This window comes from Drosophila ananassae (assembly GCF_017639315.1).
Source record: "Drosophila ananassae strain 14024-0371.13 chromosome 4 unlocalized genomic scaffold, ASM1763931v2 tig00000073, whole genome shotgun sequence".
In the NCBI taxonomy this organism is placed as follows: domain Eukaryota; kingdom Metazoa; phylum Arthropoda; class Insecta; order Diptera; family Drosophilidae; genus Drosophila; species Drosophila ananassae.
This window is the reverse complement of record NW_025319042.1, coordinates 711,583-830,805: the sequence shown is the minus strand read 5'-3', so window position 1 is coordinate 830,805 and position 119,223 is coordinate 711,583. Positions and strand designations below refer to the sequence as shown.

General features: G+C 35.6%; 6 protein-coding genes, 2 long non-coding RNA genes, 8 other non-coding genes and 1 pseudogene across 18 annotated transcripts; 8 read left to right on the top strand and 9 right to left on the bottom strand.

Annotated features, from left to right (window-relative positions):
• The first annotated feature begins 3,437 nt into the window (after positions 1–3,437).
• On the top strand, positions 3,438–5,724 carry LOC123257885. The gene is made up of 2 exons (XR_006507936.1): positions 3,438–3,695; positions 3,761–5,724. It is a non-coding gene; the product is annotated as an uncharacterized LOC123257885 (long non-coding RNA).
• Positions 5,725–9,043: 3,319 nt separating this feature from the next.
• Trnan-guu lies at positions 9,044–9,115 on the top strand. Its single transcript has one exon. It is a non-coding gene; the product is annotated as a tRNA-Asn (tRNA).
• An 18,177-nt stretch (positions 9,116–27,292) lies between these two features.
• On the bottom strand, positions 27,293–29,726 carry LOC123257884 (chaperone protein HscA-like). Its single transcript, XM_044717854.1, has one exon. The coding sequence runs from the start codon at positions 29,402–29,404 to the stop codon at positions 27,656–27,658; it is 1,749 nt and encodes a 582-aa protein (XP_044573789.1). The 5' UTR covers positions 29,405–29,726; the 3' UTR covers positions 27,293–27,655.
• A 1,508-nt stretch (positions 29,727–31,234) lies between these two features.
• Positions 31,235–33,212, bottom strand: LOC123257883 (DNA repair protein RadA-like). Of its 3 annotated transcripts, XR_006507935.1 has the most exons (4): positions 32,691–33,208; positions 32,508–32,629; positions 32,379–32,443; positions 32,242–32,316 (listed from the first exon to the last, which is right to left on the bottom strand). XR_006507935.1 is itself a non-coding variant. In XM_044717853.1 (2 exons), the coding sequence occupies exons 1-2, from the start codon at positions 32,725–32,727 to the stop codon at positions 31,719–31,721; spliced, it is 948 nt and encodes a 315-aa protein (XP_044573788.1). In that variant the 5' UTR covers positions 32,728–33,212; the 3' UTR covers positions 31,235–31,718. The 3 variants fall into 3 exon arrangements, 1 of the variants encoding a protein (XP_044573788.1); XR_006507934.1 differs by having other exon boundaries at positions 32,379–32,629; positions 32,691–33,209; XM_044717853.1 differs by having other exon boundaries at positions 31,235–32,629; positions 32,691–33,212.
• Positions 33,213–33,531: 319 nt separating this feature from the next.
• LOC123257882 lies at positions 33,532–43,463 on the top strand. Its single transcript, XR_006507933.1, has 3 exons — positions 33,532–33,679; positions 33,742–33,795; positions 42,930–43,463. It is a non-coding gene; the product is annotated as an uncharacterized LOC123257882 (long non-coding RNA).
• Positions 39,411–39,484, bottom strand: Trnam-cau. The gene has a single exon. It is a non-coding gene; the product is annotated as a tRNA-Met (tRNA).
• On the top strand, positions 40,760–40,832 carry Trnag-gcc. The gene has a single exon. It is a non-coding gene; the product is annotated as a tRNA-Gly (tRNA).
• A 4,021-nt stretch (positions 43,464–47,484) lies between the features above and the next one.
• On the bottom strand, positions 47,485–49,166 carry LOC123257903 (putative ankyrin repeat protein RF_0381; the record flags this gene model as incomplete). The annotated part of the gene is made up of 2 exons (XM_044717869.1): positions 47,485–48,602; positions 48,774–49,166. Coding segments are annotated over 2 exons (948 nt in total), but the record flags the coding sequence as incomplete, so codon positions are not given.
• Positions 49,167–65,164: 15,998 nt separating this feature from the next.
• Trnai-gau lies at positions 65,165–65,238 on the bottom strand. Its single transcript has one exon. It is a non-coding gene; the product is annotated as a tRNA-Ile (tRNA).
• Positions 65,239–70,512: 5,274 nt separating this feature from the next.
• On the top strand, positions 70,513–71,666 carry LOC123257875. Its single transcript, XM_044717847.1, has 2 exons — positions 70,513–71,527; positions 71,588–71,666. Exons 1-2 carry the CDS (start codon positions 70,513–70,515, stop codon positions 71,647–71,649), a joined length of 1,077 nt encoding a protein of 358 aa, XP_044573782.1. The 3' UTR covers positions 71,650–71,666.
• Positions 71,667–73,875: 2,209 nt separating this feature from the next.
• Positions 73,876–73,960, bottom strand: Trnal-cag. Its single transcript has one exon. It is a non-coding gene; the product is annotated as a tRNA-Leu (tRNA).
• A 1,720-nt stretch (positions 73,961–75,680) lies between these two features.
• LOC123257872 lies at positions 75,681–77,351 on the top strand (annotated as a pseudogene).
• Positions 77,352–90,863: 13,512 nt separating this feature from the next.
• On the bottom strand, positions 90,864–90,951 carry Trnas-uga. The gene has a single exon. It is a non-coding gene; the product is annotated as a tRNA-Ser (tRNA).
• Positions 90,952–95,641: 4,690 nt separating this feature from the next.
• LOC123257871 (NADH-quinone oxidoreductase subunit F-like) lies at positions 95,642–97,598 on the bottom strand. The gene has a single exon (XM_044717844.1). It carries the CDS (start codon positions 96,957–96,959, stop codon positions 95,706–95,708), a length of 1,254 nt encoding a protein of 417 aa, XP_044573779.1. The 5' UTR covers positions 96,960–97,598; the 3' UTR covers positions 95,642–95,705.
• Trnak-uuu lies at positions 96,979–97,051 on the bottom strand. Its single transcript has one exon. It is a non-coding gene; the product is annotated as a tRNA-Lys (tRNA).
• On the top strand, positions 97,372–97,444 carry Trnaa-ugc. Its single transcript has one exon. It is a non-coding gene; the product is annotated as a tRNA-Ala (tRNA).
• A 16,917-nt stretch (positions 97,599–114,515) lies between the features above and the next one.
• Positions 114,516–116,422, top strand: LOC123257873 (beta sliding clamp-like). Its single transcript, XM_044717845.1, has 2 exons — positions 114,516–114,600; positions 114,684–116,422. The coding sequence occupies exon 2, from the start codon at positions 115,265–115,267 to the stop codon at positions 116,420–116,422; it is 1,158 nt and encodes a 385-aa protein (XP_044573780.1). The 5' UTR covers positions 114,516–114,600; positions 114,684–115,264.
• The last annotated feature ends 2,801 nt before the right edge of the window (positions 116,423–119,223 follow it).

Sequence of the window (119,223 nt, the reverse complement as noted above, 5' to 3'; positions counted from 1 at the left end):
AAAGGAAAATGTAAACTGCAATGGAAACCTGATTGGGGAATGAGGTGGGCCGCATTTGGAGTAAATTACGAAGCTCACGGAAAAGATTTAACTCCATCTGCTGTGCTTTCAAGTCAAATATGTGAAATACTTGGAGAAAAGCCACCACTTCTGTTTTGCTACGAGCTTTTCCTTGATAAAGAAGGAAAGAAAATATCAAAATCAAAAGGAAATGGCATTTCAATTGAAGAGTGGCTAACTTACGCACCAACAGAGAGCTTAGCATTGTACATTTTTCAGAGTCCTAAAAAAGCTAAACGTTTATATTTTGATGTGATACCAAAATCAACTGATGAATATTTAGAATTTGTAAAGCGTTATCATGAGAACAAAGAAAAGGATATAAATAATCCTGCTTGGCACATTCACCAGGGCAATGTTCCCAGTATAGAAACTTCAGGCATAAATTTCTCACTACTTTTAAACCTAGCAGCAGCTTGTAATGCTGAAAACAAAGAGATCCTATGGGGTTTTATATCCTCTTATGCACCAAACGTTACACCAGAAAATAATAAAATGCTTGATAGACTTTCAGACTTTGCAGTAAAGTATTATCACGATTTTATCAAGCCAACAAAATCATATAAAACTCCAAATGAAAAAGAAAAAGCAGCGTTACTAGATTTGAAGGACACTTTACATTCTCTATCTACAACTGCTACTGCTGAAGAAATTCAATCTCAGGTATTTTCTATTGGAAAAAAATATGATTACACCAACTTACGTGACTGGTTTCAGCTATTATATGAAACGTTACTTGGCCAAAAAACCGGTCCAAGAATGGGATCTTTCATAAAGCTTTACGGAATAGGTAATACGATTTCTCTCATAGAAAGCGCTACTAAATGTATACTTTAGAGTTTACCTCCTTTCATTTGAGCTCTTTAGTTTTAATAAGAATTCCTTGACAAACTCCGCTAGCCCCCTTATCATGAAACTGAAGCTATTGTATTTGCTTTCGCCAATCTGCAGATTAAAAGGTAAGGATTACTTAATGTATCGGCGTCTTATGTTCAATTTTTTGCAGTATATAGATACTGTATGTCTTTACAAAACTTCATCTACATCTAGATTTTTATCTAAATAAGCTGAACGCGCTTATAAAGCGTTACAAGACATCAAAAAATGCCAATACTCGACAGAGATAGTAAAAGACTAGCTAACTCGGGGATTCTTTGTCTTTTTTTCTGCTTAGTAAATTTCTTAAACGTTTGCAGCGTAAGTTAGTTGCAATTAAAAGCAGCTGAATTTCGCTTGTCAAGCGTTTAAAACATAAAAAACGCCAATATTTTAAAGCGGATAATAACCACGGGGCTTCTTTTGCCTTTTTTTTCATTTGGTAAATTTCTTAATGTTTGTGGCTGAACGACAACCGTCATCCCGCTACTTGTTAGCGAGATCTCTTGTTAGCGGCTGAGATACCGCGAATGAATCGCGGTATGACGGTTCGCGGCGGCATGACGATAAGGTTTATACCTTGTCATCCCAGTGCTTGACACTGGGATCCAGCTTTCTTTATAAATTCACCAAAAGTGCTTCATTCTATAACGCAAAACCCATACTCACCAAATCCAATGCATTACTTGCAATTAAGTTTCCTGGATCCCAGTGTCTGGGCACTGGGATGACACCATCATAAAGGAATCAGTGTCAGCTACTTTCATGACACCATTCTTTTTCCTGGATCCAAGTAGTCGAGCTACTTGGATGACAGCTAGCCTGACAACCGTCATCCCGCTACCTGTTAGCGGGATCTATGCTAAGAGATACCGCGAATGAATCGCGGTATGACGGTTTGCAACGGTATGACGGTTCGCGGCGGCATAGTAATTCGTCATCCCGCTGCTTGTTAGCGGGATCTCTTGTTAGCGGCTAAGAGATCCCGCGAATGAATCGCGGTATGACGGTGTAGACGATGGTTAAGTATCCCGCTGCTTGTTAGCGCCGCGGCGGTATGACGGTTCGTGGTGGTATGACGTAGAGTGCTTAGAAGCTGCTATTTTGCTACAAATGGCTGTAATGGCATCATCTATTTTATTGCTATCACAGCCTGTTTGTGCAAGTTCAGCGTTCCCACCACAATTTTTTTCAACTGCTATTGATACTAGTTCTTTTGCACTAATTTTATTAGCTAAGTCTTTACTTACTTTAATAATCAAGACTGTTTTATCTTTTTCTGTTGCCGTGAAAGCTATTATCGTTTTTGGTTTTTGTTGCTGCAAAACAAACTCTCTTATTATATTCGCTGGAATATTGGTAAAAGCATGACTTACAAAATTTATTCCATTTATTTCAGTGCTTTTTATGCTCTCTGCGCTTATAAGTTTTTTATATAAATTTTTTATTTTAGCTTCAGATTCTTTGCGCTCTTGATTTAAAATATTTAATCGGTTTATTATTTCACTCACTGGCGCTTTTACGAATTCTGCAACTTTTTTTAAGTTAATTTCATTATCACGTACATAATTGATTGCTTCTTGACCAGTTAAAGCTTCAATTCTTCTCACTCCAAAAGCAACAGAACTTTCTGTTACTATCTTAAATAAACCGATTTCTCCAGTATGTTCAACGTGTGTGCCACCACACAGTTCCCTTGAATCTCCAATCTTCACTACTCTTACTTGGTTGCCATATTTTTCACCGAATAACGCCATAGCTCCTTCGTCTATTGCCTGATTCATGCTCTGAATTTTTGTAGACGTAGAAAGGTTTTCTCTGATTAGAGAGTTTACCATATCTTCTACTAAGAATAGCTGATCCTGAGTAACTTGAGTGTTATGACTAAAGTCAAATCGTAACTTATCCGGTGCAACTAGGGAACCTTTTTGAGTGACATGATCACCCAAGATTTTTCTCAATACAAAGTGCAAAAGGTGTGTAGCTGAATGATTTCTTCTTAAGGTTTGCCTTCTTTCCTTGTCAATGCTTGCTGCAACTGTGTTACCTTTACAAATTGAACCGAACTTAACTATGCATCTGTGCAAATATAGGTCATTAACCTTATTGGTATTCTCGACTATAATAATACTTCTATCAGATTTGATCAGACTGCCAGTATCTCCCACTTGTCCACCTGACTCGCCATAAAAAGGTGTTTTATCAAGTATAATGGTTATCTTTTCTCCCTCCTTTGCAGAATCAATTACTTCATTTTTAGAGGAAACTATAGCTAGTATTTTCGCATCATTTACTTCATTGAACTCATAACCAACAAATTTTGTTTTGCCAAATTTATCGATCAAATCAAACCATACTTGCTCAACAGATTTTTCACCAGATCCAGCCCATTTAGCACGTGCTCTCTCTTTTTGTTCTCCCATTGCATCATCAAAACCCTTCTGGTCAAAATTTATTTTTTTCTCTTTTAAAATATCAAGTGTAATATCCAAAGGAAATCCGTAGGTGTCATATAGCTTAAACGCTGATTCTCCAGGCAAAGTATCGCCCGATTTTAAATCTGCAGTGAATTTTTCCAATAGACTAATGCCTTTCATCAAAGTGTCTTTAAAGTTTTCTTCCTCTGATTTTAACGTCGTTTCTATTAAGCTTTTAGCTCTGATCAATTCAGGATAAATATCCCCCATATAAGCCGAACTCGTGCTATCTATCAGCACCGGAAAAACGCGATGGAGTAGGGAATCATTATATCCAAGCAGGTGAATATAACGCGCGGCTCTCCTAATTAATCTGCGTAATACGTAATTCCTGCCTTCATTTCCAGGGAGCACCCCCTCTGCGATGAGAAATGCAGCCGCGCGAAGATGATCTGCTATGATCTTATGCGCTATTTTATTTTCCGTTCTTCCACAGTACTCTTGTGATTTACTTATCAGAGCAGAAAATAGATCAATATCATAGTTATCATGGACGTTTTGCATAACAGCCGCTATTCTTTCAAGGCCCATTCCAGTATCGATGCATTTTTTTGGCAATTTGTGTAAATTACCTTCTTCATCTTTGTTAAACTCCATGAATACCAGATTCCAGATTTCAACAATTCTATCGCCCTCTTGTAAATTAGGACTCCCATGGTCATAAAAAATTTCAGAACATGGACCGCACGGACCAGTATTTCCCATACTCCAAAAGTTATCATCCGTTGTAATTCTTATGATTTTATCACTTGAAAAGCCACTTATCTTACGCCAAATCTCGTACGCCTCATCATCAGTATGGTAGACGGTTATGGATAGTCTGTTTTTATCAAGAGATAACTCTTTAGTGATAAATTCCCACGCAAATTCTATCGCAGTTTCCTTAAAGTAATCACCGAAGCTAAAATTTCCGAGCATTTCAAAAAATGTGTGATGCCGAGTTGTATAGCCAACATTTTCAAGATCATTGTGTTTACCGCCTGCTCTTAGGCACTTTTGACTTGAGACAGCACGTTTCATTTCAGTTTTTTGAGCACCAGTAAAAATATTTTTAAACTGCACCATACCAGCATTTGTGAACATGAGCGTTGGGTCATGTTCTGGAATCAAAGGAGAAGAAGAAACCTGCTCGTGGTCATTATTTACAAAAAATTTTATAAATCTTTCTCTGATTTCGTTTAGCTTCATCGTTTTTATTGAGGTTATCTATAAATAATAAGTTGTAATGGAAATAAAATCAATACCACTCTCTAGATCTCAGAACTTCTAGTGACATGCACCTTGTGGTAAGAAAAAATCAATATATTCACGATAAATTTACCTCATATCTGTGTTTTATATGTGGAAATTGGAATGGAAATTTATGTAGGCAAAGAAAAAAGAATAGCAAATGTGGTGACTCAACACTGGAATGACATAAAAGGATCAGACAGAGATTGGCCAGAAAGGCATGAAATAGACACTGCAGAAATAATGGAGTCATGGCAGCATTGTTTTATCATTGAAGTCAAAGATCAAGGTTATATTTGCGAAAATGCAGGAGAAAAGGCCGTTGAATTCTATGGTTTTGAGAAAAAGACGCGCATTGATAATAAGTATGCAATTGATGCACCATTTCTGCGACTATATAAAATAGATGCAGTCATTGATAAACTTGATACTGTAATAGAGAGTAAATGCCCAATCAATGAAGAGGAAGAAAGTGAAAGTGTTAAAATGAGGCAAGTATTGTTGCCACTTGGGAATAAAGAAGGTATAACACACATATTGGGCGTAATTACTTTTAAACTCCTTTAATATACAATTTTAATTTGATTCTTTAATAAAATTATTTATACTAATGCTTAATTACTATTAAAGAACTCAATAGTAGTGCTTGTAAATTTATTTGGAATATGAAGAAAATAAAATTAAAAACCAAATCTTCTGTGAAAAAGCGCTTTCACCTTACAGCTAAGGGTAAAGTTATTTCTACTCAGTCAGGCAAAAGGCATGGCATGGTAAAGAGAAGTAAATCTAATATTCGTAATCAGCGCGGTACAACGATTCTTGGTAAATCTGACTCGCGTATAGTTAAGCTTCATATGCCTTACGGTATTTAACAAAATGGAGGTAAAATAAAATGGCTCGGGTAAAACGTGGAGTCACTACTCACGCTCGCCATAAAAAAATATTGAAACTGGCAAAGGGTTATAGAGGGCGCGCAAAAAGTTGTTATAGAATTGCATTACAAAGAGTTGAAAAAGCACTGCAATATGCTTATAGAGACAGAAGAACCCGTAAACGTGATTTCCGTAGCTTATGGATAATACGTATTAATGCAGCAGCAAGAGAGCATGGGCTTACCTATGGTAGGTTTATGCATGGTCTTACACTTGCCGGCATTGATTTAAATAGAAAAATTCTTGCTGAGATGGCAGTTAATTATAAGGATGATTTTGCCAAATTAGTAGAAACTGTAAGTGGTAAATTAGCGGAGAATTCTTAAAGCAAAAACACCATGAGAATTATTTTCATGGGATCACCAGGATTTGCTGTTAATTCTCTGAGCTTGTTACTGAAATCAAAGAGCGAAGTGGTGGCAGTATACACCAAGGCTCCAAAACCTTCGGGGCGTGGACAGAAGCCAATGAAATCTCCAGTACATGTTATCGCTGAAGAAAGTAACATAGAGGTATGTACTCCTATCTCTCTAAAGTTCTCGGCAGAGCAAGAAAAATTTAGAAATTTCAAGCCAGACGTTGCGGTTGTTGCCGCGTATGGATTGATACTTCCAAGAGAAATTTTGAATATTCCAAAATATGGTTGTATTAATATTCATCCTTCATTACTACCGAGGTGGCGCGGTGCAGCTCCGATACAGCACACAATTTTAGCAGGAGATCAAGAAACCGGGGTTAGCATTATGCAACTGGATGAAGGATTAGATTCTGGCCCTATTTTAAAACAGGAAAAATTTCTTATCGAAAAGAACGATAACTACAAGACATTGCATGATAAATTATCTAAGCTAGGCAGTGATTTACTGCTGAAAGTGCTAAACGAAATTGAAAAACAGCTTCCCTTAAAACAGAACGATAACGATGCATGTTACGCTGACAAAGTGGAAGACTATAAAATTTATGCAAGTGATGCCTGTGAAGTTGCTTATAGAAAGGTTAAAGCGTTTTACCCAAAAGCGTTTATCAAGATAGAGAATAAACGTATCAGGATACTTGATGCTGACTTTGAAGCTCTCGCTTCAGAACAAGGTAAGATTGTTAACGATAATATGCACATAAGTTTAAAAGGTGGCACTTTAATTCCTAAAGTTGTACAAATGGAAGGGAGAAATCCTTGCAGTATTGAAGATTTTATTCGTGGCTTGAAATCAAGCATGGTAAAAAAATTTATAGAATAGGCTGCTTTAAATTAGTGTAGAAATGTAATAGCTAAATTTCCTTTTCTTAGATATAATCTTAAAAAACTTTCCATATAAAAATGAAAATAAAAAGAGCTTTAATATCAGTATACGATAAAACGAATATAATTGATCTTGCATCGTTTTTAACGCAGCAACAAATAGAAATTCTTTCAACGGGAAATACTTATAAAACGCTATCTAGTGCAGGAATAAAAACACAAGAGGTCTCAGATTACACACAATTTCCAGAGATACTTGGTGGTAGAGTAAAAACTTTACACCCTAAAATTCATGGAGGAATACTTTGCAATAGAGAAAAACACAAAACGGAAATACAAAATCTAGGTATTAAGCCAATAGACCTGCTTATAACTAACCTATACCCATTTTGGGAGACAGTAAATAGCGGCTCAAATGAAGAGCAAATTATAGAACAAATTGATATCGGCGGAGTGGCGTTAATTAGAGCTGCAGCAAAAAACTTTCGTTTTACTTCAGTTATTTCTAGCATTCAAGACTACGAAGCACTAAAAGCTGAGATGATAAAAAATAACAATAAAACAACATTGGAATATAGAAAACACTTAGCAACCAAAGCATTTGCTCTCACTGCACACTACGATTCTAATATTCACAGTTGGTTTTTATCCCAGAGTAAAAATAATGAGTTGCCAGAGTTTTTTGCTCTATACGGGCATAAAGTACAAGAACTCAGGTATGGTGAAAATCCCCATCAAAAAGCTGCATTTTATAGTAATCAATTTACCAAATATCCGTTGGAAAAAATACATGGAAAAGAGTTGAGTTATAATAATATAGTAGATATAGAATCCGCACTTAACATAACTTCTGAATTCGAAGAACCTGCAGCAGTGATAATCAAGCATAATAACCCATGTGGCGCTGCTATTGGTAATAATGCTTTGGAGGCATATGAAAAAGCTCTATCGTGCGATGAAGTAAGCAGTTTTGGTGGTATAGTTGCCTTAAACCGGGAAATAGATTTAAAGCTAGCGGAAAAATTAAACGAGATATTTTTAGAAGTTGTGATAGCACCATCAGTAAACAATGAGGCACTAAAAATTTTGCAAAGAAAGAAAAATTTAAGAGTGATTATTCATAAATCTTTTCAACAAAATGTGAAATACCAAACTAAAAATGTTATTGGTGGGTTTTTGGTGCAAGAAAATAATGATCACAAGATAAAAGCAGAACAAGTAACAGAATGCACTACAACAAAAAAAGGAAAGGAAGATCTTATTTTTGCCTGGAAAATATGTAAGCATGTGAAATCCAACGCAATAGTTATAGCAAAAGATGGTTGTGCTATTGGCATCGGCGCAGGGCAAACAAGCAGAATAGATAGTGTGAACATTGCAGTGAAAAAAGCAGGTGAAAAATGTAAAGGTGCAGTGCTTGCTTCAGATGCATTTTTTCCATTCCCAGATAGCATAGTAGAAAGTGCAAAACATGGAATTACAGCTATAATTCAGCCCGGCGGCTCGCTGAAAGATCAAGATGTGATAAAAGCTGCAAATGAAAATAAAATTGCTATGTTTTTCACTGGCGTTCGCAGTTTTTTCCATTAGGCTTTGTGTCTTATCGTCATACTGCCGCGAACCGTCACGGTATCTCTTGGCCGCTAACAAGCAGCGGAATGACGGCTGTCGCTTAGCCATAAACATTAAGAAATTTACCAAACGAAAAAAAAGGCAAAAGAAGCCCCGTGGTTATTATCCGCTTTAAAATATTGGCGTTTTTTATGTTTTAAACGCTTGATAAGCGAGATTCAGCTGCTTTTAATTGCAACTAATCTACGCTGCAAATGTTTAAGAAATTTACTAAGCAGAAAAAAAGACAAAGAATCCCCGAGTTAGCTAGTCTTTTACTATCTCTGTCGAGTATTGGCATTTTTTGATGTCTTGTAACGCTTTATAAGCGCGTTCAGCTTATTTAGATAAAAATCTAGATGTAGATGAAGTTTTGTAAAGACATACAGTATCTATATACTGCAAAAAATTGAACATAAGACGCCGATACATTAAGTAATCCTTACCTTTTAATCTGCAGATTGGCGAAAGCAAATACAATAGCTTCAGTTTCATGATAAGGGCGCTGGCGGAGTTTGTCAAGTAAGTTTTTTCGTTTCTGTGACCAGTTGGACTTAAAGTCTACACAAAAAACGTTTACAACCAACGTTCAACATGGTAAATTAAAAACGGTTTATTCCTCGGTAGCTCAGTGGTAGAGCAGTTGGCTGTTAACCAATTGGTCGCTGGTTCGAATCCGGCCCGGGGAGCTCTTCTCTGTTGAATTTTAGTGTTGATTTTATATGGGCATTAAATCAGTCGTTTTATGTATACTAGATGGTTGGGGAAATGGAGTAGAAAACAGTAAATACAATGCTATTAGCAACGCAAATCCACCCTGTTGGCAATATATTAGCTCTAATTATCCAAAATGCAGTTTATCCGCCTGTGGAACTGATGTGGGGTTACCTGGTGGTCAAATAGGTAACTCAGAAGTTGGCCATATGAATATTGGCAGTGGTAGAGTGGTAATACAAAGCCTTCAGCGCATTAATCAAGAGATTGGAACAATAGAAAACAATGTAAATCTACAAAGTTTTATTAGTAATCTAAAAAGTAAGAACGGAGTATGCCATATAATGGGATTAGTGTCAGATGGCGGTGTTCATTCGCATCAAAAGCATATTTCAACTTTAGCAAATAAAATATCACAGCATGGAATCAAAGTGGTGATACATGCATTTTTAGATGGCAGAGACACATTGCCAAATTCAGGAAAAAAATGCATTCAAGAATTTATAAAGAGTATAAAGGGAAATGACATAAGAATTGCTACTGTTTCTGGGCGTTACTATGCTATGGACCGTGATAACAGGTGGGAGAGAACAATTGAAGCTTATGAGGCTATCGCATTTGCAAAGGCACCTCGTCATGATAATGCAGTATCGTTGATTGATGAAAATTATCAAAATAACATAACTGATGAGTTTATCAGGCCCGCAGTAATAGGTGACTATCAAGGTATAAAACCAGAAGATGGAGTGCTGTTGGCTAACTTTCGTGCTGATCGAATGATACAATTAGCAAGTATTTTGCTTGGCAAAACAGATTACGCTAAGGTAGCAAAATTCTCTTCAATTCTAAGCATGATGAAATATAAAAAAGATCTTCAGATCCCTTATATTTTTCCTCCTACTTCTTTCGCTGATACTCTAGGACAAACAATAGAAGACAATAAATTGCAACAATTACGTATCGCCGAAACCGAGAAATACGCTCATGTGACTTTCTTTTTCAATTGTGGAAAAGAAGAACCTTTCTCTGGTGAAGAAAGAATACTCATTCCCTCACCAAAAGTTCAAACTTACGATTTGCAGCCCGAAATGTCAGCCTTCGAGCTCACAGAAAAGCTTGTAGAAAAAATTCACTCCCAAGAATTCGCACTGATAGTTGTAAATTACGCTAATCCTGATATGGTAGGACATACAGGTAATATAAAAGCAGCCGAGAAAGCTGTGCTAGCTGTAGATGATTGTCTTGCAAAAGTGCTGAGTGCTGTTAAAAAGTCAAGCAACACCGCATTAATTGTTACTGCAGACCATGGTAATGTGGAATGTATGTTCGATGAAGAAAATAATACACCTCATACAGCACACACTCTAAATAAAGTGCCATTTATTGTGTCTTGCGATAATCTAAAACTAAGAGACGGAAGGTTATCTGACATCGCCCCTACTATTTTACAGCTACTTGGAATTAAGAAACCTGATGAAATGACAGGTAGTTCATTGATTTCTTGCATTACCCTCTGTCATTCCAGCTAGGCAGCGTTATGCACCGGAATGACATCAAATAGATGTGTTTTAACTTAATCCAACTTTTAAATTTTTCGCTGTTAGTACTAATGATTCATTAAAGAAGCTGTCAATATCACCAATACTATCTATATTTTTTGTACTGATAGATTGGTCAATTCTTTTGACCAAATTAGATAAAACTTTATTAGGGCCAATTTCAACAAATTTGTTAATGCCACGGCTTGACATATACAAAACCATTTCTCTCCATTTCACTCTGCTTACAACTTGCTTGGCGAGTAAAGTTTTTATAACTTTGGGATCACTCTCCTCTTTAGCTGTAACATTTGTTATCAAAGGAACTATAGGACGGGTTATTTTAATACCCTTCAAAAACTCCAAAACTTTTTCATCAGCAGGTTTCATAAGAGATGAATGAAAAGGCCCACTAACCTGTAATTTAATTAGTTTCCTCACACTCGAGTTTTTGAATAAATCGGGTAACATTTCAAGAGCTTCTCTAGTGCCACTTATAACCACTTGTCCGCCACCGTTATCGTTTGCAATTTCACAAATTCCGTCAATTTGAACTGATTTCAATATATCTTCCACTTCATTTATCTCTGCTCCAAGCAACGCAACCATTCCGCCTTTACATTTCAGTGAAGCTTCATGCATTGCTTCGCTGCGAACTTTCAGCAGCTTGATTGCAGACTCAAGCGTTAACGCTCCTGCAGCACACAGCGCTGTATATTCGCCAACTGAATGCCCACAAACATATTTAACATTGTGATCAGTGAAAAGAGATTTGCCAAACATATGCTCCATAACACGTAGCATTGCAATTGATACTGCCATTATAGCTGGCTGAGCGTTTTCTGTAATGGTTAATTCTTCAATAGGACCGTTGAAGATTAAATGAGACAGCTTTCTACCCAATATGCTATCTACTTCATTAAATACTTGTCTTGCAACGGAAAACTCACTATATAAGCTCCTTCCCATTCCTACAAACTGAGAGCCCTGACCAGGGAAAGCGAAAATCATGATAACTATTATTTATTCCCTATTGAGTATAACATTTTATCTATTTTTTGTCAATATTTTAGAATAATGATTGACTTAGTGAATTAAGTTCACTAGAATATTAACTGACTAAAAGTTTATAAGCAACAATGAATTATCATAAAATTATTATAGTTATGACAGACGGTCAAGAGTTTGAAACTCGTTCCACTTATGGAAAGGAGGGAGATAGGGTAAAACTTGATAGAGATCCTCTTACTCACCCTGCATGGACTGGAAGTTTGACAAGCGGGTTAGCAAGTAAAACTAGCAAATTAGCTAAGTTTAACGATAAATATGGAAGCATTTTCTAATTCTCCTCCTCTTTAAGTTTTAGAGAGTTTACTGAAGCATGCATAAATACAAAAATATAGGCTATGTTGCTTCTCCATCACCAAAATCGCAGGAAGTATCTAAACTATTAAAGAAACTTAATTTTATCAATATAACAGAAGAAAATAAGTCCGAAATTGATCTACTGATAGTTGTTGGCGGTGATGGCTTTATGCTGCGTACCTTGCATAATTACGTTATAGAAAATAAAAACATGCATGTGTATGGGATAAACACTGGCAATGTTGGGTTTTTGATGAATAAATGCTTTAGCTGCAGTGAAGATTTAATTGATCATATAGAGCATGCAACTTCAACTCAGTTAACTTTGCTAAAAATGGAAGCAACAGACACAAGTGGCAAGAGATATCATTACATAGCAGTAAACGAAGTATACGTTTTTAGAAAAGCGAACCAAATAGTAGAGATGAATATTACTATCAACGATAAGCTAAAAGTAGAGAAATTTAGAGGGGACGGAGTAATATTATCTACCCCCACAGGCAGCACTGCATACAACTTCTCTGCCGGTGGCCCAATCTTGCCGCTAAATTCAAATTTACTTGCATTAACCTCTATCAATAGCTATTACCCAAGGCATTGGAATGGAGCGTTAATATCAAACGATACAATCGTACAAATTGACATTAACGACACAAAAAACCGTCCAGCACTTGTAGTATCAGATTACAAAGAATTTCATGATATATCACAGATAAAAATACAAAAAGACCATGAGAACACAATCACTTTGCTTTTTGACAAAGATTACCCTCTGAATGAAAGAATCTTTGATAGACAATTTCTATACTAATAATTATCCGTAAATTGGTATTTACTATATCTTAATAACTATAGCGTAATCAATGCAGCATAGTAATTAATTTTGGAGTGAATATGCCTGGACCAGTAAATGAAGAACAAACAGTAACATTAATTTCTTCCACATCAATAAGTGAAGATGGCGAGATAACACCAGGAATTTTACCAATACCAGCACTTAGGACAAGTACTCCGAAAAAAAATGATGAAAATACAGCTTTAGAAGCTTTGTTAGAGGAAGAATTTAAAGAGAAAAAAAACAGCAATGCTAATTCAAGAGATCCGTTAACTCTTGAGACTCAAGTATCACCTCCTTCCCTAGAAGAAACAAAAGGTGAAGAAACTCATGTTGACGTGCCACAAAATCCCACTCTAAGCAGATCACCTTTTCAAGAGACAGTATTTAGTCCACCTTGGAATAGTGAAATATTAGAAGATTTACAAAGAACTAACAGCTCAAGTATACCTCCAACTGGCTCACTACCATCATACACAAGCGCAGCAGATGGCTCTAAAAAGTCTTTGCTTACAAATAGTAAATTTAACATAAATGACGATGCAATTTTAAAAAATAAAAAAACAAACAGATTCTTGCCAAGAGCAAAGTATGCCATGCAGCAGAAGGGTTTTATAATTTTTGGTGCAAGTGCTATTATACTCAGTATATCTGCAGCTTTATTATATTTACAAGATAAAGCAAAATTTATTGCATTTTTTACAAACAGCCCAAAATATATCACTATACCAGTTATCGCACTTGCTGCATTGCTTGCAATTGGTCCAATATTTTTTGCAACAAGGCAATTTATAGATACTGAAGAACATTCCATTCAAAAAAAAGATGCGGATAAAATTTTAGCTGAGGTGTTGGAGCACCAGCCAAAAGATAAAGCTATAAAATCTGTAAGACTGGAATATAGCAATGGCACTCATTCAAATTTTGTACTTAATGCTTGGGAAGCTAAACAAGGCTTCACTAACATTGACGAAAAAGTAATTACTAGAACTAATAAAATAAAATCAGTAATTAACGACAGACCAATATTTACTGCATTATTTACTGGTGTAGTTGCTGCAAATATAGCGTTTCCTCTAGGGCTACTTGCAACACATGGTGTTAATGGTGTACAAAAATTTTACCAAAACCCTTTGACTAATAACATAGGATTATCATTACTTATAGGTTCTGGTATACTTGCATTACTCATTGTGGGTTTTGGCATACATTATTATAGAAAAACAAATTGCACTAACCTTATATATTCTGAAGAAGAGAATGATCCTAAAGATGTTAATGGGAAATTCATTGAGGAAATAAAACGAGAAAGAACAAATGTTCTTGGGGAAAATCACAGTAAAGACGCTAAACGCAGCAGCTTAACGCTTGAGCAAGTTGTGGTTCAATCTCATAATTGTAAGGATATTGTTTATAGTGTCGGTTAATAAAATGCATGATATAGCTAGTGCAGCCCTACGTCATACCGCTGCAGACCGTCATACCGCGATTCATTCGCGGTATCTCTAGATCCCGCTAACACGTAGCGGGATGACGATTGTCAGGGTAGCACCTCCCTCCCCTGTCATCCAAGTAGCTGACACTGGGATGACAAAAAAAGGAGCACTGGAATGACATCACAGGGGCACTGAAATGACATCCTCCTAGTAGAGATCGCTTTTGTAATTGCAACATTCACGTGTATCCGTTCAGCTAAGCGGTGTAAGAGATGATAGATAAGAGGTTTTGGAAAGGATTGAGACCCCTTTGTTTCCATGTCAAGTATAATGAAATTATCCGTTCAAGGAATGCATTTCCCCGCTTCGATTGGGTAAAATATGAATTTTTGCGATAAACGACATAATGCCGAATTTGCTGTTCAGCATGGTTATTTGTCAGCGGAATATTTTCTGGGTCATCTAAAAATTTCCACATCATTCTTTCAGATTTCAAAATATTCTTTGCAACTCGAGAAGCTCCAATTGCTTCAGGTAAGCGAGATATTTCCTTCAAATAATACCTTGTACGTTTTCGCAATTTTCTTGCACGTCTGGCAAATCTTAAAATGTCTATCTCATTTTTTAGTAAAGCTTTTTTTAGTGCAAATAATTCAGTAGTGACATCTCTTACATAACAGCCAAGAATCTTAACTTCAATGTTCCAGCTATGAGCCAGCCTTTCAAAATCTCTTATTAAATAAGCCCAGCAGATTTGCCTTTTCTTATCATTAAAGTAGTTGTAGGCTGAATATCTATCAGTTACTATCAAACTATTGCGATTGCAAAATGTGCTGTCTTGCAAAACCTTCATTCCTCTTGATTCTGTCAATTTTACAAAACTTGCCGTATTGCTTGCAAACATCCAACACCAGCCAAGTTTTCCTTTGTTATAGTGACTGGTTTCATCGATATGCAAAACCTCACTTCTGCTTATTTCTTGTTCGATTTGCTCATATGTTTTTTCGCATTTTAATGCAACTCTGTGTTCACTATTTGATATGCTGCCAACACTTATGTTCAAATTAAAAATGTCATTTATGATACTAGCCACTTCATGCTTTGAGTTTTTGTAAAATCCGCTGAGTGCTGCAATTATAGACTTAACCCTTGGACCAAATGTATCTGGCGTAACACCTTCTGGTAACTTGCTACTTTTTCTTTTTCTGCATCTCCGACAACGACCATGTTCCAATTACTACATAAGGCCTAATTTCCGGAAGATCAACTTTTTGGTGAACATAAGGTTTTTCGCATATTACAAGCTCTCCTCCGCATTCGCAAATATTAGGCAACTCTATTTTTACTACTTTATCCGCTTCCATTGTAGCATGAAAATTTCCTTTATGCCCAACCTGATCGCCAACATTCCTTTCGCTTTTTGGCTTGTCCTTTTTTGTTTTGTACAATTCTTTAGAGCTCGGTAGAGATGAATTTTTCGAGTTTAAACCAAGCCTTTCCTTTAATTCAGCGTTCTCTATCTTTAAAGCTTTATTTTCTGCTTTTAAGTTTTCTATCTCTGCTTTCAGTTTTTCTATTTTTTGCTGTAAATTTTTGCAAAGTTCTAAAAGGTTTACCACATTACCTCACTTTTGCTCTATGATTATCTTTTTAGATCACTTTGTCTACCTTATTCTACCACTCCGCTGAACGGATACCTTGGGTTAGCTATAGCTAACACCACAATTGTACTAACATTGTGATTTGAGAACAACCTTCACCAGAAAGGGTGTCATTCCAGTGTTAAGCACTGGAATGACGAGAGGTAACGCAAGAAGTTTACTCTTAATAAAAACCTGATGATGAATCATTATTACCAAATTTCGGCCTATTTCTGTTGCTGAAACCAGAACGAGGACGAGGAGGCCTCTTATGGTGACTTCCTCCAGGTTTTCTACTAAATGAATTATTGTAATAATTATCCCTGTCATTTGGACCATCTTTCCTTTCCTCGTTGTAAAGCTCACCTTCAAAAAACTCTCCCGTCTCTTGATCAACCCGACGTCTTGACAACTTTGGACACCCACCTTTTTCGAAGTCAATTACTAGTGCTTTGAAAGTATCATCTTGTTTAAGTACGCTCTCTATAGAATCTATATGTTCATTAGCTACTTCACTTATGTGCATTTTTCCTTTTCTGCCATTAAGAAATTCAAGCTCTACAATAGACTTCTCTATTCTTACAACCTTGACATCAACTATAGAACCTTGTTCTAGTTCTGTTATTGAATCAATCATCATACTCTTTGCAATTTCAGCTTCAGTGCCACTCGTAGCAAAAACAGAAACTTTACCATCATCTCCTATTTCAATTTTTGCATTACTTCTTTCACACACACTGCGTATATTTTTCCCCTTAGAACCTATAGCAGCAGAAATTTTGTCTTTATCTATGTAAAATGATAACATCCTTGGTGCATGGTCTTTGACATCATCACTGTGTTCTGAAATCACTGCATTCATTTTTCTAAAATATGTAATCTTCCAGCTTTTGCCTGTTCTAAAGATTTTTCAACAATTTCAAAGCTTATACCAGAAATTTTCATGTCCATTTGTAGCGCCGTAACCCCTTCACTAGTTCCTGCTACTTTAAAGTCCATATCACCAAGATAATCTTCATCACCAAGTATATCGGAAAGTATTACATACTCGTCTTTATCTTTGATGAGACCCATAGCAATTCCAGCAACAGGGGCCTTTATTGGCACACCCGTATCCATTAAAGCAAGAGAAGTCCCACAAACTGTTGCCATAGAAGAAGAACCATCAGACTCCAAAATTTCGGACACTACTCTTATTGTATAAGGAAATTCAGACTTATCGGGTAAAACAGGATGAATTGCTTTCCAAGCAAGTTTGCCATGACCGATTTCTCTTCTTCCTGGTGCACGCGCAGCAGAAGTTTCTCCAACAGCAAATGAGGGAAAGTTATAATGCAACATGAAATGCTCACGTCTATCCCCTTCAATATCATCCACAATTTGCTCATCTTGAGTGGTGCCAAGAGCAGTAACAACCAGTGCCTGAGTATTGCCTCTTGTAAATAGTGCAGAACCGTGAGTTTTGGACAGAATATCAACTTCAACTTTTATCTGACTTATCTCATCATGCTTACGACCGTCTATCCTTACACTTTTCTTCCTAATTATTTCACGTACTAAAGATCTTTCAAAGTTTTTTACTGCATACGTAATTAACTTTTCGTCTTTTCCAGTTTCTTTAAGAGTATTCAATATATTCTCTCTGATCGCTTCTAGAGCTTGAACTCGCTCTTGTTTTACTGTTTGCGAATATGCTTTTTCAAAATCTTTACCGTATTTTTCGAGCTCTTGTGTTATATCTGATGCATCAATAGGGGCAAAGCTCTCAGGTTTATTGCCAATTGTATCAGCAAACTCTTTTATGAGCTTAATGACAGGCTTAAGGTGTTCATGGCCAAATTTTATTGCATTAAAAACATTTTCTTCAGAGAGCTCTTTCACTTCTGATTCAACCATTAAAATTGAATTTTCATCACCAGACAAAAACAGATCCAAGCTGCTTGCTTTCATCTCTTGAACAGAAGGGTTGAGTATATAGTTATTATTTTCATCACAACCAACCATCACTCCAGCTATAGTAAAGTGAAAGGGAACACCAGAAATTGCAAGAGCTGCAACAGCACCAATCAATGCTGGCACTTCAGGAGGATTGACTGTATCATAAGTTAATAGATTGCACACCACACTAATTTCATCATGAAATCCTTCTGGGAATAGTGGTCTTATACTTCTATCTATTACCCTTGAGATTAAAGTTTCTCTATCAGATGGCTTGCCTTCTCTTTTAAAAAAGCCGCCAGGGATCTTACCCATGGCATAGCTTTTTGCGATAAACTGTACATTTAAAGGAAGAAAATCAACATTTTCTTCCTTCTTTTTACTTACAACAGTTACTAAAACAGAAGTATCACCGTAATTTACAACTACTGAACCATGTGCTTGGCGTGCTATTTTTCCTGTTTCTAAAGATAAGGTACGACCACCCCACTCTATAGATTTTTTTATAATTTTAAACATACTAAATTCCTCGATTATTTTCTAATGCCTAACTTCTCTATTAATTCCTGATAGGCTTCATTACCAAATTTACGCTTTAAATAATTTAAGTGCTTGCGTCTTCTACCTATCAATATAAGTAAACCACGCTTAGAGTGATGGTCATGCTTGTGCACTTTAAAATGCTCAGTTAAGTTACTGATCCTCTCGGTCAAAATTGCACATTGTACAAAAGATGAACCTGTATCATCTTCTTTAATTGCATATATATTTATCAAACTCTTTTTCTTTTCGGATGTTATCGACATCTAAACCTCATTTTAAATATTAAAAACACGAATAGGTTTCACACAACCATAAATAAAACTGCAGATTGCAATAGGTACACTACCCACCACCGTACAACAAATATCATGATTCTTTAAATTACGCAAGTTATTTAATACAACTTCCTGACCTTTTCTGATTTTCCCCGCATCTTCTAGGGAAATTTCAACTTTGAACATCGATTTTAAAGCCGATTCAATGGGGATGACGAAACTTTTTGTATTACTCCCTGTCACTCCATCATCTTCTGTCATCCCACTCCCCTCTGTCATCCAAGTAGCTGACACTGGGATGGCTTTGTTGCATCGCTCTTCGGATAGTAGGTAACGCACAATAAATTTATGAAGCTATCTCAAATTTAGCCATACCAATATCAGTGAACTTATTGAGCAAATAGCATTTAACAAGTAGTTCCTTCTCTCTATTTGTCTCAGATTTATTCCTAAAACTAAACCCGAATGTTTGTTTCAGTCGCGAGAAAAAACTTTCTATATAAGATCTTTTTCCATAACTCATCTCTTTTTTCCACTTCTTTATACCATCTTCATCATATGACTTTATGAGCTTGACTGCAGAATTTCTCTCAGCCATATAGTCTAACTTTGGATGCTCTGCTGCGTTGTTTTTCGGAGGAATTTTCGTTTTTATACCATATTGATTACACAGCTTATAGAGCTTTTCTCTGTCATATGCCCTATCTGCATATAGTACTTTTATGACATACTGAAAATCGACTTCTTTTAGCAAATCACAAGCTCCATAGTGATCAGCCGTTACTGTATTTTACAGCTATGGCTTTTTTGCTGTTTGTATTCAACATTACATGCAATTTTCTTGTCTGTTCATAGCTGCGATACTTTCTATCTTCGCTATTTTCTTTGCTATGACCAGGAGTGTTGTTGTATATACTAATTCCTGTACTGTCTATAGCAATTTCGATATCTTCCATATTATTTTCTGCAATCATTGATCTTAATATTGAGTTTCTTAAACCTTCTTGATGATTGTGAATAGCTGATAACTTGCAAATTTTTCCCAATTTGCTCAAGGTATCCTGCTATAAACCCAACTGTTTGCCTCAGGCCTATTCTAAATAAACAAGTTATTATGTGCACCAAAATTACAACTTTATCGCTATAAATATTGTTGCCACCTGGTATTTTTGGACCATTCTCGTACCACTTTTCTATGGCTTCGTTGATATAATGAAAAATATTTCCTCTTTTTTCTAGAAATTTGTTATATTCGCTATGGTTACTGACCCTCATTTTTTGTGGCATATTTTTCCTTCAACAGTTAAATCGCTATTTATAATGAATTTTGTCAGTAATCACTAATTTTTCTGCTGCTATGCAACAAAGCCCACTGGGATCCAGGAAAGTTTGCTTGTGAGCAAGCAAACTAGTATAGAAAGTGGTTACAACATTTTCGATGAGATTATATGGAAAACTGGATCCCAGTGTCAGCTACTCGGATGACAGGAGAGGGGACTGGGATAGCAAGAGAAGAATTCTGAAACGACAAACCTCAAAAAAAACTTATGTAAAATCTAGCATTAACGAAAATTATACTTTTTTCATGCATGCTATGGTTTTTATAATTAACGGAGAGTGTGATATGGCGTTGAATGATCGATTGAGTAATAAAACAGAACAAGAACTCATAAACGACAATGATTTTATAAATGCTTTAGTAGGAAAGCTTACAGCAGGCCAGGATCCACAAATGTATCCTAAAGGAACATTAGATACTAAATTCAATGATAAAGTTAATGTTACTGGTAGCAATCTTCAGTTGCCTGCTTTCGTAACAGCACTAGCAGCACGGGATGGTGCTAATGGTGTTTATACTAAAGCTGCTGCCGATGCTGCATTAGCTAACAAACTTAATGTTGATGGTACCAACATATCAGACCCTTTTGTAACTGCCCTTACAACAGGTGGTACTAATAACAATAGGGTGTATACTAAAACAGCAGCAAATACTGAATTAGCTACTAAAGCTGAGTTGTTACGTTATGATGACAACGGTAATCAAGTGCCTATAACAAGCATAGCCGATTTAGTACCACGGCTCGCAGCAGGTGCTGGTGATAATGGTGTTTATACTAAAACAGCAGCAGATACTAAATTCGATGGTAAAGTTAATGTTGATGGTTCCAATGCAACTGATCCTGGTGTAACTGCCATGCTAGGCAAACTTATAGATGCAAATAAAGTTCTTAAAGTTGATGGTTCCAATGCAACTGATCCTGGTGTAACTGCTATGCTAGGCAAACTTACTGGAGCTAACATAGTTGCTAAAATCGATGCTTCTAACCTTACAGATGCAGCAAACAAGAAAGCTTTCGCGGAAGCTATACTTCCTGCACAAGACGGCAACAAATCAATTTTAGTAAATAAACTTGGGGAAGCTTTGGATAGGGTTCAAAATAATGCTAACGACAAAGTATATGGTGCTGCTGGTCAGGAAAAAATAGCAAAAGATTTCTTAGCTGATAAATATCCTTTTGCTAAAATCGATGCTTCCAACCTTACAGATGCAGCAAGCAAGAAAGCTTTCGCAGAAGCTATACTTCCTGCACAAGACGGCAACAAATCAATTTTAGTAAATAAACTTGGGGAAGCTTTGGATAGGGTTCAAAATAATGCTAAGAGGTTGTCCGGAAACTAGTAAATTCAAGCATATTCCCTCTTTAACATAACCCTACTCATAGCTAGGTATATGAAATTCTCAGTGGATGTTGTGAGTAAATCATACTCCTTCGATAGCCTTCTATTCCTATTAACCCAAGCAAAAGTCCTTTCTACAACCCATCTTCTTGGCTGTACTTTAAACCCTTGTTCTCTTGTTGGTAGTAGCTCAGGTGGCGTATCTTTGTGCACCCAAAATCTACATGGAGGCCTTTTAACAATTTCAATATCTATGTCATATTCTTCCTTTATGTGATTCTTTAAATTTCTTCCTTGGTATCCCATGTCAGCCCACATTTTTTTAACTTTAGTATATTTTGTTCTCATATTGTTTAATGCTATTTTAATACCATCTCTATCATTTTCGTTAGCAGCGCCTACGTAACAACCTAGTATAAAACCCTGAGTGTCTGTAATTATATGCCTTTTTCTACCCTTTACTTTTTTACTTCCATCATAGCCTTTGATCCCCCCTTTTCTGTAGTCTTTACAGATTGACTATCTACTATACAGGCACTCGGCTGCTCATTCCTTCCTATTTTTCTTCTACTATATTTTGTAATTTCATAATTCATTTTCTCAAAAATTCCCTGCTTCTTCCATTGCCTGAACTGCTCATACACAGTCTTCCATAGCGGAAAATCATTTGGTAAATACCGCCATTGACACCCTGTACGCAATACATAGAAAATTGCTTCTAATATTTCTCTTTTGCTATACTTTGGCGGCCTTCCTCCTTTCTTGTATGATACTCTGAAGTGTTTTTCTATTCTTGCCCATTCCCTTTCGCTTAGATCTGTTGGATACTTTTTTCTCATCTTTACCCCGTACTAAAATTTCAGATATTATAGCCTTTTACTTGTTTCCGGACAACCTCTAACGACAAAGTATATGGTGCTGCTGGTCAGGAAAAAATAGCAAAAGATTTCTTAGCTGATAAATATCCTTTTGTTAAAACTGCAGATCTTGGAACAAAAGTTGCAGAAAAAGCTGTCGTGGATGTTCTAGTTCCTGCTCTTGCAACAGTTGGTACTGATGATACTAAGAAGGTTTATACTAAATCAGTAGCAGATACTGCGTTTGCTAAAATCGATGCTTCCAACCTTACAGAGGCAGCAAACAAAAAAGCTTTCGCGGAAGCTATACTTCCTGCACAAGACGGCGACAAATCAATTCTAGTGGATAAATTGGGGGACGCCATAGCTAGCACAGATAAAGCAGAGTATAATGTTGGAACTGAACAAACAGCAAAACAGTTCTTAAACAGTAGAGGGCTAATTCCATCAGAGGATGCAATATTTAATAGACTCACAAGCGATGACAAATTCAAAACAAGCGTTACAATTGATGTCAATGCTAGTAATAATGGATTTCAAGAAGCTGTAAAGAACGTAATGTCACAACCGAAATTTGACATTCCAGTAGGTGATGATGTTGCACTTGACTGGACTTGGTAATTCAGCGCTAGATCCAAGTAGTCACGCTGCTTGGATGACGTCATACGGTCCTCGGATGACGGAAAAAAGGACTCAGATAACACCCTACAATGTCATTCCAGCGCGTGACGCTGGAATCCAGGTCTTTTTAGCTATCATAGGATGACAGAAGCAGACCCTCCACTTTGTCATTCCAGTACCCTCTTCTTGTCATGAAAGTAGCTGACACTGGTTTCCATCCAAGAGGGTGTCATCCGAGTAGCCCCTTTCTCGTCATGCCGCCGCGAACCGTCATACCGCGATTCATTCGCGGTATCTCTTAACATAGATCCCCTACTATACCTTAACATAGATCCCGCTAACAAGCAGCGGGATGACGAATTACTATGCCGCCGCGAACCGTCATACTGCTGCGGTATCTCAGCCGCTAATAAGTAGCGGGATGACGGTTGTTGTTTAGCTATAAATATTAAGAAATTTACCAAATAAAAAAAAGGCAAAAGAAGCCCCGTGGTTGGCTAATTACTTACATTATACTTTCAAGTATGGCGTTTTTTTTATTCTAAACGTTTAATAACCGCGATTCAGTTGCTTTTAAGCCGCAACTAATCTAAATTATAAACATTAAGAAATTTACTAAACAGAAAAAAAGGCAAAAGAAACCCTAGGGTAGCTAATTATTCACTATCCATTTTTTAAGTTGGCGTTTTTTGATATTTTAAATGCTTTATAAGCGCATTTCAGCTTATATTAGGTAAAAACCTAGAAATTTTATAAAGACATAAGATGCACATAGTGCAAAAAATTAAACATGGGACGCCAGATACGTGAGTTTTTTTGTCATTTAATCTGTACAGAGAAGATAAATAAATAGCTTCAGTTTCATGATAAGGGGACTGGCGAAGCTTGTCAAGGAAGTTTTTATGATTTATCTAACGAACTTTACACTTGCTAAAGTTGTACCATCTTGGTAACTTTAACTGAAAGAAGTTATTTTTTATCCAATATGAAAAAAGCCTTTATATTCACATCCTTAATAGCAATTATATTGATAGTTATTACTTATTTATACAGAAACGACGGAACTAATGACTCACAAGTGGTAAATGTTTATTCATCGCGCAAAGAAGAATTAGTACGTACTTTGTTTGATGAATTCACGAAAAATACAGGTATTAAAGTACGTTACATCATTGATGATTATTCTCAGCTACTTTCACGAATGGAAAACGGTGGTGAAGCTGACTTATTTTTGACTGCTGATGCAATCAACTTAATTCTAGCAAAAAAAAGAGGACTTTTATCTCAAGTAGATTCAGAGGTTTTAAAAAGTGTTATACCTGCAAGATTTAGAGACAGTGAAGATTATTGGTTTGGTCTTACAAAAAGAGCTAGGATATTGGTTTACAATAAAGAGTCAGTAGACCCTAAGGACTTAAGTACTTATGAAGATTTAGCAAATGAAAAATGGAAAGGAAAAATATTAGTGCGTTCTTCTACAAGTCCATATAACAGATCGTTAATTGCTTTTATGATTGCAAATAATGGTTTTGAAAAGACGAAAGAATGGGTAAGCGGAATTGTGAGCAATATGGCAAGAAAACCAAGTGGTGGTGATGCTGATCAAATTTACGCCGTAGCAGCGGGTGAGGGAGATGTTGCAATAGTAAACAGCTACTACTTTGCGAGAATTCTTTTATCAGAAAATAAAAAGAATGTTGCAGACAAGCTAGGGGCTTTTTTTCCTAATCGCAACGATCACGGTGTAATGGTAAACATCAGTGGTGCAGCAGTAACAAAAAACGCAAAAAACAGGGAAAATGCTATAGTCTTATTGGAATTTTTAGTAAGCAAGCAGGCTCAAGAGTTATACGCTAAAAAAAACCAAGAATATCCTATTATTGAAGGCGTTGAAACTTCCGATATACTAAAATCTTGGGGAAATTATTCACAAAGTGATTTGCCTCTAAGTGAACTTGAGAAGCATCTTTTTGAGGCTGTTATGATAGCGGATGAGTGTAAGTGGAAGTAATCCCCAGCGCCACTAAACATTGGGATGAAAGATTTATGCTAATATACCTTACTCTTGACTCGCTGAACTTTTTCTTCCTTCTAACTTAATTTTGACTTTACTATCTTTTTCCGTTCTTTCACCAAAACAATTGCTGCACAAGAAGTCTATTGAAAAAAGGTAATAAGAAAGTAGAATAGGTTCAAGTAGTTGAAAAGGAAACTATGAACAAGAGAAGGAATTTGTTAAACATCTCAGACCTTACAGTCGATGATGTAGAAAATATAACTAAGTTGGCCAACCAGTACCTTAAAAAAGAAGTTGCAAATAGTCATATCTTGGAAAATAAGACAGTAATAAATTTATTCTTTGAAGATTCAACGCGTACACTTGCGTCTTTTGAAATAGCAGCAAAAAGCCTTGGAGCAAATGTTGTAACTTTGCCAATAAGATCTTCTTCTATTAACAAGGGAGAAGATCTAAAAGACATGATCAAAACATTAAATGCAATGAATCCTGATTACATAATAATCAGGCATAAAAGTAGTGGTATCATTAATACACTGGCAAAGTATGTTAACTGCTCGCTAATCAATGCAGGCGATGGAAGTAGTGAACATCCAACTCAAGCTCTTGCAGACTATCTTGTAATCAGCAATCACAAAAAGCAAATAAAGGACCTCAAAGTTGTGATATGTGGAGATATTCTGCACAGTAGAGTTGCAAGATCAAATATAAGATTGCTAAAAATGTTTGGAGCAGAGATAAACTTGGTCGCACCACCAACTTTGATTTGTAAGCATTTTCCTGAAGTAGATTCAGTCCATTATTCATTAATTGAAGGTATAAAGGATGCTGACGTAATTATGCTTTTGAGATTGCAGAAAGAGCGCATGAATAATAGTTCTTCAGAGAAAGAATATTTTTATTTGTATGGACTTGATTCACAAAAGCTATCATACGCAAAACCAGATGCGATTGTTATGCACCCAGGGCCAATAAACAGAGGGATTGAGATTAGCAGCGATGTAGCAGATTGTGTTATTTTACAGCAAGTAGAATTTGGATTGGCAATACGTAAGGCAGTGTTGCACTATTATAGGCCTTGCTAATATTAAAAGATGCTACACAACTAATGCAAAAAGGGGGGGCATGAAATGACAAGGCTTGTAAATGGTTTGAGAATGGCCATTAAGATGTTAAGGCCGAGGATATGGTGTGGAAGTTTTTACGAAAGCCTGAAGTCAATCAACAACCTTGCAGAACGGCAAATTAGACGGCTATCGTAAAAACAGCTTTTTCACCTGGTCGGAACATGGAGAAAGATTTGTGGAAAGAATGTTGTCGATATTTTTGACATCACGTCTCAATGGCCAAAATCCCTTCCAAAAGTTACGACTGCTTAGTTCTTTATTCATTCTCACAATCCGTGAACGGTTACAACCTGGATTCCAGTGGGCTTTGTTGCATCGCTAGCTATGATGGATTAAAGATAAAAAAGATAGGGAATATCAGTAGCTTATTATTCTGGTATTTATAACAAGAACGGTCAATGAATACCTAAATTTGAGTAAAAGAAATTTCACTACCATTTACCAATCCGGCTAAAATTCAAGAATTTCAATGCTTTAGCTATTTTCAATAGAATTAAATTTATTAATATAAATAACAAATTACTATTCTTAAATTTGATCAGATTGATTGCAAAAAAACAAGATTTTCAATAGGTTGCTTATAATCCTAACTATAGTTAGCCTTTCATAAGTAGCGATGCAACAAAGCCATTCCAGTGTCAGCTACTTTCATAACACCATATTACCTTAACAAAAGCAAATGTTCGTACAGATGTGCATCAGCTACTTTCATCTGCCACCTGCAAATTGCAATGTTCGTACAGTTATGTGTCACGCTACTTGGATGACACCGTTGAAAGAAATGAACCAAAATCGTTTTGAATAGAGGAATAACATTCACAAATAAAATTTCATATTACCATTTTTTAATTTATGTATTATAATAAGCTTAATTTATAAGAAAAACAAAGTTGGAAGAACTAAGCAAAAACTGGGTGATAAGAACGGGAAGATTTTTATCTTCATTGTTTTTTTTACTGTTGATTGCGCTGTCAATACGTAGTTTTTTATTCGAGCCATTTCATATACCTTCTGGTTCAATGAAAAGCACCCTACTTGAAGGGGATTACATTTTTACTAGTAAATATTCATACGGTTACAGTAAACACTCCTTTCCATTTTCTCCAAACATTTTTAGCGGCAGGATTTTTTATACCCCTCCAAAGCGTGGCGACATAGTAGTTTTCAAACCCACAAGAAATGACAGCATCAGGTTTGTTAAGCGAGTAATAGGAACACCAGGTGACAAAGTGCAAATGATAGAGGGAGAATTATACCTAAATGATCAGAAAGTAAAGCGAAGGCAAATTGAAAGTTTTTTTGATTATGAGTCAAATCGTAACATACCAAGATATATAGAAACGCTTTTAAGTGGCAAGGAACATGAGATTTTGGTAGATGACATTTCTAATAAGCTATCATATAACACTCCGGTTTATTATGTACCTAACGATCAATTTTTCGTTATGGGAGACAATAGAAATAATTCTTTAGATAGTAGGTTTCCTGAAGTTGGTTTTGTACCAATGGAAAATATCATTGGGCGTGTAAGCATAGTTGGTTTATCATTTAAATTAGGAAAGGTCGATTGGTTACCATTTAATTTCAGGTTACATGTTGCTTTGAGATTAAATAGGGTATTGCACAAGGTTGTGTAAGCTTTTTCTACCTATTTGTTAATTCACACAACTCTAAAGAAGAATTTTCTAACTCGGCGATAGTGTTGTTAATTTCATTCAAGTCATTGCCTTGTAAAGCGTTTTTTGCATTTTGTAATAGGTTTTTCAACTTTTGATCAGTGGAAAGGTTATTATTGTTTTCAACCAAGTGTATGAGTTTATTTCCATTAATTTTAGCGCCTGCAAGGGAACGAGCCTTCATATCCTCGTCAAAGCTGTTTATTGACTGGTCAACCATATTTTGAATATCAGCTTCACTCAAGCCAAAACTTGAATTTACTTCAACTGTCTGCTCGATTCTGGTGGTTTTTTCTCTTGCAGTAACAGTCAAGATTCCGTCAACGTTAACTGTGAATTCTATTTCAACTCTTGCAGAACCTGCAGGCAGTGGCGGTATACCTTTTAGTTCAAACTGCGCTAGAGATTTGTTATCCTCTATCATTTCACGTTCTCCCTGACAAACATGAATTTTCATTGCTGTTTGCCCATCAACATAAGTTGTAAACTCTTTTATCTCTGAAACTGGTAGTGGCGTATTTCTTGGTATGATTTTTTCAACTATGTCTCCCATAGTTTCTATGCCAAGTGATAAAGGTAGAACATCCAGGAGAATATTTCTATCTTTTGAGCTCGAAATTAAATCATGAGCCTGCAGAGCTGCCCCAATGGCAACTGCTTTATCCGGATCCACGTCATTTAGTACTTTATTTCCAAAGAGTTTGACTAGTGAATTTTGAACCAATGGTGTTCTAGTTGCACCACCAACTAAAATTACTCCTTTTATATCGTCAATTTTAAGATCTATATCGCTTATAGTACGAGTGACTATATTGATAGTCCTATTAACTAAAGGACTTATTGCCTGCTCGAATTCTTCTCTGGTAATTTCACATTCAAATGGCTTGCCGTTAATGCTGAATTCAAAAATGCCTGAGGTGTTTTTGCTCAGGTATTCTTTTACAATACGTGATTCGATAAGTAAGGAATTTAGTTGCTTAGCCGTCTTTTCTCTATACTTATCAATCACAATTGAACTCAGCAAATGATCAAAATCATCACCGCCGAGTTTGGTGTCACCACCAACCGCAAGAACTTGAAACACTCCTTGATGCAATTTCAATATCGAAATATCAAATGTTCCACCACCAAGGTCATAAACTGCATATATTCCACTGCTATTGTTCTTTTCAATGGAGTAAGAAAGCGCTGCAGCGGTTGGCTCGTTAACGAGGCGAAGAACTTCTATGCCAGCTAATTTTGCCGCATATTTAGTTGCGTTACGTGCTGAATCGTCAAAGTAAGCTGGCACAGTAATCACTGCTTTTTTTACTTCCAGTCCCTTAGACTTTTTTACCCTCTCACATAAAGCTTTTAATATCTCAGCAGAAATCTCAATAGGAGTAAGATACTTTTCCTCTGCGCATTTTATTCTAATAACTTTTTCGCTTTCATGATCTATTTCAAAATTGAGGCCTTCTTTATTTAATTCTTCAACACTTTTACCCATTAAACGCTTTATTGAGTAGATTGCATTTTGACCGACATCGTAGCCAGTTTTCAATGTATTATTTTCATATGAAAGAGCAGAAGGCAGCAGTTCTCTTCCTTGTTCATCTTTAAATATCTCCACGTTACCAGCTTTATTTACCATAGCAATCAAAGAATTGGTAGTACCAAGATCTATACCAAAAACTACTTCACTTGAATTTGGTTCAGAAATTTGAATTGGTTGCATTCTTTTTCACCTCCTCAAATGACTTATATAAATATTTCAATCTTAAGACTTGTGTAGCAGCTCCATCAAAATTCTTTACAGCAAAAGTGTTAATTAGGTTTTTAACGCAATCTTTTATTTTTTCATCAATCATCCTGCTTGCAAATTGTAGATCGTCGCAGTCCAGCAAATACTCTCTTATTTCCATTGATTCACTTAATATTTCAGAATTTAAGTGGTCCTTTTGGCTTTTCACATCAAAAAAATCCAGCAAATGCTCAGCACGTTCTAGTGGTGACTTTAGCACTTGATAAGCTCTGTTAATATTTTCCATGTTTTGGGACTGTCTTTCATTTATATCAGTCCTGCTTAGCTCAATATATTTTTTCTCTAACTCATCAAAACTGATATTGAAAGCTGGTTCAATTTCAAACAATGCAAAATAGTTGCTAGACATGAAAACTCTCTCCACAACCACATTTTCCTTTCTCATTAGGATTTTTGAAAACAAAACCCGATGAAAATTTTTCTTCTACATAATCCATTTCAGAGCCAAGAATAAACATGACGGATTTTGGGTCGATCAACACTTTAACTTTTTGGCCATCACTACAGTTTTCCTCAATTATCGACTCTAAAGGACGAGTATCATATGCATATTCAATATCATATTTTAAACCAGAACATCCTTTTTGCTTAATTAGCACTCTTATTCCTATTGCTTCTTCCGGTTTCTCAAGGTTAGTATGCTTCTTTTGGTCCAATAAATACCTTATCCTTTCTACTGCTTCCGCAGTTATAGTGATAAGTTTTTTATTCTTTTTTACAGTTTCACCTCCGCCTACTTCTTGATATTCACCCATGTTCGTAGCTTCTTAATTCTTTTGTTTACTTTGATAGTCATGAATAGCAGCCTTTATAGCATCTTCAGCAAGTACCGAACAGTGTATCTTCACTGGAGGTAAAGACAACTCTTCCACTATTTGAGTATTCTTTATCTGTGTAACGTCACTGATGGTTCTTCCCTTTATCATCTCTGTTAACAAGGAACTTGAAGCAATGGCAGAACCGCAGCCAAAAGTTTTAAATTTTGCATCTTCAATAACACCTTTGTCATTGACCTTTATCTGCAATTTCATTACATCACCGCACGATGGTGCACCAACTAGACCAGTGCCAACATTTGGATCATTTTTATCCAGAGAGCCAACATTTCTTGGATTTTCGTAATGATCTAAAATTTTCTCATTATAACTCATAAAATTACCTGTGAACCGCTATTCTACATTATAACATATTTAGGTTAAAAACTAAAGAAAAATGCACTAGCAAACAGTATATTTTACTCACAAAATATATGGGTTACGAGTGTATTTACTTTACAAATACACGTAGTGCATGTCATTCTCTATATTGTAATTAAAAAGGAGTATTCCCTTGAGTTTATTTGGTAACCTTTATAAAGGCTTGTTAAAAACTTCTTCTCGCTTTAGCGACGGAGTGAAAAGTATTTTTTCTGGCAAAAAAAAATTAGATCAGTCGCTTTTAGATGAGCTAGAAGAATTGCTAATTAGCATGGACATTGGTCATAAAACTTCTAAGTTGATTATCGATAGGCTCACAAGCATCAAATTTGACAAGGAAGTTGAGTATAATATTATCACGCAGCAATTAGTGAATGAAATAGAAGCTATATTAAATCCAGTCGTGCAGCCGTTAATTTTAAATAAAAAACCACATATAATAATGGTATGCGGAGTAAACGGTAATGGTAAAACCACGACTATAGGTAAGCTTGCATATAAATATAAGGAGATGAGAAAATCCGTTATGCTTGTTGCGTGTGACACATTTAGAGCTGCTGCTAGTGAGCAATTAAACATTTGGGCAGAACGTTCTGATTGCTTGATTGTTACTGGAGAGTACGGTAGCGACTCTGCAAGTGTGGCATATAGAGCTGTAAGTCAAGCTATAAAGGATAACGTTGATGTTGTTCTAATTGACACAGCAGGAAGGCTGCAAAATAATGTGAACCTTATGGAGGAGTTATCAAAAATATATAGAACGATAAAGAAATTGGATGGTACTGCCCCTCATGACGTTATTTTAGTTCTTGATGCAACTACCGGCCAAAATGCTTATAGCCAATTAGAAGCATTTAGCAAAATGGTTAATGTTACCGGGCTAATCGTAACAAAGTTAGATGGCACTGCTAAGGGCGGAGTGGTAATTGGACTTGCAGAAGCTTATAAGATAAAGTTACATGCTATAGGAATTGGCGAAAATATAGAGGACTTAAGGGAGTTTACTAGCAAAGAATTTGCTGAAGCGTTATTTAATTGTAATTAAAAATTTCTCTTAATTCCCTTACGTGACCAAGCTTAATTATCTCAATATCATGAGAAGAGTAATTACCATTTTTAGGCATAATTGCTTTTTTGAATCCTAACTTTTGTGCTTCTTTTAGTCTGAGATCAGCATGCGAGACATTCCTAATTTCTCCTGAAAGTGCAACTTCACCGCAGATTATTGAAGAAGTTGGCAGCGGTAAATTTACTACACTTGAAATAAGGGAAGCAGCAACAGCAAGATCAGCCGATGGTTCCTGTATTTTGAGTCCCCCTGCAATGTTTAGGTATACCTCTTTATCATGCAAAAACATTTTGCAACAAGCATTTAGCACCGCGATGATCATAGCCAATCGATTAATATCCCACCCAACTACTGCCCTTCTTGGGGTTGCCATATTAGTCCCTGCTATTAATGCTTGCACTTCCATTAAAATTGGTCTTGAACCTTCAATTCCTGCAAATACGGCGCTGCCAACTACTTCTCTGTCATGGGCCATCAGAAACAATGATGATGGGTTATCAACAGGCACAAGTCCTGCTTCAGACATCTCAAAAACACCAATTTCATTTGCAGGGCCAAATCTATTTTTAATAGTGCGTAAAATGCGATATTGATTACTATTTTCACCTTCAAAATATAATACCGTATCCACCATATGCTCCAAAGTTTTAGGTCCAGCTATTTGTCCATCCTTAGTTATATGGCCAACTATTAAGAGGGAAATACCATATTGTTTCGCAAGAATAGTTAATTCATGTGCGCAAGTGCGGACCTGAGTTACAGTGCCTGGTGCCGATGTAATTCTGCTATCATACATTGTTTGTATAGAGTCAATTACTAAGAATTTAATACTTTTATTTTCCTTTATTGTTGCTACTACATCAGTTAAAGACACTGTAGATAAAAGCTTAATTTTAGGTTCATTTATCTTAAGACGCTTTGCTCTGAGACTCACCTGCTCTAAAGATTCCTCGCCAGATACATAAAGACATTCAAAAGAGGAAAGTTGCACAACATTAGCTGCAATTCTAAGCAAAAGGGTAGATTTCCCAATTCCAGGTTCGCCACCAATTAAAATGCTAGCACCTTGAACGATACCCCCACCAAAAACTCTATCTAATTCTTCTATTCCTGTTAAAAAACGACTTGGAGTGATAATTTCGCTACCCGATAACGTCTTTATTAAAATTGGCGCAGATATACTTCTTTTGCCCGTTTTTACTGCTATTTCCTCAACAACTGTATCCCAATTGTCACATGCAATACACTTCCCTACCCACCTACCAGTGCTGTGACCACAGGATTGACATACATATACAGTTTTCATCAAAGCCAAAATTATTTTGTTGTAATTGTAATAAAAATTAGCTGAATATGCGAAGTAAATCTATAGCTAACCCAAGAAAGGGTTCCCTATGTCATACCGCGATTCATTCGCGGTATCTCTAGATCCCGCTAACAAGTAGCGGGATGACGGTTGTCGTTTAGCCATAAATATTAAGAAATTTACCAAATAAAAAAAAGGCAAAAGAAGCCCTGGGGTTATTATCTGCTTTAAAATATTGGCGTTTTTTATGTTTTAAACGCTTGACAAGCGAAATTCAGCTGCTTTTAATTGCAACTAACTTACGCTGCAAATGTTTAAGAAATTTACTAAGCAGAAAAAAAGACAAAGAATCCCCGAGTTAGCTAGTCTTTTACTATCTCTGTCGAGTATTGGCATTTTTTGATGTCTTGTAACGCTTTATAAGCGCGTTCAGCTTATTTAGATAAAAATCTAGATGTAGATGAAGTTTTGTAAAGACATACAGTATCTATATACTGCAAAAAATTGAACATAAGACGCCGATACATTAAGTAATCCTTACCTTTTAATCTGCAGATTGGCGAAAGCAAATACAATAGCTTCAGTTTCATGATAAGTGGGCTGGCGGAGTTTGTCAAGTAAGTTTTTTGTTTCTATTCCCAATGTTATATGGTTATGTAATACCAATTCTCATTACTAGTGAATCAAATAAGCGGCATTGCAGAGTTTTTTAATTGTGGAGTGAGAAAGAGAGGTAATAAATTTGCACAAAGCGCTCTCAAGCAAAGCAATTGTGTCGTAGATTTTGTTACGCAAAATGTTCTGTTTTATATATAACCAAAACCTCTCAACAGGATTGAGGTCAGGTGAGTATGGTGGTAGGTATATAATGTCGATATTTTTAGGTACTTTTAAATTTTTTGACTTATGCCAACTAGCACAATCCATGATAAGAAATGCCTCCCTTGTTCCTAAATATTGTGACATCTGCTCAAGGAATATATTCATACAATCAGTATTGACGTTTGAGCTAGAACTTTCTCCATTTCTGGGATTAACTGCACTATAGAGATAAAAATTTTGCCTACCTAGTTTTACCTTAACCTGTGTCCTAATGCCTTTTTTAAACCACCCGTGTCCAATCTTTGAATGTGTGCCAAACCGCGATTCATCGAAGAAAAATAGCTCTTTTTCAGGATACATGACAATAGTTTCATTAAGATTTTTTTTTAAATTCCTCTTGTTTACTTTTATCTTGTCCGTTATGCACTGGTCTTGGTGTGATATATGAGAATTTCATTCTTTGCATATTACGGTGTACTGTAGATTTGCTGATATTCAAACCAAACTTTTCTTGAATTCTTATTTTCATTTCTTTTATAGTAATATTGGGGTTTTCCTCTATCCACACCTCAACTTGTTCACGTTGACTTTGATTCAATATAGTTTTTCTACGGCGTTGAGGCGGAGCAAATAATTTTTCTTCTCTGCCAAATTTTAGGTCATGCAGTAAGTGCCTTTCTTGAAATGCAGCATATCTTTGCTACGGCTGTTATACTGTGCTTTTTTGCTGCAATTACAGCATTTAGTTTTTTTGCAACATATGCGTTATTTCTTACTTTCTTCAGCATTTCTTTTGCTGATTCCACCACTTTTTCATCCAATAATTTTGATCTTAATGCCATTTAAACCTCGCTACTTTACTTACTTCAGTATGGCTTTTTTTCTATTATTGTCTATCCGTTACTTGTGTAGCGGGAATTGGTATAAGAGGTTGTCCGGAAACTAGTAAATTCAAGCATATTCCCTCTTTAACATAACCCTACTCATAGCTAGGTATATGAAATTCTCAGTGGATGTTGTGAGTAAATCATACTCCTTCGATAGCCTTCTATTCCTATTAACCCAAGCAAAAGTCCTTTCTACAACCCATCTTCTTGGCTGTACTTTAAACCCTTGTTCTCTTGTTGGTAGTAGCTCAGGTGGCGTATCTTTGTGCACCCAAAATCTACATGGAGGCCTTTTAACAATTTCAATATCTATGTCATATTCTTCCTTTATGTGATTCTTTAAATTTCTTCCTTGGTATCCCATGTCAGCCCACATTTTTTTAACTTTAGTATATTTTGTTCTCATATTGTTTAATGCTATTTTAATACCATCTCTATCATTTTCGTTAGCAGCGCCTACGTAACAACCTAGTATAAAACCCTGAGTGTCTGTAATTATATGCCTTTTTCTACCCTTTACTTTTTTACTTCCATCATAGCCTTTGATCCCCCCTTTTCTGTAGTCTTTACAGATTGACTATCTACTATACAGGCACTCGGCTGCTCATTCCTTCCTATTTTTCTTCTACTATATTTTGTAATTTCATAATTCATTTTCTCAAAAATTCCCTGCTTCTTCCATTGCCTGAACTGCTCATACACAGTCTTCCATAGCGGAAAATCATTTGGTAAATACCGCCATTGACACCCTGTACGCAATACATAGAAAATTGCTTCTAATATTTCTCTTTTGCTATACTTTGGCGGCCTTCCTCCTTTCTTGTATGATACTCTGAAGTGTTTTTCTATTCTTGCCCATTCCCTTTCGCTTAGATCTGTTGGATACTTTTTTCTCATCTTTACCCCGTACTAAAATTTCAGATATTATAGCCTTTTACTTGTTTCCGGACAACCTCTAAGAAGTCTAATAGCAAATTTTTAAGTTCCTCTTTAACCAACGGGCTCTCATGAGGAGAGGAGAGTAAAGATCTTCTTCCATAGATATCTTAACACTTTTTTCTTCTTCTACAGTTGGCGGACGAGTAAGAAAGTGAATCTTTGGTGCACCACTAATTATTGCCATTGGTGTTTGCTCCGCCCCTTCCCCCATAACTAAAACAGCAGATGTTGCCAGTGCATCAAGAAGATTGACTTGTGTTACTTGCAGTGGTTGATTATAAAGATCTAGCTTGCCTATATAGGAATAAAGTGGTTCAAATCCACACCAACCAAGAGCAACGCCCGTAACCCCACGACGCATAGGTGTTACATTACTATCTGTAATCAAAATACCAAGATGTTTTATGCAGTGTTTTGTCTTGAGATAGTTCCATATTGATAGAGCTGTTTTCTGAACATCCTTTGGGTATAAAATATACATTTCATTACCATTTGATTCATCAATACCAGCAGATGGAATTAAGATATTGTCTTTAATCGTTAAATAGATGCCGTAAGAATTATGGTCTACACCAACAATTGCATCAGCTTCTCTTTTGATTAGCTCTTCTTTAGAACAAGCAGTTTTGCAAACCACTTGTTTTTGACAAACAGAAATGATTTTTGATGTGATAGCAAGAACAACTTCCTCTCCTAGCAACTCTGAAACATAGCGATCAAGAACCTGCTCTAATACTTCTCCACATTCAATGCGGTGGGTATAAATTGCTTTAACATGCATATTAACGTGTTAGCCTACATATAGTATAATCTTTCGTTTTGGTGAGAATAGTTTTATGCCATCCATCAAGAAGTGTTAAGTTGAAATATACATCACCTTTATAGGGTTTGTAAATTTCTGTCATGATGAACTCTGAAATTAGATTATATTCTAAAAAAAGATGCGCTATTTGTGCTCCACCAATCACAAAGATTTGAGGGTAACTCCAATTACTTTGGATTGACAAAAACTCTTGCATAGAAGAAATAATAGTGCATTTTACTCCTCTGTTAAAACAAGAATTTAATTTGTCACGAGAAAAAACAATAGGAATACGATTCCCTAATATGTCTTGAGGCATAGTTTCAAATGTCTTTCTCCCCATAACAATAACTTGTTTGTCAGTCACCTGACGAAAATGATCTAACTCACTTGGATAATGCCAGGGCAATCCATTATTTATTCCAATTACCCCCTTGGGATCAACAGCCATAATTCCGATAACTAGCATCCCTGTAAAGCAGCTTGAGCTACAAAAAATCGCATGTGATCACGCACATTATGCACTCGAAGGAAATCAACCTTGTTGTGCAATGCAGATGATAAAGCAATTGTTTCTAAATCTCGGTTAAAGACAGGTTCTGTAGAAAAAGAAGAAATAAATGACTTTCTAGAATGACCAACCAGAACTTTGCAGCCAAAATTTTGTAACGTTTCTATACTGCGTAAAATCTGGATATTCTGGTACATAGATTTGCCAAAACCAATACCAGGATCAATAATGATCGAGCTTTGATCAAAACCTAGAGCTAGTAATCTATTAATGTTCCTTTCTGCCCAATTATTTATGGTATCAATTGGATCAATGTCACTTGGGATAATGTTGTCACTATGTGGTGGTATGGAGAGTGAATGCATAATAACGATACTACATCCACTGCTAGCAATCGCTTTTAAGGTATTATCATCTAGATCTCCCTTCTGATCGTTTACCCAGGCAATGTTGTAGTGCTCCAAAACATTCAAAATAACATCTGGCCAGAAACTATCAATGCTGACTTTAATGTCACCAACTTTCATATACTGATTGAGATTATCAAGCACTGGTTTTAAGCGTGCATATTCTGCTTTTGGAGTTTGTATTGAGGAGCCAGGTCTTGTTGATTGAGCACCAAGTTCAACTATGCTTGCACCATCTGATAACAGCCGCAGTGCCTGCTTGGTTGCTTGATCTGCATCATAATAAAGACCACCATCTGAAAATGAATCAGGAGTAATATTAACAATACCTACAAGCTCTGGTGAAAGCGTAAAACTCCTTAAAAAGCAATCCTTAATGTTAGGGTTAATAGTACCAAACGTTTTGTTAACTACTGCCATGGGACTCAGCATTGCCATCAAGTGAAGCAAAAATGGTCTGTTTATCAATTCTGGGTGAGGAATCTTAAGGTAGGGTGTATCAAGTGTCAGGTCATCCCATAACAAAATATCCAAATCAATAACGCGAGGTGCCCATTTTTCATAGACCTGCAGACGGCCAATGTCACATTCAATTTGTTTAAGGCCCTTTAACAGCTCTTCAGGAGAAGAAGAACAACTTCCATACACAACCATATTTAGAAATGGCCTGTCCCACCCAGGTGGAGCATCATTTGGTAAAATAGCCTTAGTTTCCAGAATAATTGAAGATTTTAAATTTTTAAAATAGCGTTCCTGCAGTAACTGAGCAGCCTTTTGTAAATGGGAAAAGCGATTCCCCATATTTGAGCCAATAGAAATGTAAATCATTCTTGCAACGCATTACGATAAGTAAAGAAAACACCTCCATGCACACTGGGGACAGGTGGTGCAACTTTGTGAATAGTTACGCCTATAGAAGAAATAATAAGCTTTTTTTGCATCACAAGGTTATTAATGGTCCTGTATATATCATGAGTTAAATGCTCGATTAAGTTGAATTGCTTGCTTTGAACGAGAGATTGAATACTCTGAACTACCTCCAAGTAGCATATAGTATCCTCAAGCCGGTCAGTTGTAAGTCCTAAAGGGGGGGATTTAAAGGTAAAATCAATATTAACACTAACTAATTGAGAATGATACTTCTCTTCTGCACTATAGCCTAAATGAACCCAAAGCCGTAAGTCAGATATAAGAAGATTACATGCAGACATTGCATTCCAACATCACTGAGTTTAAGCTACTTACAACTACTAACACACGCTAGCATTCATCATTCCATCAAGAAAACCCCACAAGAGCCTTGCTCCCTTTTGAGCACCCTGCATAACTTTATCTTGCTCTTTTTCATCTAGATCTTCAATAAGATTTGCACATTCCTCAGAATGCCATTCATCAGCATGCATATGGACCGTAAAAAATTGAAGAGAACGCTCATCACTTATTGAATAGTGTTTTTTTAAACCTTCAATTTTAGACTTAGAAACCTCTGGAGTTTGACGTTCATAAGCATAAAGTGCACCCAAACCGGAAGCAAAACCTGATCGTACAATATCAAAGTAACCATCAACTAACTCCTGTGTCTCTTTAATCTGTGCATCCTTATGGAGATCAGACCGTGTTACACCAAGCCCTTCAGCAAAACGTTTCCATAACTCTGGGTGATTTTCATCACCTTGTTCTTCTTCTATCAAATTACCAAGCAAAACCTGTCGCATTTTTAAATCTGGGCACAAAAAATGTATACCACTGATATAACGAGGAAACGCAGCAACATGGTGATAATACTCTTTAGCATAGGTTTGTAAAGCTTGCAAGCTTAAGCTTCCTGTATTCCATGATTGGTAGAATGGATGATTTAGTAAGTGCAACCCATCTAACTTATTATTCAAAGATTTAGTAAATTCCATTATTTCCTCTATTATATCAACATATAATTCATATACTATAGTTTTCTCATTGTTACGATCATGCTAACAATGGTGGGATTGGTAGGACTCGAACCTACGACCAATTCGTTATGAGCGAACTGCTCTAACCGACTGAGCTACAATCCCTTTTATCAATATTTATAATACACACAAAAGCAAATTTGTCTATTAGCTTATTTCACTATCAACCCAACTTGACAAATCATTTGTTGCACCAATTTTGCGTGCAATTTCCTTACCATCTTGAAATATGATTAAAGTGGGTATAGATTGCACTCCATACTTACTTGGCACTTCAGTCCCTTCATCTATGTCGAATTTGCAGATCTTAATCTTGCCTTTTCTATCCTTAGCCAATTGTTCTATACGTGGCATTAGACTTTTGCATGGCCCACACCATTCTGCCCAAAAATCTACCAGCACGAACCCTTTATAGTCAGTGACTTCAGATTTGAAATTTTGATCATTTACCGATGTAATATCATCACTCATAAAATACCTAAATTTTTGTAAAATATAGCGTATCTATTAGCAGTTAATCAACTAAATTCTTACCGCAGAGCTTGAAAAATTGCCCTAAAGTGTTTTGCACAAACAAAAAACTTCTATTACATCTGGTGGTTAAAGATATCCACGTTTTCCCAACCCATTAAGTCTAACTCAATACGAGTAGGAAGAAATTCAAAGCACTTTTGGGCCAATTCTTTTCTATTTTCACGTTCCAGCATTAAGTCTAGCTTTTCCTTTATCCTGTGGAGATACAAAACATCAGATGCAGCATAACTTTTTTGTTTGTCTGTTAAATTTTCATTTCCCCAATCAGAAGATTGCTGCTGCTTATTTAGTTTGGTATCAAGCAGCTCTAAGCACAACTCTTTTAAGCTATGATTATCTGTGTAAGTGCGAACTAAACGTGAAGCTATCTTTGTGCAATAGCACGGAAGTGCCCAAGTTTCCAAGTAATAACGTATTATGCTCACATCAAATCGCGCGAAGTGAAATATTTTAGTTATATTTTTATCCTCTAATATTTTTCTCAAATTTGGCGCTGTATAATCGTTCTTGAGTTGAACTAAGTGAGCGTTGCCATCATTAAAAGAGAGCTGCACAAGGCATAATCTATCTCTGCCATGAAGTAGCCCCATTGCCTCGGTATCAACAGCTATAGACCTTACATCATCTGGTATTGAACTAGCTGGCAAGTCGTCTTTATATAAAAATATTCCCATAAAGCTTTGTGGAATAATTAAAAACTTATGATAATCAAAAATAAGCCTTAAGTATACGAAAAGATCATAGAAGGAACCACGCAAATTTATGGGCTCTCACATTTTTCATGTACACGGGGTTTACAAATCGCTGTATATGCCTATAATTAAGTAAATTTAGGTTAATTTAATTGCGGGAGTAGCTCAGTTGGTAGAGCGCAACCTTGCCAAGGTTGAGGTCGAGGGTTCGAACCCCTTCTCCCGCTCTTTACTTTCAAAATCATTTCGTCAAAAATCCCTTGACAAACTCCGCTAGCCCCCTTATCATGAAACTGAAGCTATTGTATTTGCTTTCGCCAATCTGCAGATTAAAAGGTAAGGATTACTTAATGTATCGGCGTCTTATGTTCAATTTTTTGCAGTATATAGATACTGTATGTCTTTACAAAACTTCATCTACATCTAGATTTTTATCTAAATAAGCTGAACGCGCTTATAAAGCGTTACAAGACATCAAAAAATGCCAATACTCGACAGAGATAGTAAAATACTAGCTAACTTGGGGATTCTTTGTCTTTTTTTCTGCTTAGTAAATTTCTTAAACATTTGCAGCGTAAGTTAGTTGCAATTAAAAGCGGCTGAATCTCGCTTGTCAAGCGTTTAAAACATAAAAAACGCCAATATTTTAAAGCGGATAATAACCACGGGGCTTCTTTTGCCTTTTTTTTCATTTGGTAAATTTCTTAATGTTTGTGGCTGAACGACAACCGTCATCCCGCAGCGGGATCTCTTGTTAGCGGCTGAGATACCGCGAATGAATCGCGGTATGACGGTTCGCGGCGGCATGACGATAAGCTCGTCATCCCGCTACTTGTTAGCGGGATCTCTTGTTAGCGCCGCGGCGGTTGTAAGTTAAAAATATGTGTATCCGTTCAGGAGAGTGGTTTAAGAAACAATAGATAGGAGATTTTGGAAAGGATTGAGACCCCTTTGTTTCCAAGTTAAGTATAATGAAATTATCCGCTCAAGGAATGTATTTCCCCGCTTTGATTGTGTAAAATATGAGTTTTTGCGATAAACGACATAATGCCGAATTTGCCGTTCAGCGTGGTTATTTGTCAGCGGAATATTTTCTGGGTCATCTAAAAATTTCCACATCATTCTTTCAGATCTCAGAACATTTTTTGCAACTCGAGAGGCTCCAATTGCTTCAGGTAAACGAGATATCTCCTTCAAGTAATACTTTGTACGTTTTCTTAATTTTCTGGCACGTCTGACAAACCTCAAAACATCTATCTCACTTTTTAGTAAAGCTTTTTTTAGTGCAAATAATTCAGTGGCCACGTTTCTCAAGTAACAACCCAGAACTTTAACTTCAATATTCCAACTATGTGCTAATCTTTCAAAATCTCTTGATAAATGTGCCCAACAGATTTGCCTGTTTTTATCGGCAAAATAATTGTATGCTGCATACCTGTCAGTTATTACCAAGCTATTGCGATTGCAGAATTTACTATTTTGTAAAACTTTCATTCCTCTTGACTCTGTAAATTTTACAAAACTTGCCGTATTGCTTGCAAACATCCAACACCAAGCGAGTTTACCTTTGTTATAATGGCTCGTTTCATCAATATGTAGAACTTTACTCCTACTTATCTCTTGTTCGATCTGCTCATACATTTTTTTGCATTTTGAAGCAACTCTATGTTCACTATTTGATATGCTACCGACGCTTATGTTCAAATTGAAGATATCATTTACGACACTCGCTATTTCGCGTTTTGAATTTTTGTAGAATCCGCTGAACGCTGCAATTATTGACTTAACCCTTGGACCAAATGTATCTGGCGTAACACCTTCCGGTAACTTGCTACTTCTTCTCTTTCCGCATCTCCGACAACGGCCATGTTCTAACTGATATTCCACTACATAAGGCTTGATTTCTGGAAGATCAACTTTCTGATGAATATATGGTTTTTCACATATTGCAATTTCTCCTCCGCATTCGCAAGTATTAGGCAACTCTATCTTTACTACTTTATCTGCATCCATGTTGGCGCGAAAACTTCCTTTATGACCAACCTGACCGCCAATATTCCTTTCGCTTTTCGGCTTATTCTTTTTTATTTTATACAACTCTTTGGAACTTGGTATTGATGAATTTTTTGAGCTTAAACCGAGTCTTTCTCTTAACTCAGCATTTTCTATCTTTAAAGCCTTATTTTCTGCTTTTAAACTTTCATTCTCTTTTTCCAATCTTTCTATTTTTGCTTCTAACCTTTCTATTTTTTGCTGTAAATTTTTGCAAAGTTCTAAAAGGTTTACCATATTATTTCACTTTTGCTCTATGATTATCTTTTTAGATCACCTTGTCTACCTTATTCTGCCACTCCGCTGAACGGATACACAGCTTTTTCACCTGGTCAGAACGTGGGGAAAGATTCGTGGAAAGAATGTTGTCAATATTTTTGACATCACGTCTAAATGGCCAAAACCCCTTTCAAAAGCTACAGAATCTACTAGCTGTCACTGCTTAGTTCTTTATTCATTCTCACAATCCGTGAACGGTTACGAATTTCCTTCATGAAAAAAGAAGAGCCTGAAGGAACAAAAATCGAAGAGGATGAATCAAGAACATACCTTGCTTCTGGATTAAATAATACTCTTCATGGCAACATTTACCAGCTAAAATTGTTAATGTTATTTTTAAAGCGTGGACTAGATAAAAGCTACTCTTTTCGTTTGGCTACAGAGTAGAATAATGCTGAAAAATTTGATGATTTGGTTTTTATATGTAATAATTCAAAATCAAAAAAAATATATCGTTTTTTGCAAGCAAAACACAAGCAAAATAAGGAGGATAATAAAATTGGAATAAGCGATTTACTCACAAAAAATAAAGATGGTGAATTTAATTTGGCAAAGTATTTCATTTCCTACTTAAAGATTAAATACAATCAAGACTTTATCAATGGTGAACTGAAAGATTTTGTTATTTGTACCAACATTGATTTTGATCTAGATCAAAGCAGAACACAAGATGCAGTAAAAAAGTTGAAAGTGCAAAAAAAATAAAGGAAAGGAAATTTTGGTTGAAACAATTAAAGATAATGATGTCTTCTTTAAAGATGGCGGTGAGAGATATAAGCTTTCTTATGAAGTATATAACAATGTTACAAAAAATAATATCATAGAATTCAGTAGGATTATTCCTAGGATGTTTCTATGTTCCAAAAGAGGAAACTTAAATAACAAAATAAATACCCTTTTAATATACACAGAAGGCATTCTATAGCTAACTTAAGTAACCAGATACAACTATAACTTTTATTGTTTAATAACATTTGTGCCATTCTCTCTAACTTGAGCTTATGGTTTAAAGTACTTAATGACCAAGAGCATAATTATTACTACAAATAGGTGGTCTTAGGCTTTCAAGATGACTATTTACTTTCAGCGAATCGTCCAAATCATGCTCTATTTTTTGTGTTTTTATCTCGAATTTAAATCCTAATTTTTCGCAGAATTTTTGAAAATATTCTTTAATAACATCAAACAAGTTTCTACTTTCCCCTTTATAATTTTTTAGTTCCTTAGGAATAGTAAGTAATAATTTGCCATCTTTATAGGTTACACCATCTTGAGACTCAAGTACAAATTCAAGTGAAGTCGATAGATCGCATATTTTTTCTCCTGGGTTATCAAACTTCGTTACGAACACTAACATATCAGATTTTACTTTTGTACTGATTGGATCAGCACAATCAATACACATTGTTTTATTCTTGCTATATTCCCCTTTTAATCCATATTCCAAGAGTGAACTTTCAAGAATAGGGATGCTTACAGCAAATTCATACCCCGCTTGGTTACAATTAGTGATTATTTCTTCTAAAATAGGGTCATTCGGAACACTTGCTTCTGCGTATTGGAACATTTCCTTAAAGACTTCTTTTACAAATGGGCGATAGTTCTTATTCTCATCTCCTACTTTTAGTAATAGATGCAGATGCTCTCTTCCAGCATTGTAAAATCTCTCAAAATCTTTCCCATATGAGGTGGTTTTCTGATAATCAGGAATTTCAGAATTTTTGCAGTGACTTTTCCATAATTCACATAACGCATTATGTGCAAGTTCCTTTTCAAGATCCTTGAGGACTGAATCAACAAAAGCTCTACCATAATCTGTATCTATTTCTCTTTGTTTTTCTCTTGCGGTTTCACTACTGTATATATCATAACTATTAAAAAGGTTGCTTTTGCGATATTGAGCTCCTTCAATTAATGCAGAGGTTAAAACTGTATCTATAATTTTTCCATTAATAACAAAGTTCATTCTTGGAAAATCGAAATACATTGTTTCACCAGAGTTTGCTGATTTATTGCTCTCACCAGCCTTTAATTCACTAAAACCAAATTCTTTAATTTTAGCCTTCAATGTAACTATTGGATTTGCCTCACTCATACTCCCTCTTTCTTCAAAGTCAATTATACCATAAGAGTTATTAATAGATTATTGACAATATGTAAGCTTAACAAAGGCTTTACACTATCTGTATAATAAATACGCTAAGACAAAAATTTAGATCTAGAAAAGATAATTGAACTTTATTACATTCCATCTATAATAATTTAAAGTAGCAAGCCTCAAACTAGAAGCCTGCTATTACTTACTGGTTACTTTACATCAATTCTCTTGATATGTTTCTCCGACTTAGGTATGGTTACGTGCAATATTCCATCTGAAAAATTAGCAGACACTTTATCTTGCTCTACATTTACTGGAAGCTGAATAGACCTATAGAAAGATCCATAGTATCTTTCTCGATGGTAAAACTGCTTATCTTTTGACTCGTTATTACACGTCTTTTCACCCTTCACTATTAAGCTGTCGCTAGATATACTAATGTCTATGCTTTCTTTGGAAATACCTGGTAGCTCTAGTGAGAGACAATAGCTTTCTTTTGTTTCATAAAAATCGCAAGCTGGTAATAGACTACTACCTCTTCTGGAAAGCTCTGAGTCCCATCCTGTAAAGAAGCTATCAAATATGTTATCAACGGCTCTTTGTAGTCCTCTTACACTAAAGTTATCACATTTATTGTTTTTATTTGAATGAACTATATTACTCATGTTGTACCTCCTTTCACTAATATATGCATTACGTAATCATTCTACTTACTAATTTCAATCCTAAATCTAAAGTCAGAGCTTTTGTTAGATGTGAAAAGTTGTTCCAATTTACTATGACTTGATTATGAGAAAAAAATCTTATTTGGATTACCATGGGTAATGCTATAAACTAGATTAATTGTAGTACGTAGAGTTATTGCATTCCTCCCATTTCTGCGATTATTTTCTTCATCTTCATTTGATAAGTATTTTACTTTCCAAACTTACCTCCAATGATTTATTTAATATTCCCCAACTTTTAGTGCACTAAATTTGCTCATTTTTCCTTAACTTGACACGTATACTTTTTTGAATATTTCCATAAAACCTTTAAAATAATCTTTAAATTACTAAAGCCATTACTTAATGTTGAAAGTAGCTTGTTCTGCTATTTTTCCTTAACTTAAACGTACTGTACTTGAGATGTACTTGAGGTAATCACTACATTGTTAATATTAGTATTAGGATTACTGATGCTAAGAGGGTTACAAGCATCTATCAAAATTCTTAAGTCTTCGTTACTCAGGTAGCTAAATATTTTTTCAGTACAGTCATATGGTAACTCAGGAAAATTGTTAAAGAGAAAATGGAAAATTTTATTGCCTTGTTCAAGTAACTCTTTTCTTTCCATACCCTTTCTGAAATGACTTTCGATCATACTAGCATATATTGGAAATTTTGTTTTATAGTCGTCTGATTTTAAAACCTGCACTATATTTTCATTCCTCATATATATTGCTAATGAGCTTGTACCTTTTGCCAAGATATCATAAAATGAAATGTTAGGATTATTAATCTTCTCACTCTTCATCCTTGCTATTTCTTCCTCACATTCATCCTGAAAGCCACTTATTTCACCACTGATACTCATTGATAGTAAATTTTTTTCACTTACATATAAATTTGCGGTTTTCATTTTAACTATGTGGCGTTTAAGAGCTTCAGCAGTTACTTCACACGAACAGACACCACGATCAGGATCGTAATAACCATCATCATCAGAGTCATAGTTGTTGAGTTGACTATAGAATGACCTTATACCAGCCATAGCAGAATCAAGTGGTGTATGATTATTTCTACTCGTAATATTAATATCAGAGCCATATTCCAAAAGAGTTGTAACAACTTCTTCATGTCCTTCTTTAGAAGCAATGTGAAGTGCTGTTCTGCCATACTCATCTCTAGAGTTAATATCAGCACCAAATTTCAAGACAGTCTCAATAATTTCCTGGTAACCTTTTTGAGCAGCCAGGTGCAGTGGTGTTATGTCACTTTTAATTTTAGAACCAACTTTAGCACCGCATTCTAGCAATACTTTTACAACCTCTTTATGGCCTTTTTGAGTTGCAATATGAAGCGCAGTTATTCCATCTTTTTGCTTAGCGTTTGCGTTAGCTCCTTTGTTCAAGAGCATTTTGCTAATTAGAGGTTGTCCGGAAACTAGTAAATTCAAGCATATTCCCTCTTTAACATAACCCTACTCATAGCTAGGTATATGAAATTCTCAGTGGATGTTGTGAGTAAATCATACTCCTTCGATAGCCTTCTATTCCTATTAACCCAAGCAAAAGTCCTTTCTACAACCCATCTTCTTGGCTGTACTTTAAACCCTTGTTCTCTTGTTGGTAGTAGCTCAGGTGGCGTATCTTTGTGCACCCAAAATCTACATGGAGGCCTTTTAACAATTTCAATATCTATGTCATATTCTTCCTTTATGTGATTCTTTAAATTTCTTCCTTGGTATCCCATGTCAGCCCACATTTTTTTAACTTTAGTATATTTTGTTCTCATATTGTTTAATGCTATTTTAATACCATCTCTATCATTTTCGTTAGCAGCGCCTACGTAACAACCTAGTATAAAACCCTGAGTGTCTGTAATTATATGCCTTTTTCTACCCTTTACTTTTTTACTTCCATCATAGCCTTTGATCCCCCCTTTTCTGTAGTCTTTACAGATTGACTATCTACTATACAGGCACTCGGCTGCTCATTCCTTCCTATTTTTCTTCTACTATATTTTGTAATTTCATAATTCATTTTCTCAAAAATTCCCTGCTTCTTCCATTGCCTGAACTGCTCATACACAGTCTTCCATAGCGGAAAATCATTTGGTAAATACCGCCATTGACACCCTGTACGCAATACATAGAAAATTGCTTCTAATATTTCTCTTTTGCTATACTTTGGCGGCCTTCCTCCTTTCTTGTATGATACTCTGAAGTGTTTTTCTATTCTTGCCCATTCCCTTTCGCTTAGATCTGTTGGATACTTTTTTCTCATCTTTACCCCGTACTAAAATTTCAGATATTATAGCCTTTTACTTGTTTCCGGACAACCTCTTACTTCATTTCCTTGTTGAGCAGAAAGATGGAGAGGTGTTATATCACTTTTAACTGTAGAATTAACATCTGCATTATATTCTAAAAGAGCTTCAACAACTTTCGTATATCCTTTCTGAGCAGCAGCATGAAGCGTCGTAATACCATTTTTGGTTTGAGCATTTATATTAGCTCCCTTACTTAGAAGCAGTTTAGCAATTTCTCCCTTAATATTAATATCAGGATCTTCATTAGTAAGAAATCCAAAAAAACCTTCACTCTCACTTAAAGCAGTAAAATGCAATGCTGTTCTTCCATATTTATCACTAGCGTTAATATCAGTATCGTGTTGCAAAAGAGCTTCAACGATTTCTATGCATTCCTTCTTAACAGCAATATTCAATAGCTCAGGATTATCTTTTACATTAGCTCTATTAGTTAAAAGTAGCTTGGTAATTTTTAAATCGGCATTCTCAGTAGCATAAAATATTGGAGTTTTTCCAGTTTTGTCTTGAGCATTTATATCAGCTCCATAGCTTATCAATAATTTAGCTACTTCTTCCTGTTTGTTTTTGGCTGCACTATGTAAAGGTGTAAAACCTTCTTTAGATGTTGAATTGTGTAACGTATTAACATCAGCACCATACTTCAATAGGTCTTCAACAATTTTCAAATATCCTTTTTCAACAGCAGCATGTAATAACTTAGGATTATTTGCATCTTCGAGATTAACAATAAGACCATATTCTAGAAGAGCCTCAACAATCTTTTTATACTCTTCTCCATAGCCGTGCACTGCGATTTTAAGAGAGCTTCTGTTACTTTGATGATTAATATCAGGACAATACTTTAAAACATCCTCAACAATCATTAAATATCCTTTTTCAACAGCGAGGTGTAGTGTGGTTTTACCATCTTTGTCCTGATTATCAACTTTAGCTCCATGTTGTAAGAGCAGCTTTACAACTGTTTTACGTCCTGTTTTGGTAGCAATATGAAGTGGCGTTAAATTACTATTTGTGCTAGCATTAATATCAGCACCTTTATTCAAGAATAATTTCACAGCTTCTTCATTGCCTAGTTCAGAAGCAAAATGTAGTGGCGTATATCCTTCCTTCAATGTGAAAGAATGAGTACAAGCACCATGGTTTAGAAGATCTTCGGCAATATGCATATATCCTTTCTTAGCAGCAATATGAAGAGGGGTTATACTATCTTCCCCTTTAACATCAACATTAGCACCTCTACTTAAAAGCAACGTGATAACTTCTTTACTACCTTTTTCAACAGCAAAGTGCAGTGGTGCATAACCTTTTTTCCATGTTGAAGTACACACACAATTAACATAAGCTCCATATTTTAAAAGATGCTCAACAATCTGTAAATACTCTCTCTCAGCTGCAATATGAAGAGGAGTTATACCATCATTGCTTCTGACGTTAATGTTAGCTCCACGATTTAAAAGTAGTTCGGTAATTTCCATTTTCTTATTTTCAATCGCATTGTGAAGCGGAGTTCTGCCATACTGATTTTTAGCATCAATGTTAGCACCTCTGTCTAGAAGCATCTTAACAATTTCTATGTCACCATTTATAGCAGCAAAATGAAGTGGAGTATTAGAAGGTCTTTTGTTTTTGCTGTTAACTTTAGAACCGTTTGTTAAAAGTAGTTTAGTAACCGCTGTATGTTTATTCTCAATAGCATCACGAAGTAAAACATATCCTTCTGACCATGCTTGTGAATAAGATAGTCCAAAAGAATTAATTAACTCCCTTGCTCTTTCTAGTCTTCCTTCACGAACTGCAGAAATTAAACTGTAGCTTGTATTATCATTGCCTAGCATAACTACTTACCCTCCAGATTATAACATTTTCCTTATATTAATATAATCATAAATAGATGATATATTATCCACAGTATATAATATAAGTCAAACTAGTTTAAACATAATATTTTTACTATCTTGCAGTGTTTTAGTTTCTGTAATAAATCCAGGTGTTTACATATACTCTCCTTTAACGCAATAAATATGTCTAATAGAATAAAATGGTAAACTTGTAGCTGTGATGTGGAGTATAAAGTAGCCCATGTACCAAAAATTTGTACTTTTTTCTATATCTACTTTCCTTAATTTGACTCTATGGCTTGCTGAAACTCAGATATTGTAACTGATTTAAGTATAATATTAACTTAGGTTATATATAAATATTTCAATAGTATTATTCAAAGTTTCAAACTTTTAACTCCACTTTCTATATTGACGTCTTGTAAATTTTGATCTGGCTCCTTCAGCATTTTTAACAATTTAGTTGCAATATTCTTATGTTTATTGGCTATAGCAACTTGCAATAATGTATTCCCTTGATTATTACGAGCATTTGTTACAGCTATAAACTCATCAGGTTTTACTGCTTTAAGCTTGCTGATAATTTCAACATTACCTTTTTTTGCATCTCCAAACAATTCTTCAATTAATTTCAGTAGGTTAGTAACTTTTTGGTCCTTAGAAAGATCAATAGGTATTTTACCTTCTTTGTTCTCAATGTTATAAATTGCACCATGTTTTAATAAAGATTTTACAACTTCCAAGGAGCCACCTTTAGCTGCAACATGAAGTGATGTAGTACCACTAGAAGTAGTTTTAGCATTAACAAAGTCATTTAATTTATCACGACTGATATGTTGTAACAGAACCTCAACAATTTCTTTGTAACATTTGGAAGTAGCAGTGTGTAATGGTGTATTACCTTTATTAGTAACTTGACTAACATTAGCTCCATTTGTTAGTAAGATGTTTACAATATCTATGTGTCCATTGCTAACAGCGTAATGCAACGGTGTTCTTCCATCAATATCTTTATCGTTGGCATCAGCTCCATCTTTTAACAGACGCTGAACAGTTCGTATATCACCTTTACTAGCAGCAATGTTGATATCTTTCTGCAGATGCTGGAGAACCTCTGATGCTTCGCTACCCTCAAGCTTAAATCTAAAATTAATCATCTCTATCTTTTTTAAAATGTCTAAAACACTCGGATGACTTGGTCCAAAAACAGCTTTTCTTTGATCAAAACTTTCTCTGTAGACTTTAAGTGCGCTGATCCATTTCCCTTGAGCAAAAAGTACATTTGCTATGTTGTATTGAGTATTCAAGGCTTCTGGGTGATTTTGTTGTAAAGCTTTTTTCTGTATATTTAAAACCTCTTGAAAAGCTTTCAAGGCTTCATGATATTTATTTTGATTGAAGAGTACCCCAGCAATGTTATGTAACGTTCTCAAGGTATCAGCATGATTAATACCTAAAATTATTTTCTTCTTTTCAAAAACCTCTTTATAGATTTTTAAGGACTCTTCGTATTTACCTTGGTTAGCTAGTACCATTGCTATATTATTTTTGGCACTCACAGTGGCTAGATCATGTGTACCTAGTGTTTCTTTCCTCTTTTCAAAAACTGCCCTATTGATATTTAACGCTTCTTCATATTTTCCCTGTTTATCTAATACTAATGCCATGTGAAACTGAGTATTTAAGGTATCTGAATGATTTGACCCTAGTATTTCCTTTTGTCTCTGATAGACTTCTTGATAAATATTAAAAGCTTCTTCATCTTTCCCCTGTCTATGCAGCACTAAAGCGATTGTACTTCTTGTACTTAAAGTATCCTTATCGTTTGAACCCAGCATTTCTTTTTGTTTCTGAAAAATCTCTTCAAGCATATTTAAAGCTTCTTGGTAAATTCCTTGCTTATATAGCACTTTGGCTATATATGTCTGAATATCTAAAGTACCAGGATTGTCTGTTCCTAGTATTTCTTTTCTTCTTTCAAATGCGCTTCTGAAAATACTTAAGGCTTTTTGGTAATTGCCTTGATTCAAGAGCACTAAAGCTGTATCAATCTGAGCGGATACGTCACTTTGCGATATCTGCTTCAACTGCTCGACTTTTGAAAAGTTACTATGTACTGCAGCAACTACTAACGTTTTGTTCTCTCTATTACGAGCACTCATCACTGCTTTTACTGTATCAATATCCTTTATCTCTAGAGATGCAACTATAGTACTTCCTTCAACTGTAGCTCTCACAACAAGACCATTTTTTGTTTTACAGTCATGCTTTGTAACTATGCAATTTTGAGATACATCAACTAAACGACGAGTTAAGTATCCAGAGTTTGCAGTTTTAAGTGCAGTGTCAGCTAAACCTTTACGCGCACCGTGAGTAGAATTAAAGTATTCAAATACGTTCAATCCTTCACGGAAATTAGAAATTATAGGTGTTTCTATAATCTCACCAGAAGGTTTGGTCATGAGCCCTCGCATTCCTGCTAGCTGTTTCATCTGTGAAGTAGAACCCCTTGCACCAGAGTTAACCATCATATACACTGAGTTGTACTTACTATTTCCATCATATATAGATATTGCTTTTAACATATCATTAGCTATCATATCCGTACACTTAGACCATTCATCTATAACCTTGTTATACCTCTCACTTCTAGTTATTAGCCCATCTTGATATTGCATAGAGAATTTCTTAATTTCACCCCTCGCGTGATCAACATGTGTAGCTTTAGTTTCAGGTATAACCATATCACAACGACCAAAAGAGACACCAGAAAATGTGGCATACTCAAAGCCAAGTACCATTAATTTATCAGAAAATGCCACGGTAGCACTTTGACCACAGTTACGATATACCAAATCAACTATACCAGTTATTTCCTTGACTGTTAATATCTGATTTATTAGATCGAAGCCTAGATTCTCATGCTTAGGAAAAATTTGCCATAATATTAAACGGCCAGGAGTTGTACAAACAGTTTTATAGTGAGTTTCACCGCTGCTATTAATATACTCCATCCTATACTTTATACTAGAATGAATATGTAAAGTACCATCACTCAAGGAATGCTCAACTTCACAAAAAGCACCAAAAGATGGTAAATTATCTTCCTTAGGTTCTTGTAAAGTCAGATAATATATACCAAGTACTATATCTTTACTAGGAACTATAATCGGTCTGCCATTAGAAGGACTTAAAACGTTATTAGTGGACATCATCAACACCCTAGCTTCAAGCTGAGCTTCCAATGAAATTGGCACATGCACTGCCATTTGATCACCATCAAAATCAGCATTAAACGCCGTACAGACAAGCGGATGAAGCTGTATTGCTTTGCCTTCAATAAGGATTGGCTCAAAAGCCTGAATACCAAGTCTATGTAGCGTAGGCGCTCTATTCAACAAAACAGGATGCTCTTTTATTACCTCTTCAAGCATATCCCAAACTTCTGGTTTTTCTGCTCTTATCAACTTACTAGCAAACTTAATAGTTGGAGCCATACCATACATCTTAAGCTTTGAGTAAACAAAAGGTTTGAATAGTTCAAGAGCCATTCTTTTTGGTAATCCACACTGATTTAGTTTCAAAGTTGGACCAACAACTATTACAGAACGTCCAGAGTAGTCTACCCTTTTTCCTAAGAGGTTCTGGCGAAAACGACCCTGTTTTCCTTTTAACATATCACTAATGGACTTTTTATATCCAACAGCACCAGCTTTATTTACCAAAGTATTACGACGACTATTATCAAAAAGAGAATCAACTGCTTCTTGTAACATCCTTTTTTCATTACGAATCATAATCTCAGGAGGATTTAAGCTCAACAATTTCCTCAACCTGTTATTTCTATTAATAATAGTCCTATAATGATGATTCAGATCAGAAACTGCAGGACGACCACTCTCAAGCGATACCAAAGGACGCAAATCAGGTGGTAAAATAGGTATAGTTGTAAGTATCATCCACTCAGGCCTATTTCCAGATTTAATGAAGTTTTCAACAATACGCAATCTCTTTATAATTTTCTTTCTTCTTATCTCAGAAGCAACAGATTCTAATTCTAGTCTTAAATCCTTCCTAATTTCATGTAAATCAAGGCGCGTTAGCAACTCTCTTATAGCTTCAACACCTTGCATAGCTACAAAACTATCGATCCCATAGCTATCTTTAGCTTCATTATAAGCTTTTTCACTAATAATCTCACCTTTTTCAAAAGGCGAAACAAGAGGATCTATTACGATATAATTATCGCTATATAAAATATTCTCAATATCTCTGAGAGACATATCTAATAATGCTCCAATTCTTGAAGGAAGCGATTTCAAAAACCATATATGAGCAACAGGAGATGCAAGCTCTATATGACCCATCCTTTCTCTTCTTACTTTAGAAGATGTAACTTCTACTCCGCATTTTTCGCATATGCGACCTCTGTGTCTTCTTTTTTTGTATTTTCCACATAAACATTCATCGTCATTGACAGGGCCAAAAACCTTAGGGCAAAATAATCCACCTTTCTCAACTTTGAACGTACGATAATTTGCAGTTGAAACATCTTCTATCTCACCACAAGATATACGCTTAATACTTTCAGGGCTAGCAATCGATATGCTAACCTCATTAAAAGGTTGTGCAATGTTAGTGTGAGATATATCTTCAATCACTACATCATTTTGCTTTAAATCTACATTTAAACATAAAGAACGTAGTTCTTTTATCATCACATTAAAGGATTCAGGAATTCCACATTCAAAATTACTGTCACCTTTTATTATCGATTCATAAATCTTAACTCTACCATTAATATCATCAGACTTCACAGTTAACATTTCCTGCAAAGTATAAGCAGCACCATAGGCTTGTAATGCCCAACATTCCATTTCACCAAAACGCTGACCACCAAAATGAGATTTTCCTCCAAGAGGTTGTTGAGTAACCAAACTATAAGGCCCTACTGAACGCGCATGAATTTTACCATCAACCAAGTGGTGCAACTTAAGCATGTACATGTAACCAACTGTAACCTTGCGGTCGAATTTTTCACCACTGCAACCGTCATATAATACAGCTTGTCCAGAGTTATCTAAACCAGCAAGTTCAAATAATTTTGCTATTTGTTCATCTTTTGGACCCTCAAATACAGGTGCAGCAACAGGAACGCCATCACGTAATTTGCGTGCAAATTCAATGAGATTATTATCACTAATATTACGAATATCATTACAGATAGATACGTTACTGCCATAGCTATAAACCTCAATCAGGAAGTTACGTAAATTGCTGTATGAACTTTTACAAGAGTTCAAATAGTTCTCTACTAACTCATTCAACTCGTCATTTAGTGCATTCTTATTAGGTGTATTTAAAACAGAAGCCGTTATTTCATCATCATCAATATTTTCAATTTTTTTATTATCAAGGTATGCTACTGCAAATTGTGTAAAATTATCATCGTTAAGGGACCTAATTCCCTTGCAAAAAGCACTTTTGATCTTATTGATCTCATCGAGAATATTACTTACCTTTTCCCCTAATTTTCTACAAGCCCAACCTACATGCGTTTCCAGTATTTGCCCTACATTCATTCGTGAAGGAACACCAAGAGGGTTAAGAATAATATCAACAGGAGTACCATCTTCCAAATAAGGCATATCTTCCACTGGCACAACTCGAGAAATCACACCTTTATTTCCATGTCTACCAGCCATTTTATCCCCTGGTTGCAGACTATGTTTCACAGCAATGAAAACTTTTACTGACATCGACACACCTTGAGGCAGGTCATAACCTTCATGTAATTTTTCTACTTTTCGCTTAAACTGTGCTATTGCATGTGATACTTTTTCATCAAAATCTTTTTTTAAGCTCTTAACTTGCTCAGAAATGGATTGGTTTTTTAATCCTATACCCCACCATTGCTCACGTTCAATAGAGTCAAATTTTTCTCGATCTTGAGAACCAGAATTAATAAGAAGTTTCTTCAGTTCATCATAGAAATATTCACTAGTAACATTGATTATATAATCTCGCTCTTCCTCAAAGTCATTTATCTCTTTTTGTTTGATGAGTAATGCCCTTTCATTTTCTTCAACCCCCCTGCGTGTAAAGACTTGTACATCAATTACTGTCCCTTCAACATCTGGAGATGTATATAAAGAGGAATCCGCACAATCGAATGACTTTTCACCAAAAATTGTCATTAATAACTTCGTTTCAGGAGGCAATGAAAGAGAAGGTTTAGGTGTAACTTTACCTACCAGAATATAGCCTGGACCAACTCTTGTACCAATTTTCACTATACCACTATCATCCAAGTGATATAGATTTTCTTCATTAACACCAGGTATAGCACGAGTTATTTTTTCTGATCCTAAAGGGGTATCATGTACAACACAGTCAAATTCTTCTATATGAATAGAAGTAAAGAGATCTTTTTTAACAACTTCACTAGAAATAATAATAGAGTCTTCAAAATTATAACCTTGCCAAGACATAAAAGCAACTAGCAAATTTTTACCAAGCAAATGGCACATGCACTGCCATTTGATCACCATCAAAATCAGCATTAAACGCCGTACAGACAAGCGGATGAAGCTGTATTGCTTTGCCTTCAATAAGGATTGGCTCAAAAGCCTGAATACCAAGTCTATGTAGCGTAGGCGCTCTATTCAACAAAACAGGATGCTCTTTTATTACCTCTTCAAGCATATCCCAAACTTCTGGTTTTTCTGCTCTTATCAACTTACTAGCAAACTTAATAGTTGGAGCCATACCATACATCTTAAGCTTTGAGTAAACAAAAGGTTTGAATAGTTCAAGAGCCATTCTTTTTGGTAATCCACACTGATTTAGTTTCAAAGTTGGACCAACAACTATTACAGAACGTCCAGAGTAGTCTACCCTTTTTCCTAAGAGGTTCTGGCGAAAACGACCCTGTTTTCCTTTTAACATATCACTAATGGACTTTTTATATCCAACAGCACCAGCTTTATTTACCAAAGTATTACGACGACTATTATCAAAAAGAGAATCAACTGCTTCTTGTAACATCCTTTTTTCATTACGAATCATAATCTCAGGAGGATTTAAGCTCAACAATTTCCTCAACCTGTTATTTCTATTAATAATAGTCCTATAATGATGATTCAGATCAGAAACTGCAGGACGACCACTCTCAAGCGATACCAAAGGACGCAAATCAGGTGGTAAAATAGGTATAGTTGTAAGTATCATCCACTCAGGCCTATTTCCAGATTTAATGAAGTTTTCAACAATACGCAATCTCTTTATAATTTTCTTTCTTCTTATCTCAGAAGCAACAGATTCTAATTCTAGTCTTAAATCCTTCCTAATTTCATGTAAATCAAGGCGCGTTAGCAACTCTCTTATAGCTTCAACACCTTGCATAGCTACAAAACTATCGATCCCATAGCTATCTTTAGCTTCATTATAAGCTTTTTCACTAATAATCTCACCTTTTTCAAAAGGCGAAACAAGAGGATCTATTACGATATAATTATCGCTATATAAAATATTCTCAATATCTCTGAGAGACATATCTAATAATGCTCCAATTCTTGAAGGAAGCGATTTCAAAAACCATATATGAGCAACAGGAGATGCAAGCTCTATATGACCCATCCTTTCTCTTCTTACTTTAGAAGATGTAACTTCTACTCCGCATTTTTCGCATATGCGACCTCTGTGTCTTCTTTTTTTGTATTTTCCACATAAACATTCATCGTCATTGACAGGGCCAAAAACCTTAGGGCAAAATAATCCACCTTTCTCAACTTTGAACGTACGATAATTTGCAGTTGAAACATCTTCTATCTCACCACAAGATATACGCTTAATACTTTCAGGGCTAGCAATCGATATGCTAACCTCATTAAAAGGTTGTGCAATGTTAGTGTGAGATATATCTTCAATCACTACATCATTTTGCTTTAAATCTACATTTAAACATAAAGAACGTAGTTCTTTTATCATCACATTAAAGGATTCAGGAATTCCACATTCAAAATTACTGTCACCTTTTATTATCGATTCATAAATCTTAACTCTACCATTAATATCATCAGACTTCACAGTTAACATTTCCTGCAAAGTATAAGCAGCACCATAGGCTTGTAATGCCCAACATTCCATTTCACCAAAACGCTGACCACCAAAATGAGATTTTCCTCCAAGAGGTTGTTGAGTAACCAAACTATAAGGCCCTACTGAACGCGCATGAATTTTACCATCAACCAAGTGGTGCAACTTAAGCATGTACATGTAACCAACTGTAACCTTGCGGTCGAATTTTTCACCACTGCAACCGTCATATAATACAGCTTGTCCAGAGTTATCTAAACCAGCAAGTTCAAATAATTTTGCTATTTGTTCATCTTTTGGACCCTCAAATACAGGTGCAGCAACAGGAACGCCATCACGTAATTTGCGTGCAAATTCAATGAGATTATTATCACTAATATTACGAATATCATTACAGATAGATACGTTACTGCCATAGCTATAAACCTCAATCAGGAAGTTACGTAAATTGCTGTATGAACTTTTACAAGAGTTCAAATAGTTCTCTACTAACTCATTCAACTCGTCATTTAGTGCATTCTTATTAGGTGTATTTAAAACAGAAGCCGTTATTTCATCATCATCAATATTTTCAATTTTTTTATTATCAAGGTATGCTACTGCAAATTGTGTAAAATTATCATCGTTAAGGGACCTAATTCCCTTGCAAAAAGCACTTTTGATCTTATTGATCTCATCGAGAATATTACTTACCTTTTCCCCTAATTTTCTACAAGCCCAACCTACATGCGTTTCCAGTATTTGCCCTACATTCATTCGTGAAGGAACACCAAGAGGGTTAAGAATAATATCAACAGGAGTACCATCTTCCAAATAAGGCATATCTTCCACTGGCACAACTCGAGAAATCACACCTTTATTTCCATGTCTACCAGCCATTTTATCCCCTGGTTGCAGACTATGTTTCACAGCAATGAAAACTTTTACTGACATCGACACACCTTGAGGCAGGTCATAACCTTCATGTAATTTTTCTACTTTTCGCTTAAACTGTGCTATTGCATGTGATACTTTTTCATCAAAATCTTTTTTTAAGCTCTTAACTTGCTCAGAAATGGATTGGTTTTTTAATCCTATACCCCACCATTGCTCACGTTCAATAGAGTCAAATTTTTCTCGATCTTGAGAACCAGAATTAATAAGAAGTTTCTTCAGTTCATCATAGAAATATTCACTAGTAACATTGATTATATAATCTCGCTCTTCCTCAAAGTCATTTATCTCTTTTTGTTTGATGAGTAATGCCCTTTCATTTTCTTCAACCCCCCTGCGTGTAAAGACTTGTACATCAATTACTGTCCCTTCAACATCTGGAGATGTATATAAAGAGGAATCCGCACAATCGAATGACTTTTCACCAAAAATTGTCATTAATAACTTCGTTTCAGGAGGCAATGAAAGAGAAGGTTTAGGTGTAACTTTACCTACCAGAATATAGCCTGGACCAACTCTTGTACCAATTTTCACTATACCACTATCATCCAAGTGATATAGATTTTCTTCATTAACACCAGGTATAGCACGAGTTATTTTTTCTGATCCTAAAGGGGTATCATGTACAACACAGTCAAATTCTTCTATATGAATAGAAGTAAAGAGATCTTTTTTAACAACTTCACTAGAAATAATAATAGAGTCTTCAAAATTATAACCTTGCCAAGACATAAAAGCAACTAGCAAATTTTTACCAAGCGCCAACTCACCACTGTTAATTGCAGGACCATCAGCTATTACATCACCCTTTTTAACATAATCACCTACGCACACTAGCGGTCTTTGATTAATACAAGTATTATGGTTAGAACGCTGAAATTTCCTTAGATGATAAATATCTACGTCCAAGTAGTTAACCCTTTCTTTATCAAAAGCACGTATAACTATAGAGTTACTATCAGAACTATCAACTATGCCATCGCGTTTTGCTAAAACTACAGCACCAGAGCCAGAAGCTACAAAAGACTCCATACCAGTAGCAACCAGAGGAGCGGTAGGCTTCAATAAAGGTACGGCCTGACGTTGCATATTTGAGCCCATTAATGCTCTATTAGCATCATCATTTTCTAAAAATGGAATCAAGGAAGCTGCAACTGATATTACCTGCTTAGGAGATACGTCAATGTAACTAACTTGGTCGCTACTTACCATGACGAAGCTACCAGCATATCTACAGTATAGCATGTCATCAACAAAGCAATTATTTTCATCAAGCTTTACGCTAGTGTCAGCTATATGATGTGAGCCTTCGTCTATAGCAGAAAGATACTCAATTTGATCAGTAACAACCCTATTGACTACTTTTCTATAAGGGCTTTCAATGAAACCATATTTATTAATACGCGCGTATATAGCTAAGCTGTTGATTAACCCTATATTTTGCCCTTCAGGAGTCTCAATAGGGCAAATTCTTCCATAATGAGTTGGATGAACATCACGCACCTCAAATCCTGCCCGTTCTCTTGTTAAACCGCCAGGACCTAACGCGGATAACCTTCTTTTATGTGTTATTTCAGATAACGGATTAGTCTGATCCATAAATTGAGATAATTGAGAAGAATTGAAGAAATCTCTTAAGACATTAGTTAACACTTTTGGATTAATAAAATCAGATGGAGAAACTTTATCTAAACTAGAAGTGGACATAGAATCAACTATTGCGCGTTCCAATTTCAACAACCCAGTTCTAAATTGATTTTCTATAAACTCTCCAACTGATCTTACTCTTCTGTTTCCTAAATGATCAATATCATCTACAGATCCTTGACCGTCACGTAACAATACTATTTTTTTCACAATTTCAATAATATCTTCATGCGTTAAAACAGTTAAATCCTCATCATAATTTAATCCAAGGTAAGAGTTAAGCTTCAACCTACCAATGTTAGACAAATCATAATATTCCGGACTGAAGAAAAGATTACGGAAAAACTCTTCTACTATCTCTAAAACAGGAACTTCACCAGGACGCAAAACTCTATATATTTCATATAGTGCATCCTGATAAGACATGTTTTCATCTAAGAAAAGCGTATTTAATATATAAGGTCCAACAAACAAATTATCTATGTTCAACACTGATATTTCATCTACAGATAATAACTCAAGCTTCTTTATGTCTTCCAGCTTTATAGATTCACCAGCAGATAAAATTTTCGTAGAGCTAGCACTATCCATTAAATCTTCTGCGAGGAATAAACCACATATAGAATTAAAAGGAACCAGATACTCTTTCAATTCATTATCATATAGCTTTTTAGCTAGTCTTGAGGTAATACGAACGTTAGCTTTAAGCAGCACATTACCTTCAATATCCATTAAGTCGAAAGGCAGCCTCACTCCTTTAAATTTATCAGGAACAAAAGGCACTTTCCAACCATCTTTATGTTTTACATACTTTATTTTCTCATAAAATCTATCGAGTATATCATTATTTGATAGACCCAACGCCTTTAATAAAACTGAAATTGGCAATTTTCTTTTTCTATCAACACGAAAATACAAATGGTCTTTAACATCAAATTCAATATCAAGCCAAGAACCCCTATAAGGAATAATTCTAGCAGAATAGATCAATTTACCAGAATTGTAAGTTTTTCCCTTATCGCTATCAAAAAATACACCAGGAGACCTATGCATTTGTGAGACGATAACTTTTTCCACACCATTAATGATGAAAGTGCCCTTATCAGTCATCATAGGCAACCCACAAAAGTGGACTTTCTGCTCTTCTATAGATTTTACAACGGTTGCAAGTTTAGAATGATCTCCACTCTCTTTAATCGATTTATATTCATCAAGAGAAATACCATCCTGCATAACAACAAGACGTATAGAAGCAATAACCTGAGCAGAAAAAGTTACACCACGCTTTATACACTCAGATTCATCATACTTAGGATCATCTACCCTACAACTTATAAACTCAATAGTAGCCCTACGCAAAGGATCATTTATTGGAAAGATTGTATGAAAGATAACTTCAAGTCTTTCATTACCCTTATTCTTAGGAGTAAAAGAATCATATGATTCTTTTTGAACCTTAACCAAATCCAATAAAGAATCTTTTAAATCAATCGACCTAGAATAAGAAACTCTAGGAACAAAAGCACCAGAAGCGTACATATAAGAAGAATCAACCATTAAAATACCCCAAACTAATTAAAAGAGCTATATCAATATAAAATTAATACATTAAATATTATTCAAGCTCCACTTTAGTTGCTCCTGCTTCAATAAGTTTTTGCTTGATTTTTTCTGCTTCGTCTTTAGGAACATTAGCAGTCAAATCTTTAGGTAAAGATTCAACCAACTCTTTTGCTTCTTTTAAACCCAATGTAGAATTAACCTCTCTCACAGCTTTAATAACTCCTATTTTTTTACTCGCATCAATTTCTTTAATCACAACTTTATACTCAGCTTTTTCTTGAGCAGCAGGAGCAGCAGCATTATCACCAATAGGCGCCCCAGCACCAACAGCTCCACCAAGAAAAGAACCAGCAGGCAACCCTATTTTCTCTTCTAAAACTTTTACAAGTTCAGAAGCCTCTAATAGGTTTAAAGATAATATTTTATCAACCAAATCACTTGTTACATTACTCATAATTACCACCTTACTTAACAACAAATTTATTTTTTAGAACTATAATAATCCAAAACTCTCATAAGCCTCATAGAAGATGAATTAATAGACAACGCTAACCGAGCAGGAATATCATAAGATATTAAACGCATAATTTTAACACGCAATTCATCCAGAGAAGGCAACTTAGCCAGTTTATTAACATCTTCCACTGTTAACAATTCATTTAAATGAGCTGCGCAAATCACAGACATTTTTTCTTTGTTAGCATTAGTAAAATCAACTATTAATTTTGCAGCTTCTACTATGCCACTAGAGTATATAATAGCAACAGGACCGGAAAATTTGCCTGATAAATAAGAGAATTTACCAGTCCTTCCCAAAGCCAAGCGCGCTAGAGTGTTTTTAACTACTAATACATGGAGGTAACAAACTACCTTTAAAGGGATATCCTTTAAAAGATTTGACCCGTAACAGCTCCTAATTATGCCACTGAACACTGTAGTTACCGATAAAAGATCAAGTTAACGTAAATAATCCGCTGCTAATATTCTTTGCTAGATATATTAGAGTAATATGCCTCATCCCAAAACATTATTTCTAATTCCAGCCCTTTCTTAAAAAACTCATACATCCTCTTTTTTTCACAGTCACTAGCTTTTTTATATAGCTTATTTGTAATATCAGTAATCTCATCAATTACAGCATTTACTGTTTCGCTACTATAAATGTTGATCCACTCTTTGTATTTGTTATTTTTAACCCCTTTAGTTGTTATCTCATTTACCATATGGCGTATAACGATTTGGTATATGTTAAAGCAAGAATAAGATGCTACTAAAGCTTCATTAACAGAATTGTGATATGCGGCACTCATGAAAAAGTCAGTAAAGGCAGAACAAGCTCTTGACTTTTTGTGATCATCAGATAGATCACAATCTTCAAAATATTTTTTATACTGTTCTCGAACATAAAATGCTCCTTGTGCCAAATTGATTAAACTACTCATCATTTCAATATCATCAACTCTAGCTGGAACAATTAAAAAAGCACGAGCGCAATCTATACAATACAGAAAATCCTGCTGAAGGTAGAATTTGAATTTTTCATAATCTAATGTATTATTTATCAATTCAACATTAAAAGGGTGTTCTTTTATTTTATCAATAAGATCAGAAAACTCTTTTACAATTACGTTGTACAGTTCTCCTTCTATTTCGTTATACACTTTATAAGCCTCACAATAAAAATTGAATATAAAAATTATTACTAATGTGGTATAATTATTATGAAAAAGCGTGCTATGCTTTAACAATAAGCTAGTATATAAATATGGGGCTGTAAATCAAAAATTTTAGCAATCTAAAGAAATTTTACTATTACCTTCTATATTGAATTCTCTACAAAGATCAGCAGATAAGTCCATGTTTTCCCAAGAAAATCCACCGTCCCTTTCCGACTGTTTACCAAAATGTCCATAACAGGCTGTACGTTTATATATAGGATGATTAAGCGATAAATGCTTGATTATGCCTTTTGTTGATAAATCTATATTATTCTCGATAAACTTTTTAATTACTCCTTCCTCTACCGTATTCGCACCAAATGTATCAATATAGAATGAAGTAGGTTTTGATACACCAATTGCATAAGAAAGCTGCACAAGACAACGTTCAGCCAAACCTGCAAAGACAATATTTTTAGCAAGATATCTTGCCATATAAGCCGCAGATCTATCAACTTTGGTTGCATCTTTTCCGGAAAACGCTCCTCCACCGTGTGGAATATAACCTCCATAAGTATCAACCATAATTTTTCGTCCGGTTAATCCACAATCACTAACCGGTCCACCAATAACAAATCTACCAGTTGGATTGACTAAGAGATTTTCCTCAGGACACATCCATCCTTCAGGTAAAGATGAAACTATGTAAGGGTAAATTATTTCTTTTACTTTTGATTGATCCAAATCCTCAGGGTGCTGTATTGAGACAATAATACTTTCAGCACGTACCGGGAGGTTATTCTCATATGCCAAAGTGATTTGTGACTTTGCATCTGGACCAAGTTTTGCTTCTTTAACTGCGCTCATGATATTTTTCAGAATCGAGTGTGCATAAAAAATGGGTGCCGGCATAAGGTTTTTTGTCTCTGTTGTTGCATAGCCATACATTATGCCCTGATCTCCAGCACCTTGATCCAACCCTATTGCAATGTCATTTGATTGCTCATGTAGCAATATATTTACTTTCACTTTTCTCCAGTGGAATCCATCGTGCTCGTAACCAATATCTTTTATTGTATTCCGTACAATACTTTCAATCCTGCTATTTTTGATGTTAGGCCCAAACACTTCCCCAGCTATAATAACGTTATCTTTGGTGACTAAAGTCTCTATTGCAGCTCGCGCAAAAGGATCAGTGAAAAGGTATTCATCAAGTATTGCATCTGAAATTTGATCTGCTACTTTATCTGGATGACCAGCCGCCACTGATTCACTGGTTACTAAATTTTTATATAAACTCATGTTTTTGCTTATACAATATCAAAACCGCTATAGAAAACACAGTTAGTAACTACTAAATGGTGGGTCTGGGAAGAGTTGAACCTCCGACCTCACGCTTATCAGGCGTGCGCTCTAACCACCTGAGCTACAGACCCATGATTTATTCAAGCTGAAGCTTTCATATTATCTGTAGGCACGATATCAATAAAAGTCTTTTTATTTGCTGATCTTCTAAAGCTGACCCAGCCTTCTATTTTAGCAAAAATCGTATGATCTTTACCTATACCAACATTCTTTCCAGGATGGAATTTTGTGCCTCTTTGGCGTACAATTATGTTACCAGGAATAACCTTCCCATTCTTCTTTATCCCTAACCTACGACCTGCCGAATCTCTACCATTACAGGAACTACCAGACTACCTTAATTGTGTTACGCCAGATACATTTGGTCCAAGGGTTAAGTCAATAATTGCAGCGTTCAGCGGATTCTACAAAAATTCAAAACGCGAAATAGCGAGTGTCGTAAATGATATCTTCAATTTGAACATAAGCGTCGGTAGCATATCAAATAGTGAACATAGAGTTGCTTCAAAATGCAAAAAAATGTATGAGCAGATCGAACAAGAGATAAGTAGGAGTAAAGTTCTACATATTGATGAAACGAGCCATTATAACAAAGGTAAACTCGCTTGGTGTTGGATGTTTGCAAGCAATACGGCAAGTTTTGTAAAATTTACAGAGTCAAGAGGAATGAAAGTTTTACAAAATAGTAAATTCTGCAATCGCAATAGCTTGGTAATAACTGACAGGTATGCAGCATACAATTATTTTGCCGATAAAAACAGGCAAATCTGTTGGGCACATTTATCAAGAGATTTTGAAAGATTAGCACATAGTTGGAATATTGAAGTTAAAGTTCTGGGTTGTTACTTGAGAAACGTGGCCACTGAATTATTTGCACTAAAAAAAGCTTTACTAAAAAGTGAGATAGATGTTTTGAGGTTTGTCAGACGTGCCAGAAAATTAAGAAAACGTACAAAGTATTACTTGAAGGAGATATCTCGTTTACCTGAAGCAATTGGAGCCTCTCGAGTTGCAAAAAATGTTCTGAGATCTGAAAGAATGATGTGGAAATTTTTAGATGACCCAGAAAATATTCCGCTGACAAATAACCACGCTGAACGGCAAATTCGGCATTATGTCGTTTATCGCAAAAACTCATATTTTACACAATCAAAGCGGGGAAATACATTCCTTGAGCGGATAATTTCATTATACTTAACTTGGAAACAAAGGGGTCTCAATCCTTTCCAAAATCTCCTATCTATTGTTTCTTAAACCACTCTCCTGAACGGATACAGAAATAATTAAGGATTTATGACAAATGCTGAAACAGAATAGAGTAAACTTTAAAGCAGATAAACTCTGAAGTGTAAATTACTTAAGAAATAGTGACCTTACCCAGAAAAAGTGGAGAGAAAGAAAAGAGTTTTTTCGGGTAAAATAAAATTTTGGAGGATTAGAAATGGCAAGAGAATATACGGCAGAATTCAAATTGGAAGCTGTTAAGCTGGCAAATGAACAAAGAAAGGTAGGTCAACCAGTTGCAAAAGTAGCAAGAGATCTAGGAATAAGGGATAGTGTATTAGGAAAATGGATGAAGAAATATAACGAAAAAAAGTCAGCGGCAAATGCATTTCCAGATGTAGCACCTTATGACAAAGAGAGGTTTGATTTACAAAGCAAGAGTAACAAGGGAAAGAGACATTTAAAAAAAAGCCCTGGCCAGTCAAAAAGAGTAAAATATTTTTTTATATAGTAACTGCTATAAAGTACAGGAATTATGTAGGATTTTCTGCTAGTGGCTACTATAAGTGGACCACAAGAAAAATAAGCAGTAGAGAATCAGCAAATAAAGAGCTACTCGAAGCTATTCAAAAAATATATCAAGTTTCTAAATGTAGATATGGAGCTCCTAAAATTCATGCTGAATTGAAGGCTTTGGGTAAAAGTTGCAATTTGAAAACGGTGCAAAGTATTATGCAGAAAAATGACATCAGGGCTATACTGAGAAGAAAGTTTAAAATTAAAAAACAACAAACAGATAATAGAGCTGTAGCTCCCAATATACTAGATCAAAACTTTATTGTTGATCAACCAAATAAAGTATGGGATTACTTACATCAAAACCAAGGAGGGATGGCTATATTTGGCAGCAATAATTCTCACGTATGGTAGTTAATGAGTAGTGCAATAAATAAACAATTGGTTATGAACTCTTTATTAATGGCCATTAATAGGCGTAAACCTGTTAAAAATCTACTGCTGCACAGTGACCAAGGTTCACAATATACTGCGCAAGGGTATCAATATCTCTTAGCTGTAAAGAATATAGATGAGTAATAAAGGCTGTTGTTACGACAATTCTGTTGCAGAAAGCTTCTTTAGCTCATTGAAAAGAGAAATACTTATTGATACTTCACAACACTCTGCTCAACACACTAGAACTGCAATATTTGAATACATAGAAATTTTTTATAACAAACAACGTCACTATTAACTATTGCATTCCAGAACAATTTGATGCATCATTCTTTTTGTAAAAAACATTCCACACTTTCTCTCCACTTTTTCTGGGTAAGGTCAAATTTCTTCTACTAGGTTTTAATATTACATATGTGTACATCCCCATCATGAATGCTATTTTCGGTAAAATCTCTTACAACGCTCAAAAGCAGAAAAACAAAAACTTGATTTTCTCAGCTAAATAGTGGACCATCAAAAGCACGCATAAATATCTACAATGAAAGAAAAAACTTTCACAATCATCGATGGCTATGGTTTTCTTTTCAGAGCTTACTATGTACTACCTCATTTAATTACCACAACAGGAATGCCAATAGGTGGTGTATATGGCTTTCTGAATATGGTTCTTAAGTACATTGCCCATTCGGACTATTTAACTATAGCACTTGATGCAGGAAAAAAGAATTTTAGGCACGATTTATATCCTGAGTACAAAGCGAACAGAGTAACGCCTCCTGAGGATCTAACTCCACAGTTTACCATACTGAGGGAAGCGGTAGAAGCTTTTAACCTCAGCTATGAAGAGATTGAAGGTTATGAAGCAGATGATATAATCGCAACACTAGCTGCAAAATACGCCAACCACCAAGACTTTAAAGTGGTAGTCGTTTCATCAGATAAAGATTTGTTCCAGCTTTTGAATTACAATATTCTAATATTTGATCCTATTAAAAATATATACATAGATGAAAAACAAATAGTAGAAAAATTTGGTGTAAATTCAAACAAGCTTCTTGATTTATTTTCTCTAACTGGTGATGCATCTGATAACATTCCAGGCGTTCCAGGAATAGGCCCAAAAACTGCCACTAAATTATTAGATGAATTTGATTCATTGAATAATATTATAGAGAACATTGATAACATCGAGCAAACGAGGATTCGTAATATTCTTGCTGAACATAAGGAAAAAGCGCTAATTTCAAGAGAACTTTTATCACTATGCGAAAAAGTAGACCTTCAACATGATATTGCAAAATGTGAAGTTCGCCCTCCAAATATGGAAAAACTATTATCCTTTTTAAAGAAGTATGAATTCAATTCTTTAATAGGTAAAATGGAAAAGCTTTTTTCCTATAATGGGTCTAGCACAAAAGAGAAAATAGAATATAGTAGTGAAGAGTTAGAGAAATTTTTGGAGCATTGTAGATATGAAGGCAAAATTGCAATTCATTACCACCTTGAAAACAATGTATTAAGTCTATCTTATAGCGAAAGTAATATTTTTTATATAGAGCAAGACAGCATACAAGATGCACTTATTACAATTAACTCAACTTTACTCTCAAATGGAGTGCTTAAAATAATACATAACATTAAAGAGATCAGGAAAATCTTCCCTGCAACAGAGAAGATGTTAGATTCAGTTGATGATTTGATGATAATGTCGTATAGCTTGGATACAGGAAAACACGATCACAGTATTCCAAACATAGTTGCGCATAATTTGAGTGAAAATGCAGAAATTTTCTCGGCAAAAACTTTAATAGCAATTCATGAAAAGCTAAAGCAAAGGTTATTTCAGGAAAAATTGTTCACAATTTACGAGCGCTTCGATAAGCCACTTATGAAAGTAATATTTGATATGGAGAAAAATGGGATATTACTGAACATACAAAAATTACAGGAGCTGTCCGATAAATTTCAGCAGGTAATTGCCGTGCTTGAAGATGAGATATATAATTTGGCAGGAGAAAGATTTAATATTGCTTCGCCAAAACAATTAAGTGATGTTTTATTCAACAAAATGGGGCTTAATAAAAAGAAAAAGTCAAAAAAATCTGGATCGTATAGCACCAATTATGAAGTTCTAGAGGCACTCGAAGAAGAAGGGGTAGAAATCGCAAGTAAAATCTTAAATTGGCGACATTTAAGTAAATTAAAAGGCACCTACACTGATGCATTAATAAAGCAAGTTGATCCACTTGATGGTAGAATACACACAAGCTTTTCAACGACTGCAACTGCAACTGGAAGGCTGAGCTCCAGCAATCCTAATTTACAGAATATTCCTATCAGAAGCGAAGAGGGAAATCTTATCAGACAAGCATTTATTGCGCCAAAAGGGCATAAGATAATTTCTGCTGACTATTCACAAATAGAATTGAGACTCCTGGCACACGTTGCAAACGTTGCAGCATTTAAAGAAGCTTTTGCAAACGAACAAGATATTCACGATATCACCGCTAGGCAAGTTTTTGGAGTGCAAGAAATAGATGAGCAATTAAGACGCAAAGCAAAATCCATTAATTTTGGAATTATATATGGCATTAGCCCATTTGGTCTTGCAAAGCGGCTTGGAATTACCATTGCGGAGGCTGCTGAATACATTAATTACTATTTTTCCTGTTACCCAGAAATAAAGGTCTATATGGAAAAAGCAGTGTCTATCGCAAGATTGCATGGTTATGTAGAAACTTTGTTTGGCAGGAGATGCTTTGTGAGAGACATAAATAATACAATTCCTTATGTAAGACAATTTGCAGAAAGGGCAGCAATAAACGCACCACTGCAAGGCACCGCCGCTGATATAATAAAACGTGCGACGATTCAGCTTTTTGACCAATTAAAAGTAGGTAAAATAATCCTCCAGGTTCACGATGAACTACTGGTTGAAGTAGAAGACGAAAAGGTACAAGAAACAGCAAAACTTATGAAAGATATAATGGAAAATGCAATAGAAATTTCTGTACCACTTGAAGTAGAAATAAAAGTTGGCGACAACTGGGGTCTAAATTCCCTTAATTATGACTTAAACATCGTGAATTCTAGGAGTATAAATCATTTGAACTAATACGAAAAATATGTTAGAATAGAACATAGCAAATGCAAATAGGTCAGCCATGACAGGCCCACAAGTAAAAAGTTCAAAACCTCCAAAGTTACCTACTCAGGTAACTAACGAAGATGAGAAAATTTTTGAAAAAGAGGAACATCAGGTAATCCATGATGCCTTTATACAATTGCTAAAAAACAAAGTACAACCTAAAGAATTAAAGGAAGATGACGAGGCAGTACTCGCTTTCATGCTAAGTCAGAATCAAATTATATTCAATAATGTCAAGCTAGAAGATGTAGAACCACTCAGTGAAGAGAATTTTTCTCAGTTTTTACTTTCCGTATTTGAGAAAATTAGAGAGAAAAAATTAGCTAATGAGGAGAATCTCAAGAATGGTAAAATAAAAGAAGTAGTAGATGACTGTGTAGCTGATATACGCGGTACAGAAGCTAAAGATTCATCCATAAAGTTTGTATTGGAAATGCTGCTGCTGCTAATTGGAGGGATCAAAATAGACCCGAAAAATATTTCTGGCTCCTTTATGGATGGGATGAAAGAAAAAATACCATTCTTAGGTAAAGATAAAAAAGAAGAGGATGAACCACCACTCAGTGATGAAGAGATGGTAACAACGTTCTTAAGCAAGATCTTTTTTCCTGTCCTTCTTTCCACTATTCCAATGTTAATTTTTGGTCCTACTACACTCGGAGTAGTTCTTACTGCTATCGGCACAATATTTGCCATAAAAGGAGGAGTGGAGGTTCTTTTTTCAAATGACAAAAAAGGTACTTTGTATAACCCTCATTCACGGGATGAAAAGGAAAGAAAAGAATGGGGTAATGAAATTAGCGATGGCATCAATAAAATTTTAGGAACCCCAGTCGAGAAGGCTAAAGGGAGTGAGCAACCCATTTCTGTTTCTGAACAAATTTCCCAAGGAAAAGAAAAGAGTGAACAACAACCTGTTCCTGAGCAAATTTCCCAGAGAAACAACAGGGAAAACGAAAAGAGTGAGCAGCGCGATCAATCTTGGACAGGAAAGGAAAACAAACGAAGGGAAGAACCACAGAGCAGCAAAGGTAAGACTACTCAGGTTTGCTAAAAGTGAATTGTGTAAGAGATCTGCTATTATTCTATAGCACATACAACAGGAGTATGGTCAGACGGATTTTCTAGCTTACGCAATCTATCATCTATGTAGCATGTTTCCAATTTATCTACAGCTTGTGGTGATAACAGCATATAATCTATTCGCATTCCTTGATTATTTCTGAGTGAATTGCCTTGATAATGCCACCAAGTGAATTGTTGCAAATTTGGGTGAGATATTCTAAACGCATCTTTAAACCCAAGATTCAAGATCGCTCTTAACTTCTCACGTTCTCTTATATGAAAGCACACTTGGCCATTCAATAAGTTTGAATCAAAGACATCAATTTCATCCGGTGCAACATTATAATCGCCAGCTATAATAGTTAACTCTTCATTCTTTAACAAAGTGCTCATCCTTTCATATAGATTATCAAAAAACTTGAGTTTATATTCAAATGCTTGAGAGTCCGGGCTTTGACCGTTTGGAACGTATACACTTCCCACCCTTACCTTCTGATTATTGTGCTTTATTATGCACTCTATATAACGCGCTTCTTGATAACCTTCTACAATGTCAATTTTAAACTTTTCCAGTATTGGATATTTAGATAAAACACAAACGCCATTTCTTGCAACTTGTCCATAGATAGCATATTCATATCCTAACTTTTCTATCTCTGCATAAGGAAATTGCTCTTCCGTACATTTTATCTCTTGCAGCAAAACTATATCTATCTGACTATCAACTATAAAACTACAAAGTTGATTAACTCTTTTACGTATGGAGTTTACGTTCCAAGTTGCAATCTTTAGCATCAGCAATCCTTATTAATTATATCAATTAAACTCTCCCCAGTAGGCAACCTCGATGTTATAATTTTTTTCCACTTGATTAACTTTAAACTATCAGCAATGTTTTTACTCATGGTATATGCAACTGTATTATTCATCACATGAGATAGCCCACTTTTTAGAACTAATGAACAAAATACCCTTGCTGTCTGTGAGGAAAAAAAAGCAACGCTATCAATTTTACCATCCAACAGTAAATTTTTACACCTATTAGTTAGACTCCTTTTAATGATTGTTTTATAGAGTACAACTTCTCTTACGTTAAAATCTTCTTCAGATAATCTCTTTTTGAGGTCACATGATACTTCTTGTCCCCTTATATACAAGAACTTTATTGCGTTTGAATAATGAGCTTTTATGAATGATATCAGACCATCAACGTTGCTGTCTGCTGAGATTATATCAGAAAATCCCAAATTTTTTGCAGCCTGCATGGTTGAATTACCAACTGTAATAATCGGAAAGTCATCCTCTTTGCATATTTGACTAAAAGCCTTTACACTGTTTTTACTTGTAGATATCACAACGTCAAATTCGTACGCAGATATATCAGGATTTAAGTACTTTATTGTGAATACTGGTTCTATATAAACTTTGTATCCATACTTTCTCAATATATTTCTTGTATTGAACGAATCCAATAAAGGCCTCGTTAATAAAATAGACTTCATTCTGATTTATTTTACTACCAGTAAAATAGTACCCTTTATACACAAATTACTGAATAAAAACTTTTATTTTGATAGCTTGAGCAATTATTCAAGTAATTGATGTGGAAGTAGGAGTACTAAGAGCTCCTACCCCAATAAGCCCACAATTTCTGCTTACACTTTTTTGACGCTAATTACATCGAACTCTTTTGAATGGCTTCCTTCAGTGGAATTATATAGCTAATATTCCTGTATAAGTTAATACTTAAGCTTGTACTCTTGCAGTATTTGAAGAGAGATTCTCAAGGGCGTTTTTTGTCTGTGGTTCACTAATCATAGTTTGAACGATATTAGCTGCCATAATAACACAGCCTAGAATAAAAAAAGGCGTAGAAACAAAATAAATAACAGAAGACTCAAAAAGCGACATAGATGCAATACCTCCTATTAGAAATGAAGCACTGGATGCTATATCAAGATAGATCTTTGTTAACTTTTTTTGTCCTGGAGTGTTTTTTATGCCAGATTTCTTATTAAGATTCTGTTGTCGGGAATGATCATTTAGTGACCATATATTTAAAGCAAACGAAAGTGCACTGAATATAGTGCCGGCAATACTAAAATACAGACTTAAGACAGGAATATTCAAGACCAATGCCGCTATGTATCCAATGAAAGAGATAGTAGATAGTGTAGTAACTAAGCGTTTCGAGTAAGTTCGTACCTTCTTTCTGTAGGCTAACTTATCTTTTTCACCATACATAGCATAAATATTACCTAATATGTTATATTATAACATTAATTAATTCAATAAGCAATATGGAAGCTAAGAGTGCCCGAGAGAAGACTTGAACTTCCACAACTTAAAAAGTTACTAGCACCTGAAGCTAGCGCGTCTACCAATTCCGCCACCCGGGCTTTTTATAGTTTACTATGTTAAAGTTAAATAATATACTTAAACAATTTTTAGTTCAAAGGTAATGCCAAATCTAGATCAAATATTTTTTGCTCAAAACAATGTTAATATTAATAACGTATATAAAATAGTCAATAACGCTTTGAGCAATAGCGATGGTGGTGAGCTGTTTCTAGAATTTTGCCAGTCGGAGTCCCTGGTTTTTGAGGATAACATATTAAAACACATGGACTTGAATACTAGAAGGGGATTTGGTTTAAGGTCTTTTTGTGAAGATAGTACATCTTTCGTTTGTTCTTCTGAGATCAGCGAAAAAGAAATTAGTAATGCTGCTTCTATGGTAAAAAGCTCAGTGTCTTTAAACAAGACAAATTCAATAAATTTAAACGAAGAGACAAAAAGCCTATATTCGAGGATTAACCCTATAAATGAAATGGATCTGAATTCAAAGATTAAGCTACTCAATGAGGTTAATGAGTATGTAAGGTCCAAAAATAACTGCGTGAAGCAAGTAAAAATAACTCTAAGTGGAGAATGGCAAGTTGTACAAATAATAAAGGGTGATCACAGATTAAGCGATATCAGGCCTCTGGTACGTTTTAATGTGCTAGTCATTGTAGAAAAAGATGGCCGTACCGAAAGAGGTTCTGCAGGGCATGGTGGAAGGGACTCTTATAGTAAGTTTATTTCTGAGAAAAAGTGGAAAGAAGTTGCAAACCAAGCGTTAGAACAAGCACTGGTAAATCTTGAAGCAATTCCAACTCCAGCCGGAGAAATGACAGTCGTTTTAGGTCCAGGCTGGCCAGGAATATTGTTACACGAAGCCGTGGGTCATGGACTTGAGGGCGACTTCAATCGCAAAAAAGTCTCAGCATTTTCAAATTCTGTGGGTAAACAAGTAGCAGCTAGTGACATCACAGTAGTTGATGACGGAACTCTGCCCAATTTGCGCGGCTCTATCAGCGTAGACGATGAAGGCACTCCACCCAGTTATAATATATTGATAGAGGATGGGATCCTAAAAGGATACATGCAGGATCATATGAACGCTAAACTCATGGGTGTAAGCCCAACTGGTAATGGTAGAAGAGACAGTTATAAAGAAGTTATTATGCCGCGCATGACAAACACCTATATGTTGCCCGGAAAGTATACACCGAAGGAAATAATATCTAGCGTAAAGAAAGGTCTATATGCAGTAAATTTCGGTGGTGGGCAGGTTGATATAACGTCAGGAAAATTTGTTTTTTCATCTTCGGAAGCTTACCTAATAGAAAATGGCAAAATTACACAGCCAGTAAAAGGAGCAACACTAATTGGTGACGGTCCAACAGTGTTGAAAAAAGTATCTATGGTTGGTAATGACTTAAAGTTAGATCCTGGTGTTGGCACATGCTCGAAAGATGGACAAAATGTGCCCGTTGGAGTTGGTCAGCCGACACTCAAAGTCGACGCAATAACTGTTGGTGGAACTGAGATATAGATAAGGGCTAAAACGGATTCCAGCGCACGGCGCACAGCTGTACAAACATTATGATTTGGAAGCAATTGCCACCAATAGGGTGTCATCCCAGTGTCTGGGCACTGCCTTTGTGTTTGAGGCAAAACTGGCTATAACATTTAACACACTGCTTTCGCAAATAAATGTTCGTACAGTTATGTGTCAGCTACTTGGATGACACTTTTGTACTTGATGCAAGATTATATCTTGAAAAAATTAAGTTTTAATGCTATAAAATAATTGTAAATTTTGTCTCCGTGGTAGCTTTATGAATGTTGAAAGTAAAAAAATACACGATGCTAAAATAAAATTACCAATATTTCTTGATTATCAATCTACTACTAAAGTAGATCCCCGTGTTTTAGAGGTGATGATACCTTACTTTGGTGAGTTCAGCAATGCACACTCTCGCAGCCATTCATTTGGTTGGACTGCTGAAGAAGCAGTGGAAAAAGCAAGGAAACACATCGCTGATCTGGTGAACGCAGATAGCAAAGAAATTATCTTTACCTCAGGTGCAACTGAGTCAAATAATACGGCAATCAAGGGTGTTGCTCACTTTTATAAAAATAAAGGAAATCATATAATAACTGTCTGCACGGAGCATAAGTGTGTTCTGGATTCTTGTCGGCATCTGGAAAATGAAGGCTTTAAAGTTACATATTTGCCTGTTAAGCAAAACGGAATTATAGATTTATCAAAGCTTGAGGAAGCAATTACTGATCAAACAATCCTGGTTTCAGTGATGATGGTAAATAATGAAATCGGAGTAATTCAGCCTGTCAAAGAAATTGGTGTAATATGTAGAAAGCATAATATATTTTTCCACACAGATGCAGCTCAAAGCTTTGGAAAAGTTCCAATTGATGTTAATGAGATGTGCATTGATCTTATGAGTCTCTCTAGCCACAAAATTTATGGACCTATGGGAATAGGCGCATTATATGTACGTAGAAAGAATCCTCGTGTTAGGCTGATACCACTAATTAGTGGTGGTGGACAGGAAAGAGGCATGCGTTCTGGAACAGTTCCAACACCTCTTGGTCAGTTGGTTTTGGTGAAGCGGCACGTATTGCTAGAGAAGAAATGAAAAAAGAAACAACTAGAGTGGAAGAATTAAGGGATATTTTGTATAACAAGATAAAAGAAGCGTTTCCTGATATCGTTTTAAATGGTGATTATGAAAATAGAATTCCTGGCAACCTAAACTTGAGCTTTCCCTATATTGAGGGTGAGTCTCTCATCATGGCAATCAAGGATTTAGCAGTAAGTTCTGGTTCTGCGTGCACGTCTGCGTCTCTTGAGCCTTCCTATGTAGTACGGTCGCTAAATAATGGCCATGACCTTGAGCATTCATCAATTAGATTTGGCCTAGGCCGATTTACAACTAAAGAAGAAGTTTTGTATGCAGCAGATCTTGTTGCTAAAAATGTTGGCCGACTGAGAGAAATGAGCCCACTTTGGGAGATGGTACAAGAAGGAGTAGATTTGAACACCGTGAAATGGGACTCTCATTAAATGTATCCGTTCCAACTGCAAATGCACTTTGAAATTACTCTGTACCGTTCACACTTAATTCTTCAATCTCACTAATAGAAAGGCCAGTAAACTTGACAATAGTGTTGACATCAACATTATTAGCCAGCATTGCTTTTGCGACTTCAATTTTCCCTTCCTCTTTACCGATTTTGATGCCTCTTTCTTCGCCAATTTGGATGCCTTTTTCAGTAGCAAGGTCAAGTCTGTATTCAAGAATGGCTTCTTCTTTCCGTAGATCCATTATTCTTTCTTCATAAGCTACTAAATCTTTTTCATTCCAGCTAAACCTGTCTAATTCATCGTAGGCTAACTTTATTATTGGTGCTTTTTCTGCTATTTTCCTTAAGTCTTCTTCCGTAGTTTCATCTGCATATTTGAAGAAAAATAACCAACGATCCACTATGCTTTCTAGCTGTTCTTCCTTATTCTTAGGAAATTTAGGTAGTTCAATAAATACAAATTGAAAATCTTTTAAGTCATGCTCATTGGTTTTCTCATCTCTTATAGTGTGGCTGGATATATAATCAAGCTTATCAGGAAATAAATTACAATTAGAGATAGCAATAAAGAAAACCTTCTTTAAATCAATGTACTTACCAGATTTATCAGCTTGCCTTGAGTAAGCCTTAGCAGCATATAATTGAGCTCGTTTTTCGAAGCCTTTATCGCGAGTAAGCTGGTCAGGTAAGGAAGCAGTATTACTACTACCCCCTCCCTTAGAAACGCAGCATGCAGGTTTCCCCACACTACGCTTGAGCCCCTTATCTAAGTTCTTCTTTTCTAGAACCGGCTTGTCCTTCATGATTCCTCAGGAAACATCATTCTTAATGGTGACACCAACAGTAGAGAACCTTCTCTTGAGAAAGAGCTTGCTAACATTCTTGTTCGTTTCACTCTCTCATCAAAATACTTTTTCCATTTTAAGTCAAGGGGATTTGCATCCGCTCTGATTTTAACATGTCGTCTGATAGGTATATCAATCAGCTTAAGCAGTCTTAAATACCGTATCTCTTTTGGTTTGTTCTTGCATATGGGTGCAGCAAAGACCCATTGGCGTTGACTCATTACTTTGAAGTAACGATTCTTTATCCAACGTAATCCTTTACGAGGATGTCTTTTCTTTGCCCATTTCCATAAACTATGCCAAATTTCATTGTCGATCTTTCTAAACGCTTTTTTAGCACACACATGGTGATAGTAATTTCCCCATCCTCTCAGTAGAGAGTTGAGTGACTTAATTACTATAGCCTGAGTGTTCTCTATATTTGCTTTTATCAATGTACGTGCTTTATTAAGAAGTCTTTTAATACTTTCTTTCGAAGGTTTAATAATTAACTTCTTATTATATCTACGTACATTACAACCAAGAAAGTCAAACCCTGTTGTGATAGATGTAATCTTTGTCTTCTCTTCTGAAAGAATTAAACCTCGCTCATGAAGAAAAGATGATACTAAAGGCTTAACTTCATTTTCCAGTACTTCATGTGTGAAACCTGAAATAATAAAGTCGTCTGCGTATCTGATTACGTTCACTCCACTTCTGATTTTGTTTCTTCTTCTACTGCCGAGTTTACCAAATCGACTTTCCAATAACTTTTCAAGTCCGTTTAAGGCTAAATTGGCTAGTATTGGAGAAATTATACCACCTTGCGGGGTACCTGCAGTTGTGGGATACAGAGTTTTCGATTCTAGGAAGCCAGCTTTTAACCAACTATGCAGAATTTTCTTCTCCATAGGAATATGCTTCATAAGCCATTCATGATTAATGTTGTCAAAGCATCCTTTGATATCACCTTCAAGTATCCATTGTAGTTGATTACGACTTGCCAGTAACAAATGACAAGCTACTGTAGCATCTGCACAGGATCTTTTAGGCCTAAAGCCATAGGAGTGACGATCACTGATTGTTTCAGCTATCGGTTCCAGAGCAAACAGATATAATGCTTGCATGGCTCTATCTTTTATCGATGGTATTCCAAGAGGTCTTCTTTTGCCATTAGATTTACTGATATAAATCCGTTTTAGCGGAGAAGGTTTATATCCTCTTTGCTTTAACTGCTTTATTCCTTGAAATTTAGCATTGCAAGTTGACCATAATTGACGATCTACACCCGCTGTGTTTTTTCCTTGGTTTTCAGTTACTCTCTTAACAGCCAAAGCTTTTCCGCTAAAAGAGCGTGTGAGAAGATGTTGTAAAGCTTTTACCTTACCCCATCTTCCTTTTTGGACAGCCTTAACAATACGTCTTTGTAGCCTCACAATAACTTTCTGGCATTTCTTCCATGGCAACTGCTTCCATGCTTCAAAGCTTTCGGTAGATGCACTTACAGGTTTACTTGTAATCATCTGCTTTCCTACCTTAAGTGGTTAACAAAGTTTCTTGTCACGAGGGACCAAACGGAAGTCTGCTCGTTTTCACGCGAATTAATGTTACAAATTCTATCCATTTCGTTACAAAATGGCATTCGCTTTCTCCATTCTCCTTTACCTGCACTTCCATCAGCATTCCTTGCGGTTTGCTTGCCATGTAGGCGAAAATACAGGCTTACCCTGTTCCTTCTGTCATACAACAGTGGGTTAGGTGACTTCTCTATACCGGTGGAGTTATTATTTGCGTACATCTAGAAATGAGAAATGTAACTTATCCACATTACCTTTTTGGTTAGAGCTTATCAGCATCTTTAGCTCCTTCATAATTACGATACTTTGAAGTTTCACTTACGTTCACCATACCACTAGCCTAGCTCTCCAACCACATGATGCTTGTAGTTTATGCTCCTCTCACGATTGAGCATCTTCTTTTTCAAGAGGAGGTTCATTGTCCGCATCGCTTGGCACCAACCGGTTGCCCGATTCGCACTGATGCGTAGACTCAGATGGCAAAACATCTGGTTTAATAAGTTTTAGAATCCTTTCAGTTTCTTTCTGGAGGAATTCCTCTCCTTTTAAACAATATGACCGAAGACTTTCAGGTCGCACCATTTCAATCACATACCTGGCCCCACTAGAATCCCTGCAAAGAACATCAACTATACTTTGTTTATCAGATGCAATTTCAGGATCCATTATAGTACTGAGGAATTCCACTTCTTGTATAGTATTTATCTCAGTAAACCCTAAAATATCATTCAAAAAATGTATGAGAATATTCTTATTTTTTTCAGTGCCAAATATTTTTTTGAAGGTCAAATCCAGCTTAGGGTCGAGAAACTTAGATAAAGCCATAGCCAAAGTGCTTAAAAATATTAATAATTATACACTATTATTAACAATTATTCAACCATATTTTTGAAGATAGCTATGCCGCCGCGAACCGTCATACCGCCGCGGTATCTCTAGATCCCGCTAACAAGCAGCGGGATGACGAATTACTTAACCGTCATACCACCGCGAACCGTCATACCGCCGCGGTATCTCGGCATAGATTCCGCTAATTAGTAGCGGAATGACGATTGTGTATCGTGTTTTGCTAAAAATCACAGAATGCAGTCTGGTTACATTACTCTAGCTATACGCAACAACTTTACTTTCAACAATTTTGTGAGCAATAATACGACTTTCACAATCAATATTTATTATATCAGATAGTGAATTAATATCGGTATAACTACCAAAACTTTCCATTGTTGATTCCACTACCTCTACTATTTCCAAAAAGCCGATTCGTGACTTCAAAAATTCATTAACAGCTATTTCATTTGCAGCATTGAGCACAATACTGTTTGTTTGTGGAGTAGAAGAGTTTAACACTTCCATGCTAAGCTTTAGCACAGGGAAATGCTTATGGTCTGGCTCTTGAAAGGTCAATTTTCCTTGCTTTGTTAAATCTAATTTATAATTTAAAACTAATCTTTCTGGCCAAGATAGAGCATATGAAATAGGAATTGCCATGTCAGTTTCTGCAAGCACAGCAAAGTTGAACCCATCCTTATAAGTTACAATTCCATGTACTATTGACTCAGGATGCACTACTGCTTCAATTTTATCCGGGCTGATGTTAAACAAGTTATGTGCTTCTATTATCTCTAGTGCCTTATTCATCATTGTTGCGCTATCAACCGAGATTTTCTTTCCCATATTCCAAGTGGGGTGACTAAGCGCCTGATCTACCATGATATTTCTTAATTGCTCAAGGCTATAATTTAAGAATGGTCCACCAGAAGCAGTAAGTATGATCTTTTCTACGCATTTGTCGTCATTTTGCAAAATTTGAAAAATTGCATTGTGCTCAGAGTCAATAGGGATTATTTGTACATTTTTTTCTTTAGCTTTTTTGAGTAATAACTTTCCACCGCAAACAATGCTTTCTTTGTTTGCCAATGCAATGACTTTGGTACCGCTTTCTATAACCTCCATAACTGGCCCAAGGCCTGCAATGCCAACTATTGCAACAACTGAGAGATCAACAGGTATAGCAGCAACATTTGTAGCACCAATTGCTATTTTTACATCTGTACCAAGTAGACTTTCTTTCAAATCTTTGTAAAGTCTTTCATCGGAGATAGCAACATATTTTGCATTCAGCAGTTTTGCTTGGTGTGCCAGTAGAGCAAAGTTCGAATGGGCACTTAGTGCTTCCACTTGGTATTCTTCTTTTCTCTTTGAGAGCAAATCTACAGTCTTTTTTCCAACACTTCCTGTTGACCCTAAAACTGAAACCTTTTTCACTAAGACAAACTCATAACAATAGCAACTTTTCTTGCGAACCCAACTATTCAATAGTTTTTAAGCGTTTAACCAAGTTCATGCCCGTGGTCATCGCCAACAGATGGTGAAGGACCAGGTGAAAAAGATTGACCATGGTGATCACCTGCATCATGCATGTCTTGCAAACCATCAGCATTATGAGCTATTTCGTTATTGGCATGAGGGTAATCATCTGAGTGATGTCCATCATCACCATGAGCCATATCCATTCCTTCTGATGGCATATCTTCCCCACCTCCACCTGAAAAATATTCTGCAAGGCCTTCAAGAAATTTTATGCCAAACATATTACCTGACTTTCCAAACAATGTTACTAAACTACTGCCACTCACCAAACCTTCAAACACGTTACTATAAGCAGCAATTGCTCCTTCATGAAAGTTGAACAACCATTTCATTCCATCGACAACTGTTGAAACAGAGTCACTATGACCAAGACCAAAACCACTTTTCTCACCAGCAGCCTCTTGGTGTTGCTGCTGCGCTTGCCATTCTGCAATGTTTGGACCTTGAGCTTCACTCATAAATTTTTACTCTCAACCTTAAGCTATTATTTTATCACAAATATTGCAAAATATCAATAGAGCTTTTGAATATAGCTAATACAAACAATTTCTGTCATCCTATATATAGCTAAACTGACTTACGACAATTTGAAAAACTATCATTTTCCAGATGACAGATTTTAACAAAAGCGTTGCGGTAAAGCATCAAGGCGCCGAATGCCAAAAGTTTTAAAATAAATCCTGCCTAGCAGCTTATTTGCTCAGTTAAAGAACTCCCAATTATATTTGTCTTGCATAAATCAAGAAGAGATGGTGGTGTTTGTTTTGTGTTATGGTTTACAGAGATATCTTTAAATGTATCACAAATTGTTTGTGTTATGTTTTGTGTAAGACTTACTCTTTCTCCAATTACGTTTGCAATATGAATACTGTCCTCTATCAATTTTGCTAGTAAAGACAGATCATCTGAATTTGTTATTCCTTTTTTTCTTAAAAATTCTTCTATCTCCTCAGTTTCTGGTATTGCTGATAAGTCTTGTATTGTTAAATCTTGAATTTTTGCTAAAGATTCTGGTGTAATTTGCTGATACTTCTGTGCCACAAAAAGCTCTGTAAACTTTCTTTTCAGTATTTTTTCCCATCGTTCTTCTAGAGTGGTATGCAGACCTTCCTCAAATTCAAACAACGGAAAAAAAAGGATGATTATTACCTGTAATCTAAGTATATTACTTACATCTGAAAACAGGTTCCCTTTAAAAATAAGTAAGTTAGAAAGGTAGCGGTTTATTTTATCTCTTACTTTTGAGATAAATCTGCCATCAACTAAATGTTCAACTTTAGTGTCTTCTATGATGGGAAACATTAGTTCATACCTATCTTTTATCGCTTCTTTGAGGAAAATCTGAAACAGATTAACACTTTTAGAAAAAACTCTTTCTGCTCGCTGATTATTATGTATTCCACTTAATAGAGCATAATCTTGTGCACATCCACGAAACTCACTATTTATGAAACGTGGGCGAAATGTATAAAAAAGCTTGTCCTCTAGATCCATATCATTATTAAACATACTATTTTTTCGCAACGTCCACAACAAGTTAATGTGATTCAATATTTCTCTCACTTTATTACCATCAAATTTTTCATCTGAAAGCACCCGTAGTATTTCATTCCGAGAATTGAATAATTTACAATTTAAAAGTGCATGAGTTGCTTCGGGATCTTTTTCAAAAGCAACTATTAGATTATCTAAAATATTTTTATTTTTACTTTTATCACCCAAGCAATCAAAGAATGCTAAAACTTCGTCAACATTTGCACAGTTTTCATATAGCTCGGTACTGCAGATTTTTCTAAGGACTCCAATGGGGATGCCCCTGAACTTATAAAACAACCTATTGTTTGCTAACAATAAGTGCAGATTACTTATATCAGAAGCTGCTGTTTTAAGATCAAAAATTTCCCTTAATCCCAAAAAAGTGCTATAGCCATTGCATTCTAATGTATGTGGCAGAACATTGTTAATATCATCAATATGTTTTAAATTATCAATCATATTTTTATCTTCCAACATTGAAGTGAGGTTATCAAACTCGCGTTCACTCATCTCTTTACGCAAAAAATATTTGATTATTAGCATTAAACTAGATTGTGCGCCCAAGTTAGAAGATAAATTATCAATTAAATCCTTTTTTAGAAACAACTTTTTTAAATTGTCTTGCATTACCTTCTTACTGTAGTACCCATTGTACTCATGTCCAAGAAATATGGAGAGGTATTCAGCCATTTGCACAGCAAGTATTTGTTTGTTTCTAAAGGCATCAGACATGTTTTTTACTAAGTCATTATTATCAAACAAATCTATAACATTGGATAACCGCGAAATGCACATATATTTCGGGTTTCTCACTGAAGATTCATTTAACTTGAGCAGTGTTTTAAGTAATCCTATGTCAATATCATTAACTACTTTAATAAGCTTTTCATGTGTGTTATAAATTTCATACAGACGGCGTTCACCATAACTATCTTTTTGGATTAAAGGTTTTAAGTTACTTAGGCCTAAATAATCGAATATGATTTTTGATTTCTCTTTATCGGAAATCTTAGTAGTGACATCTGTCACAAACTCTAGGTGTGTTTCATAGAAATGGAAAGGTGTATCATCTTGTATACTAAAGTCGTTATCTTTAAGAAGTGCTACTAATAGTTTTCTATTACTATCTTTTATCTTAAAAAAAGTTTTAGAGTCTTTTATATATGCATAAAAATCCATATTATGGAATTGAGTAATAGATAAGCTAAAAACTCTACTAAACTTAATTCCTTCCTTAATTCGCAAAGACAAAAAGAACTCAGGAAAAAGTGTAATTTTTGCGACTGTCAACAAAGTACTAATTGATAAATGTAGCACTAGAGCTAGCATTGCACATGGCAAATATAGCACTACTAATGGAGCAATAATAATATACTTTAATGCTTTGTTTATACTTTCTGTATTCCAGATGTTAAAAACCAAGAGACTTAATGCTACAAATGGAGCTGCTGCTATAAAGAACAGTGCTATAAGTGGTAACATTATAGCTTGATATAAACGTTTTCTTATGTGCTTTACTGCCATTATAGTTTCGTAATTACTACTTCAATTAAACATACTTTAAGAATCGAGCTTTGTCAATTTTTATGTTAAACTGTTTAGTACTCACAATCTCGTTTGTGAACCTATAGCTATATATAACGAATGAATTTTTTTATATATTGGTTATTAGTATTTTGTATTTCCTGAACAGTTCCATGGGAAATGATCTCCCCTTCATATAATACTGCTATTTTATCAGCTATTTTAAATGCACTATGAATATCATGTGTAATCGTGATAATTGTAGGGTTAAGATCTCTAGATAATTTTATTATTATCTCGTTTACTATATCTGACATAATTGGGTCCAATCCTGAAGTTGGTTCATCCAAAATAATGATTTCTGGATTGTGTGCAATCGCCCTTGCAAGTGCCACTCTTTTTTTCATTCCACCTGATAGCTCTATTGGAAACATATCTGCTATGCTTTCCTCCAGTCCAACATCATTTAACTTCTCGATTGCTAGCTGTTTTGCCTCTTTTTTGCTGATATTAAAGCGCTTTTTATAATTAAAAGATATATTTTCCCACACTGTAACGTAGTCAAATAAAGCGGAATTTTGAAATAAAACCCCAAATTTATTTTTGCTTTTACTATTTATTTTAACAGACCCTGAGTCTGGAGCAAGCAAGCCGATAATTGTTTTTGTTAATACAGATTTGCCGCTTCCTGAGCCACCAAGTATGACTAATGATTCCCCTTTTAATATATCAAAATTTAGATCTTTTAGTACTGTCCTATCATCAAAAGATAAGCTTAAGTTCAATATTGATATTATGGGGTTACGCATGTATCAAAGTAATCATGTAGTTTGCTAAAATGATCAGTATGGACGATAAAACAACAGTTGATGTTGTAGCAACACCTACTCCTCGTGCACCTTCTTTGCAATGGTAACCGTAATAGCAGCTTGAGACAGAAATTATGGCGCCAAATACAGTTGCTTTTATTAGCCCAGTTATAAAATCATACGTATTAAAGAACTGAGCTGTGTGTTTAATGTATATATTTAAATTGTGGTTAAATTCGAAGACTGCAGTGATACATCCTCCAAATATTCCTATTAAATCTGCACATACTGTAAGTATGGGAAATACTATGATTGACGCTAAAATCCTTGGTGCAATTAAATATTTAAAAGGGTTGATGTTCAAGGTTGTAAGTGCATCTATTTGCTCGGTGATGCGCATTGTACCAATTTCTGCTGCAACTGATGATCCAACCTTTCCTACCATTATTAAGCTGATCAAAACTGGTCCTAACTCTTTAATGATAGTGATCGTAACAAGTTTGGGTATTATCTGTTCTTGGTTAATTAATGGGTCACTCAAGCTGCTTTGTAAAACTATCGCCGCTCCTATGAAAACTCCAGTGAGCCCAACAATTGGCAGAGAGAAAAAGCCTATCTCTATAATTTGTCTTGCTACGTTGCTAAAATAATATGGCGGCACAAGGCAGTGGTATAGAGATTGAATAAAAAATATGAATGCACTACCAAGCCTTAACAAAAAATTGATAAAGTACCTACCAATTATTCTAACACTATTTATATCAAAAAAGCTCACTTTGTATTCATTTTAGCTAGAGGTTAGTCTTACTGATTTTATTAAAATTTTTATTAACTTTATCGCAAAGTATAGCTGAGATATGTTTTAAGTTCGATATACTTGATGTTTTAATTTATAGCTAACCCAAGAAAGGTTTCCCTATGTCATACCGCAATTCATTCGCGGTATAGATTCCACTAACTGGTAGCGGAATGACGGTTTTTCAAATTGTAGAGCCACTTTAGCTATAGAACTCAATTACATAAGCAAACCTTACTTATTTTACTATCCCTGTTTACTTCCTGTAAAAAACATGTTACTAATGAATTGAATTTTGTAGTAGAATGGAGGAAGTTTTGGCAGTTCCAAAAAGAAAAAAGTCAAAGTCAAGGCGTAATATGCATCGTTCTCATCATGCTATTGAGCCTAAGAATGTTGTGGTATGTTCAACAACTGGGGAATTCATGTTGCCTCATAACGTAGCAGTTGATGGCAGTTACAAAGGAAAACGGGTTTTCATCAAGCAACAGGCAGAGTGACTATTATGATATGTTATCTACGGTCAATAATAATATAGTTATTGCACTTGACGCTATGGGGGGAGATTTTGCGCCTCTTTCCGTAATTCATGGTGCTGGTTTTTTTTTAGACAACCTTGTTGACCCAGGCATTAAAGTTTTTTTTCATATTTATGGAGATAAGGAAGAAGTATCTCCTTTGCTTTTGAAATATAAAAAAGTAAGTAACAATTCTGAATTTACTCATTGTTCTGACAATGTCCTTGCAAATGATAAGCCATCTTTTGCGCTGAGACATCGTAAAGACTCAAGTATGAAAGCTGCAATTGTTGCAGTGAAAGAAGGTAAAGCTTTCGGAGTGGTATCTTCAGGCAACACCGGAGCGTTGATGGCAATTTCCAGATTTGTTTTAGGAACATTACCAAATATTTATCGTCCTGCTATTGCCTCTATCTGTCCCACTAAGACAAAAAGCTTCGCTTTGCTTGACCTTGGTGCAAATGTTGATTGTAATGCCGACTCATTATTTCAATTTGCGTTAATGGGTAGTATATTTGCAAAAATAGCATTAAAAATTGACAATCCTGAAGTTGCTTTGCTAAATATCGGCACAGAAGAAGTTAAAGGTAATGACTCAGTGCGCGGCGCTTTTGAGTTGCTTAAAAACGCTCCAGGCATTAATTTCAAAGGGTATATAGAGGCAAGTGAATTTTTAGAGGGTAATATAGATGTGATTGTTGCTGATGGTTTTGTTGGCAATGTAATGCTCAAAACGGCTGAGGCAACCGCTAGTACCTTTATCAATCTAATAAAGCAGGAAGTATTCAATTCGTGGATAGCGAAAATGCTTGTTGGTATATTGTTAAAATCCAAACTAAATAAAGCTTTAACGCGTTTTAATCCCAAAATTAGAAGTGGAGCTATGTTTTTAGGGCTGAATGGTATCATCATTAAAAGTCATGGAAATTCTGATGCTATTTCTTTTGCCCATGCCATAAAATTTGCAGTAAATGCAATTAGTGAAAATTTAAATCAAAAGATAATTAACGGGGTAAGTCATATTGAATAAAAGTTTCATATTAAGCACTGGATCTTACCTACCAAGAAAAATGTTGAGTAACAACGAAATTGCATCGATAGTTGAGACGAGCGATGAATGGATAAGGCAGAGAACAGGAATAGTTCAAAGGCATATAGCAGATGAAGGAGAACTAACGTCAGATCTAGCTGTAAATGCAGCAAAAAGTGCTATAGAAAAAGCTAAAATTTCAGTAGATGAAATTGACTTGATTATAGTTGCTACAACAACTCCTGATAAAACTTTTCCTAGCTGTGCAACGATTGTACAAAGTAAGTTAAAATGTAAAAACGCATTTGCTTTTGATGTACAAGCAGCATGCTCTGGTTTTATATATGCAGTTACAGTTGCTGATTCGCTCATAAAATCTAACAATAGAATTAAATATGCATTGGTTATAGGTGCTGAAATAATGTCTAGGATTGTTGATTGGGAAGATAGGTCAACTTGTGTACTCTTTGGTGATGGTGCTGGTGCAGTGGTGATGAAATCAGAAATGGGTAGAAGCGGCATCATATCAACAAACTTATACTCTGACGGCAATGTGGACATACTATGTACGAACGGAGGGATATCCTCAACTGGTGATTCTGGAAAAATATGCATGAATGGAAGAGAAGTGTTTAAACATGCAGTGGATAAGTTAACAGCCTCAGTAGAGGAAACTCTGAAATGCAATAATTTGAAAATCACTGATATTGACTGGTTAATTCCCCATCAAGCAAACATTCGTATTATTGAAGCAGTAGTAAAGAAATTAGATTTTCCTATAGAGAAAGTGATTAATACCGTTGATAAGCATGCAAACACCTCAGCGGCATCAATTCCACTGGCCTTAGACTATGCAATACAAGAATCAAAAATAAAATCAGGAAATCTGGTACTGCTGATTTCAATAGGTGCAGGCCTGACCTGGGGTTCCGTGTTGCTGCACTATTAGACTTCCTGCATTACCTCCTGTCATCCAAGTACCCTCTTTGTCATTCCAGTGCCTCTTTCTCCTGTCATCCCAGTGCCCCCTTTTGTCATCCCAGTAGCCCCTTCGGTGTCATTCCAGTCTGGAATCCAGTTCTTATTGTACATTCACCTGGTGTAAAGTTAAGTTTCCTGGATCCCAGTGTCAGCTACTCGGATGACAAAAAAAGGAGCACTGGAATGACAGCAGTCCTACGTCATACCGCGATTCATTCGCGGTATCTCTAGATCCCGCTGGGATGACGGTTGTCGTTTAGCCATAAATATTTAAGAAATTTACCAAATAAAAAAAAGGCAAAAGAAGCCCTGGGGTTATTATCCGCTTTAAAATATTGGCGTTTTTTATGTTTTAAACGCTTGACAAGCGAAATTCAGCTGCTTTTAATTGCAACTAACCTACGCTGCAAACGTTTAAGAAATTTACTAAGCAGAAAAAAAGACAAAGAATCCCCGAGTTAGCTAGTCTTTTACTATCTCTGTCGAGTATTGGCATTTTTTGATGTCTTGTAACGCTTTGTAAGCGCGTTCAGCTTATTTAGATAAAAATCTAGATGTAGATGAAGTTTTGTAAAGACATACAGTATCTATATACTGCAAAAAATTGAACATAAGACGCCGATACATTAAGTAATCCTTACCTTTTAATCTGCAGATTGGCGAAAGCAAATACAATAGCTTCATTTTCATGATAAGGGAGCTGGCGAGGTTTGTCAAGGAAGTTTTTCTTTCCCGTGAATTCCCTTTGAGGTTGAATATTGAAAGTTAACCGGAGAATTGTGGATTACTTTGTATATGTCATAACAAGCCATGGCACTCTCAGCAAAACCACTTAATATTAACTTTAGTTTGCCTGAATAAATAGCTATATCTCCGATTGCATATATCCTATCTCTACTGGTTTTAAGTGTAGCTGGGTCGACAACTATGCGGCTATGTTCTAACTGTATACCCCAATTGTTTATTGGACCAAGATTCATTGACAATCCAAAAAATGGCAGCAAAAAATCAGCGGATATTTCTTTTTCTTCCTTAGAGGCAATGTTTTTTACTATCACTGTGCTCAATTGCCCATTACCTCCTGCTAGTTCGTGTAATTGATATGGCACTACCAGTTCTATCTTTCCATCACTTTCAAGTGATTCTAATTTATTTCTAGTTTCAGGAGTGCAGCGAAATTCCTTTCTCCTATGTATCACATAAATTTTCTTCGCAACTTTAGAAAGTTCTACAGTCCAATCAGCCGCAGAATCACCCCCCCCTGCAATGACTATAGTTTTATCCTGAAAATCGGAAATTTTATTTACACTATAAAATACAGATTTATTTTCATATTCTAATATACCACTTAAGGGTGGACGGTTAGGTTCAAACATTCCATTACCTGCAGCAACAATAACAGCCTTACATTTTACCTCTGTACCTATGCTCGTTATGATAGTAAAGTTTTCACCTTCGTTATTTGAAATCTTTTCTACTTTTTGACTTAAATGGTAAATAGGCTTAAATGGCGAAGCTTGCTCCATTAGTTGCTCAATTAATTTTTGGGCAGTAATTACAGGATAACCAGGTATATCATATATTGGCTTTTCTGGGTAAAGAGCTGTGCATTGTCCTCCTGCTTGATCCAAAACATCTATTATATGACATCCCATATCAAGCATTCCCGCTTGAAAAGCAGTGAATATTCCAACAGGTCCTGCACCTATTATTACTATATCGGTTTTCATATTCAGATGGTGATCTATTTATAGATATTAGCTTTCTTTGCTAACAAGGTCAATTTACAAAGGGATGTATTTTTAAAAGATGTGGCTAGATTAGACAAGATTTCCAGCGTTATGAACCACATAGTCCAAATAAGCTCTAAAAATCAGCTAGCATAGCGAGATGCTGTGCGGACGGAATGGGATTCGAACCCATGGTACGCTCATCACGTACGTCAGTTTTCAAGACTGGTGCCTTAAACCGCTCGGCCATCCGTCCATTTCTTTTCTATCACAACATTTGATTTTAAGCAATCTATAAAAGCTTTACTTGCCCACGCAAAAGTTGCTAAACACACTACTCAATATTTCCTCAACATCAATAATTCCAATCACCGCACCAAGTTCAAATGCAGCAAGCCTCAAATCTTCAGATATCAACTCAATTGGATTATCGATATTAAAACGTTGTAAATGTTCCAGTGCTTTCTGCATGTGATTCCTATGTCTTTGCCGAGTAATCACAGGAGTGTCTCTATCATGCCCAAATTTTTCCTCTGCCTTCTCTTTTATGAGAGAGATCAATTTGTTTGTACCTATTCCCTTTAGAATAGAAACGGGTAAAAGATCTATGCCATTAATTTTTATATCGTGATTATTGATAACATCGTCAGCTTTGCTCAATACATAAATAGTATCGCTATTTACAACGTTGCAATTGATATTAGGACGCTGTTCAAAAGGAAATAGTTCTATTCTTAAATCAGCTTCAAAAGACCTCTTTTTCGCTCGACTTATACCTTCTAATTCTATTGGATCTGAACTTTCACGAATTCCAGCAGTATCAGAGAGAATGATTGGGTATCCGCCAATGTCAATATGAGCTTCAAGTATATCTCTTGTTGTGCCTGCATATTCAGAAACAATAGCAATATCACGCTTGGCTAAGAAATTAAACAGAGTTGATTTACCGACATTTGGTTCACCAGTTATTACAATATGTAAACCCTCACGCAACCTTTCGCCCCGTCTATTATCATTTAAATGCTCTTGTATCAATCGCACGAGAGATTGCACTTCATTATTAATTTTTTCCAACTCACTTTTTTCTGCCCAAATGTCCTCTGGAAAGTCTATATATGCTTCGATTTTGGATTGTATCGTTATCAATCTTTGCCTCCAATTGCTGTATAGTCTCTCCAATTCTCCTGATATCTGCTTAATCGCTTGTTTAGCTTGCATTTTCGTCTCAGCATCAATTAAGTCTGCAATCCCTTCTATTTGCGTTAAGTCAAATTTACCATTTAGAAAAGCCCTAAGTGAGAATTCTCCAGGCTTGGCCATAACGAAAACTTTTGATAATTCCTCCAAGATGATTTTTATAACTGCCTTGCTTCCATGCACTTGTAACTCTATAACATCCTCGCCAGTGAAACTGTTTGGAGCAGGGAAATAGATGATTATTCCATTATCTATCAATTGACTGGAATCATCATATAGATCAACTAAAGTAGCAAATCTTGGTTTAATTTCTTTCTTAATATGAAAATGATTTAAAGCTTTAAGCGCGTAATTGCCTGAAATTCTGATTACTGCAACTCCTGACTTACCAAATACGGTCGATAAAGCGAAAATAGTTTCATTTGTGTTTGTCATTATTTATATAAACTACTTAGCAATGTTATACTTAAGGAACCAAAATACCTAAAAAGTCACCCAGGTGAAAATATTTATTTTGAAAACTGATAATATGATTTATAATGACTGACACAAGTTTTAAATATTTTATGCTCAAGAAATTAGCTTGGTACTGGTCTTTTGTAGAGTTAATTAAAGGGTTTGTTATTACATTAAAATATATGTTTAAGCCAAAGGTTACTTTGAGGTATCCTATGGAGAAGGGCCCTTTAAGTCCAAGGTTTCGTGGTGAGCATGCGTTGCGTAGGTATCCAAACGGTGAAGAACGATGCATAGCTTGTAAATTATGTGAAGTTATCTGCCCTGCTCAAGCAATAGTTATTGAAGCAGAGGAAAGAGAAGACGGTAGTCGCCGCACCACGCGCTATGATATTGATATGACAAAATGCATATACTGCGGACTTTGCCAAGAGGCATGTCCAGTTGATGCAATTGTTGAAGGTCCTAACTTTGAATTTGCTACTGAAACAAGAGAGGAGCTAATGTACAATAAAGAAAAGTTATTGCGTAATGGTGAAGTTTGGGAAGACGCAATTGCACTCAGGTTAAAGAAGAATAGGCCTTATTATTAATGTTCAGAGCTTATAACCCTGTTATCCATTATGATTTAGGGGCAGTGCCCACTAGGGGTGGTGTCATCCCAGTAGCTGATACACAACTGTACGAACATTTGTTTGCGAGGGCAGTATGTTAAATGTTATAGCCTGTTTTGCCTCAAACACAAAGGTGTCATCCCAGTGCTTGACACTGGGATCCAGTAAAATTGATTGTGAACAAGCACACTATACAACATTTTCAATGAAATTACAAAAAAGCTGGATTCCAGTGTCAAGCACTGGGATGACAAAGAGAGGGTTAGACAAAAGGGTCGATAAATGATTAGGATTACTTTTTCAGCCGAACAAAAAGTAAAAGAATACAGTGGTAAAGTTACTGGCTTTGATATATTACAACCGGATGTTTTGAAAGAAGCAATTGCCTTTAAGGTAAATGGTGAGTTGCATGATCTCTCACGTGAAATTGAAGCTGATGCAGAGATAGAGGTGATACAACTGAGTGACGAAGCGGGTTTAGATATAATAAGGCATGATGCTGCTCACATAATGGCACAGGCAGTGAAAGAGCTATTTCCTAATACTCAGATTACTATCGGCCCAACAATTCAGGACGGTTTTTACTATGATTTTGCTACAGGTCGTACCTTCACTACGGACGATCTTACCGCAATAGAAAAGAAAATGAAAGAGATTGTAAAAAGTAACCACAGATTTGTTCGAGAAGTTTGGACTCGCAAGCAGGCAATTGATTTCTTTAGTGATATAGGCGAAAAATATAAGGTTGATATTATCTCATCCATACCAGAGGGTGAAAACCTAACTGTTTATAGGCAAGGTGATTTTATTGACCTATGTCGTGGTCCGCACTCACCATCAACCGGCAGAGTTAAAGCGTTTAAACTTATGAAAGTAGCGGGTGCATACTGGCGAGGTGATGCAAAGGGCCCAATGTTGCAGCGAATATATGGTACAGCATGGAGAAATAAGGATGAATTAAACGCTTACCTTGAGTGCCTCAAAGAAGCAGAAAAACGTGATCACCGCAAAATTGCTAAGGATATGGATTTATTTCACATTCAAGAGGAAGCTGTTGGGCAGGTTTTTTGGCATGAACAAGGATATATTCTATATAATGTTCTTGAGTCTTACATCAGAAAGAAGCTAATAAATAATGGCTATTTTGAGGTAAAAACTCCTATTTTAGTAAGCAAAGAGCTGTGGGAAAAATCTGGACATTGGGATAAGTTTCGTGAAAATATGTTTATTGTTGATGAATCTGAAAGCAAAAAGCTAGCAATAAAACCCATGAATTGCCCCTGTCATGTGCAGATTTTTAATTCTCACACCAGAAGCTATCGTGATTTACCGATACGTATGGCAGAATTTGGTACGTGTCATAGGAATGAAAGCTCAGGCTCATTGCACGGACTGATGCGAGTGCGTGGTTTTACGCAAGACGATGCACACATTTTTTGTATGGAAGAACAAGTGAATTCTGAGACTATAAAGTTTTGTGACCTTTTAAAAGAAGTATATTCAGAGCTTGGGTTCAATGAAATTTCTGTGAAATTTTCAGACCGTCCAGATGTTAGGGCAGGAGATGATGAAGTGTGGGATAGAGCTGAAAAAGCGCTGCTTGAAGCCGTTAAAGAAGCGGGCTTGAGTTATGAACTGAGCCCTGGTGAAGGTGCATTTTATGGTCCAAAGCTAGAGTTTGTTTTGAAAGATGCAATAGGCAGAAGCTGGCAATGTGGAACATTGCAAGTTGATTTCATTTTACCAGAACGTCTGGGAGCTTTTTATATAGGAGCAGATGGGCACAAGCATCACCCTGTCATGTTACATAGGGCAATTCTTGGGACTTTTGAGCGTTTTATTGGAATTTTGATAGAAAATTACGCAGGAAAATTTCCAGTTTGGCTTGCTCCAACGCAACTTGCTATTCTGACCATTACAAATGAGGCTGACGGTTACGCCACAAAAATCAGCAATGTCTTAAAAGAACAAGGTGTAAGAGTCAAGACTGATTTGACCAATGAAAAAATTAGTTATAAGATACGTTTGCATAGTCTAAACAAGGTTCCTATATTGTGGATTGTAGGCAAAAATGAAGTTACCAGTAAAACTGTGTCAGTGAGAAATTTAGGATCGGAAAGACAGGAGTCTTTTTCTTTGGAGAAGGCTATTGAATTGTTGTTAAAAAGTATTAATTTGAATTAAGGGAGTTAAAGTTTGCAAGTTAAAAAGAACAATAAAAACAGAATTAATGGATTCATCACAGCTAAGGAGGTACGCTTAGTTGATCACAGTGGTGAAATGATCGGAATCGTGCTAATAGAACGAGCTTTGGAGCTTGCACAGGGTGTTGGTTTAGACTTGGTGGAAATTGCACCTGATTCAACCCCTCCAGTATGTAAAATTCTGGATTATAGCAAGCAAAAGTATGATATAAAAAAGAAAGCAAGTGAAGCAAAAAAGAAACAAAAAACATTAACTATAAAAGAAATTAAACTGGGTCCTAATATTGGTGATCACGACTACGAAACAAAATTGCGTCAAGCAAGAGACTTACTTGTCCACGGACATAAAATTAAAGTCACAATGAGATTTAGAGGGAGAGAGCTTATAAACACTGAAGTTGGACTGGAAAAATTAGAACGGCTAATTCGAGACACTGAAGATATCGCAAAGGTAGAATTGGCACCTAAAAGAGAAGGGAATCAATATTTTTTAGCTCTGGTTGCTAAGTAGCAAAACGGCTTAAGAAGTATAAGTAAAGTTAAATTATCGCTCTCTCTTTGATAACATGGCGAAAATGTCTTATTAATCCTTGAATCGGCCAAGCTGCAGCATCGCCAAGCGCGCAAATTGTATGTCCTTCTATTTGAGTTGTAAGGTCAAGCAGCTTATCTATTTCATCAGGTTTAATATCTCCTGCCACCATCCTCTTCATAATCCTCCACATCCATCCAGTACCTTCACGGCATGGTGTGCATTGTCCACAGGACTCATGCATATAAAAGTGTGATAACCTCTCTATTGCAGCTATTATATCAGTTGATTTATCCATCACTATTACAGCAGCAGTACCAAGCCCTGATTGTGCAGTTCTTAATGAATCAAAATCCATTTCAATAGTATCGCATATAGATTTTGGAATTAATGGCGCTGAAGACCCACCAGGTATTACAGCAAGTAAATTATCCCAACCTCCTCGCACTCCACCTGCGTATTTTTCAATTAATTCACGTAATGGAATTCCGAGCTCTTCTTCAACATTACACGGGTTGTTTACATGTCCTGAAATACAAAAGACCTTGGTACCAGTATTATTTGGTTTACCAAGAGATGTAAACCATTCTCCTCCGCGATTTAGAATATCTGGAACCATGGCTATAGTTTCAACGTTGTTTATTGTGGTTGGGCAGCCAAAAAGTCCAACACCTGCGGGAAATGGAGGCTTCATGCGAGGAAAGCCCTTTTTTCCTTCAATTGATTCAAGTTGAGCTGTTTCTTCTCCACATATGTAAGCTCCTGCACCCCTATGGATAAACACATCAAGATCATAACCTGATTTGCAGGCATTTTTTCCAATTAAGTTTTCTTTATAGGCTTCCTCAAGTGCTTTTTTCAGAACTAAATATTCATTATAAAATTCACCCCTGATATAAATATACGCAACTGATGCGCTGATCGCTCTGCTGGCCAGGAGAATTCCCTCAAGTAACTTATGTGGCTCATATCGCAATATATCTCTATCTTTACATGTACCAGGTTCTGACTCATCTGCATTGACTACTAAATATGCTTTTGGGAGATTTTTGGGCATAAAGCTCCACTTAAGGCCGGTGGAAAATCCTGCACCCCCTCGACCTCTCAAGCCAGATTTCTTTACTTCATCAATGATTTTTTCTGATCCTAAATCCAGTAATTCCTTTGTTTTTTGCCAACCACCACGTTTTTTTGCACCCTCAAGTAGTGGAGTTTCTTTACCATTTAGGTTGGTGAATATTTTGTCTTGTTCTTTTAGCATGTTTTTCAAAATTTGTGAGTGATCCCGACGCGATTCGAACGCGTGACCCACTGATTAAAAGTCAGTTGCTCTACCGGCTGAGCTACGGGATCATTTCATTTTTCAGCTATACTAAACATCAATACAGTTTTTATCCGTTTTAATCAAACTAAAATTTTCATGTGTGGTTAAATGAATTATATAATATACTGCGTTAGTGATAATTTAGTTAAAAAATTTTTAAAGGAAAACTTCTTGTTAATTTTCAGTTCACAGATTTATTTGGATGGTGTGACGTATAACGCTAAGGAGACAAAAAAATAGAGAAGTGTGTACACCCTGCAGAATTTGTACACTATTTAGCAATAGCCTAATAGATAAATATTTCTTGCATTTCAGCCTGAGTGATTTATGCTTTAAGCAAGAATTACCTGGGGGTATAGCTCAGCTGGTAGAGCATCTGTTTTGCACGCAGAAGGTCAGCGGTTCGATCCCGCTTGCCTCCACCAGTCTATACAGCTCTAGCCGCCACAAAACCTGTCAAAGCAGCTTATTTTAATCTATGAGGATTTTATACTACTTCCCTGAAAATCTCTATTTCTTTTCGTAACTTTTCTCTACACAAGTAATGTTGGTTATTACAATTGTAATATATACCAATTTAACAATAAATTAATCAATAAATGTTAGAATACTAACAATTAATTTATTGGTAACGCCTATGAGTGGAAAAAAGCATGTTTTTAAGATGATACCTGGAAAAGAGGTGTTTAGAAAAACCCCGACTACAAGGATAAAGTGGCCTGAAGGTAATGATCCTACAATGCCTATTAAAAAAGTTGAGCTTGTATCGCTGGATGATAAAAACGATGTAGTACTAGGCTTATTGCCTATAAAACTTTGCAGCAGTTCTTGCCTAGACAGTTACATATGTCTGGAGGAAGAAAATGAAGGAAATCTGGTAGCCAAAGATTATAAAAGTGATTCTAACTTAGATTATGTAAAAGGTAACCATACATTTGTATATTACGGTAATGAGTTGGCTAAGTTATCATATACAAGAGAGCTTGTGCAGCCTTTCAAAACTATGTGTAGCAGTTCTATTAAATCAAAAAAATTGGAATACAAATATGTAACATGGGAAGATTCAGATACTGGCAACAATAAATATTATTTTTCAGACGAGGCAGGAAATATAATCGATTCACCTGACAATGAGGTATTACAAGACATTATGTTATACTACGGTGAGAGACATATAAGAGATGTGCTACTGTTGCTATCAAACGCGTTTACTAAAGTTTTTATTCAGGGCCTAACAGACGGCCAACTAAAAACTCTTGCCAATACTCTTAGTAACGAGCAACTACAAAAAATCATTCCTGAACTGAGCTCAAGCCAGTTGCAGGCCTTAGCAGAGAACTTAACAGATGAACAACTCCAAGCTTTAGTGGATCATCTAACCAATCACCAGCTAAAAACCCTCGCTCAGGAACTAAATCCAGAAAAGTTACAAATAATTGTTCCTATTTTAAATGATACTCAGCTTGAAGCTCTAGTGAGAAAATTAAATTCAGAGCAAGTAAAAGAAATTTTACCTCACTTAAAAGTGGATCAGTTCAAAGCACTTATTAAAACTTTAAATGACGAGCAATTTACAGTGCTTGCAAAAGACTTGGCTGAGCACCACTTGACGATACTCTCCAAAGAATTAGAAGGTGATCAGTTGAAAGCTTTAGTAAATAGTCTGCAAGAAGACCAACTGAAAGACTTAGTTAATAAGCTTGATCCTGAGAAACTCGAAGCAATTGCTCAGGATTTAACTGATTCTAATAGGATCCAGATTATCATTAAGTCTTTAGTTGATAATCCAGAAAAACTTCAAGCTTTTGCTCGCAATATGTCTAATGAGCAGTTTAAAGAACTTTTGGATAACATAGGCGCAGAAGAGCTTAAAGATATTATTCACAAGCTGCCTTATGAAAAGGTGACAGCTGTGATTGGTGATCTTGGCAGTAAAGATCAATCTAAAGCTATTATTGATGCATTAAAAGGGGAACTTGACGAGCAGAGTAAACAGAACAAGGAAATGATTGAGATGCTCAAGCAAATCAAGGACGATATGCCAGAAATCGGACAGGCCTCAGACTTCACAATAGTAGACATTAATAATGACTCACTGTTATTTGTATAGTAGTGATTTATAAAGATAAGTAGTTTTTTATAGGAGGTAACTATTATGAGTAAAAATACAGAATTATATTCTAGTGAAGAAGTTGAATCAAATAATACATTACAACTTCCGAAGCCGGCGTTTAATAAACCAAATTTTGCAATACCAGAAATAAAGAAGATTACTACTAAAAGCGCACCGGATGGAATTGATATAACTAAGGTTATGGAAGAAAAAGAGATTAATGCTATACCGACAATCACGGTAAGCGTTAAGAATCTTAAAAATTTTTATGATGGTCTGATGAAAAGTATTAATAAATATAACGATGATGTAAGTGATGTGATGACAAGCGGCATAGTAGAACCACTGTCATCAACTATAGAAAACATAGGCACAAAGACAAGCGAGATAGACGCTAAACTTAAAGATCTTCAGGCTAGACTTGATGATATACCAGAGATTGGAGAAGCTCCTTCATTACTCCATATTACTGGCGGAGAGAACGGATTGCTTTAATAAAAAAGGTAATAGCTTGCTAGCAGGCTGTTGCTTTCTTTCACATACCATTTCAAGGTAACTAGTTAGTTTCAAAGTTCTAATTTTTTATAGGAGTTAGCATGAATAATAGTAAACAAGAAAGCAAAAACGAACTTAAAGTAATAAGCAAAATAGAAGTTAACGCCAAACCTAAAGGTTATGATGAAACAGTTGCGCGAAATCCAGCGCAGCTTGGTTATGTCCACAAAGCTTTAGATAAATTAATCGCAGAGCTGAACACGAAATTCGTTCCTGAATTGGATGATGTATTGCATAACAATAGCAACTCTATCAGTCAATTAAATGACATGCTAACAGAAGAAAGGAGTAAGCTTGACGAGCTAATAAAAGAAATTAACGATTTAAAATCTTCGCTAGAACCGCCACCAATGGATGCTCCTGAATTCATATAAGAAAAAAAGTAATAGCCCAGTGGGCTGTTACTCTCTCTACATATCGTTTCAATACAGCTGAATTAGGGAATCTGTTTTAAAACTTTCGGCATATAGTTCTCATCATGTTTTGCAAACACTGTATCTGCAAGAAAAGTACTATTATCAAACATTTTACCTTGCACAACAACACCACTTTTTTCTGAAAACATTGGTGGAAGTATCCCTTGATATTTTACCACAACGCTTTTGTTAAAATCTGTCATTTGAAAAATTACTTCACTTTCGCTCCGTATCACGCTATTTTCAACAACCATTCCACCAACACGGATTAGTTTTTGACTATTTTGTAAAACTATTGCCTCACTTACTGTATAGAAAAATGAGATGTTTTCTTTGAGCGTTGTTAAAATAAAAAAGACTATGCAGCTTAAAAAGCAGAAAATTCCTGAAGTTATAAGTAATCGCTTATGTTTCTTCTTCATTATTATCTTTCAGGCTTTCTAGAATTTTTTTACTTTTAATATAGCAAGAAATGGTAAGAATCAGTTCTCCGGTAATCAATGTAAGACTAATAAGGTAAGCAAAAATCACATACGTGTTCATAATATATCGTTAATAAATAACTCACCTGCATCAAAATAAATTAAGCTTTCATCCTTTTGCTGCAACACCAATTTACCACTTTTATCTATATCAGCAAAAATTCCTTCAAACAATTTGTCAGCTAACTTTACACTGATTTGCTCATTCATTTTGAATGCTTTTTTTAACCACATTTCTCTTATAGCATAAAACCCATCAAATAGCCATTGCTTTCTTAGCTTATTAAAATTTATTATTAATTCCTTTAACAGATCTATGTTAGACACAGACTCACCGTAATTGCTAATGCACGTTGTTCCTGGAAGTGGTGCATGACTGACATTAATTCCAATTCCTACAATAAGCCAATTCGAATTGGATCTTTTTTCAAGCAATATTCCACTTATTTTCTTGCCATCAATAAGGACATCATTTGGCCACTTATACTGGAGATTTAGACCATTTATAAATGACAGTATAGTATTTCCAACAGTAAGAGCAGTAACAAAAGTCAATTCTGTTAATTTGCTAACATCCGCAATTTTATTCACCAAACCCTTCTCTGTCATCCCAATGCCCTCTGATGTCATCCCAGTGCTTGACACTGGGATCCATTCTTCTTTTTTTCTAGATTCCAGCGTCACGCGCTGGAATGACACCGAAAGCTGGCTTTCATTCAGATAATCGTTAAAGAGGTTTATTACCAAACTTGCATAAAAATTACCCTCGGGAGAAATCCAACTTTTTCCGGTACGCCCTCTACCCTCTGTTTGTTTGTCGGCAATAATAGCGGTTTCATTTGATATTCCTTTATCAATTAAATCCAACGCTTCTTTATTAGTGCTTGAAACTTCTTTGTAATGATGAATATGAAAACCCTCAGGGATCACCTTGTCAGTCCTTTAGTTCAATGAGTGAGTAAAACGTACAAGAAAAGAACGAGGTTGATCAGTGAAGCCACTGAAGTAATAATGAATAGACCCTTAGAATAAGCAACCTTATTACCACTAGCTTTATCAAAATACATAACTTTCATGATATTTAAATAATAGTAGCATGATATCACACTCGCTATTACAAGGATCAAGGACAGGCTGATAAAGCCAGAATTTATTAAACTTTTGAATATAAAAAATTTAGCGATAAAACCTGCAAGTGGAGGTATTCCCGACATCGAGAGTAACAGCACAGAAAGATGAAATGCTACAATTGGGCGTTTCTTCCCTATACCAGATAAATTTGCAATATCACAATCGTCATCGTCAATTTGTACAAGATATGAGAATAGCCCTATGCTTGTGATGATATATATCACCAGATACATTAAGGCACTATCTGTTCCTGCTTGTGTAAAAATAGAAAGTGAAGCAAATATAAAACCAATGTGACCAATTGAACTGTAAGCAAGCAGCCTTTTTAAGTTTTGCTGACGCAAGGCCCCAAAAGCTGAGATAAGCACAGACAATGCTGAAACGTATAAGAAAATAGGCTGAACATAACTTTTTACATTTACTAACTCTTCATTCATCAATCGAATTAAAAATGTTACAAGTGCAGCTTTTGGAGCTGTAGAAAAAAACGCAGTTACTATGGTAGGTGCACCTTGATAGACATCTGGAGCCCACATATGAAAAGGAACAATAGCAAGCTTGAAACACAAACCAATTAGGACAAAGACTAACCCAAAAACTATTCCATAAGTTATCTGGTGGTTTTGCAAGAATGAACTGAGCTCAGAGAAATTGACTTGTCCTGTATATCCATAAAGCAGCGACATTCCATATAGCATAATGCAGGAAGATAACGCACTGAGTGTAAAATATTTCACTCCTGCTTCGCATGAATAAGCTGAATCTTTATTAAAGCTCGCAAGAACATACAAAGATATACTCATCAACTCAAAAGCTAAATAGAAAGAAATTAAGCTATTTGCTGAAACTAAAGTTATCATGCCAAATAGCGCAAAAAGAATCAGTATTGAAAATTCATATTTATAGTCATATTTTGATAAATTCAGCATCAAAAGTATTAAAATTCCTGTGCTGAGAATTAACCCTTGGGCTGACCTGATGTATAAATTGAGTTTTAACAACGAATTAAAGAGAAAAATTTCATTGTTTTCTGCCGAAATAATTAAAATAATCAAAGTTACCACTGTGCAGCCAAGTGCTAGTAAATTGATAGTGCGGCGGTTAAATATAATCCCAAGCAGCAGCAACACTAACGAGGAGATAATAGAGAACGTTTCCGGCAATATCTGTATATAATTCATAGCGCATTATATTTGACTAACAAATTTGCCATACATGGCTTCAAATAATTCAGTGCAAGGGTTGGGTAGAATCCAAGCAAAATAACAAACACTGCAAGCAGAATTAAGACAGAAAATTCTATGCTATCCAAGCGGTTATTTAATAATTTAGAATAGCTAACCCCCCATATTATTTGCTTACATAAATTCAGCATATAAACTGCGCTTAAAATAGTGCCAAGTGCGATAAATCCTGTAAAAAACCCTAGGCTCTTAAACATTCCAACCATAGCCAAAAACTCACCTGCGAACCCAGATGTTCCAGGTAGCCCTATTGAAGCTATTGAAAATAAAATGAACATAAAACCAAATTTTGGCATTGTGTTTACTATGCCAAAATATTTTGCAATCTCCAAAGTTCCAGTTCGAGTATATAGCATTCCAACACATAAAAATAAAGCAGCAGAGATAAGGCCATGACTGATCATTTGAAATATGCTACCCAGTACTCCTTCCTCACAAAATGAAAAGAGGCCAGCAGTAACGATCCCCATATGTGCTATTGAAGAATAAGCTATTAACTTCTTTATATCATCTTGAGCAAACGCAACTAGAGAAGCATATATCACCGCAATAATGCTCAGCACAACAACGAAATTTGAAAAATATAAACTTGCCTGAGGAAGCATTGGAATAGAAAACCTTAAAAATCCATATCCCCCCATTTTAATAAGCAAGCCAGCTAAAATCACAGATCCAGAAGTTGGTGATTGCACATGCGCATCAGGAAGCCAAGTGTGAAATGGAAACATCGGTACTTTTATTGCAAAAGAAATAAAAAATGCAATCCACAGCAATGACTGCACTTCAAGATCAAGGTTTGGCACTAATGTAGCTAATTTTTGTATATTAAACGTCCCAAAAGTGCTATAGATGTACACCAATCCAAGTAAAAATAATAATGAGCCAGTTAATGTATAAAGAAACAACTTAAACGTTGCATATACCCTGTGTTTTCCTCCCCAAATGCCAATAATAAAGAACATTGGTATTAAAACAGCTTCAAAAAACACATAAAAGCTTATAGCATTCAGTGAAACGAAAAAACCGACTACAAAACTCTCAAGCAGTAGAAATAATGCCATATATGGCCTAAGGGTTGTATAACTCATTTTGCAGTTGTAGAGTATACAAATTACAAACAAGAAAGTTGTAAGCAGAAGGAAAAGCAACGATATACCATCTATCCCTATTCCAACATTTCTAATTGGGTAGCTGACAAACTGAAAGTCCGCATCGTTATAATCAAATTCTATACAAGCTACAATGCTAAGCAAAAATGGAAGTACAGCAAAAAATAGAGCAAGGAATCTTAAGTGTATAGATTGATGATTAATCCTGATTAAGGATAAAATCAACGCTCCTATCAGTGGAAGCAAGAATATACTAAGTAACAACACCTTCTATTTAATTCCAATAATATATAAAGCACCGATTATTAAAGTAACAAACATAATAAATGCATAATCAAATATATAACCAGTTTGTAACTTTATAGAACTTTTTGAACATTCATTAACCAACCTTACAATACCATTTGGCCCAAATGAATCAATAGCCTTAACATCAAACTTCCATAGAAGCCTAGATATAAACCTTATCGGTGCAATGATAACAAACTCATACACCTCATCAAAGTACCATTTATTCTGCAAAAACTTAAGTAAAAATTTACTCTTAATTTGCCTAATTACTTGATATTGGTAAATTAGGTACGCAAGTGCTATTCCACTTAGGCTTGCTAAGGTTGGCAGTAGTTTTATAAAGAAATTATGAACTCCATGCTCATCAATAACTACTAAACTTGATTTCCAAAACGCATTACTAGTTATGTTCAAAATATTTGCTCCCCACACTCCAGAAAATACCGAACCAAAAGCAAGTATCAGTAATGGTATAAGCATAATCTTTGGTGCCTCATGTATATTAATTTTACTTTGTTTTTGGCTGTGGAACACAAGAAGCAATAACCTCCAAGAGTAAAACGCTGTGAAGAATGCAACAACTAAGCTTATTACAAAAGCAAAGCTATCCGTGCTATAAGCATGTTCAATTATCAAATCCTTTGAGTAAAAACCTGCAAATGGAAATATTCCAGAAAGCGCAAGAGACCCAATCCACATGAGAGTGTAAGTGCAAGGGATTTTCTTCCAGCAATTTCCCATTTTCTGAATGTTTTGCTCATGATGCATTGCATGAATTACATTGCCAGCACCAAGAAATAGTAGAGCTTTAAAAAAAGCGTGGGTCATTAAATGAAAAATAGCAACATTGTAAGCAGAAAGCCCACATGCCATGAACATATAACCAAGTTGACTGCAGGTTGAATAAGCAATTATTTTCTTTATATCGTTCTGAGTAATTGCAACGGTGGCTGCAAAAAAAGCAGTGAGTGCTCCAACGATAACTATTAATTCTCGTGCCACATTTGATAACTCAAACAATGGAGAACACTTTGCTACTAAAAATATACCTGCTGTTACCATCGTTGCTGCGTGAATAAGTGCAGAAACAGGAGTTGGCCCTTCCATTGCATCTGGCAACCAAACATGTAAACCAAGCTGTGCAGATTTACCCATACAGCCAATAAAAAGTAATATGCATATTATATGAGTTACTTTGAATTCACAGCAGAATGCTCTAATGTTCTGCGTGCCAAGAAGATCAGCTGTGTCAAAAACTTCAGTAAATTTCAAAGAGTGAAATGTATAATAAATAAGAAAGATCCCAATCAATAGTGCAAAGTCTCCTACCCTATTCACAACAAATGCTTTAATTGCTGCATTATTTGCAGAATATTTTTGGAACCAAAATCCTATGAGTAAATAAGAACACAGGCCAACTCCTTCCCAGCCAAAAAAAAGCTGCACGAAATTATCGCTTACAACCAGCACAATCATGCAAAACGTAAATAGCGATAGGTAAGAAAAAAACCTCGACTTCCCCTTATCATGCTCCATATAACCGATAGAGTAGAGATGTACTACCAGTGAAACGGTGGTAATAACAATCAGCATTAAGGATGAGAGAGCATCCACACTAATTGCCCAATTTACTTTTAAGATGCTCAATGAAAACAAAGGAAATAAACTCAAGTGATAATTTTCAGAGAAGGTGAGAAAAACATACCAAGATAAAACTGCAGATATTCCAATCCCTGCCGTTGTAACTAACTGACTAAAAACATCTCTTCTAAAAAGTGCTGCAAATAGCGAACCAAAAAGTGGCAAAAATACTATTAATTTCAGTATATACGTCATACTTTCATTCTTTCATTAAATTTGCTTGTTCAACGTCTATATTGCCACGGCTTCTATAATATACAACCAATATCGCAAGCCCAACTCCTGACTCTGCTGCTGCAACAGTCAACACAAACATCACAAAAATTTGCCCAACTATATCATTCATAAAGGCAGAAAAAGCAACTAGATTGATGTTGATTGCCAGCAATAATATTTCTATTGATAACAGTATGTTGATTATGCTCTTACGGTTAATGAAAATACCGCACACCCCAATAGTGAACAAAACAGCAGCAACTATCAGAAAATGATTTAATCCTATTTCCATTCTACTCCTTTTCCAAATTTAGCCTTAACCAATTTTACAGATGAAGATTGCGTCAATTGCTTTAAAACATTCTGTCTTTTAATTCCTTTTTTCTTGTCTTGCAAAGTAAGAGCAATTGCACCGACAATTGCAACAAGCAGCAGAATACCAGAAAGATGAAAAGCGTACATGTAGTCAGTATACAGCAAATTACCAATAGCTTTCACGTTATTAGTATTATAGTTTATAACATTACTTATATTCAGCGTTGAGCTGCGGATTACAAAGCTGATGACTAGAAAAAACACAACACATAATATAGCACCAAGAGTGAAATGCTTTGCAAAACCCTGGCGCAACCTTATGTAGTCAATATCGAGCATCATAACTACAAAGAGGAATAACACTGCAACCGCGCCGATGTATACTATCAGCACCATCATAGCAATGAATTCAGCTCCAAGGAGAATAAAAAGCACTGCAGAGTTAACGAAGGTGAAAATTAAAAATAATACTGCATGCACAGGATTTCTTACGCTAATCACACAAACAGCAGATAAAATGCTCAAAATCGAAAAAAAATAAAAGAAAAAAGGCATTGATACTTTAATTGCAACAATAGTTACTAATTTAAAGTGACTATTGTTGTAAAGTCAATATTATATTAAACGTTTGAAAACATTGTACTACAAAGCTCCAGCTCCATTTTAAATTATTATACAGAGCGCTTTCTAAGTGCTTAATCAATACACTAAACCCTTAATTTATCCTTGATTATTTTAATTTATCAATATATAATATGTGTATGTTAGTAATTAATGGCGGCTCAAAATGTACAACATATTTGGTTATTTTCAAAGTAATAACACTTGTAATACACAAAGTGGTAAATTAAATAGAGAAAGTTATCAGTACACTACAAGAGATTATGTGACAATTTACTTTAATAACATACCAGCCAGTTTAGGTAGATCATTGAGAGAATTTAAAGAAAAAGCGTATGGATTTGTGTATGATATCGGAGCTTGGTTGAAAGAAACATATGAAAATCTCACTGAACGACCTGCAACGCATAATCACTATACCCCAAAAGAAAAACCCCTTGTTGAAGAAATAGAAATGAAGGAACTAAATTGTACATATAAGCCATTCCAAACTCCACCTATTCACCCAACAACTGGTGCCAATACCTCAAATCAAGTTGTTGTTACTCGACATACACCTGAAACTACTAAAACAAAATAGATGTAAAACCTACGTTTAAATATATAGTACTTGAGTGAAGCATTCTTTAACTGTTCTATTCAATAAAACCTTTACAATATTTCAATCATAGGTTTAACTTTACGAAGTTATAATCTATAGGGCTACGATGAACGATTATCTCTCACTGCTAAATCCAGAACAACAATCAGCTGTAACTAACATAGATGGACCGGTTTTAATATTGGCAGGAGCCGGAACCGGAAAAACAAGAACGATTACTTCAAGAATAGCACACATAATTAGAAATGGTCACGCTTATTCTGATGAAATATTAGCTGTTACATTCACAAATAAAGCAGCAAATGAGATGGTATCAAGGGTACTTGAGCTAACGGGCACAAACATACCATGGCTTGGCACTTTCCATGCAATTGCAGCAAAAATTTTGCGCCTGCACGCAGAAATTGTGGGCTTAAACCCCAATTTTACAATCATTGGTGTGGATGACCAATTACAGGTAATAAAAAATATTATCAATGAAATAAATCCTGATTACCTATCAGAAAAATGTAAGACCATTATGAATATTATTCAGCAATGGAAAGAGAAGTGCTTATTGCCATCTGAAGTGGAAGATATTCAATCATTTAGGCCAGTATATGTAACTGCACTCAAGGTCTATCACCAGTATCAGGAAAGGTTGAGATTCCTTAACTCTGTCGATTTTGGTGACTTATTGCTATATAACATACAACTCTTTAATCAAAAGACCGAAGTTCTGTCCTACTACCAAAACAAGTTTAAATATGTCATGGTAGATGAATATCAAGATACAAATGCGATACAATATCTTTGGCTAAAATACCTTGCAAAAGAGCACTCAAATATTTGCTGTGTAGGAGATGATGACCAGTCGATATATAGTTGGCGTGGTGCAGAAGTTGAAAATATTTTGAAGTTTTCTGATGATTTTAAAAATGCAAAAACCGTTAAACTAGAGTGTAACTACAGGTCAACATCCCACATACTTGCAACTGCGTCATATGTTATCAATCACAATAAGACTCGCTTAGAAAAAAAATTGTGGACAACAAACATTGAAGGGGAAAAGGTAAATCTAATAAAATTATGGGACGGAAAAGCTGAAGCAAGGTTCATAAGCGAACAGATATTAAAGCTCAATAAATACAGATTTAGTGACATTGCAGTGCTGGTAAGGGCCACTTTTCAAACTAGAGTTCTCGAAGAGTATTTTATAAAATATTCAATTCCCTACAAGATTATAAGTGGCGTAAAATTCTACGAACGTCAGGAAGTCAGGGATATAATTGCATATTTAAGACTCGTTACAAACAATAACGATGACTTAGCTTTCGAAAGGATCGTAAACCGGCCAAAAAGAAGCATAGGAGCTACAACTCTAAAGAAAATATACACGACTGCTCAGGATAACAAAATTTCTTTTTTTGAGGCAGCAAAAATATTAGTTAATAGTAATCAAGTAACCGAAAGAATTAAACTCTCACTAAATGATTTTTTAAATAAAATTAAAGCTTGGGAAGAAATAGTAAGCGTAAAACCACTGCATGAATTCGTTAAAATCGTAGCAAACCAATCAGGGTATATTGAAATGCTTGAAAATGAGGAGGTAACAGGCTTAGCACGAATAGAAAATGTCAAGGAGCTCATCTCATCTTTAAAAAATTTCGATAATGCCACAACTTTCTTGGAGCACATAAGTTTGGTGATGGAAGTGGATAATATGAATAACGATGACACCGTATATGTTATGACTCTTCATGCAGCCAAAGGACTTGAATTCCCGTGCGTGTTTCTACCTGGTTGGGAAGAGGGATTATTTCCTCATCAAAGATCTTTTGATGACAAAAGTGGTAAAGCTTTAGAAGAAGAAAGGAGACTCGCATATGTTGGCATAACCAGAGCCAAAGAAAGGTTAATCATTTCATGTGCAGATAGGAGGGAAATTAACAACCAGTGGCAACCGATGCGCACTTCTCGGTTCATTAAAGAATTGCCAAGAGAAAATGTTGAGGTAATTAAAAGCAACATTGCCTACTGTTGAAGCTATAATTGCAGATAAACATATCTTACAAATCTGAATTACTTTAACTATATGTTTCTCCTGGCAAAAATTCTGTAACCGTTCACACTTAATTCTTCAATCTCATACCAATTTCTATTACATAACAAACAAATAGACAATAGGAGTGAGAAGGTTATACTAAGGCAGTATAATGATGGAGTTTTGGAATGGCATTGGTATCAGGTTGCAATTTTAGCTTACATTGTGCCAATCTTTCTTCAATTGCTGCTCGCATAAATTCTGCCTGTCTTTTAGTTGTATTAAATAAGACTTGACCTGACACTTTAAAAAAGTAAGTTAAAAATAAAGGAGTGTTAGATATGAGTACAATACAGACAAAAATATTAAAACCAAAGCTAGAGAACTAGCAAAACAACTAGGAAATGTGTCTCAAGCATGCAAAGTGATGGGATACTCAAGAGATACATTTTATCGCTTTAAGGAGTTATATGAAAATGGAGGAGAGGAAGCATTACATGAAATAAGTAAGAAAAAACCGCTATTAGCAAACAGAGTTTCCGACGATATAGAAAGAGCAGTGATTGGTATAGCAACAGAATTTCCAGCATATGGGCAAGAAAGAGCTGCAAATGAACTGAGAAAAAGAGGTATAATAATTTCTCAGGGAGGAGTAAGGTCTGTATGGCTAAGAAATGACCTTGAAACTCTCAAAAAGAGACTTAAAGCACTAGAGACAAAAGTAGCTCAAGACGGAATCATTTTAACTGAAGAACAACTTGCAGCTTTAGAAAAAGTGAAAGAACAAAGGGAAGCTCATGGTGAAATTGAGACGCAACATCCAGGTTATTTGGGTTCTCAAGATACCTATTATGTGGGCAATATCAAAGGTATAGGGCGCATTTATCAGCAAACTTTTGTTGATACTTATTCCAGAGTTGCAATGGTTAAACTTTACACGGACAGAACAGCTATTACAGCTGCAGATCTTCTCAACGATAGAGTTATTCCATTTTTTGATGAGCAGAAAATTCCATTATTACGCATTTTAACTGATAGGGGTACGGAGTACTGTGGCAAGCCCGAAAATCACGCTTATCAGCTTTATTTGGGCATAGAAAACATCGATCATTCTAGAACTAAAGCCAACTCTCCACAGACTAATGGCATATGTGAAAGGTTTCATAGAACCATGCAAGATGAGTGTTAGAGGTTGTCCGGAAACAAGTAAAAGGCTATAATATCTGAAATTTTAGTACGGGGTAAAGATGAGAAAAAAGTATCCAACAGATCTAAGCGAAAGGGAATGGGCAAGAATAGAAAAACACTTCAGAGTATCATACAAGAAAGGAGGAAGGCCGCCAAAGTATAGCAAAAGAGAAATATTAGAAGCAATTTTCTATGTATTGCGTACAGGGTGTCAATGGCGGTATTTACCAAATGATTTTCCGCTATGGAAGACTGTGTATGAGCAGTTCAGGCAATGGAAGAAGCAGGGAATTTTTGAGAAAATGAATTATGAAATTACAAAATATAGTAGAAGAAAAATAGGAAGGAATGAGCAGCCGAGTGCCTGTATAGTAGATAGTCAATCTGTAAAGACTACAGAAAAGGGGGGATCAAAGGCTATGATGGAAGTAAAAAAGTAAAGGGTAGAAAAAGGCATATAATTACAGACACTCAGGGTTTTATACTAGGTTGTTACGTAGGCGCTGCTAACGAAAATGATAGAGATGGTATTAAAATAGCATTAAACAATATGAGAACAAAATATACTAAAGTTAAAAAAATGTGGGCTGACATGGGATACCAAGGAAGAAATTTAAAGAATCACATAAAGGAAGAATATGACATAGATATTGAAATTGTTAAAAGGCCTCCATGTAGATTTTGGGTGCACAAAGATACGCCACCTGAGCTACTACCAACAAGAGAACAAGGGTTTAAAGTACAGCCAAGAAGATGGGTTGTAGAAAGGACTTTTGCTTGGGTTAATAGGAATAGAAGGCTATCGAAGGAGTATGATTTACTCACAACATCCACTGAGAATTTCATATACCTAGCTATGAGTAGGGTTATGTTAAAGAGGGAATATGCTTGAATTTACTAGTTTCCGGACAACCTCTTATACCAATTCCCATTACACGGCAAACAGATGGACAAAGATGGAAGAAAAGCCATAATGAAGTAAGTAAAATAGTTGAGGTATAAATGGCATTAAGATCAAAATTATTGGATGAAAAAGTAGTAGAATCAGCAAAAGAAATGCTGAAGAAAGTAAGGAATAATGCATATGTTTCAAAAAAACTAAATGCTGTAATTGCAGCAAAAAAGTACAGTATAACGGCTGTAGCAAAAATATATTGCATTTCAAGAAGCGCACTAACTTCGTGGGTAAAACTCTTGAAATTTGGCAGAGAAGAAAAACTGTTTGCTCCTCCACAACGCCGTAGAAAAACTAAATTAAATCAGGTTCAACTACAGCAAATTGAAGAGTGGATAGAAGAAAATCCTAATATTACCATTAAAGAAATGAGAATAAGAATCCAGGAAAAGTTCAGATTAAATATCAGCAAATCTACAGTACACCGCTATATGCAAAAGATGAAATTCTCATATATTACACCAAGACCAGTTCATAATGGACAAGATAAAAGCAAACAAGAGGAATTCAAAAAAAAATCTCAATGGAGCTATTAGCAAGTATCCAGAAAAAGAGCTATTTTTCTTTGATGAATCACGGTTTGGCACACATTCAAAGGTTGGACATGGGTGGTTTAAAAAGGGGATTAGAACACAGGTTAAAACAAAATTAGGTAGGCAAAATTTCTATCTCTATAGTGCGGTTAATCCTAGAAATGGAGAGAGTTCTAGCTTATTTGCACCAAATGTCAACACTGATTGCATGAACATATTTCTTGAGCAGATGTCGCAATATCTAGAAACACGAGAGGCTTTTCTTGTTATGGATTGTGCTAGTTGGCATAGGTCAAAAAATTTAAAGGTACCTAAAAATATCGATATTATATACCTACCTCCGTACTCACCTGAGCTAAATCCTGTTGAGAGGCTTTGGTTATATATAAAACAGAACATTTTGCGCAATAAAATATACGATACAATTGCTCTGCTTGAGGGTGCTTTGTGCAAATTTATTACTTCTCTTGCCAGCTCCACAATTAAACAACTCTGCAATGTCTCCTATTTGACTGGCCAACAATGAGAGTTGGTATTACAATATCATCTTTAGAAAGAAAATCTACAGTTCTTTGGAAGATCTACAGATTGATGTTGATCATTGGTTGCGTTCTTATAATGAGACAAGACCTCACTCGGGTAAATATTGCTATGGCAAAACGCCTATGCAAACTTTTCTTGATAGCAAATATATTGCTTTTCAGAAAAATATTAGTAGCATTACACAAGAGCCTGATATTAGTTTTGACTACCTCAATTCTTCTGTCAGTTAATTCTTGTCTGTCAGATCAAATCTTGTCTTTTACATTTTAGTTCTGCAGTGCACTATCGCATCATCCACATATCTTTCAAATGGTACTGTTGGGTGATTTTGTTTCATCCATATATCAAATGCATGGTGCATAAATATGTTTGAAATGATTGGGCTTATTGAACCTCCTTGCGGAACTCCTTTTTTCCCTAACTACCTTACTGCCATCTGCTTGCTGAATAGGGGATTTCTTGTTATCCCAGTGGGTTTTTTCTTGTCATTCAAGTAGCATGACACTGGGATCTAGAAAAAAGAAATGTGGATTCCAGTGTCAAGGCACTGGAATAACACTATTTGCTATGTGTTTAAGCTATAACGTTTACCATTGTACTGGTAGAATATCATCTAAAGTTACATAATGTTATCCAATTAGCTAACACTGCGGCCTACTGTCTCCAAGAAATTAGATGGAAAATTTGTACTTTTTTCAAATCAAAGCTTGAATTTTTGCTGGAAAATCAATATATTATATGCATGAAGTTTTAATTTAAGTTGTTCCTCAATGGCAAACTTATGTGTCGATAGCAGAACCAATCTCATGCAATATATTGCTAGGGTGCAAAAATTTCCTATGCTGTCTCAAGAGGAAGAGGTACGATTAGCAAAAAATTGGAACCAATATAAGGATGTTTCTTCTGCTCATAAATTGATTACCAGCCATTTGAATTTGGTAGTGAAAATTGCAATGAAATTCAAAAATTATGGACTATTGTTGATGGACCTGGTCATGGAAGGAAATATGGGTTTAATGCTTGCAGTGAAAAAGTTTAATCCTGATTTAGGGTTTCGTTTTTCAACTTATGCGGTGTGGTGGATTGAAGCTTCAATAAAAGACTTTATATTGAAATCTTGGTCGTTTGTGAAAATAGGCACAACGCAAGCACAAAGAAGATTGTTTTTTAGTTTACGTAAAATAAAAAAAAGAATTTTACAGTATACAAACAGGGAAACCTTAAATAATGAAGAAATAAAAGCAATATCTAATGAGCTTTCTGTATCCGAAGGAGACGTTCTGCAGATGAATTACCGTATGGCTTGTAAGGATCAGTCGCTAAACGATTGCATAAAAATAGGTGATGACTCTAAAAGGGAGCTACAAGATATGATCCCATGTAACTTGGTTAGTCAAGAAGTAACCTATCAGAATCATGAAGAAAAAGAATTAAAAGAAGCAATTTTAAACATTGCACTAGCGAGCCTCAACGAAAGGGCAAGAGACATTTTTATCAGTAGATATTTGTCTGAAAACATTCAAACTCTGGATGAACTTAGTAAAAAATATTGTGTTTCAAGAGAAAGAATAAGGCAGTTGGCTGAGCAGGCGATGGCTAAGGTAAAACAATATATACAATCTGAAAGTTTGAAATTTTGTTTGCATGCGTAGTTTTTTTATATTTCTAATATTTTTTTCGATAGGCGCTTTTGCATCGGTTAGTGATGTACAATTGAAGGAAAAATATAAAGATTGGCTCGTGTATACTGCATTGGAAGATGGAGAGAAAGTATGTTATATTGTATCCTATCCTAAAAAAAAAAGCGAATATTATACAACCAATCGCAAGCCGTATGTAATGGTTAGTTATGTTGATAAAAAAGCAGATGAGGTAAGCGTTACCTCTGGTTTTCAGTATGATAAGGAGCCTGTAGCTCTCAATATCGACAAAAAAATTAAATATACACTGCCCATAATACAGGGAAGTTTTGCGTGGGCAGAGCATACAAAAATAGATCAAGATCTCATTCTAAAAATGAAGCAGGGATTATCAATGGTAGTTAATGGAAAAACAAAAACAGTGACCATTGATGATACTTATTCCCTACTTGGTTTTCAAAAAGCGTATCAAAAAATGCATGATTTATGCCATACAAAGTAAATTATTGTAACAGAATACCCAGCTATAGTATAAACTAGACTACTCTTTCAATGGAAATATAAATAGCACTTTACTTTATATGGGATGTGGATATCATTTAAAATATATTTTTGAGAGTTAGCAATGTCAGAGGTTGCAGGTGTAGATACAGAAATCAAAAAGCAAAATTCTGTGTGCGAGCAGATGCGTTTTAGCGTGAGCCGCACAAGTCTTTTAAATACATTATCCAGAGTAAGTGGAGTGGTTGAAAGGCGTAATTCAATAGATGTTTTGGCGTGTATAAATATCAAAGCACAACACGGCAGCATAAAATTAATGGCAACTGATCTTGACATTTCAATGTTTGCCTCACTTGCTGCAACCGTATTAACAGAAGGAGAAGTAAAAATTTCAGCGCATACTTTACATGACATAGTGAAGAAGTTACCCGCTGATTTGGATGTCAATTTTGAAGTAAACAACCAAGGAAAATTATTGATGTCTTGCGGAAATGCAAACTTTTCTTTACCGAATGTAGTTTCAAGCAGCTTTCCTGCTCTTGAAGAAGACAATTATAAACATGATTTTATTCTACTAAATACGGACCTGATAGACTTATTAACTAAAACAAAATTTGCTGTATCACTAGATGATACAAGGTATAATTTAAATGGAATATATCTACATACAGATGAGCAGTTTCTGTACTGCGTTGCAACTGATGGCCATCGTTTATCATGTATAAAGAGGCCAAAGCCTGGGAACATCAATGGCGAATTTGGTGTGATCATTCCACGTAAAACTGTTATGGAGCTGTTAAAAATATTGGACGATTGTAATGAAATTAAAGTAAAACTCTCAGACAGAAAAATCAAGCTTACATGCGGTGAATATATTCTAATATCAAAATTAATAGATGGGACTTTTCCAAATTATAAAGCAGTTATTCCAGCATCTCAAGATAAGCATATGATTATTGAAAGTAAAAAACTTTCAGATGTTATAGATCGAGTTTCCGTTGTTGTATCTGATAAAGTAAAATCTATTAAATTCTCACTACAAGAAAAGCTGCTAACTCTGCATTCAAACTCCCAAGAGTGCAGTGATGCAACTGAATCCATAGAAGTGGACTACAATGAAGCCCCTATAGAAATAGGGTTCAACTCGCGTTATTTGCTTGATGTTCTATCTTGCATAAAAAATAAATGTAAGTTTAGCTTAGCCGATGGTAATAGTGCTACAATTATCACTGATGAAGATGATTCAAGTGTATTATATGTAGTGATGCCAATGAGAACTTAAACTCGTCATCTCGCTGCTTGTTAGCGAGATCTGGAGATACTGCGGCGGTATGACACTTATTTCACTAAGAACGTTACTTTTTATTAAATTAGTAATCTATCTTTACCAAATACAAGCCAAAAGGCGGCGCGGTAACCCCAGCAGCACTTCTTTTGCATTGGCTTAATATATGTAGCATTTCTTGCGGATTGGTTCTATTTTTTCCAAATTCAACTAAAGTACCCGCAATAATCCTCACTTGGTTATGTAAAAAGGAAATAGCAGATATTTTGATGTGTATATGATTCCCGTTTTGTACTATATCGATATCATCAATTGTTCTTATCGGATTTGCGGCGTGACAATCTTTTGAACGAAAACTTGAAAGGTCATGTTTTCCAAGTAGATGTTTAGCAGCTTCACGCATAATATTTACATCAAGTGGGCTAAACACTTGCCATACATAACCCGTCTCCAGAGCGGCAGGAGCATAGCGATTAACTATTCTGTATTCGTAATATCTTTTTTTTGCTGAAAACCGTGCGTGAAACGCATCATCTACAACTTCTGCATTAAGCACAACTATAGGAATTGATTTTAAATGATAATTTATTGCGTTTCTTATTCTATAAAGCTCACATTCCTTTTCCATATCAAAATGAGCAACTTGTCCTAAAGCATGAACCCCAGCATCGGTCCTTCCACCACAGTACAAGGCAATTTTCTCACCACTAAAATTAAATATAGCATTTTCTATCTTCTCCTGGATTGAGTTAGCAGAGTGTTGCTGTTTTTGCCAACCAGAGAAACTACTACCATTATATTCTACCGTTATTTTGTATCGCACTGCATTACATCAAGCTCTATCTAAAATAGTCATTTTCTATCTTAACATAATTTATGGTCAAGCCTACAGTGCTGCCACTCCCATAAAGTAGTTCGTCCAATCTTAAATCTTGCTGCCACTGCTTCTCTGCTTTCTCCTTCGTCTAGCGCCTCCATTGCTTTTTTTCTTAAATCATAACTATATGCTGCTGGCATTCAACCTCCTTATCCTTATCACATCCGGACTTCTATGAAAAGAGCTATAAATCGTGAAAAAGAACTGCTCATTAAGTGCTATTTGCTTAATAAATTTACTGACATTGGTATGGCTAAATTCGAAATGGCTACATGAATTTATCGTAAATTATTACCGTATAAGGTACGATGCGACAAAGCCATCCCAGTGTCAGCTACTCGGATGACACCGTCATAAAGGAACCAGTGTTAGCTACTTGGATGACAACCATTGTGCTTGAGGCAAAATTGACTATCACTTCTTTTTATAGAGCTTGCTCCAAACTTTGTTGTTAGTTAATACAAAAAACACTGTTAAAATTATAAAATACGCCACTACTTTTAATCCAAGTTTATGCCGGCGCTCTAATTCTGGCTCTGCTGCCCATTGTAAAAAATTTATCACATCATACGCCATATTTTCAACTGTGGCTTGCCTTGCACCATCATATTCCACCATTCCTTCAGAAAGTGGTGGCGCCATAGCTAATCTGCCTGTTGGAAAATACGAATTAAAATATAAATCATTTTCATCGTGTTCGCCGTTTTGATAGCCTGTTAACAATGAATAGACATAATTTGCACCATCATGCCTTGCTTTAATAATTAATGATAAGTCTGGTGGGACTGCACCATTGTTGCTTGCTGCAGCTGCTTCTTTTGTATCAAAAGGCGCAATAAAATAATCCGAAGGTACTCCAGGTCTGTCAAACATTTCACCCAAATCATTCGGACCATCTTTAACTTGATAAGAAGCTGCTATTTGTTTTACATCTTCTTCAGAAAAACCGACATCTTGCAAATTACGAAATGCTACCCTATTCATTGAATGACAAGCAGCACAGACTTCTTTATACACTTTATAGCCACGCTGAATTGACTCTCTATCGAAAGATCCGACAATTCCATCAAATTTCCAGTCTATTTTCTTATTTGGTAATGATTTAAATTCTTCTGCAGATATAAGACTAGATAGAAATAACATGCAGAAGATTGCAAATACATTAGATCCCATGCATAACCACTGTTTTAGTAAATTTCGAATTGATGTCATGCAAGTAGCTGACACTGGAATCCAGCTTATTTCATCACTGACATTATGGTTATCATGCACTCCTAGAATCTGTTGTCCATTGCATGATTTGTAAGTATTTTTATACCTGGATCCCAGTGTCAAGCACTGGGATGACAACGGAAGATAGTGGAATGACACTGTGTGTTGTATACAACGTTCATACAATTGTGTACATGATGCTGGAATCCATTTATTTTTTTTCTGGATCCCAGTGTCAAGCACTGGGATGACAAAAGAGGGCTCTGGGATGACAGAAGAGAGCTCTGGGATGACAGAGAATTTTGTAAGAGATCTGCTTTGAATTGACATCACATCATCTCCGGCACAGAATCACTTAAGGTTTTTGGTGGTTCTTTTGGCTTTTCATACTTACTAAGCAGTGGTAAAACTATCACAAAGTATGCAAAGTAATAAAGAGTAGATAGCCTACTCATAGTGATGTAAGGCTCTTTTACCTCTTGTCCTCCAAGCCAGGCAAGAAGTACAAAATTTATTGCAAAAACCCAAAAAAATTTCTTAAACACCGGGCGATAAGCACCACTTTTAACTTTTGATTTATCAAGCCAAGGTAACAAAAACCACACTAAAATAGACGCAAACATGGTAAGCACACCAGTAAGTTTATCTGGAATTGAACGTAGCATTGCATAAAAAGGTAAAAAATACCACTCTGGCACTATATGTACCG

Bases quoted from the DNA above. Each gene is read 5' to 3' on its own strand.
- LOC123257884 (XM_044717854.1), bottom strand. From the start codon at position 29,404: ATGCAACCAATTCAAATTTCTGAACCAAATTCAAGTGAAGTAGTTTTT.
- LOC123257883 (XM_044717853.1), bottom strand. From the start codon at position 32,727: ATGTCTTTATGTATCTGGCGAGGAATCTTTAGAGCAG. The intron at 32,630-32,690 runs GTGAGTCTCAGA...TTTTATCTACAG, and splicing joins GCGAGGAATCTTTAGAGCAG to TGTCTTTAACTGATGTAGTA.
- LOC123257875 (XM_044717847.1), top strand. From the start codon at position 70,513: ATGACAGGCCCACAAGTAAAAAGTTCAAAACCTCCAAAGTTACCTACT. The intron at 71,528-71,587 runs GTAAGACTACTC...ATTATTCTATAG, and splicing joins AGAACCACAGAGCAGCAAAG to CACATACAACAGGAGTATGG.
- LOC123257871 (XM_044717844.1), bottom strand. From the start codon at position 96,959: ATGCTAAAAGAACAAGACAAAATATTCACCAACCTAAATGGTAAAGAA.
- LOC123257873 (XM_044717845.1), top strand. From the start codon at position 115,265: ATGTCAGAGGTTGCAGGTGTAGATACAGAAATCAAAAAGCAAAATTCT.